Below are 144179 nucleotides of genomic sequence, written 5' to 3'. Positions count from 1 at the left end.
CTTGACCCACTAACATTAACAACTAAATAATATCCATCCCTACTCTACCCGGAATCCAGAAATCCAATACCTTGTCTGACTCGCAAACAGGAAAAACCATCTCAAAACACAGACAAAATGACTTCACTTCACAAACTGAACCATAAGGAACCGTGACCCCGAATTATCTCGTTGATACCACCAGAAAAACACAACCTCTGACTACTCACTATTGTTGAACCCTCCACTTGAAACAAAGGCAACTCCCAACATGAGTCTCAGCTAAATAACCGTTGCAGTGGAACACGAGCAACGTCACCATATTCCACAGTCTCTCTTTAACACTTCGAAATCAATTCATCTTTAAAAGAAAACGCAAAAGAGTACTAGGAAACCCACAACTGCTAGAAACAACCCAATAACTTGAGAATACTCAATCAAAACGACTATATTTCTCTCCTTAACTGTAAGACCCAACTTCCAATGAGAACCACACAGCCGGGGACTCTCAAAACTACAACCACAAACCAACCCCATCAATATACTTCCCGGAACCGGGAACCCATCAGCTCTAAACTTCAGAAACCATACTCTAAAACTGATGATCATCCAATTGTCGAACCTACCCCTAGTCACAAACTAGGAACACCACCAAAACATGCAGAAAGAATACTCAAAATATACCGATCGTGAATTCTGCCTAATCCCAAATCTGAAAATTGTGCCCAAACACTTTACACACTTGACTTCTTAACAAGGCATCACCAACCAACTGCTCCCACGAGCATATTGATGGTCCATCCAAGAACTTCATGCTGCATCTAATTCCCTTATCAACTCAGGTGTACTTCCACCTGAAAATCACTCAAGACATTCACAATGAACTTCATGACTCGAGATTCCATAACTGATACCCAACATGATGGGTTTTATGTACTCTAACATTCCTATGGTGCACATACAACCCTAATGCTTTGGATCTAAGTTTTCTCTAATTATACATGCAACATTGTTTTTCCAAAGCATAAAGCCTAAACTAGCATGCAAGGCAACATTTGAATCATAAAAACAGTTAGAAGATTACCTTGTGTAGTAGCTTGCTTGTCATTGACCTTTAGGAGCCTAGCACCTCAAGTGTGATGCCTAAATGTCTTATAACAAACCAAGAACAAGAGAATGGATTTGAGAGAGAGTTTTGGGAGATCAAAATCGGTTAGGTACAACTCTAGTGTGCATGAGTGCCGATTTTAGGTGTTAGGGACTTCTTTTATAGCTTAGGATTACAACCATGCAAACCCTAATGACTCTTCATATTTCTTAATCTTTTGGGCTAAACCTTTTTGGACTTTCACATAGGTTTAGTCCAACTCTAATCAACATGAGTCATGAGTCCAACTAGAAGTATTACTAATTTACTTTATCAGTCCCTGTATCTTTAATTAGTTTCTTTTGATCACTAAATTAATAAAAAAATTAATTATTGATCAATACTAATTAAATAATGTGATTTCTCAATTAATATATTATACTTATAATATATTAATAAACCACAATAACCTCTTCCTCAAGTATCCATCCTATCAAATTGTTCGAGAGTGTTACAACCCAAATGGACCATGCTATTATCGAGTCAAGTACATACCAATTATAGTTATGGGCTTAAACACCTAATCCAACAGTCTCCCACTTAGATATTAACTATAATTGCTAATGTAGCTTCAAAACCCGAGTAGCTATCGTAGTTCTCTAAAAGCCAATGTCGAATCCTGACGCGCCATTTAGATAAGGGATCATATAATCCTCTGTTCTTCAAGATATCATGCGGACAAATACATGGAACTTAGTCATACTTCTTGTCCAACAATTTGTTTCCCGATTTCTGATTTGTTTGAAATAGAACTTAATTGACCACATCAATTTAGCTCTAACCGGGCCCGACACATAAGTCAAAACAAAATCATCGAGGGGCCCAAGATATCGCTTTTAATCCTATTAGGATAAAAGGAACAGATAAACTTCGACTTTTATGCTTGTACTAACTATTAGTTAAATCATACACAACAGCAGGTTTTATAACATCGAGTTATTGATGTGTTTTCGCACTGTCAATGTACAACCAACTAATAATTGCCAACTCATATTCCTTGGTTTGAAGATTATACGATATAATCATCTCACAATCACTCGTGATAAATTCCATGAGGTGATTCATGTGAGTGTGGGTTGATCCAATACTCAAATATTAATTCAAGAGTACTCATGAATGTTGTAGCAAACTTTTTCAATGTCTAACTCCTTAGACAATCTTACAAAACCCATTCATGACAGTCTACTTACATAACCTACTCCCAAAGTATGATCAACTATGGATAGTTTGAATAATCTTATTATTCTGGAAGTCAAAACATGCAAAATGAAACAATAGTAAATAATTGACACAAGATAGTAACTTTACTTATAAATAAAACCCCTTTTATTCAATCATCAAATGTCAATTACATTTTAGCTATTACAAGTTTCTAAATATCTATCTAATCATTAAAACTAATATCGTCCTTCAGCCCAATACTCCTTGCATGCAGCAAGTGCTTATCCCTGTTGAGTCCCTTTGTAAGGGGATCTGTCGGGTTCATCTCTGACAATATCCTCTTCACTACGAGTAGTCCTTCTTCTACTTGATGTCTTATAAAGTGATATTTTTTGTCGATATGCCTGGATCTGCCATAATCCCTTAGTTCCTTGGCTAAGGCAACTGCACTTTCATTGTCACAAAAAATATCCATAGGCTCCTTTACAGCTGGTACAACTCCAAGGTCTCCAATGAAGTTCTTCAGCCATATTGCCTCCTTTGCTACTTCGCTTGCTGCTATGTACTCTGATTCACATGTTGAGTCAACCACAGTTTCCTGTTTGAACTTTTCCATGTTATTGCATGCTCCTCTATTAAGGGTGAATATCCAGCCTGACTGAGAGCGGAAATTATCTTTGTCGGTCTGAAAGCTGGCGTCACTGTACCCTGTCACTTTCAAGTCATCACTCCCACCGAGGGTAAGTACCCAGTCCTTAGTCCTCCACCGGTACTTAAGAATGTTCTTTACCACAGTCCAGTGATCTTTACCTAGTTTCCCTTGATATCTGCTCACCATGCTCAAAACAAAGGCCACATCAGGGCGAGTACATGTCATAGCATACATGATCGAGCCAACTGCGGAAGCCTATGGTACTCGACTCATCTCTGCTATCTCAGCCTCTGTACTCAGACTCTGAGTCTTACTCAGTTTGGTATTGCTCTGGATTGGTAAGTCTACTCTCTTGGAATTCTCCATGCTGAAATGTTTCAAGACCTTGTCCAAATACGTGCTTTGACTAAGTCCTATTAGTCTTTTACTCCTGTTTCTTAATATCCTTATCCCTAGAATTTAAGCATCTTCTCCGAGGTCCTTCATAGAGAAACACTTCCCAAGCAAGGAATTAACCTCCTGTATGGTTTGAATGTCATTTCCTATAAGCAGTATGTCATCCACATACAACACGAGAAAGCTAACTATACTCCCACTAGCTTTGACATATACACAAGACTCATCCTCACTTCTCGAAAATCTAAACTCTTTGACTTTCTCATTGAAACAAAGATGTCGTCTGCGAGATGCTCTTTTCAATACATAAATAGATTTCTCAAGCTTACACACACTATTAGGGTACTTTGCATTGACAAAACCATCTGGTTGATTCATGTAAACATCTTCAGCCAACTTCCCATTAAGGAATGCGGTTTTGACATCCATTTGCCATATTTTATAATCATGAAATGCAACTATGGCTAGCAGAACCCTTATAGATTTAATCTTAGCCACTGGTGAGAAGGTCTCATCATAGTCAACTCCCGGAGTTTGAGTAAAGCCCTTCGCAACCAATCGTGCCTTATATGTGTGTACTTTCCCATCCATGTCGTTCTTCTTCTTGAAGATCCATTTGCACCGGACGGTCTTACGGCCTGGTACATTGTCAACCAAGTTCCAAACTTGATTGTCATACATGGATTGTATCTCGCCTTCCATAGCCTCGTTCCATTTTACAGACTCGGGGCCTGCCATGGCTTCCTTGTAGTTCTTAGGCTCATCCAAGTTTACCAGTGTACTATCACTGATAAATGTGTCACCTTGAGTAGTAATATGGAAACCATAAAACTCAGGTGCCTGTCTAACTCTACTGGAACGCCTCAGAGGTAAGGACTCATCAATCGGTTCAATAGGAGTTTCCTCCTCGGGTTGAGCGCTAGTGTTTGAGGTTCCTTCATCGTTTAACTCTTGAAGCTCTTCAAGGTCAATTTGCCTCCCACTGTCCTCTTGGCATATGAGTTCTCTCTCGCGAAAGACTCCTCTCCTCACAATGAAGACAACATTGTCACTCGGTCTATAGAAGAGATATCCAAAGGATTTCTGTGGATAGCCGATGAAAATACATCGCTCACTACGAGGTTCGAGCTTTCGTGAGTTTCTTTTCTCACAAAAGCCTTGCAACCCCAAACCTTGATGTGTGCTAATGAGGCAACCTTCCATGTCCACATCTCGTGAGGTGTTTTGGAAATCTTTTTAGTTGGGACTAGATTAAGGATATGGGTGGCAGTCTCTAAGGCATACCCCCAGAATGAGATAGTTAACGAAGCTCGACTCATCACAGAATGAACCATGTCCAGCAAGGTTCGATTGCGCCTCTCAGCCACACCATTAAGCTGTGGTGTCCTAGGTGCCTTCAATTGTGAAACAATTCCACATTCCTTAAGATAGTCTTGGAACTCGATACTAAGATACTCTCCTCCTCGATCGGATCGGAGCATCTTTATCTTCCTGCCCAGCTGATTCTCCACTTCTTGTTTAAACTCTTTGAACTTTTCAAAAGTTTCTAACTTATGCTTGATTAAGTAAATATACCCATATCTACTATAATCATCAGTAAAACTCACATAGAAGCGGTTAGCATCCCTTGTGGCGGTTCTGAAGGGTCTACACACATCGGTGTGTATGAGATCCAACAAACCTTCACCCCTTTCCCAAATACCAATGAATGGTGACTTGGTCATCTTTCCAAGCAAACAAGATTCACAAGTGTCATCCAACTTTAAGTTAAATGACTCCAACACTCCATCGTTTTGGAGTTGGTCTATGCGCTTCTTGTTAACATGTCCAAGACGACAATGCCATAAGCATGCTTCATACAAACCATTGGACGAATCGATGTGCAACACATTATTTCCTAAGTTATCTACAACCATCACAGTTTCATATATACCATTACAAGGTAATGCTTCAAAATAAAATACACCATTATAATAAGCATTAATACTAACAATTTCATTATTAAAAGAAAAGGTAAAATCTTGTTTATACAAACTATGAAAGGAAATAATATTTCTCGCCATATCATACGAGTAGCAACAATTATTCAGTTCTAAATTTAACCCACTACTAAGCAATAAAGTATGAACTCCAATCTTGGTGACAAGCGACTTTTTCATATTCTCCATGATCAAGTTCATCTTCCTGTGCTCCACATCCCTACTTCTTTTTAGTCCCTGCAAATCAGAACAAATGTGAAAACCATATCCTGTATCCAGGACCCAAGAATTAGCATGTGATGAGTTATTAGACAGAATAGTATAAATACCTGTAAATGATGGTTTGATCTTCCCATCCTTTATGTCCTGCAAGTATTTGGGGTAGCTTCGTCTCTAGTGCCCTTTTTCATGACAATGGAAGCACTCGGCTTCCTTTGGATTGGAAGACGGTTTAGTAGAACCAACTTTGGTCCCACTAGAAGATGATCCATCATGGGAATTTACCTTGTGGCTCATGGAAGGAGTCTTCCTCTTCTTTCCCTTCCCATGTTCAATTGCCAGGACAGGGGCAACAACAGTAGGAGTAGAAACAACAAATTTTCCTTTAAGACTACTTTCAACAGTCCTTAAAAGGCCTTGAAGCTTGCTTAGAGTGACCTCCTCCTTGTTCATATGATAGGTCATACGAAACTGATCATAACATGGAGGCAAAGAGTGTAGAATAATATCTATGGCCAACTATTCATCGAAGTTGATATTTAAGTTCAGCAAACGGTCCACAAATCTTTTCATCTTCTGCAAGTGGGCCATGATGGACTCTACGTCCTTCATTTTGGTTGTAATCATGGAGGTTATGATTTCATACCTTTCCTGCCTTGCACTTTGATGGTACCTTTCCATCAAGTCTTGGTGCATTTTATAAGGTCAAAAGTCCTCATAGGACTTCTGAAGCTTAGCAGTCATGGTAGTAATCATAATACACGACACTTTGGTTGCGTCCCTCTCATGGGCCTTGTATTCAGCAATCTGTTCGGGAGTAGCGGTAGATTCATCAATCTCCTTAAGCTCTTTAGCTAGGACATATTCTTTTTCCTCATAGCGAATGGCCATTTGGATGTTTCGAATCCAATCATTGAAGTTCGATCCATCAAATATGACCCTCCCACATAGGTTCATGAGGGAGAAAGAGCCTGAAGGGTTTGGGTTTGAAGCAGTGTTGGAAGACATCTGAAAAGAAAGACAAAGTTTAGATTATATAATGATCCTTAATATAGCACCCAAATGAAATATTAAGGCTAGGACCCAACACAATATTTTACAATTCGGAAGAGGGATGTCGTAATCCAATTGCAAAATATCTGAAGGTAGTTAAATGACGATTTACCAATTTCCACCATGAAAAACGAAATTGATTATTAAGTTTTAAATGAATTGAAAATCCTAGATTCCTTTGAGATTCATTGAAATTTTCAATGGCATGTTTAAATCTCGATTATGCCTTTCAAGTTTGTGACTGGGATGCCGAGGATCACAAATAAGGTGTGAATAACCCATGCAAATTAGCTTGGTACACTTAATCTTACAAATCATCCAATCAATGTTTGGGTTAACCACACACGCTCCATTGATCCATGATTAACATCAAGCTACCCTTTGCCACACACTGTCAGTCCCAAATTAGTGTGTTGGTTAACCACACATGCTCCACTAACAGCTTAACAAGGTGCAAAGTGTAATTTCATGGAATAGCACCATTTTCACATTTTTCCTAAGGTAAATAAGATTGGAAATTTATAAAAGTTTAGTTACATTAATAATTATCATTATACTTATTAATGAAGATTAATGTCCTATCCTACCCGTTCGGAAAACGACCCTCCACCAGTCAAGGAAGTCGTGGGTGAGAGTGGACACCCATTAAACCACCATTTTATAGGCAGTAACCTTATACCCCTTTATAGACCGGTTTCGTGAATGAGGCCTACTAACGGTAAGACTGACTTGTCTTATACATATATATAAGTATTAAACTTTAATATTATAATAGTATAAGGGTTGAATTTTAAACTTTTAAAATTCTAAGGTTTGGAATTAAAGTTTCATAAATGTGACTCTTCAAGTTCCAAAACTTGAGGGCAAGTTTTGTAACTTGACAAAACTTTTGATTTCCATAACTTATGGATTTTAAAGTTCCATAAATGAGACCTTTGAAATTCCAAACTTGAGGACAAGTTATGAAATCTTTCAAGACCTCTTGAATTCTATAACTTACAAGAGTTAATAGTTTCATAAATAAAGACTTTTCATATTCCATAACTTGAGGACAAGTTATGGAACTTTTGAAGAAACACATAGATCAAATTAAACTAATCCAGTTATCATATAATTCATCATTTACTAATTTGACCTAGTTCATATTCAAGATAGTTTCAAATTTTACAAATAATTAGTTTTTCACAAAATCATGTAATTATCTTAATATTAGACAAACTTCATGGTTTTGGATGGGGATAAACATTACCATATTAGTACAATCAAATTTTATGAACCAAAACAGTTTGTGGTAATGATCCTAATCCAAAACAGGCCAAAAACTCAAAAATTCTGCCATCTGATGAACTAACTCGTCGAGCCAGGCTTTGGACTCGTCGAGTTCATGGAAACGCTCATCCAACCCGTCGAGTCCATATATGGACTCGTCGAGTTCATCAGACAGTGGCCAGAAAAGTCATTTTTCCGTCTTTGAAAATCACACATTTTCATCAATATAATAGAAAACACCCTAAGCTCTGATACCACTGATGGGTTTTATGTACTCTAACATTCATATGGTGCACATACAACCCTAATGCTTTGGATCTAAGTTTTCTCTATTTATACATGCAACATTATTTTTCCAAAGCATAAAGCCTAAACTAGCATGCAAGGCAATATTTGAATCATAAAAACAGTTAGAAGATTACCTTGTGTAGTAGCTTGCTTGTCTTTAACCTTTTGGAGCCTAGCACCTCAAGTGTGATGCCTCAAATGTCTTATAAAAAACCAACAACAAGATAATGGACTTGAGAGAGAGGTTTGGGAGACCAAAATCGGCTAGCTACAACACTAATGTGCATGAGTGCCGATTTTAGGTGTTAGGGACTTCTTTTATAACTTAGGATTACAACCATGCAAACCCTAATAACTCTTCATATTTCTCAGCCTTTTGGGCTAAACCTTTTTGGACTTTCACATAGGTTTAGTCCAACTCTAATCAACATGAGTCATGATTCCAACTAGAAGTATTACTGATTTACTTAATTAGTCCATGTATCTTTAATTAGTTTCTTTTGATCACTAAATTAATACCAAATTAATTCTTGATCGATACAAATTAAATAATGTGATTTCTCAATTAATATATTATACTTATAATATATTAATAAACCACAATAACCTCTTCCTCAAGTATCCATCTTATCAAATTGTTCCAGAGTGTTATAACCCAAATGTACCATGCTATTATCGTGTCAAGTAGATACCAAATATAGTTATGGGCTTACACACCTAATCCAGCACAACATTGGTAACCAAACTCCTGATAAACAGCCTGCAAGCAAACGAGGTTCAAATGCAAGCACTCCGCAGGAGACTTCTAATGCACAACTATTACTCCCAACAAGCTTTAACTGCCCAGATGATACAGACCAGCTGGTCACTAAGCCTCCCGACTCCCAAAAATGCACTAACACCAAAACATGCCAACAAGACTAATGATCTGAGGCCAAAGAGTCTCAATCAAATGATTACTAGGCCCCACCCATATAAATCATACAACCACTGCTTCACGATACATCGTTACACCTTCTAACCGCTAAATGATAATCTCATGGTACTATTCCAATCTTGTCGTCATCCCATCATTGGCCTAAAGACTAACGACCAGCACCACAGGGTCGTAAAGATACTCAACCATCAATCCACCGATTTGTAGGAACCCAATCAACATCCCTCTCAGCGCTAACCAAACACAACACGGGCCATACCCTTCAATCACACACAATTCCTTTCACGGTACATGCAACTACCAATGTAAAATCGGCCGAAAACATGGTCGTATACAACCAGAGAATGAGATAGACGGTCACACTCTTGTTCCAATGTAAGGGTTACAAACCAATTAAGAACGATGTCAATAATTCGAGCCAAGTGTTCTCATCCTATCTGATTTAACCTGCATATATCCCTAAGGGAAGACACATAACCGACCCTAAATCTACTGCACTCCTTCTGAATGGTTGAAGACTAAGTTCCCGCCCATTGAGTGAAACAGAACAGCTCCCACCAATATACAAATAACTCGATGAAACTTCCAAAGCCACACCTAAAAAACTAAAAAACACTGTCCCAACATCTAAACTTCTAGTAACCAAGCACATCTTCCAAAATCGAGCCTGCTATGAACAATAATTCCACAACCAACCATTGAAGGTACCTATACCCATAAACCAAAATGTAAAATGTATAGATTTGACAATAGGTTGACGCACCCATTGAACTCTAACTGATACATCTCTAAACTTCCATAGAAACTATGTTGTTAACGATGAACAAAGAGACCAATGATCGAGAGTGCATAGACAACTAATCTATTGGTCCAATACGATACATGACAAAACCCATCAGGGAGTAAACATAACAAAACTATGAAACTGATTAACCGATCAGCAACTGCCCAACCTAGACTATAGATATCAATCTATACAACATGCTGACAAATCCATCAACAAACGGTACTCAATCTGAGAGAACCAAACACCTCATGACCTATTCCTTGACGTTTCTGAAAGGAACTACTGGCTACAGTGAGCTCTTTGTCCAAATGGCTCTTGCCACGAAGACAAATGTTGCATTCCTCAACACATACATTTGATGGCAACTTGTTATGCACCCCCTCCTTGAACAAATCTAGCTCCACATACCTGAACCGCAAATCCCTATGATCCATTCTTTTGAAACCATAACTTGAACAAATCACTGATGCTTTAAGCAAATATCCAGCTCTCCCCCACTTGGGGTTCGAACTACCACCAACTGACATTGCAAACATACCAAAAGCTCAAATAGGCTCACCCAAATGCATAGCATTCCTGACCCTTGGGATATCTCACACAATGCAAGATGATCTTCCAGATAAATACCCAGCAAACACAAAGAGATTATGAATCTCATATGGAGACCTACGGAACTCCCTAACCATGGCTTCCTCTAACATCAATAATTCCATGCATATGCACAAGAAAAAAAATCCAACTTCCTATCTACAAACAAATGAACTACTACACTCCTCTACTGCAAATCCCAACTATCAATTCATCGCAAGAATCATTCATAAATACAAAAGGAATCATTTTCATAGTTGGGATACATCAGAGCCAACAAAAGTTGCCGCTCCTGATTCACTTCTCTGATCACCTAAAACCATCAGCTAGCACCTTACCAACCTACATCCTAAGAAATCAGACCCTTGATCTCATCTTAAGGAAACCATACCACTAAGATCCTATTGTGCATTCCCACACCGCCATATTGCCATTAAAAGTCGTAGCTATTTAGCCTCATACTGGGTCTACATCCCAAATCTGCAAATCACATGTATGCTCTCTCTATCTTCTGTATGCGGAAAGCTGGAAGAACATAAAATGTGTTGAAGATAGGACATTCCAATCCATCTGCCAATTACTCAGCCTCTGGCTGCAACCCTGCCATCTACCTTCCACCAGCTCCATAGAATCCTCGTGACTTCCCTCGATACGAGTATGGATCATGTGCTTCCAATAGTATGGGCCCAATACTACCTTCCACACCTATCCATACTTTCCTCAAGAGTCATCCCGAATCTTCTAAGTTACCTCTTCATAATAATACTACCAAAATCCTATAAACAACGTACCACACACACTACAACACTTCCTAGGCTATCCTAGGATCCTCACCTCACCTTCCCATCAGCTGCCGAAAGACCCCCATTAGTGCCAGTTAACAGATTCATGAAAGCAATCACATACAACATAACTCAAATAATCTTAGATTAAAAGACTCAACCCTACAACGGTTGGACTCAAACAAGAGTTGTGTAATAGGGCAAAATCCTTCACTCTAAGATTATTTAACCTTTGTAGCATGTGAATTAACATATTCATTTAGTAGTTAGTTCACACCCCAAAAGCTCCTACTAAACATCAAGCAAGCAACATCTGAGCAGAAAATCTCTATAGGAAATAAGGCATCCTAATTCAGGAAATTCTATCATGCAATTCCTGAAGATCCTTATCCTATAACTAGCATGGAGTTCTATCATCATCATCATCATAAGCAAATAACAACATGGGTACCTTGGGGTACACTTTCCTGCTCCGGCTGATCGTATCAAATGCTGCGCCATGCAGCACACGCGCATAGGTTTTGCAGTCTGAAGTCTTCCAAAAAACAAACTGCTGCGAGAGGTAAAATGTTGCGCGTGTGCTGCGCCGCGCAGCAGAAAGTGGTTTGAAGAGGTTTTTCTAAAAAAACAAACAACACCTAAGTTTCTACAAGTTTTTAGGAACTTGTTAAATTTTTATTTGGTGTTGGGATATGGCAAGATGAAAGGAGCGGAGGTTAAAGACGAAAGCTAGAATTAGTCCGCTAATTAACCAGGTGAGTAATTCTACTCTAACATTTATTATTGATGATGTCTGTTGTTGTATATGTTATGGAGTAGGTGTATTGTAATATATATATATATATATATATATATATATATATATATATATATATATATATAATATTGTGGACGATATAACGATGTTGACTAGGATATCAGTATACTTATATGAGTCTATCATGGTAGTGGTGATTCTTGGTTAACCTTAACAATATTTTCAAGTATGTGAAATAATACTTGTAGGTCTTCTAAGTAGTCATGAGACGATAACCGGTGATATGGTTTAAATTAATATAATTGATGTGACGTTTATTTGTTGATGATAATTTATTTTAGTATTTGATGATGTGTTGTTATGCTATGTAATTGTAGTGTTTATTCATTAAGTTTTATAGTTAACGGTGTTTTGTTGATGTTGTATTACAGGTTATATTGATTGTAGCTCCCGATTCGGATCATATACTTGATGTATTCTAGTGTGCTAGTGTATACCAAAACATTTTATAAGGTTTTAATTAAATAAATTTTTAATGGTGTACCTAGTTCAAAAATCTAGGGGTTACAGTATATGTACAAACTTCATATTAAATGGGGTATCGATATGAAATGGATTTAAATGAAAAATGTTATAAAATGGCAACCAATAACACTTTATTTGTCATTTAAGTCACTAAACTTCAAATGGTATATCAATTTTTTTTCCGTTCTATTATATCATTGACTATGTGGACATAACTGGTGACGTGGAGTCCACATACACAGGGAGCATGCTATCCCCAATAAGAAAAAACAAAGACGATTGATAAACAATAAAAAAATTGTTGCTCAATATTAGATACACTTAAAAGATTAATGAGGAAATTAAGTGTCGTTGGTGGCGATTTTACGACAGTTTCCCACATAAAAACCAGCAAAATCATTTCACATGTTTGCTTGTTCGTGGATTTGTCTTCGTATATACTAGGTGTAACACCCGTGTATTATACGGGTTTATTAAAAATAAAAATTTAATATGAATATATAAACATTAAATATTTTATAAAATAATGTTTTTCCATAACAAAATGTAATCTTTTGGAGCATTTATGAGAATTTATTATCAAATTAATAAAATGATAACATTATATATATATATATATATATATATATATATATATATATATATATATATATATATATATATATATATATATATATATATATATATATATATATATATATATATATATAACCCATTAGAATTTTTTGGAAATTTATTTTAAGAAAAATTGAAATCCCCAAAAAATGACAAGTGGAAAATAACAATTTTAAAAATCCTACAAAATGACATTTGTCAAAATGAAGGAGAAGATGACAAATGACAAAATTATTTTGATTTATTAGGTAGGATTTATTTATATGATTTATCAACGATTATATAAGAAATGGTGGGTTTCAAAAGATGACTTGTTATCGAACTTGTCCTACTTGCTTGTTAGATCTCGTGGCCATTATTTTCTCAACTTTGAATACTTCTAATTATTGTATAAATATAAAGTTGTCTTTTATTTATGGCGCATTTGATATATTTGCCAACATGCACATTATATCCTAACTTATGCAAAAATACATGTGCCCATATTTACTCTTGGATGAGCAGTACTTGGAATTTATTTTGTCAACAAATTTCTGAGCAAGTTTATTATTTGAAAATTTTATTAGATATTTTTGTAAAAAAATTATTCTCAAAGTAAATGGTAGAAATCTATATGCTAACTGAAATTAAAACATGATATATTTCTTGATTTGTTGGAAAAAGTTGTAACATCTTAAAATTTAAAGATTTATTCTTTTAGAATAATTAAATAAAATAAAATTGAACTTGGGACAAATTGATCAAAAAATGTAACAAATGATTTCTATTGGTTATCTAAATAAATTTATGTTTTACTATATTATTTATGTAGTTATTGATGTAAGTAAATAAATTTAGAATGTATATGCAAGAAAATAAATGAAAAATAAAAGTTTCATTAAATAATAAGTGTTGACTTTGGGACATGAAAATTTCATTTAAATGCATAATAAAAATGGTCTAATAATAAAAATGTCTAGTTGAGACAATCGAGAAAATAATACAAAAGAATCAAGTTATTTGGAATTAGAATAAAGTTGTTATGCTTTTTAAAAATGTATATTGCTAGTTTTTAGTGATTATAGTGTGCAACAATCTATCTTTGGGGTAATAGAACTCCTATTTAACTGCCGCAAAATAATAATTTTTGGTTGTAAAAAAAAAAAAAAAAAAAAAAACCACACCCACACAAGCCACACATTGATCACATTATATGTGTTTTAAACAAAATCCCAAACAACACGTTTTATTTTCAATCCCACATTAGTACCCCTTCTCCAACCACCGCACCTACAATCTTTTTCCATTGCCATCGTTCACAACAACTTTATAAGTTCTTTAACAAAAGCTACAAAGGGTATGTTTTAGAAAAGATAAAGCAAAAAAGAAAAGCTTTGATCACAGTAGATTTCCAAATATGTTTTAAGATAAGGAGGTCCACTATGAGGTAAGTAGAGGGAAGAACACAATATATCATTACTGTTGGTTAGTTTTTAGGAATTTAAGCAAAGAGGAACATCATGACATATCAAGGCATGTTTGCAGGATAAAACATGTTGGGTTAAGTGATTTAAGCAAAGAGGAACATCATGACATATCTTTGAAGGATAAAACATGTTGGGTTAAGTGATAAAGTAAGAGTTTAATAAACGGCTTCCATGTATTGTCCTCTCTATTTGAGGTTGAGAGTTTAAGTTCCATAGTAGAAATATGTGAAATTAATAAGTAATTTAAGAATAAAATGAATATGCCGTTTTAAAAAAAATAATAATAAATAAATAAATAAATAAATAAAATTAATGAACGGGATCAGCCGACAATACAACTACAAGAAACGAGAATTAATGGAAAATCAAAGCCCTATTGTCATACTTTGTGCCCCTCCTCAATAGTCCCATCTTCCAACACAATATCATGACTTGAAACCTTCTTTACACTAGTAAAGCCTTTCTCCGTATTTATTTAACTTTATATATTGTTATAATATAATTAACATATGAATGGCGTTAAATATACGTATAGTAATTATTAGACATTTTTAGTGTGATCTAATGGCTACATAAAATTCATTAGTACAAAACTGATTTATGACGTCGGTTTATGAAAACTGTATAGTATTGGTTTTTCATGTCTATTTATTAAAAGTTATCAAATAATTCACATGATTGTTTTCATGACATTTTAATGAAAAAGAGTCACCATTGCAAATCAGACTCCACACATTAACATCCATTTTATATAAAAAATAAGTGACAAGTCGTGTGACGACCGAAAACGATGTCCAAATATTCTCTTTACTAACGGGTTTTGTTATTTTATATGTACATTTACCTTGTATTACTTATTAAGCGAGACATAAGTTGTTAAAGTTTCATTTCAAGTGATTAAATATTATATTGGAATTTGTAACATGGAAAAACTTGTCACATGTCATCTTTTATAACGGGTTTTTTATGTTATATATAAATTTAACTCGTGTCGGGTATTAAATGAGACGTAAAAACATAAGCTGATGAAATTTAATTTTAAGTGATTAAATCTTATATTTAAATTTGTTACATAAAAAAAACTCGGGACAAGTAGTGCATCGGTCGACAACGGTGGTCAAATGTCATCTTTTATATCGTGTTTCTTATTTGATATGTACCTTAATGAGCTAAGTGAAATTCAATTATCCGAGTCCAATAATCTGGTTCAAAGAATTTAAGTCCAATAAACTGTTTCAAACATTTTTTTAATGTATCTATCACACCGGCTCAACTCGATTTTTTAAGAAACCATTCATTTTGATCCAGTCTAAAAATTAGCATAAAATCGGTTGTTGTTGAACCGCTCTCGTCCCCGGTTCCCGGATCAAACCGGTTTTAAGAACATCGGACGTAGTAATATTATTTGTCACTATAATTTGTAAAATATCAGATTGCACCTCATGCTATTCATAAATATGATCAACTCCACAGACATAGAAAGGAAAAGAAAAGATCGTACCAGCTAGGAAAAATTTGTCAAGCTAATATTTTAACACTGGTAGATCTTAACAAACACAAAAAAATTTCAAACAAATTATTAATAAAAAATATTGGGTATACAACAACAGACCCCCGATATACTGGGTATATATTGAAAATTAACAAACAAAAATAACCAAAAAGTTTACAATACTTATAAAAGATAAAAGAATAGTATGAGGTTTTGTCAGGTACTGTATTTTTGTACCCTTACAGTCCGACCGAAAGTAATCATTGCGGGATTCAGCAGTCATATCAAGTTTAGCTACAGTTGGCATTAGACATTTATTTTTGTATGGTAAAACTATTGTATTGTATTCATTATCATCGCTTTCATATGCATCTTTATAACTTTTTGGAGGTGTCATGATCACAATGGACTTTTTATTATCCTTCGGGTCTCTCACACATAATACATGTCGTGCTTGTGAGGACAGTATGAACGGATCGTCCTTATGCCCTAATGTACCTAGTTCTACCAAGGTGTATCTAAGAGGATATTTTCTAACCCCTTTTGTTATTATGAACCCAGTTACACTTGAACATTTGATTTTTTCTTATATGATAATCTATAACCCATATATTTTGTAGAACACCATAATAAAAAGTGTTGTCATAGGATACTTCTTTTTTTCTGGACATGTACATGTCGGTCGACTCTAAACAAACCCCACTATTTTAGTTACGTATACCTTCATGTGATTGCTTACGAAATAGGTAGCCATTGATGTGATATACAACATATTTTGTTACGACGTGTTGTGGGCCATGCGAAACCCACCTTAAGTCCTTTGAAATTCGATGTACGTCGATCGCCATCTCTTATGCTACCTAAATATCATTAAAAGGATAAGCATCAGGGGGCAAACTAATCAATCGTTATTTTGTTCAAGAAATTGATGAATGATAGGGAAAGATGTGCAAATTTCTCAAAACAAAAATTAACATAGATCATTATTTTACTTCTTATTTTAACCAATGACCAAAAGCTTCACTGTGCACTTTCTCCAACAATGCTTGTCTTTTCAAGGGATGTTTATTTTGCAGATGTATTGTTTTGATATGTTCTTCGAGGTTAACCCTGTTTGTGGTGGTTTTCATTTGAGTTAAGCCTGAGAATCACAACAAAGAAAGAGCCGACATTAATCGTCGTCCGGGAGGGGGTCACGGAACTAGACTCCGACGATCTAGTCAGTAACTAGATGAGAGAAATAGGGTTTTGCTTGGGATAGAGAAAGAGGTGATCCCTCCTTCTAGAGAAGACATATCACTTTTATACCTATCGTCATGGTAGCATGTCCCCGACAGTACCTTTTGTCTTGTCAGGACTGTCAGGACGTGGAGGCGTCTTATTGGCGGATCGTGCTCTGAGCGCTACACTTGTCGCTGTGGGGAGTAGGAATGGCAACGGGGCGGGGCATGGTTTCCCAAACCCGAACCCGATTTCCAGATATGTGCCCGAACCCGACCCGAAACCCGACGGGTTTCTTATTGGGGCGCCCCGTCGGGGCTGAAACTTTCCCCGAACCCGACCCTAAACCCGAAACCCGATAATTACCCGAAAACCCGACCTTATAACCCGAAATATGGCAGAAAATAAAGAAGGAAAAAACTATAAATACAGAATGATAAATTAAGACGTTGCATAGGCTTAAAATACCAAATAAGTTCTTAAATTATTTAACCAAATAGAAATTACTAATAGTCTAATATTGTAACATCAACCAACCAACCAAAACACGCAAGTACACAACATGAAAAACTAAGTCATCACAATAATACATTACTACTTAACATTAAAACAAAGTTACAAACTCAAAATCAAACAAAATCATCCAAACTTGTTGTCTCGCTTTCTTTAGTGTTTTCCTACAAAATATTAAACAAATTCAAAATCAAACCAAATCATGGAAACTATATAAAATTAATATTTTTAGAAGTGTCGTTTTACCTCTTCCACATCATAATCAAATTCAACAGAATGACAATATGCCTCGGTCTCTTCAGAACAAGTTGTTGTATAAAATTAATATTAATATTATTAATATGCAAAAAAGATTCACAATTTCATATAATTAATATAAAATAGTATACTACCTCGAATTTCATTCAACAACCAACTTTGAGCACACATTAAAGCCTCCAATGTGCAAGTAAATGTTTTGTGCCATTCTTGCTATCTGCACCCAACACTTTAGAGCAATATTTACATCTTGCTTTTACTTCACCATTCAATTTAAATTTTATAAAATGTTGCCATGCCGGTGAACTTGTTGCCCTTTTCGAACCAACAACTTCATCTCCATCTTCATCAAAAACTGTATCATTAATATTTGTCCCATCTTGTTGATCCACAGAATCAGTATTTTGTTGATTAGAACCCGAACCTCCCACATCTTGACTACTTGCAGTTGGAGCATGATTTTGACTGGTTGAATTCATATTTCCTGAAAAATAACAACCAATGTAATATCATATTCAACAATTGTAAACAGATTCTAAACATGATAAAGAATGGGTCCTATATAAAAACATGGGGAAAAGTGGAGAGACCAAATTATAATATTTATTATTTTCTTTTAATTTGTTGGTTATTGTTTCTATCATTAGTGATTTAGGTAACTATTATTTATTGTAGAAATATGCATACTAAGTACTAAAGTCTATTTAGTATCAACTTTAAATTTCTAAAGGTTTAAATAGTCGAGTTTGGTACCCCAAGGCATATACAATCAGAAAAAGATCTGTTATCACTTATCAGACAATTCTTTTAGCAAGTATCAGCATCTAAAGAACCATCTTTTCTATATTTCACAAGCTGCTATATAACTAAATTTTTCGTTCTAGCCTCTCAAAAAATCTCATTTCCACTATCCTTATATGAGACAGATATTATCATTCAAGATTAGGAATGGCAACAACACAGGCTGTGATCGATTTACTATACATGGAAAGAAAGATGAAGAGAAAGAAAGATTACGATTTCAAGAATCCAAATTACCACAAAGAAGCTGTGATCGATTGATTATGATAAATTTCAAGAAAAAGGGAAGAGAAAGAAAGATGCGATCGATTACCTGTGATTGTTTCAATTGCTTGGCGTCGATCGAAGAGAAACTGAGAAAGAATGGAAATATCGCAGGCGTGGCGTCGATCGATTGATTAAAGGGTTGCTCCGTCCGTCCGTCGCCTCGTCCGTCCGTCGCTGCTTGCTGGTCGATGGTCGTCGCACGCGCACCATCGAAGGCGGCATGCTCGTAGTCGTAGCTTGCGATTTGATTTCATTGAATTTGAAAAATCGAAATATTAGATATGTCGGCTGTAACCTAGAAGGCATGAACGAGTTTTGTTAGGGTTATTTTTCCAGGGGGCTGAAGTGTATATATATATATATATATATATATATATATATATATATATATATATATATATATATATATATATATATATATATATATATTCGGGGCGGGTCGGGTCGGGGCAGACACAACCCATTCCCTGACCCGAACCCGAAAAAAATACCCAATAAGAACCCGATACCCGGTCCGATACCCGATCATAGTGACCCGACCCGACCCGAAAACTTCGGGAATCGGGTTTCCCCGTCGGGTTCGGGTTTTTTTGCCATCCCTAGTGGGGAGTGGTTGGTACTGTTTTAGCTCGTTATAGACATGATCCTCTTATTCTGAGTTGGACCTTGGCTTTAGAACATCGGGGCCTAACTACGACACTGGAAGGGCGAGGGCCTGAGCCTATCACTTACGTTGGGTAGTGACCGTTAGCTAGGTCGTCCTTTAGATAATCGTCTCGTTATCTTTGACGTATTCCTATAGGTATATGTTAACAAGTCCCCTAGGCTAGAAAATGTCAACGTCGGCCTTAGGTATCTACGTTGTTCTAGCTTAGATGAAGGAACGTGTTCGGCAGAGATGGTTTTGACGTCCATTGATGTGACGGTGTCGGCTGCACAAAGGGTTTTATGATTGCGACCGTTCTAATTTCCCGCCTCTCATTTAAAGCTTCCCTTATCGGGGAAAGTTTCCTTTTCTTCACTTTTATGCCATTCAACTGCCTCTTGTTTCTCTTTGTTTCTTTTCTCTTTCGTCTTGTGTTTGTTATCGGTGAACAATGGCAACATCAAAAACCGAAATCGAGCCAACATCAGAGGATTTTGAGTCCCTATAGGCCCGATTTGGCTTTCTTCCTGAGCATTAAGTACAATATCCCCAAAGGGCGGTACATATTTCTTGCCCGCCGGAAGGGAAGGTCGGAGTCCCACCCTAATCTTCGAAGCGGGTCTCCGACTGCCAAAAACCGATTTTTCGATGAGATCATGTGCCAGTATGGCTTCTCTATTGACGATCTAACTCCTAATGTTGTCAACAAAATAGTTGGTTTCAACATGGCCTGTCAAGCTTTGGGTGTGCTCCCTCAATTTTGGGATTTAAAGTACTTCTTCAACTCCTCTACTCAGTTCGGCGTACACACATTCTCTCAGCGGCAGGGCGTCCATGCGTTCATCATAAACCAAAAGGCCCCCAAGAAGAGCTGGCAGGAAAAATGGTTATGGTGTGAACAACAACTTGGTCGGTTTTGGCTACCCTCGCAGAACCACTTTTACCAACGGGATGCCTCAACTCTAGGGTCCAGCGAGACTGTGGTGCAAGCGCTGAAGACCATTTCATTCAATGGAGAGGATTGGGAGGACTATATGTTGGCCGTTGTTGGTATGAGTGCCGCTTGGAGGGCATGTGAGATGATGCCCCGGTTCTTCGTGGAAAAAGACGGTGAGTGTACATCTCCTCCCCCTATATATATATATATATATATATATATATATATATATATATATATATATATATATAAATCTCGACGAGGTGAAGTCAAGGATTTGCCGATCCTTATGTATGTGATTCGTTTTTTTGTTGCAGGTCATGAGAGGATCATTCTTTTCAAAATGGTCCTACGGGGCAGGTTTTAGGGTAGTTGCTAGCATAGGGAAGTGCCCCTAGTGGAGATACATCCTCCACTGGTCAGCACTGATCATGCTCTGATGCTTTCTAGTTCTGCCGGTGTTGTGGCACAAGGATCCAATTCACAGGCTGACGTGGATTTAGTTGACGCTCCTGTTGAGGGGGTTTCTTGCGATTATCCTCCACCTCCTGATTTGTAGGACAAGGCGTTGAAGGAGGTGGCAATTGGAGGGAGCCGCTCGACTATTAAGCGATGGCTGGCTTGGTTAAACTCCCCACTTAATAAGGGTGCCCGTCCCAACACTGTTGGTAGGCGTATTCGTCAGATGCAAAATGTGGAAATCCTTTTGGGGGAGTCAGACGTGGTGGTGGACATTCTCGGTGATGACACTTCGAAATAGTCAGAGGATGCTGCTAATCCCATGGGAGGTGTCTCTAGGCAGGAGCCAAAGGGTGGGTTTTAAATTGCTCTTATTTCTGCTTCACCTTCATCGAAGGATGACACTGTTGTAGGTTCCTCTTCTATTCCTGTGACGGGCCCTGGCATCTAAGTCCCTCAGTGGGGGCTCACTCGTGAGTATGTACTAACGCAACATCCTGTTGCGTATAAATGGGGACGTCACACATTTCTTCCTGCTACTATTGAAGCACTGGAGCTCTTCTGTAGCTCTCATATGTCCAACAGTCTCTACTATGTAGCAGCTCAGGTTGCTCCTTACTTAGTGGTTGCCGCTCGGCGCCTTCGTTAAGTTAATTCAGATTCAGTAGAGCTTGCCTCTATTAGGGTCGAGAAGGATGAGCTAAGGACGAGAGTGTTGGGGGTGGAGGAGGAGAAGCGTAAATTTGAAGAGCATTATAACCTTTTGGCTGGTGAGAAGGCATCTGTGTAGGAGCAGGTTGCAAGTTTGGATGGGTCAGTGGAGCATTTGGCAAAGATAGTGGAGACACTGGTGGAGGAGAATGGATTATTGGAAGAGCAGGTGAAGGAGCAGGCTGGACAGTTGGCTGCTGGGGAATCCAGTAGGCGGACTGTGGAGGGGATATGGTATGGTTGCTCCGGGTGGGTATTGTTCGGGTGGTTGATCGGGTCATTCAGAGTCCAGAGTTCTCAATTGGGGTATGGCGTATGAAGGAAACGAGTGTCGCAGCTGGTGTGGAGGGAGGCAGGCTGGCAGTGAAGGAACAGGTGGCCTCCGAGAAATTCGATTCGCAGTAGCCAAGTGTTGTGGTGGAATTGAGTCAGGCCATGCATGCTTCTGTGAAGTCATTCATGGAAACAAAATTTTCCTCCCTCCTTTATTTGGGTGAGCTTGACTTGGAGAGTATTCGCTAGCTGTGGCGTGACCCTGATGTCGAGGAGAACCCGCTTTAAGGTGACCCTCTCAAATTTGGATCATCCTCCACTCCTCTCGGTAAGTGATCCTCCCTTGTTCCTTGCTTGTTAACGTGAAACAATGTTTGAAATTGTGATGTTCCTGAGACGATGTCTCCAAGACAATATGTTTAATAGCTGTTTGGCCCTACACAACCCTTTCAAGTCCGGAGGTTATCCGACAGAACAAGATTTTTTTGTCTTTTGATAACATGGTCATTTTTGTTTGTGTAATGCTTTTGTTTCTCTCCCTAGGTGGTTTATGTTGCACACTGGTGGATGCATGCCCTTACTTTTCCTTGCTGTGGCAATTCTCCCCCAGGTTTATGTTGGCCTTGTGGGGTCAACTCGAGACAATTAGCTCTTTCTACTCGGTGGGCGGTTGTGTTGTTCGGCGATCTATCCATGTGACTGGATTTGCCCAACTTATGACTCTAGGAGTCATATTTGCTTAGGGTCCTTTGGATTTATCCCGGGAGCTCGCGCTAGGAGCTTGGAATTTGTCCTTCCTTTTGGTCATAGACCATCATTTCTGGACTGGGTTTTTTTGTTCAGTTTGCTTTGTTAGGGTGTCCTTTTTGGCTAAGGTTTACTGATTATCTCTTTTGGGACATTGTTCTAAGTCCTTGGCCTTGGGAAGTTGCACTCCAGGTCTAATCATCTAAGTCAGACCGAGATCGTCACCTCAAGGCATTTGGGACTCAGGTATTATTTGTTTCAATGGAAAGGTTATAAGCCTTTGAAGCCTTTATTCATGTCAAGTTTAGGATTTGTGGCCTATTGGATTGAATTGACATGTTTAGGGAAAGGTTATGAACCTTTCATGCCTATGGTTGCATTCTCACAACACTTTCATTCAAATGATGTGGATGATCAGTCCTTGTTACCATTTGGTAAATGTGCACAACCTCTTATGTAAATTTTATCAACCTTTAATAGTAAAAAAAGTTATAATAGTTTTTTTTATAGTAAACTTCATTCACTTCATTGATAGTGTTTTGGAAACAACTACATTGTTTGGCGAGTAAAGAAAGAGAGATGACTACATCGTGACATAACCCAAGGCATAGCCCCTGAGTTGACTTGTTGGGGTATGATTATCCATCCGGAGTTTGATCACATTACCCTTGCCCCGGGTGTGCCTTATCTGGACCTTTTCCCTTGCTCTACGGGTGTTGGTGCGAACTGCCCACACTCCAGCTCCAGGGGATGACTCCCCCGTTCTAACCTTTTGGGATGCCAACTCCATCTTGGTGTGCTTTGGTGGTCCTGCTTTCATGTTCCTTGGCGACCCTTAGCTGGCTCTATGGGTGTGCATGGCTGGACCCATTATTTTCCAGCGCCCAGTCTTCTGCTTTGGAGCTTTCCACTTGCATACACCAAGTGTGGTGATTTTTGGTGTTTCCCCTATGGGTGGCCTGACTATGTCAAACTGTATCGTGTTTTCTGTTGAACATATTCATGTTTGGACGTTGTTTCGATTTGTTTATGGTTACACCAAAGTTTGGAACTCGCAACGGCCTATTCGCAACCCCAAGTGGTGATATTGCTTTTTCTCCTTGTATCGGATTGAAGGGTATTCCTTCGACGTCTGGCCTTCGGCCTGGCGATGGAACTGAGACATTGCTGGTGATTCTCCGGCCAAAGATTTTTTCAATCCTGATGGATGCCTACCTTTCGCCCGCCTAATGAAATGGTCAGGGGTGAACAGAGAGAAATTGGCTCCTCCTGAGGTGATGGACTATGGCCTCATGGTTTTGATACCCTGTTAAATGAGTGACCGATGGTTGCTGATCAAATTCATGGCGTATTGGTTTTGAAGAGGAATGTGCACCTGGTATTATGGACATTCCTCAACAGAGATTCCCAGGGGTTCAATCCTGGCTTTGCGTGTGATGGGCCTATGTGTTCCCGGTCAAGACATCCTTCTAGTAATGACTCTTAGGCCTCCTTGTTGCGAGTTGCTTGCTTGGTTCTTTTCTAGAGGCAGGTACCTTTCTTTTCCTGGCTGCACCTTCTCTATCGCAATTCACACAATTTTAGCGTTACCTCTCTTGTCGCTTGGTGGGTCGCTTGGAAAGAGCCCGCATGAGAAGTAATTTGGTGAATGTTTGATTTGATTGGGGATTTTCATGGTATTGGTGATTTGTTCTGCATTGACGTCTCTTCCCCAGAGAGCTCCATTCAGTACCTTCTTGATTTCATGGTTGAAAGGTGCTAAGGGCAGCTTCTTCGGGGTGTCAGTATTTGCGACTTTTTTTCAGGGAGCCTGCTCCACCTTGGAGTCCCCGCTGGATCATGTCAATTCTTGCTCTGCATTTTGGTATCTTTGTCCCTTCTGATATCTAGCATGTGGGTGTTATATGGAGACTCACTGGGGGTTGGAGAGAGTTCTACTCCATTTTCTCGTGCCTAGCAGAGGCATGTTCCAAGTCCTTCCTTCCTTCTTCTTCACAAACAAGATCGGCGCTCCCCAACACCAGAACTGCCAACCAATGAATCCCTAGTCTAACAGCTCCTGCGGCCATGTAGACAACTCATGCATCTCGGGAGGAGCCAACTGATACGGTGCTTTGGCTATCGGAGCCACACCTGGAACCATATCAATCCTGAACTCAACCTGCCTCTCTGGAGGCACCCCAAGCAAATCCTCTGGAAACATACCGGGATAATCCTACACAATCGACACATCCTCTACAGTCGCCTTACCCTTATCACGGGTTTCCATAACATAGGCAAGAAACGCGAAACAACCCTGCTGAATATAATGTATGGCCCTCGCTGCTGAACACAAATGCGGCCCACTCTGAGCTCTCTCTGCCTGAACCAATAACTCTCCCCCACTTGGGGTTCGAATCTGAACTAACTGCTACTCACAATCGATCACCACCCCATTGGGGATCAGCCAATCCATACCGACAATAACCTTGCTCGCTGAACATATGAAGAATACAACCCCGATGAACCCTCGCTACCCGGACAGATCGATCATCTGCAATATCTACATCTAAAGGACAATCCAGCTCAACCAGAGCTCCAGCAAAGCTCTTTCTAAGAGCAAGCAATACAAAGGATCGGATAGCCCCAAAAACAAACAAAACCAAAGCAGAAATACCATTCACGAGGAACGATCCTAAAATAAAACACATAAATATAAGCAAGAAATTCAATATAAATAAAGATATAAGGAGAAGATATATACTCGTCACCACAGCAGGTGCTGCACGAGCCTCCTCAGCCGTCAACTGGAAAGCCCTGCCCTTAACCACAGGTGCATTCGCCTTGCCCTGGCTAGCGTCAGTGATTCGAAGAGTGGCAGGAGCAGGTGCTGACACTGGCCCTGCAGCAGCCAAACTCAGAAATTGGGCCTTCTTGTGGCCCATCTAATTGCAATGAAAGCAAATCAGATCAGATCCTGGGGCTGTGGTGGTAGCAGTACAATCCGTACTTTTATAACCCATCCGGCCGCACTTGAAGCAGCCCGAACCACCCACCCTACAGGGTCCTTCGTGTGCCCTGCCACACGTCCCACAACGGCTCCGGCCCTGCTGGCGTCTCGATCTTAAATCCTGAACCTTGGGCCTTTTTCCCGAACCCCCCTGAAACCTGAGCCTTATCCGGTTTCCTCTTCCTTTCCATCTAAATATCAATCTCCCTCTCTCAGGCTCTCGCTATCATATCCCTAGTGTCTTGCAATTGGACTGACTCACAAACTGTCGAATATTACTCCTCAACATCTCGTGATACCTCGTGTTCTTCATCTCCTCGTCCACCACATACTGTGGAACCAAAATTGCCCTCTCTCGACACAACACAGTGATCTCAGACACCGTCTCCGTAGTCTGGCGGAGATCATGAAACTCTTGCACCAACTGTTGCACCTCAATCACTGGTGCAAAATCAGCCCTGAACTTGGTCGCAAAATCATCCCATGTCATGGAATCAATAGCATTACCATCAACGGAGCGCCCAACCTCCTCCCACCAATCGCGTGCCCTATCCTTCAGAAGACAGGATGCAAGACTGACCTTTGCCCCCTCGGGGCAACTGCTGGTGCGGAAAGCGTTAGCAACATCTACTAACTATCGCCTACTCGCTATCGGGTCCTTCTCCCCATAGTAGTCCGGAGCCCCACACGCCCAAAACTCCATGAAAGTCAAAGAACGTGCTCCTACCAAGGCCACCATATAAGAACGAAAGGAGCTCAAACGGTCATCCAAAATCTCCAGAATGCCCTCCTTGAACGTACCAAAGATCACATGAGTCTGCTCAAGATTGCAACGTGTAATCTCAAACGAAATGAACTCCCTCGTATGGTCGTCCAACAGCCCGACTACAAAGCCTGAGCCCAAGCCCTCCCCAACACCAGAACTGCCAACCAACCTGCCTCGCAGAGTCACCATACTGAAAATAGACCATATAAACCATCAGAATATGTATCAAAATATATCAAGGGATTACAAACTCTACAAGCTCCTTGATTTCATCCCATCTATCCTTGACTCGGGTACGGATCCTCTGCTTCCAATAGTACGGGCCCATACTACCTTCCACATCTACCCGTAATTTCCTCAAGGATTGCCTTGAATCCGCCAATTCACTTTATATCCATACGATTAACCCTCATCAGGATAAGGCTCCCATCAAAAAATCTATTCCTAGGTTTTCCTAGCGCAAACTCCACTCCACTCTCCTCCATCAGCTTCAAAAGGAACTCCCACTAACTTCCTCTAACTAGCTCACGAATACAATTACATATCACTAAAACTAGATAATTCTTCGAATGAGAGGTCTCACACTACAACGGTTGAACTCAAACAAGAGCTACGCAATAGAGTTAAAATCTAACCTTCTAAAGTTATCTAGTCTCAGTAATATGAACACGATGTAGAACTCGATTTATGACATCATGTGATAACACAAAAAGAAATGATGAAAACGATGTAGAACTCGATGTCATAAATCGAGTTCTACATCGTGTTCTGATGTCATAAATCGAGTTCTACATCGTGTTCTGATGTTATAAATCGAGTTCTGATGAACATGATGTCATAAATCGAGTTCTACATCGTGTTCATATTACTGAGACTAGATAACTTTAGAAGGTTAGATTTTAACTCTATTACGTAGCTCTTGTTTGAGTTCAACCGTTGTAGTGTGAGACCTCTCATTCGAAGAATTATCTGGTTTTAGTGATATGTAATTGTATTCGTGAGCTAGTTAGAGGAAGTTAGTGGGAGTTCCTTTTGAAGCTGATGGAGGAGAGTGGAGTGGAGTTTGCGCTAGGAAAACCTAGGAATAGATTTTTTGATGGGAGCCTTATCCTGATGAGGGTTAATCGTATGGATATAAAGTGAATTGGCGGATTCAAGGCAATCCTTGAGGAAATTACGGGTAGATGTGGAAGGTAGTATGGGCCCGTACTATTGGAAGCAGAGGATCCGTACCCGAGTCAAGGATAGATGCGATGAAATCAAGGAGCTTGTAGAGTTTGTAATCCCTTGATATATTTTGATACATATTCTGATGGTTTATATGGTCTATTTTCAGTATGGTGACTCTGCGAGGCAGGTTGGTTGGCAGTTCTGGTGTTAGGGAGGGCTTGGGCTCAGGCTTTGTAGTCGGGCTGTTGGACGACCATACGAGGGAGTTCATTTCGTTTGAGATTACACGTTGCAATCTTGAGCAGACTCATGTGATCTTTGGTACGTTCAAGGAGGGCATTCTGGAGATTTTGGATGACCGTTTGAGCTCCTTTCGTTCTTATATGGTGGCCTTGGTAGGAGCACGTTCTTTGACTTTCATGGAGTTTTGGGCGTGTGGGGCTCCGGACTACTATGGGGAGAAGGACCCGATAGCGAGTAGGCGATAGTTAGTAGATGTTGCTAACGCTTTCCGCACCAGCAGTTGCCCCGAGGGGGCAAAGGTCAGTCTTGCATCCTGTCTTCTGAAGGATAGGGCACGCGATTGGTGGGAGGAGGTTGGGCGCTCCGTTGATGGTAATGCTATTGATTCCATGACATGGGATGATTTTGCGACCAAGTTCAGGGCTGATTTTGCACCAGTGATTGAGGTGCAACAGTTGGTGCAAGAGTTTCATGATCTCCGCCAGACTACGGAGACGGTGTCTGAGATCACTGTGTTGTGTCGAGAGAGGGCAATTTTGGTTCCACAGTATGTGGTGGACGAGGAGATGAAGAACACGAGGTATCACGAGATGTTGAGGAGTAATATTCGACAGTTTGTGAGTCAGTCCAATTGCAAGACACTAGGGATATGATAGCGAGAGCCTGAGAGAGGGAGATTGATATTTAGATGGAAAGGAAGAGGAAACCGGATAAGGCTCAGGTTTCAGGGGGGTTCGGGCAAAAGGCCCAAGGTTCAGGATTTAAGATCGAGACGCCAGCAGGGCCGGAGCCGTTGTGGGACGTGTGGCAGGGCACACGAAGGACCCTGTAGGGTGGGTGGTTCGGGCTGCTTCAAGTGCGGCCGGATGGGTTATAAAAGTACGGATTGTACTGCTACCACCACAGCCCCAGGATCTGATCTGATTTGCTTTCATTGCAATTAGATGGGCCACAAGAAGGCCCAATTTCTGAGTTTGGCTGCTGCAGGGCCAGTGTCAGCACCTGCTCCTGCCACTCTTCGAATCACTAACGCTAGCCAGGGCAAGGCGAATGCACCTGTGGTTAAGGGCAGGGCTTTCCAGTTGACGGCTGAGGAGGCTCGCGCAGCACCTGCTGTGGTGACGAGTATATATCTTCTCCTTATATCTTTATTTATATTGAATTTCTTGCTTATATTTATGTGTTTTATTTTAGGATCGTTCCTCGTGAATGGTATTTCTGCTTTGGTTTTGTTTGTTTTTGGGGCTATCCGATCCTTTGTATTGCTTGCTCTTAGAAAGAGCTTTGCTGGAGCTCTGGTTGAGCTGGATTGTCCTTTAGATGTAGATATTGCAGATGATCGATCTGTCCGGGTAGCGAGGGTTCATCGGGGTTGTATTCTTCATATGTTCAGCGAGCAAGGTTATTGTCGGTATGGATTGGCTGATCCCCAATGGGGTGGTGATCGATTGTGAGTAGCAGTTAGTTCAGATTCGAACCCCAAGTGGGGGAGAGTTATTGGTTCAGGCAGAGAGAGCTCAGAGTGGGCCGCATTTGTGTTCAGCAGCGAGGGCCATACATTATATTCAGCAGGGTTGTTTCGCGTTTCTTGCCTATGTTATGGAAACCCGTGATAAGGGTAAGGCGACTGTAGAGGATGTGTCGATTGTGTAGGATTATCCCGGTATGTTTCCAGAGGATTTGCTTGGGGTGCCTCCAGAGAGGCAGGTTGAGTTCAGGATTGATATGGTTCCAGGTGTGGCTCCGATAGCCAAAGCACCGTATCAGTTGGCTCCTCCCGAGATGCATGAGTTGTCTACATGGCCGCAGGAGCTATTTGGGGTCGACAGCCCCCACTCGCCCCGAACTGCGAGTACATACTTGCATGAATTGACATCATGGGAACAATGGACATGATGGAATGGGGCAAGAACGGTCTTAGGCTTGGTTGTGAACGGAATGCAATGGCATTCATCATTTTCTGAACTAGAACTTTTATTTACCAAACTATATTTTCTAGTTGAGATAATGTACTATTATAAACCTGTGAACTAACCAACTATTTTATGTTGACCTTTGTTTTTGCATGATTTTCAGGGAAAAGTCAGTGAATCAATAAGATACCAACATAATTTAAGTTGTTAATTTTGTTATGTATTAAAATATGTATTGTGAAAACTGAATGTATTTGTTTTGTACGCGATGTAAACTTAAAATGCTTAATGTTGATGGTTGGTACTCCTATTTACCTTTTTTGATGAGACCTTATCATGTCACTCTTCGTGTTTCCGCTTTAAGGGGGTGTGATAGATTTGGTATCAAAGCCTAAGGTTATAGAGAATATTGGTCTTCCCTTTTCCTTGGGAAGGCCTAAACTATAACCGTTGAGTTATTAAAACATACCATTTAGTATAACAAATTCCGATAATGCAGTACTGGACCTTAATAATACATAGCCTGATCACCTATGTATAATTAGAGAATAGATAGTGCAAGACCGTAATTGGTTATAGTGAGTGCTTTATAGAACCAGGGCCCAAAGAAGAAATACCCGCTCACGCCCAACACAGCCTGAGAATGCCACTCCCAACATTGATTAACTGGTCTTGCAACGACTAATGGCTGACATCCCTAACATTGTGGTTCAAGTCACTGCGGGAGTCAACGCAAGTCAGACAAACCGCGGAGGCCCTACACCTACTGAGAACACCGGTGGAAGCAGAGTTCAGAATGAGGAAACAAGTGGATGCACCTATAAGTACTTCATGTCTAGGAAACCCAATGAGTTTCATGGAACAGATGGTGCGGTGGGATTGCTGAAATAGATAGAAGGAATAGAGGTCGTACTCCACATCAGCAAATGCTCAAATGACTGCAAGGTTCCTTATGTCGCTTGCCTTCTCCAAGATAGAGTCTTAACATGGTGGAATGTACAAGTCCGAAACCGTGGAAGTGAGGCAGCGAACCAATTAACTTGGGAGGAATTCAAAGAGTTACTCAAGAAGGAATATTGTTGTAAGGATGAGATCCAGAAAATGGAATCTGACTTCTGGAACCATGCCATGGTAGGAGCGGATGTGGAAAGCTACACTATACGTTTCCACGAACTGGCTGAACTAGTGCCGCACATGGTCACCCCTGAGAGCAAGAGGATTGACTGATATATACGGGGTTTAGCACCAGAAATCTAAGGCATGGTTACTTCGGCAAATCCTACCACAATCCATAGCATTATAGACCTGGCGCACAACCTTACGAGTGATAAAGTGAGGGTCGGGATATTGACCATGAGCAACACAAGTAACAAAAGAAAATCAGAGAACTAGTCGGGAAGGAAGAAGAATGAAAACTTAGATAAGAACAAGAAAAGGGAAAGGAACTTTGGCATTAAAACAGAGGAACCTGTGCAATACCGAGGGTGTAAATCTAAGTGTGAGAGATGCAACTATCATCATGAGAGTGCGTACCCCATCTTCCACAAGTGCAATCGAGCAGGACATTTTGCAAAATATTGCAGGATAGAAAAAGATCACAAGGATGGTAAAATGGCATGCTATGAGTGTGGGAGTGTGGACCACTTTAGGAATTCCTGCCCGAATCTGATTAAGGGCCCCAACAACAACAACAACAATACCAGGAACCAGGCGGGACACACAAACCATGGAAATCCAGGAGACCAGGCTCATGGGCGATTTGTGATTAAGGAGGAAGAGGCTCGCCAGGACCCAAAGGTGTTGACAGGTACATTCCTCCTAAACAACCACTATGCATCATTATTATTTGATTCTGGAGCATATAGAAGTCTTGTGTCACATGAATTTAGACCCCTAATCGACTTGAAATCATAAATATTGGAACATGCCTATGTTTTCGAAGTTGCTAACTGTAAGTCCCCAAAATGCTTGTGTATCAATCAGATCCGTTTGATGGTGCGGAATCCCAATCAAACGGATGGTGTCAGATCAAATAGAAGAGAAGGAGAAGAAGAAGATGATGAATCTTGTATGTATTGATATGAATGAAGATCCGGATACAAGATTCACACACACTAACACACACTATCTTTTCTCTCTCTCTAGAACACCTTCAAATACACATACATAAGCTCCTCTTGGCCGTACACTCTCTTCTGTTCATCAATCCCTCGTCAACCACCTAACACCTATATATATACTTGGGGAATATGGTCCATAAATGGGTTTACGGCCGTAAATGGGTTTACGACCGCAAACACCCATTGGGCCGTAAATACAACTACAAAAATATATTACACGACCAAAAACTATTAATGCCTAGAAAAGTAAAGTATAAACCATATTTTTGACCCAACAATCTCCCCCTTGGTTTATGACTTTATTTTCTTAATTGACCCAACAAGCTCCCCCTAAAAAGGTAGCTGGCTTTTCTTGATAATCTTCATTGGGAGCTTGGCTTCAGCATTTATCTTCAATTTCTTCACAGCTTCAAGATGAACATGATGAATCTTCAATAATTGACTTCATCTTGAGCTGTTGGGCATTTCTTCAAGATATGACTCTGAACGCACATTGGGTGAGGAGGCTTGATGTACTGATTCTTGAGAGATAGCACTTTCAGCTTGAGAATCTTCAGAGAGAACTAAACTTCTGGATCACTTCAGCAGGTACAAAGATAGCAGCAGACTGATTGAGGACGCTTCAATGCAATCCGTCACCTAATCTTCAAGTGCAACTTCACCTTGCTTCTGGGGTTGAAAGATTGAATGTCGAAAGAATAATCTTCATTTCTTGCTCCTTCGAATGAGAATTCTTCGATGATCACGGATGAAGCCTTGGCTCAGAAATCTTCGACACAAACTCCATGAGTTTCATCTTCACCTGAATTCACTTTTCAAGACAAAACAAAACTAAAAGAAAACTTAGCACACAATATTTTTGGATTTTTCATATTTTCTGAAAAAGAAATAAAACAGAAATAACACTATTTTTGGATTTTTAATTAATTGTTTTGATTTTTGTTTGGTTTTCAAATTTTTTAATTCTCCCCTAATATTTAAATTAGAAGAAAACTATGAACAAATTTAACAAAAATAAAAATGATATCTAACTTTAAGAGTGATTTGGGATCAAAGTTTTTAAACAGCCTTTATCCGTTTATCAGTACCTCTCCCTTCATGAATAGATCTGGTCAATCGCCGGTATTGTGGTCCACTTAAACACGAGAGATTGTGACAAAATTAGGACATACTATAAGTGACAAGACAATGTGATCCTAAGTTCCTAGATAATATTCCTTAAGGACCATTCAGCTGACGACGACCAAAGATATTGTTGTCCACCTAAATTGAGCAGCGAGATCTACAGACAACCTAGTGATTGTTCAATTTTAAATGTACTAGAACATGTTTCCCGCTTCCTTACATACCCCAATAATCATGAACTTCCAAAGTACTCCTTACTTTAGGTGAGCAGACAATTATTATGAGAGAAATCAGATTTAGAATGCATATGCTATACACCCAGGTCGGATCTCTTCCAATCTCGCAGAGGGTGAAACATATGACTAACCAGATTTAGAGGGATTGAGAAGTAGAATGGTGCATATGTTGTGTACCAGGTCGGATGTATTTCAATCACGCAAAGGAGACATCATATGACTAACAGACAGGAAGAATTGCATAGATAGAAGATGCAAAGAAATAGAATTGCATATGTTACAGTCCAGGTCGGATGTATTTCAATCACGCAGAGGAGGCAACATATGACTAACAGAAAGAAAGCAAGAAAATAATTTCCTACATACCTACTTTATCGGAATTCCCCAGTCGCCCCATCAATACCGGAATTAAGGACAAAGTCCGTACATCGAGGAAGAGTTAAACCACAGTTCTAGATACAGATTATTTTAGTGTGACCGGTGGATTATCTTGTATATCTCCCTGCTCAATCTATCTGAGCGTCGTATTGTCAGGCTAAATGGATCTATCTAGGTCAAGATTTTTCAAGTCTCTAGATTCCTTAAGTTCATTAATGCCTAGTCAAGCCCATTTTAATCTTTCGTGCCTACCAGCGCATCGAACACAGAGCCTAGACAATTCAGATTCAGTCCCTTACACAGATTCAGATTGCCTGTTATCACATGACTATATCACTTCCCAAAACATCTCCCTCAAGCACATTTCATTAACACCATATTTTTGGATTTTCTGATTTTCTAATTTTTTGGATTTTTGAAAAATTTTCTAATTTTTGTTTTGTTTTTATTTCTCCCCCTAAATTTGTGCATAGGAGAGAAACGAAAGTAAATGCGCAAATTTAAACTATCCTAAAACAAAAATTAGTCTTTAAAGCGAATCAGCTTAAGAAAAACTCAGGAGTATAAAGAAGAAAACTCAAACCGTAAGTCACCGATTGAATTTGCATCCAGAAGGTCTGAGAACAGCACGTGTAATCTCAGAACAGATCCGAAAATTCTTCATGTCATTAAGCACTAACCCCATGTGATCCCTTCCTTTCTTCCCTTCCCGCAAAGGACACATACTCTCAAACAAAATTCTAAATGTTGTACAGTTGAGAGATGTCCCCTATCATGTGCCTGGAATAGCCACTACCAACAAACCGAAGTCTGATGATATGCCTCCATAGCTGCTCCGACACAGAGCGGGATCAGTTGGTCTTTGGAACCCAGTCCATTTTGAAACTGGATCGACCTTTGTCATCTTTGCAAGGAACACTTTCCCATGACATATCCTGCTTATCACAAACAGAAGATGTAGAAATATTAGAAGCATTAGATGATTTGGGAGATTGAGCCTTCAGAACCCATTTGTAGTTGGGTTTAACCCATTTCTTTTTCGAGCGGATGGGTGCCTCGGCACTTGCTTTTGAACTTGATGTTGTCCGTTGAGATGACTTTGATTTTGGCTTCGCGGGAGCATCTCTTGGATTTTGCTTCTTGGCCGGCATACCCTTCTTGACTTTGGGATTTTGATTCTTGTCCTTTGGAGTTTGATTCTTGCCCTTCTGCACATTCCATTCATCATTGTCTGAACGTGACCTTGAGGGGTTTCTTTTGGAGAATCTCCCTCTTGGCGCGTTCTGCCACCCTTGTGCATAGTAGGGAACGTATACGCGATTTGGACAATGTCTGGCAATGTGTCCAGGTGTTCCACAGTGAAAGGAAGTTTGCTTCTTCATGTAGGAGTTGTTTATTCCTGTCCCTGGTGGCGTATCTTTGCCTTGTCTCTTATTGTTCCCACAAGCACAATTACAACAGGCACTCTGTTTCACTTGAATTGGTGGCATGTATTTCTCAACAGCAGGTTGATCAGAAGCAGCTGAGTTCGAAGCAACAGATTCAGAGTTCAAGGAGATGTTGGTTTGTTCAATGGTGTTCTCCTTGTTATCATCCTCAAATACTTTACCTGCACATGAAGTAGATGTGCTAGAAACAGGAACATCAGTATTTTCAAACAAATCATCAAATATGTCAAAAAAATTTAACTCAACATGATCCGGAGCAGAAGCATCACAAGATGTATCATTGATTTTAACATCAGAAACAATAGAGTTTTCATTGGAAACAAAAACATTAGGTTCAAACTCATTTTTGTTATCAGAAACAGATCCTTCAACTTCGTGCTTTGACTAATCTAAGGATTGATCTGCAGGGGAAGTAGAAAGGTTAGTACTTTCAACATTTATAAATCCTCCTGAAACAAAACCAGATGGCTTGGCATACACCATGAATGGTTCGTTGGCAATCTCCTCTTTAGACAAAGGGTGATACTGATATGTATGATTAAAAGGAGGAGGTACATTATCGTATCCTAAACCCTTTTGCTGGTTTCGTTTGAACTGCAGGGAATGGTCAATCTTCTTGGCAACGACCTCGCTTGATACATTAAACCTTTTAAAATCAAAATTTGCAGTTTCAAATTGCCCTTTTAATGTATCAAGCTCAGTAATTAACTCAACATTCTGTCTCTTAATATAATCATAGTTTTCACATTTGTAACTATAGTCTTCCTAAAGTCTCCTAAAGTCCTTTATTTTTGTTTCTAACTGGGCCTTTAGGGGTTTTTGTCCTTTTCTAAGTTGATATCCTTCATATCTCAGGTCCTCAACTTCTCTTTTTAATAAATCAATTTGTTCCCGAAGAAATTTAATTGTAGCTTCACATGATTGAGAACATGAAACTTCATTGACCGGAAGGTTTGCAGAACTCATTGTTTTTCCACACTTCAAAGCGTCAAGTTCTTCAATTACAGCAGCAAGACTAAGACGATTGAGATCTTTTGTCTTCTTGATGACATCCACGTTCATATCCCACGATTTTGGAAGTGCATTCAACAGCTTTTTATTTATCTCAGATTTAGTCAAGAAAATCCCAGCTATACTCATCTCAGTAGTAAGTGTAGTAAATCGCTCCAACTGAGCTTCCAGGGTTTCTCCAGGGATATAGTTGAACATGTTGAATTCTTGTCTTAACATATCCTGACTCTCTTTCATGTCTTCATTTCCCTTGTTGACCTCAAAAGCCATTAAAAACACAACTAGAAGCCAAAATCAAACTTAAAAGTCAAACTTAAATTTAAAAATGTCCTTTGACTATAAACCTCAAAAGTCAACCTTAAAAGTCAAATTTAAAAAGTCAAACTCAAAAGTCAAACTTGAAAAGTCAAACCGAAAAACTAAATTTCAAAATTTAAAAGATAAACGAGAAAGTCAAAGGTCAAACTTTAAAAGTCAAAGTCAAAATTTTAAGTAAAAAATCAAAAATAAAAGTCAAAATTTAAAAACTAAAATTTTTGGTAGAAAATGTAATTTAAAAATGAAAGAAATTGATTTTTGGGGTTAAAAGAGTCAAATTTCGAAAGTTGGAACCGAGAATGACTTGTGTTGAATTAAATTTCGAAGGAGTGAAACAAAGTGTCCGCTAGTCGAGTTGGTAAAGCGCTGTGTTGATCAACCAGAGGTCCTGGCTTCGATCCCCGGCACCCTCAATTTCACTTCACTTTTTTAAATAAGATGCTGTGCGAACTTCGGATCCTATGCGAGGCTGAGAAGCGATGCAAGGCCGGAAACCGAGGCGTACACGTGCGAGCCGCAAACTCCGAGGGCCGTAATCTCGGACCGCAAACTCCGGGGCCATAAACTTCGGCCGCAAACTCCGAGGCCGTAAACTCCGGGCCGTAAACTTCGGAAACCTTAGCTGCTGGCCGTTCACGCCGCCACTCCCTCGCTGGTTACGACCAAAAACAGCATTTTTTCCCCATTTTGCTCCAAAACTCGATCAAAAACCCATTTTTATGAAAAACGCGAAGAACAAACCCCCCTAATTTTCAGAGATCTATCCAAAAACGCAAGAATCTTTCAAAAATAAGAACAAATATGCTCCAGATCTGGCCAAAATGATTGATACAATCCAAGCTCTGATACCAATTGTAAGTCCCCAAAATGCTTGTGTATCAATCAGATCCGTTTGATGGTGCGGAACCCCAATCAAACGGATGATGTCAGATCAAATAGAAGAGAAGGAGAAGAAGAAGATGATGAATCTTGTATGTATTGATATGAATGAAGATCCGGATACAAGATTCACACACACTCTCTTTTCTCTCTCTCTAGAACACCTTCAAATACACACGCATAAGCTCCTCTTGGCCGTACACTCTCTTATGTTCATCAATCCCTCCTCAACCACCTAACACCTATATATATATATATATATATATATATATATATATATATATATATATATATATATATATATATACTTGGGGAATATGGGCCATAAATGGGTTTACGGCCGTAAACACCCATTGGGCCGTAAATACAACTGCAAAAATATATTACACGACCAAAAACTATTAATGCCTAGAAAAGTAAAGTATAAACCATATTTTTGACCCAACACTAACGGTCATGAAATTAAGGCTAGGGAGATAATTCCTAATTGAACCTTGAACCTAGATGATAAACGGTTTAGTATTGATCTTATCCTAATTGAACTAGGAAGATTTAACATAGTGGTTGGAATGGACTGGCTGTCCAAGAATCGAGCAGTCATAGGATGCTTCGAGAAGGTTGTCAAAATACCCCTCCAAAACAACGAAACCCTTGTAGTGTACGGAGAGAAACCAAGCAAGAACTTGAAGATAGTCTCGTGCATGAAGATTCGTAAATATATGAGGAATAAGTACCTTCCATTCTTGGCTCATGTAGTGGAGAAGAATCCAGAAGAAAAACATATTCAGGAAGTTCTGATAGTGCAGGATTACCCCGAAGTATTCCCAGAAGAATTACTTGGACTTCCCCCAGCAAGAGAAGTCGAATTTAGAATTCACCTAATTCCTGGAGCGAAACCTGTAGCTAAAGCACCTTACTGCTTGGTACCCTCTGAATTGAAATAACTTTCGGGCCAACTTCATGAACTTTTAGAAAAAGGATTCATTCATCCAAGTTCCTCGCCGTGGGGCACACCGGTCTTATTTTTGAAAAAGAAGGATCGATCGATGTGAATGTGCATTGATTATAGAGAACTAAACAAACTGACTATCAAAAACAGATACCTCCCTCCACGAATAGACGATTTATTTGATCAACTCCAAGGTCCCTCTTACTTTTCAAACGTTGATCTACGATCATGATACCACCAATTAATAGTACACCATGAAGACGTTCCTAAAACCGCCTTTAGGACTCGTTACGGACACTACGAATTCTTAGTTATGCCCTTTGGGCTAACTAACGCACAACTGCCTTCATGGATCTTATGAAAAGTATTTGTAGGCCATACCTTGACAAATTTTTGATCGTGTTCATTGAAGACATACTAGTCTATTCCCTAAACAAAGAAGAGCATGAAAGATACCTTAGAATAGTGTTAGAACTGTTGAAAGATCAGAAATTATTTGCCAAGTTCTCTAAGTGCGAATTTTGGATCAGGGAGGTATGATTCCTTGGTCATGTAGGTGGAGAAAAAGGAATACATGTGGCTCCCACCAAAGTTGAAGCTATTAATAAATGGGAAGCCCCAAGATCCCCAATAGAAATTTGACAATTTCAAGGATTGGCAGGTTATTATAGACGTTTTATTGAGAACTTCTCCAAAAATGCCTAACCGTTGACTATTCTGACCCAAAAGGATAGGGAATTCATATGGGGATAACCTCAGGAAGATGCATTTCAATTGTTGAAACATAAGTTGTGTAATGCGCTAGTTTTGATGTTGCCAGATGGTGTGGAGAACTTCACAGTGTGTTATGATGTGTCACACCAAGGTCTAGGTTGTGTACTGATGCAGAAAGACAACATTATTGGATATGCATCAAGGCAATTGAAAGTTCATGAGAAAAACTACACAACACATGACCTGGAGTTAGGAGCAATGGTATTCACTCTTAAGATCTAGACACATTACTTGTATGGGACTAAGTGAACTATTTATACCGATCACAAAAGCCTACAACACATTTTGGACCAGAAGATGGTGAACATGAGACAGAAGTGGTAGGTGGAATTACTCAACGACTACGATTGTGATATTAAGTACCATCCAGGAAAGCCCAATGTTGTAGCTGATGCGCTGAGTAGGAAGGAAAGGGTGAAACCCTCATGAGCACATGTCTTCTGAGCCCTTATTCAGACCAATTTGAAGACCAAGATCCTTGCTGCTCAAGGCGAAGCATTACAAACAGAGAACTTGAAACGTGAAACCTTGCATGGCCCAGAACAACCATTTGAAACACGGTTAGATGGAGTGAAGTACTTCAAAAATAGAGTATGGATACCAAAGATCGACGAATTACGAGAAGTAATTTTAAAGGAAGCCCATAATTCTCGATACTCGATCCACCCTCGAGCCGAGAAAATGTACTTGGATCTAAAGGAATACTACTGGTGGCATGGAATAAAGAAATATATTGCCTTGTACATTGGGAAATGTTTAACTTGTTCCAAACTCAAGAACGAATATCGAAAGTCCTCTGGTTTTCTTCAAAAACCAGAAAACCTCAATGGAAATAGGAGCAAATATCCATGGACTTTGTTACCAAGTTGCCAAGGACCGCGAAGGGACACGATTCTATTTGGGTAGTGGTGGACAAACTAACGAAATCTGCACACTTTCTGCCCACTTGAAAAGATTACTGAATGGAAACATTTGCTCGAATTTACATAGACAAGATCATAGTACGCCATGGAGTACCTATTTCCATCATCCCAGATAGAGATAGCCATTTTACGTCTTGATTTTGGCAGTTACTTCAAAAATCCTTGGGGACACTTTTAGACTTAAGTACCGCCTATCATCCCCAGACAGACGGTCAGAGCGAACGAACCATTCAGACTTTAGAAGATATGCTTAGGGCTTGCGTGATTGACTTTGGAGGAAGTTAGGATAACCATTTTTCATTAGCCGGGTTCTCCTATAATAATAGCTACCATACCAGCATTCAATGTGCCCCTACGAAGCCTTGTACGGGCGAAAATGCCGCTCCGCACTATGTTGGCTGGAAATTGACGATAGGTAGTTAACGAGACTGGATTTAATTCTACAGACCACTAAAAAATCTCGATAATATGCAATAGACTAAAAGTTGCTCGCTATCGCCAGAAGAGCTATGCTGACAAGCGTAGGAAACCCTTGGAATTTCAAAAGGGAGACATGGTACTCATAAAAGTATCCCCATGGAAGGGAGCCGTGCGCTTTAGTAAACGAGGAAAATTTAGTCCCCGTTATGTAGGACCCTTCGAGATTATTGAAAGGGTCGGTCCAGTGGCATATAAGCTCTAGCTACCAGATGAACTGAGTACGATACACGACACATTCCATGTGTCGAACCTCAAAAGTGATTGGCAGAGGAATCTAAGCATGTGTCCGAGTTTACATGCGAACGAGAGGATTTCGTGAAGAACAAACATCCGAAACTATTCACTATCTCTGAACCAGTGTTACCACCAGTTGACTTTCGGGACGAAATTCCCACAATTGGGAGAGACCATGGTATCTACCAAAACTCAGGTCAGTACTCATCTAGAACCTCGTCATTTTCTTGTGTGCAATTAACTTGGCTCTAGAGTTACAAGTTGAACTAGGTTCGCGACTTAATAGATCCCTCAGAACAATTAGTGTACCTTAGCTTGTATTGAACGATCACATTGATATGTGAATTAACCAACTGTGTCGTAAAGTGCCAAAGTTGAACCTTAAATCTAAAAACTAAACTATGTTCGGTAGATCACAACTTAAGGGTAGGTTATCAACCCTAAAATTTCCATATTGGAATAATCTAATGCTTAACAAGGTTAAGTATTCTAAGCTAATATGAACATAATTAAATTCTAATATGAACCAACTACAAATTTGATGACAAATTCATAGAATTCATATTTCGAAATGTGAACTAAAGTAAAATCCAAGGATTTCAAAATCCTACAATCACATATTATGAACCCTTGTTGCAATTGTTTGAGTTATGAGAAATTGATTTTATAAAAATTAAATCATAGGTTATCATTTTTCTAAATTAATTCAAGAAAATAGAAATTTAAAACTTATTTCCAAAAGCAAATAATTCAATAAAACCCAATAAATAAAACCCTAGGAAATTATGATAATACTTGAGATTTTTATAAAATTTAAAGCCTAGTTTTATAAAAATTCAAAGGAGGCTTTTATTATTTTATCAAATATCAAGAAAACTCTCCTCTCTCACTTCCTTCCATCAAATTTTCGGCCACTAGTCCTTTCCCTCTCCCCCATGCCTTAAACCTTATCATTACAACCCATTTAAACCATTTACACAATCTAACTCTCTCTCATTCTCCTAGAAAACTCTTCCACTCCTAAAATCACTCAAACATATCCAAAAATCCTCCGTATTCTGCCATAATTTTGAAATCTTGAAGACTTAGAAGTATTCTTGCTTCATCCCAAAATCGAAGTCAAGGTAAGAAGCACAACCGCTTCTTAGTATTTGTAGATTCTCACCATAACAAATTACATGTGTTAGAAATGGTGAAAATCCAGGATCTAACCTATGCTAAGAGTGAAAATAAGCATGCTTGTTCACATGATGTAAAAAATCGAGTTCTACATCTTCTTCTTCATGTCTTTTTGTGTTATCACATGACAAAAACCATTTCGAGTACATCTTGGATACTTACCCACTCCATGCATGTGATTGAAATCAAACTGTGGTGCAAATCCTAGTGTAAGACTTGGTTCCAAGGAGTTCTCTATTACAAGAACGAAACACCCACTTTGGGGCCTTGGATAACCCTAAATCTATGGCTTGGATGCATGCACCTAAAAGTTTCTTGTTATTCTATGATCTCTAGTTTATTTTTATTTATTTTCGACCAGAAAAGAAGTATGCATGTTGTCTTCGTGAAAAGTGACCCTAAGGGGCACTCAAATCAAACCAAGAATGACATGCATTCTGTCAGAATAATTTGTTCGGATTTGAACAACCACAAATCACTCATTACTCAACCAAATCATGATATTCTTTTTCTGAGGACTAGTTCCTTGAGTTAAATTTCGAACCCAATTGGCCTTACTGTAAAACATTTCAAATCGGATTTTTGACGATTTTTAAATACAGTTGCGCAAACAACACGTTTTCTGTGATCACTAGTTTTGCATTACATGATCAAGGGTCTTAAACCCCACCCTAAATCTGGAGAAAAATATTTTAGAAACTTAACATATCCATCAAAGAATTCCTAAAATTTCATGGATTATAACCCCATATAATTATCTTCACAAATTCGTGAACTTTCAGCTACATTTAGAACTCATGCACTATATATTGCTACATAACCTAACTTGTTGAGGTTGAATACCCCATTAATATTTGAAATAATTCTGATGAAAATTGTTTTTTGAAAGGACATGTTTTTAAGAGGTATTCTGTGAAATCCCAAGTTCTTAAACAAAATCCTTATTTTTCTATAAAAATAATGATTTAATGGCCATAGATTCAAATTAATCATTTTCATAAGAGATAAAAATTAAAAAAATTGAAGTATTAATGGATTCACAAAATAGAACTCCATGTTAATGTTCTGACGATTTGGACACTTTTGGTATTTTATCCGTATTTTTCATTAAATTGGAGCATGAATTTACAAATTTGGGTCATTGGACTCAAACACCCTAACCAATATTTTTCTCAACCTTGGGACCATTACGAGAACCTGTAAAAATTAAATTGGGAATTTTAGAAATAGTTTACTATTTATTTTGAATTTTCCATATTATTTGAGTTTAATTTACAAATAAATATCAAATGACCTTCAAAAATGTTGGGTCAAAATTATGGTTTATACTTTACTTTTCTAGGCATTAATAGTTTTTGGTCGTGTAATATATTTTTGCAGTTGTATTTACGGCCCAATGGGTGTTTACGGCCGTAAACCCATTTACGGCCGTAAACCCATTTATGGACCATATTCCCCAAGTATATATATATATATATATATATAGGTGTTAGGTGGTTGAGGAGGGATAAATGAACAGAAAGGATTGGGCTTCTTGGCCGACATTCCCTTCTTGCCCTTGGGATTCAGATTCTTGGCCTTGTGGGTTTGATTCTTGGCCTTCTGCGCGTTCCAGTCACCATGGTCTGAACGTGACCTTGAGGGGTTTCTTTTGAAGTATCTCCCTCTTGGCGCGTTCTGCCATCCTTGTGAATAGTAGGGAACGTACGCGCGATTTGGACAATTTATGGCAATGTGTCCAGGCGTTCCACGGTGAAAACAAGTCTGCTTCTTCACGTAGGAGTTGTTTCTTCCTGCCCCTGGTGGCGTATCCTTGCCTTGTCTCTTATTGTTCTCGCAAGCACAGTTACAACAGGCACTCTGTTTCATTGGAATTGGTGGCCTGTATTTCTCAACAGCAGGTTGATCAGAAGCAGCTGAGTTTGAAGCAACAGATTTAGAGTTCAAGGAGATATTGGTTTGTTCAATGGTTTTCTCCTTGTTCTCATCCTCTGCTACTTTACCTGCATATGAAGTAGATGTGCTAGAAACAGGAACATCAGTATTTTCAAACAAATCATCAAATATGTCAAAAAAATTTAACTCAACATGATCCGGAGCAGAAGCATCACAAGATGTATCATTGATTTTAACATCGGAAACAATAGAGTTTTCATTGGAAACAAAAACATTAGGTTCAGACTCAGTTTTGTTATCAGAAACAGATCCTTCAACTTCGTGCTTTGACTGATCTAAGGATTGCTCTGCAGGGCAAGTAGAGAGGTTAGTACTTTTAACATTTATAAATCCTCCTGAAACAAAACCAGATGGCTTGCCATACACCATGAATGGTTCGTTGGCAATCTCCTCTTTAGACAAAGGTTGATACTGATATGTACGATTAAAAGGAGGAGGTACATTATCGTATCCTAAACCCTTTTGCTGGTTTCGTTTGAACTGCAGACAATGGTCAATCATGTTGACAACTACCTCACTTGATACATCAAACCTTTTAAAATCAAAATTTGCAGTTTCAAATTGTCTTTTTAATGTATCAAGCTCAGCAATTAACTCATCATTCTGTCTCTTGATATAATCATAATGTTCACATTTGTTACTGTAGTCTTCCTGAATTCTCCTAAAGTCCTTTATTTTTGTTTCTAACTAGGCCTTTAGGGGTTTTTGTCCTTTTCTAAGTTGAAAGCCCTCATATCTCAGGTCCTCAACTTCTCTTTTTAATAAATCAATTTGTTCACGAAGAAGTTTAATCGTAGCTTCACATGATTGAGAGCATGAAACTTCATTGACCGAGATGTTTGCGGAACTCATTGTTTTTCCACACTTCAAAGCATCAAGTTCTTCAATTACAGCAGCAAGACTAAGATGATTGAGATCTTTTGTCTTCTTGATGACAGCCACATTCATATCCCACGATTTCGGAAGTGAATTCAGTAGCTTTTTGTTTATCTCCGACTTGGTCAAGAAGCCCCAGATATATTCATCTCAGTAGTGAGAGTGGTGAATCGCTGCAGCTGAGCCTCCAGGGTTTCTCCGGGAATGTAGTTGAACATGTTGAAATTTTGTCCTAACATATCCTGACGATTCTCTTTCATGTCTTCAATTCCCTTGTTAACCTCAAAAGCCATTAAAAACACAACTAGAAGCCAAAATCAAACTTATAAGTCAAACTTAAATAAAAAATTGCCCTTTGACTATAAACCTCAAAATTCAACCTTAAAAGTCAAATTTAAAAAGTCAAACTCAAAAGTCAAACTTGAAAACTCAAACCGAAAAGCTAAATTTGAAAATTTAAAAGTTAAACGAGAAAGTCAAAGTTTAAAGTCAAAGGTCAAGTTTTAAAAGTCAAAGTCAAAATTTTAAATAAAAAGTCAAAAATAAAAGTCAAAATTTAAAAACTAAAATTTTTGGAAGAAAATGGAAATTAAAAATAAAAGGAATTGATTTTGGGGTTAAAAGTGTAAAAATGCGAAATAAGGAACTGAAGAGAACAACTTTTGAATTAAATTTCGAAGCAATGTACCAAGAGACTTCCTAGACCAATTGGTATGGCGCGATGGAGGGAAGAATGGGAGACCCGGTTTCAAAATGGACTGGGTTCCAAAGACCAACTGATCCCACTCTGTGTCGGAGCAGCTATGGAGGCATATCATCATACTTCGGTTTGTTGGTAGTGGCTGTTCCAGACACATGATAGGGGACATCTCTCAACTGTACAACACTCAGAACATTATTTGAGAGTATGTGTCCTTTGCGGGAAGGGAAGAAAGGAAGGGATCACTCATGGGGTTAGTGCTTAATGATGTGAAGAATTTTTGGATCTGTTCTGAGACTACGCATGCTGTTCTCAGACCTTCTGGATGCAAATTCAATCGGTGACTTACGGTTTGAGTTTTCTTCTCTATACTCCTGAGTTTTTTTTTCTTAAGCTGATTCGCTTTAAAGACTAATTTTTGTTTTAGGATAGTTTAAATTTGCGCATTTACTTTCGTTTCTCTCCTATGCACAAATTTAGCGGGAGAAATAAAAACAAAAAAAAATTAAAAAATTAAAAAAAAAAATCCAAAAACATTAGAAAATCAGAAAATCCAAAAATATGGTGTTAATGAAATGTGCTTGAGGGTGATGTTTTGGGAAGTGATATAATCATGTGATAACAAGCAATCTGAATCTGTGTAAGGGACTGAATCTAAATTGTCTAGGCTCTGTGCTCGATGAGCTGGTAGGCACGAAAGATTAAAATGGACCTAACTAGGCATTAATGAACTTAAGGAATCTAGAGACTTGAAAAATCTTGATCTAGATAGATCCATTTAGCCTGACAATACGACGCTCAGATAGGTTGAGCAGGGAGATATACATGATAATCCACCGGTCACACTAAAATAATCTATATCTAAAACTGTGGTTTAACTCTTCCTCGATGTACGGAATTTGTCCTTAATTCTGGTATTGATGGGGCGACTGGGGAATTTCGATAAAGTAGGTCTGTAGGAAATTATTTTCTTGCTTTCGTTCTGTTAGTCATATATTGCCTCCTCAGCGTGATTGAAATACATCCGACCTGGACTGCAACATATGCAATTCTATTTCTCTGCATCTTCTATCTATGCAATTCTTCCTGTCTGTTAGTCATATGCTGTCTCCTTTGCGTGATTGAAATACATCCGACCTGGTACACAACATATGCACCATTCTACTTCTCAATCCCTCTAAATCTGGTTAGTCATATGTTTCACCCTCTGCGAGATTGGAAGAGATCCGACCTGGGTGTATAGCATATGCATTCTAAATCTGACTTCTCTCATAATAATTGTCTGCTCACCTAAAGTAAGGAGTACTTTGGAAGTTCCTGATTATTGGGGTATGTCAGGAACCGGGAAACATGTTCTAGTACATTTAAAATTGAACAATCACTAGGTTGTCTGTAGATCTCGCTTCTCAATTTAGGTGGACAACAATATCTTTGGTCGTCGTCAGCTGAATGGTCCTTAAGGAATATTATCTAGGAACTTAGGATCACATTGTCTTGTCACTTGTAGTATGTCCTAATTTTGTCACAATCTCTCGTGTTTTAGTGGACCACAATACCGACGATTGACCAGATCTATTCATGAAGAGAGAGGTACTGATAAACGGATAAAGGCTGTCTAAAAACTTTGATCCCAAATCACTCTTAAAGTTAGATATCATTTTATTTTTGTTAAATTTGTTCATAGTTTTCTTCTAATTTAAATATTAGGGGAGAATTAAAAATTTTGAAAACCAAACAAAAATCAAAAAAATTAAAAATCCAAAAATAGTGTTATTTCTGTTTTATTTCTTTTTCAGAAAATATGAAAAATCCAAAAATATTGTGTGCTAAGTTTTCTTTTAGTTTTGTTTTGTCTTGAAAGGTGAATTCAGGTGTAGATGAGACTCATGGAGACTGTATCGAGATTTCTGAGCCAAGGCTTCATCCGTGAGCATCGAAGAATTCTCATTCGAAGGAGCAAGAAATGAAGATTATTCTTTCAACATTCAATCCTTCAACCCCAGTAGCAAGGTGAAGCTATACTTGAAGATTATGTGACAGATTGCATTGAAGCCTCCTCAATCAGTCTGCTGCTAACTTGAACCTGCTGAAGTGATCCAGAAGATTTGTTCTCTCTGTTGTTCTCTCTGAAGATTCTCATGCTGAAAGCGCTATCTTTCAAGAATCTGTACAAGACGCCTCCTCACCCAATGTGCGTTCAATGTCAAATCTTGAAGAAATGCCCAACTGCTCAAGATGAAGTCATTCATTGATTCATCAAGTTCATCTTGAAGTTGTGAAGAATTTGAAGATTAATGCTGAAGCCAAGCTCCCAATGAAGATTAACAAGAAAAGCCAGCTACTTTTTAGGGGAAGCTTGTTGGGTCAATTAAGAAAAGAAAGCTATAAACCAAGGGGGAGATTGTTGGGTCAAAATTATGGTTTATACTTTACTTTTCTAGGCATTAATAGTTTTTGGTCGTGTAATATGTTTTTGCAGTTGTATTTACGGCCCAATGGGTGTTTACGGCCGTAAACCCATTTACGGCCGTAAACTCATTTATGGCCCATATTCCCCAAGTATGTATATAGGTGTTAGGTGGTTGAGGAGGGATAGATGAACAGAAAAGGAGTGTACGGCCAAGAGAGAGAGTAAGGAGCATATGTGTGTAAGTGTGTGAATCTTGTGTAAGGGAACTTCATTCTAATCAATACATTCAAGATTCATCATCTTCTTCTTCTCCTTCTCTTCTATTTTGATCTGGCATCATCCGTTTGATTGGGATTCCGCACCATCAAACGGATCTGATCGATACACAAGCATTTTGGGGACTTACAAAAAATGTATATAAAACTTTTGGAAACCAATGCCCTCTATTAGAACCAAAAAGTAATTTTTATAATTTTTGGAATTTATTTTCATACCTTCAAGCAATTTTGAACACAATGCATTATGAAATTCAATATTATCGATAATGAATTGTTCACACTTTGGGCACTTTTACGACACCACTAGTTGAATAGGTAGTTCCTAGAAAATAGCTTAGTGAATTATATCTCTAGAAACTATTTGTTATGTAGGACTCTAATAGGAAGCACATTCGTCAACATCAAATCGTGAAGCCCGAGCCACAAACTTTCCCTTGTAAATACTCACAACCCCTAATCTACGTTTTTAATGTTTCAGGGTGGAAATCATGTTACAATTTTTATAAACAGTATTTTATGAACTTGTGTTATGAAATTTATGATATGAAATTTGATGTATGAACCTTGTAATATGAACTTGTGCTATCAATTTGGTGTTACGTCCCAGGAGAACCGATACAACCTATTAACTCGTATTCGAGTCGATGGTCTTATGGATATCGCTATTTGGGGTTGACAGGCCCCAGTCGCCTGGAACCGTGAGTGCATAATTCCATGAACTGACATCATGGGAACCATGGACATGATCAAAATGAGGCAAGAACGGTCGTTAGGCTTTGTTGTGAACAGAAAGCAATGGCATTCATCATTTTCTGAACTAGAACTTTTATTGAACAAACTATATTTTCTTGTTGAAATAATGTACTATTATAAACCTGTGAACTCACCAACTATTTTATATTTGACCCTCGTTTTTGCATGATTTTCATGGAATCAATAAGACACCTGCATGATTTAAATTGTTACTTTTGTTATGTATTAAACTATGTATTGTGAAAACTGAATGGATTTTTTTTGTACGCGATGTAATCTTAAAACACTTAATGTTTATGGTTGGTACTCATATTTACCTTTTGTGATGAGACCTTAGCGTGTCACTCTTTGTGTTTCCACTTTGACGAGGTGTGACACCATACATAATAAACACATAATGGGCCCCCACCCCACATCGGGCCTCGCCCGACATCGAGTCTCACTCGGCCTCGGGCCCTCCCAACATCGATCCCCGCTCGGGTTACAGATCTGTCATTCACTAGGCCTCTCCTGAAAACATGCCCCGCCAGGTAAACATATAAACATATAAACATATAATCATGTCAACACATACAATAATCACAAAGCCAATGACATACAATACAGTCAGCAGGCCTCGCCCAGCATCGAGCCCCGCTCGGTATACATACCAGCACATAACATATGAAAGAGTCATGCAGACATCTAGCATCCTAATATAATAATAATGGGTAGGTATTGGTGCCTTCGACCCGCTAACCCAGTGAGGAAACTCACATCAGACTGCTGAATCTCATAGATAAATCTCCGGCTGCTGGCCCGCTAAAATCCTCGCGCTATCAATCACAAAATAACATCTAATTAATAATTGGATCCCGAATCACACTAAGAGTCCACACTAGGGTAAAAGACCTTTTTACCCTTTACCCAACTTGGCCCAAGGCCAAGGCCCAATCCAAAATAATCACCCAAAGCCCAAATATGGCCCAATTTTCCAAATGTGGCCCAAGTCCATTCGTGGGCCTTTAACCAAGTGAACCCAAAATAAATGCATCAGCCCAAAAAAACCTAATGGCCCAATGAGTCCCTAATCACCTAGATTCCAAACATGGCCTAAAGCCGAGAAGCCCAAACTTCTGAAGCCCATATGCTGAGTATGTTGGGAATACTTAGCTCGTACGCTTAGCGTACATGCTCTGGGGCTAGTACGTGCATCGAACCAGCTTGTACGTCCAGAGTACTCCCTAGTTGGCCTACCCTCATCAAGAGTGCTTAATCCATTTAACCCTTACCCCCATACTCTTAGATCTTGACGCAAAAGATGACTTGTCACGTAAAGTTGGCAACTTATGTGGATGCATGGCTTAGTGGGGCTCTAGAGCTCAAAAGAGCTTAACAAATGACTTAACACATACATGAGTCCACAAACACCATAAAGTTTTCATCTCTATGCTTAAGGAACCCTTAATATGTCTAGATCTACAAGGCTAAACTCCATAAACGACCTTAGCTCACAAGAACCAACCAAAAGGGACCAAAATTGCCAAAAACAAGCCAAGAAATAGATCTATGAAATGAGTTGACAAGCTATGGACTTTATACCTCAAAGGCCATGAAATGGAGATGCTAAAGATGGATCTCTAAGCTCCTCTCCAAAGAACGAGTCTTTAATCTTCTGCTTCCTCTTCAAGAAACACAAAACACACTCAAAAAGGCTTCACAAGAGCTCAAAAGCACCACACAAAGGCTAAGGGAAGAAATTATGGTTTGAGGATGTGGAGGTTGGTCTAAAATGTCCAAGAGGTGGGTTAATGTTGCTTAAATAGGGCATAAACCCTAAATATTAGGGTTTTCCATTGGCAAGTGTAACCCACATATGCCCAATATACGTGGTCGATGCCCGCGATCAGACTTCAGCAAGTTCGCCAAGCGTACTCTATAGTACGCCCCGCGCACTAGCCAAAAGGACCAAAATTGCAATTCTTTTAAATAAGAAGGGTTAAATATGAACATACCAAATTCAAGTGTTACAAGTTGACACAGCTTGAATCCTTCGAATAACCTCATCTGCTACTGATAAACGAACAAACAACGATAGAAAATGGATCGGGAACTAAACCCGGTGACCCCTTACAAACATAAAAAAATCCTAGTGAAAATACTCTTATTGAACTCTGAAGTTGCCAAACACCCCAATGACTGCCCATTCTCGGCCATAAATAACTAACCCATACTGCGAGTAAACCATGTTTACTATAATCTATGCATAAAAGATCGGTTCAACGCCCCTCCATCAGATCCGTGGAGCTACCCACAAAGGAACTACTGGCCACCACAAGTTCCTTACCCACCACCTTTCTACTGTGAGAACACACATGTGTTCTCAAAGACGTGCACCTAACGACAACTTTCTCTATACCCATGATCTATCCAAACCTTAAATTATCTGCATAGATCCTTGAGAACATAATAAGAAACTTCCTAACCACGAGCACTTCAATGGTAACCTACTTTCTTTTCCCCCATGTAGCCATGAACCCTGAACAAAATTCTAACTTTATTGAACTGCAAGCTCCTCTGACCCATCGCGACGAAACAATAAAAAAAATCGAACCGATCAATGATTCTACAATCAGAATACCTAGTTCTCCCCCACTTAGGGTTCAAACCACCATCGACAGACGTCTGCAACACCAAAGCCTCAGACCAGATAAACCATGAACATACTCGAATTGATTCTTAGAATGCATGAAACAACACATGATGATTCTTCAAACAAAAAAACTCTCAATCTCAGATGGAGTCTTCGAAGACCATTCTCCCAACATTGCTAACTAAACTTGGCGAAATCGATCAAAACACCATTGGATAGACGAAGTACCTTCCGAACTGAACTTATACACAAAAAAAAATTAAACTTAGAGAGTTGATCCACAACCTCATCCTCCTTTTGGAACTTTCAGAATCCCTTACAGATGCTCATAACATAGTTCTGCAAAAACCCAACATAGATATAGAACTCTCTTACCCAAAATAGGAACAACTCGATGTATCTTCGGTTAAAACCAATCTTCTCACATCTGCGATGAATATTCCACTTGTGAAATGGCTATTACCTTGGCCATCGAACCACAAGAATGATAGAGTCACAAAAGTCCCTTCGCTACGACAAAGAGACAATTTACTGCGAACCAAACTTCAATTTCTTACAGTAGAACAAATGAGGAGATCACTATCTCCTATCTTAACCATCGACTAACTCACATCCAAGCGCTCCTCCTTTGAGCATAAGAGGCAGAAAAACACAACGTTGATGCAGAAAGTAACATCCATTTCCATCGGCTGACCACTCAGCCTCAGCCTACAATCTTTGAGTCGATTATTATAACGGCTTTCTGCTTGAGTCCCATGACTTAAACTGTCACTACTTGGAGCAAGGTCTTCGAGACCTCTAAAAGAACTAACTCACGCAGGTTTGCATCATTCAGACCCAAACTGCCACGACCACTGGAGCCCGAATGATTCCCAGTCTCTTTCTGAACAAACATAGTCAATAGGTCGACGGCGAAAGAGCCGATAGCAACTAACGATAGTGCTATACCACATTGTCCACCCTCCACCAGCTCCTTAGAAACTTTTTCGGCCCTTCCTGATCCCCATACGGATCCAATGTTTTGGTAGTGCACACTCATACTACCTTCCACACCTATCCATACGTGTCCCAAGAACTGCCTCAAAGTTCCTAAATCACTAGACTCACTACACACGACCACTATCAACCTCAGATACCCATGCCACCACAGGCATACACTATCGCTCTTCCTAGGCTCTCCCTCTAGGGTTCTTCTCACACATGAGCATGCACTAGAACACTGTTAAAATGGTGTCGCCCATGATTTAAGACAAAAAATTTATCATTGCAGTCGCACTATTAGGTAGCACAGGGAAGCAGGGTCGAATCCTTAGGGACACAGCTTAATGGTCAATGCCTCTTTGCGTAAGGCACATACTAGTCATCAAACAGAAAAATATAAAAAGGGGTTTTTTTATTATTAATTAAACTAAGAATAACATTGAAATAAACTAAAGCAAAATCAATAATAAAAACGAATTTAGTTCTGCTGCGAATTTCCTAATCAAGTAATCAACAATGACCAGATTATTTGAGAAATTCAAATACTGTATGGCATGAAATTGATAAATTCTAATGTCCTAGTTTTATTGTTGAGCTAAAGGAAATGATTTGGGTCCTACATGCTTCTACTATATGATCGGTCTTTTATGCCATGACATATACCAATTTCATGGAAATTATGTGGTAAGCCTAGCGGGTCTGATAAGATAAATTTGTCAATAATCAACAAATCAAAATCAAGAATATTCGTAAATGTCCTAGGAGGAAAAAGGAGATGATCTTGTTAGTATGAACGAGATCAATATAAATGTTACATTGATGCTAAGTTCCACGCTAATAAAGAAGATTATGTTCATAATCACATTTTGTGCTTTTCTAGAATGGTGAAGTGTTAGCTTAGAAGAGTACCAAGTAATAAATCATAGTGCATTTAGCAATAAACTTCAAGTATATTCCAACTACTTATACTCAAAGGGAAACTATATGAGTAAAAGAGATTCATCAGCGACATTAGTGTTGAAATTTAATCATTGATGGTCCTTTTCAAGGTTCTTATGACTATAAGGGTGAATTTATCTTGAGTAGCGATCCCAAGTCACCCGAGCTCACATGACACATACTCAACAAGCACCATCACATTTGATATTTTTTCGAATGTGCAGACCTCATAGTCAACAGGTTCATATCAGAACCGAATCTTGCGAATATATTCCCTAAGCCAATATCAATGACCAAGTTGGATAGTCAGACAAATTCAAGAGGCTTTAGATTTGTAGTTGATTTGGCTTGAGCACCCTTAGTTTAGTTTGTTTTAGTTTAGAGAAGTTAAGCAATATAAATCTTTATCTGATTTGGGGATTATTAAGTGTTGATTTTAATAGATGATGGATATCTATCATTTTAATAGTTTATCACTATGTTATCCTTTTGCATGTTCCGAACCCACATCTTGAGTATTAATTTACTCAAACATCCATAATTGGTCATACTCTTGAAAGTAAGTACGTGATTTAAGAATGTCATGGAGTGTTAGTAGTTTTTCATCGTGATTGGGCCTCGCATAGAGATTACACTAATACTCAAGAGTACTTAATAGAGATTTAAGTATTGGAACAACCCACACTTATATCTTACTTTATGGATCAAGTCACGATTAAATATAAGATGACAATATCTCATATTCTTCAAACTGGGATACATATGGGGGTTTGCTTTACAAGTCAGTTGTGTAGTGGTCTGCTCCAACACTATCTATAATTGGTAGTAGTAAAGGGTATGTCCATGTATGAAGTGGTGAGTATACAAAAACTATGTAGTCAAAGTTTATTTTTTCCATCTGCCTTAGCATGAGAAGCGATATCTATGGGTCCCTCGATGATTTGGTGCTGACATCAAAAGGCTTAGCCAAAATCTAGATAAAATAGATGTGGTCAATTTAGTAGTCTGGTGTGGTCATCACAAATCTTTATCAAGAAACTTAATCTTGAACATTGATATTGAATCATGTGTATGTCTGAGGTTCATCCAAATATCCGGAACAAAGGAAAAAATGATCACTTTTCTAAGGGTTAAATCCTGATTTGATCAGAGTTCAACAATTACATTGGATGGCTAACTCTCTATGTATTATTGTAAAAGTATTAGACCTCATATATTTAATGACTTGTCCAAGTGGAAGACTGTTGGAAAGAGTGTCCGAGGTCATTAACTATTGGTAATATTTCTAAAAAATAACAGGGCCCTTTTGGGTTACCCTCATGACCCATTTAAGGGATTAAAAATGAAAATGAATTAAGTAGAAAACTTAGTTTATTAATTTATTATATTTTATAACTTAATCAAAAACTATTTTTGAGTTAATCGGGAATTAATTAATTCAATGGGTTGAATATTAATTATTTAAAATTTACTTAATTAGATTCTAGAAACCTTCATAGATAGGGAATTGGACAAATTTTGGGCATATCACACATGGGACTGGAGTTGCTTTGGGCTAAGAAATTGTAGCCTATAAATAGGATGCCAGGGTTCAAACCCATTTGATCATTCATTGGCTTTAAATTTCACCTCTATCATCTCACTCTCCTTAAGGACCAAATTCATAACCCTCATTAGATTTTGTAGAATTCGATCCTCTCTCTTAGTTTTCTTTTAATTTTCTCTTTGGTGTCTTAGTTTTGGCACCATTAGATGGATTCTACTTTGGATCCTCACTGTCCAAGCAAGGTGGCAAAGACAATATCACAAGCAAGAAAGTATTTAGCCGGAAAAGATATAGGAATTTTGATTAAGTCTTGCGCAACTATATTCTTGTGTATAGAATGCCCTCTAACCCAATAGTTATCAGATCAAGGAACATGCAGTCCTTCATCACTATGTAGTTCATTGAGTGTTAGTGGACATGATAATGTTTGAAATGAATTGAATAGTCCATTTCCTTACTTCTTTTCCCAAACAATGACATGTGAAGGGTTCTATGCACACTATGCATTTGTTTTTATGTCTCATTTTAATATGTTCCCTTTTATTTCATTATTTGTTTTATTTCTACTTTAATTGTATAAAGTTTTATCCTATGTTATCATTGTGGATTACCAATTACGCTTCTAAAGTAGTTTGTTTTTCTGATTGTCAACTTTTATCCCAATCAAGAGATAAAATAGTGTTCAATTAGATGGAAAGCATATGACAATTTATTAAGTGGTGGTGTGGGAATGTGATTTACATTTCTTCGTTGAACATCCGGTGGCAAAGAAGTAATTAGTACCTAAATTCTAATTATTTAGGGATAAAAATGTGGGATGCAATTACCCAAATCGACATTTCAATGGGACATTTCCAGATTCTAGTATGTTCAATAAAGAATTAAAATGAAAAAAAATTAGTTTGATTCTTTCATGTTTAGGTACCGTAGTTGATTATAGAAATTTCCACAACACCATGGAAGCATTTGAATCTAACATCGTGATTTTTACTCAATTTTACATGTTAGTTAAAAAAAGTATTAACATAATACTTTATCTTTATATAATATTTTATTTCAAAACAAACCTTCATTTAACCACAACGTCACCTTCAGAAAATAAATTCGAAAAACATGTTATTTAAACATTCAATGAAAGATTTTATAAGTTCAATAACAAGTAAACACCATACATTCCAAAAAGGTATCAGCTACTAAATGAACATTAAAAGTAAAATTACCCAAAAATATCCCATACTCACAAGCAATCTCCTATGGCACCTAAACCATCGCAATTCAAATATAACAAGAAACAAGTGTAAGCAACTACTTCATGAGCTAATTGTTTGTACAATGTCAAAGTAAAAACATACAAATCCCCTAATGTGTCAATCATTCGAATTATCATCACATTATATATTTTCACTTTCGCACATTACATTTCATCGCATACAACTTTTATTCAACTCTAAGAATATACTAAGTATTGATCTTCGTTTTATTCATCGTTGTAATTACCAATCATTATTCTTAAATATAGTTACTATTTAAGTATTGTTCACCGATTTGTTCATCAATTTATTTACTTATTAGGTATTATTCACCACTTCATTCATAATTACCATTCATTATTCTTCGTTGTAATTACTTATTATTAGTTTTTCTTCGCTACATCACTTACCATCGTAATTATAGTTCTTTTCTCACCACTAGCCCAAAGAAGAATAGCCCCATTCTCTATTGACGTGATCAGATCAACCCAATGAACCAATTTGGTTGAGATTAGGTGTGAATCTCACACGTAACATTATCTCCGATTCGTTGGCTTCACTACTCTGATGATGCAAGTATAAGTACTATGTGTTGTCTTTCGAGAATAGTACTTTTGGTATCATTGATCCGCTAGATACTTCCCACTTAAATATGACACTTGTACTGGCATGACCACATAGGCAAGATCACTCCAGTCCACGCGCTTGTTGACCATTTATCGCTATGGTCCTCTAGAAAACCATGTGATATTGCTTATGACATAAGCTCTTATACCTAAGGTATTTTTCAATCCATAGGACACCTCACAATCTATATAGGGTACACACCTAATTCACGTTACTATCCTTTCCCCTCTAAGTATATACCTACGTCTTATTTATTTGTTCATCACTAATTTCATAAAAGGTTCATTCCTTTTCTCAACTATTATTTAATAAATATGCACAATATATCGTCAGCATTGTTAAGTCATATTTCATTTCTAGCACGTAATTTTCCTTACATCATAGGTAATTTAATATTATGGAAAATAGCATGCAATTAGCTTCACATAACTCTATCAATCCAAAGTCTATAAACTAGCATCAAAACATCATCACAATTGATACCAAATCATCATACTTATATCTAGCATGTAATATATACAAATAACGTATACCACAACAAGATATAAACATTCCCAACACAAATAATCCTATGTACAAGTTTTTAAAATGAAAAATAGACTAATTAGGATCAATCGATTCATTGTCAAGAATTATAGTTCCTAATTATATACAATATTTGGAAAAGGATTGACTCACCTAAAATCTCGCTATGAGTGAAATAAGCAGCTAAACAATCTCCAAACACTAATAAAATACACCCTAAACAAATGCATGAAATCCCTATCAGAAAAATGCACCAAAACAGACAAAACAATATTTGAATGCATTTTATGTGTCATGTGCCATGGATGGACGTGCGAAGTTTGGTCAACAATACTCAAAACTGGTCAACTCAAAATCTCGTCGACGCCCCACATTCTAGGGTACGACACGACTCGTTTGATTTTTACATTTCCACCTCCTGGGTTATGTACCCTGGTTGTTGCATACCATAAATAAACCCAGATTGGGGTATTTTTAATCAGTAGGAACAATCTCAAATAGTCAGAATTGATTAATAACAAGGTGGTAACAAAATAACACCAAAGCAGCTTAATAACAATGACCAAGTTTGACAGTCAAACAAAGTCAAGATGCATTAGATTTGTAAATGAACTGGATTGAGCACCCTTATTTTAGTTTGTTTTAGATTTGGGAACTTAAGCAGTTTAAATCTTTTTCTGATTTGGCGATTATGAAGTGGAGATTTTAATAGATGATGGATATCTGTCATTTTAATAGTGTATCCCTATTTTCTCCTTTTGCATGTTTGGAACCCACTTCTTGAGTATTAATTTACTCAAAAATCCACAATCGGTCACACTCTTGGAAGTAAGTAAGTGATTTAAGACTGTCATGGAGTGTTAGTAGTTTGTCCATCATGATTGGGCATAGCATATAAATTGCACTAATACTTATGAGTACTAAATAGAGATTTAAGTATTGAAACATCACACACTTAGATCTTAGTTTGTAGATCAAATCACGAGTAATTACAAGATGATAATATCTCATATTCTTTAAACCGAGATACATATGGGGTTTTGCTTTACAAGTCTGTTACGAAGTAGTCTGCTCCAACACAATCTATAATTTGTAGTAGTAAAGGGTATGTCCATGTATGAAATGGTGAGCAGAAAAAAACTATGTAGTCAAAGTTTATTTTTTCTTTTTTCCTTAACATGAGAAGCAATATATATGGTTCCCTTAATGATTTGGTGCTGATATCAAAAGGCTTAGGTGAGCTCTAGCTAAACTTTTTGTGTTCAATTTATTGTTTTGATGTGGTTATCCTAAGTATTTATCAAGAAACATAATGTTGAACATTGATATTGAACCATGTTTATGTCTCATGTTCATATAGATATCCATAACAAAGGAATAGCTGCTCACTTATCTGAGGGTTTAATCCTGATTTGAGCATAGTTCAGCAGTTGTAGTGGATGGCTAAATCTTTGTGGATTATTTGAGAAGCATTAGACACCATATATTTGATTGTTTGGTAAAGACAAGAAAGCAAGCCAGAAAGTCTCTAGTTGACCATGGGGAATGGAACTTCCTCTTCTTCATCTGTATCCTCGATGATTATCCATTCTCGTGAATGTGCCATGTCGAATTTTGGATCACCAAGAGTTTAGTCTATCAAATATTACTCCCAAATTAAATACTTCATATGATCTGATCATAATAACATGTAGTTGCGCACCTACACCTAGTTGTGATAGGATATATGCACATATAAACTTTAGTTGGAATATTTGATCTAAATCCTTGAGATAAAAAATATTCCAGGTATTAAAGTGTATTCTCATCACGGGTCTGACTCTTTATATATGACTCTATATTCTTATTTATTGTATTCACGCTTTAACTATTGTTTGTTACTTCAGGTCTATCTGATAAGGCTCCGGCCAGTCAGGACAGTCGAAAGGGCAGGATGATTTTAGCATATAGCCGTTCTGAAATCCAGCAACCCAAATCGACATGTCTATCCTTGTCACCACTCCCGTATGTAGTCCTTTAGTAGAATAATTAATAATACTTTTTATTGTACGCTAAGGGATATACCTAAACCTAATAGAGTAAGCCCTAAACTATAGACGTGCTTTCCTAAGACAGTACTAGTTCACTATAGTTAATAGCTCTGATACCAATTCTGTCACACCCCCAGCCATCGGCAGAAACACTAGGTGGTGTAACGTCATTCTTCGTATCACAGTTATATATAACATACACTGAACAGTACTAAAGAAAATACATACATTTATTGATAATTGAAAGTTACATAACTGTTTTTCTAGAACCTATTACATAATTTCCGACTATGGCATACTTCTTAATGAACAGAAAGGTAATAGTAAAACTTCTCCTGTTCGAATACATACCAGCTTTTCAAGTTCCTGAAAACACATGCATTTTAAAATACGTCAACATAAAGTTGGTGAGTCCACAGGTTTTGACTCCGTATAAAAATAATACCTTTTCTAAATTCAAAAGTATAGTTTTGAAAGTATCCTTTTGACTCTCCAACATTTAGTATGTATATTAGGTATAATAGATTACTTATCAATTAAGTATTATACATAATCATTCCTTGAACCTAAGGTATAAGTAGGGGGAAACTTATACTTAACATTAATACTTGTATACGACAAAGTATAACGTTTCTAACAATTTGCTACCATGACCCTGTAACCGCTGCTATGACATAATACCTCTGTAACATCCCAAAATTCAAGGCAAAAAATTTCATTTTTAAATAAGTTATTACATAAAACCATCAGTATAAAAATATTCATAATAATATATCGTGTCAAACCAAAGTGTCAGTAATCAAAACATATTATCATAAAACCATATCAGAGTGTAATCCCAAAGATCTCATGTGCGGAAAACATAGTGTGATGCGCTGCGATCAAGCCGGATCCTTTCCTTTGAAAACGAGTACCTGAAACCAAAACTGTAAACCCTAAGCACGAAGCTTAGTGAGTTCCCCCATTGTACCACATACCATACAATCACATAACTGTTGGAACCTGAAAGTGAACCTCTAGCAATCCTAAGTACATAATCCGAAGGTTGTTGGTTCCGAAGGAAGATGTGATCCGGAACCTGTCCGGAGCTGGAGAAAAGGAGTGAAGTATTTTGAAGAGGAACACATTCCGGAGCTGATCCTGGATTCCGGAATGCATGCTGATCCGGACCAAACTTTCATCTCCTGAACATTTACTTGTGCGGAATGAAATTGTTTTGTCTCTTGTGCATTTATTACTTTTGTCTTGTATTTTGATGTAACGTTTCATAGGACTTAGTCTAAAGTTGATTTAGGACAATCAGAATGTCAGACTTGTATCTTTTGTCCGGTCCTATGTAAACACTTGGGTTAATTCACTGTAACATTCTCTCCTATATATATGAGCATTCAATACAAGTCAACAACAGATCTTTCACTCACTTTTGGCATTTACTCTTATTACATTTAAAACATTCTTCTTGTTCCTCATTTATTAACTTTACCTTGATCACTATTCACTTGTTCTCAATTAATGTCTTGATCATTTGTTGAATTGATTATCTAAGACTTGACTGGTCTTTCCAGTCTCGACTTGAACATCCATTATTAAGCAGACATTGATCTCAAGCATTCACTCAAGGTTTGAGTTCTCAAACCTTGTCCCTGCGCAAAGATCTTGTTCTCACAATTGGTATTAGAGCTCGAGTGGTTGTCCTTTAAATCCATAACATCAGATTATAGTTGGTTTGAATTTACCTTGGTATTTCAACCATTTCTGTGTTAAGGATAAAAGTTCTTCTATATACCACTTAAGCTTGAAGATATCTTGACTTCAATGGCTGCTTCAAATCCTCAACAAATCATTTCAATGCAAATCGCAAATAGCGTGGGTGGCCCTACACGTGCCTCATTGCTAGTTGTGGAAGAATATGATCATTGGAAAGTTAGAATGGAAAGGGTTTTACTAGCCAAAGAGAAATGTGAACTGCTCAGCTCAGCACATGCGAGAGGATGAATATGATCAAAGAAGGCTCTCATGTTCCTGTAAGAATAGTTGTAAGAGATGCAACTGCTCAGCTCATGCGAGAGGATGAAGTTCGTCCAGCCCCTCTAACTGCTGATGATATTGAGAAGCTGCATGCTGATCAAGTTGCCTTTTCGGAAATGGTGTTTGGTGTTCCTCCATCACTCTTTGAGCACATCAAGCTATGCAAATCAGCCAAAAAAATTTGGGACACTATTCAGGATTTGATTGAAGGTTCTGAAAATATGAAGGACAAACGCCTCACCTCGGTTGTCAATGACTTTGACACCTTCACCACTACTCCAGGTGAATCCGTAGCCTCAACCTCCAACCGATATCGAATCGTTGTCAACAAAATGACTGCTCATGGGATTGTTCGAACTCCTCTCGAGTACAATCTCAAGTTCATTAACAGTCTTCGTAAGGGATGGGGAAATGTAAAGTCCTGTCTTCAAAGCAATGGTTCCTTAAAAAAATTGAAACTCTATCAACTTTTTGATGAGCTTCAAGGACATGAATCAAACGTTGCTCAAACCATAATAGAACTTTCCGGAGGACCACTTGCCCTAGTCAGTTCTTTTGAATCAACCATTCCGAACCCACCTGCTCCGGAACCTTACAAACCCACTGTTCCATTAAGTCAGTCATCCTTAACTTCTTTACCCACACACATCTATCCTGATGATGATTCCGAAACCTTAGATTCTGAACTCCGTTTCCAACAAGAATTTGCCTTACTCTCAATGAAATACAAACGACCTTTCAATCCCTCTTACAAACCATATCAAAACAGATTCAACGCTCCTCATCAAAACCATCCTCAACCATATTCTGCTCCGGAACCAAAACAGACCTCTGAAAATCCTCCTGCATACAAGCCAAATCTCACTAAACCAAACTCTGCTCTGGAATCTTCTAAAAACTCCAACTCAGAAAAACCAAAGATCTTGTGTCATAAATGTGGTCATGCAAACCACTTTGCCAAAGATTGTCTAGCTGATGCTCCAAAAAAACCAAAAGTCAAAGACTCAGCTTATTATGTCCGAAGAGCACAAGAAATGGCTGAAAGTGAGAAGGCATTTGTTACTACCGTTTCAAGAGATGTCGAAGGATATTGGTCATCCGGAGATGATGATGATTTAGTGACTGGAAGAAACATGTGTTTGATGGCAAGAAAAACGGTTGAATGTGATGAAGGTTATTGGTCTTCTGGATCCGAAGATGAAGATGATGTTGCTGAACCTCACTACTGCTACATGGCCACTAACGATCCACCAGGTCGAAGCATTGTTCAGAAAAACCAAAGATCTTGTGTCATAAATGTGGTCATGCAAACCACTTTGCCAAAGATTGTCTAGCTGATGCTCCAAAAAAACCAAAAGTCAAAGACTCAGCTTATTATGTCCGAAGAGCACAAGAAATGGCTGAAAGTGAGAAGGCATTTGTTACTACCGTTTCAAGAGATGTCGAAGGATATTGGTCATCCGGAGATGATGATGATTTAGTGACTGGAAGAAACATGTGTTTGATGGCAAGAAAAACGGTTGAATGTGATGAAGGTTATTGGTCTTCTGGATCCGAAGATGAAGATGATGTTGCTGAACCTCACTACTGCTACATGGCCACTAACGATCCACCAGGTCGAAGCATTGTTCAGCAGGTAAAGTCCATGATCTCTGATAATAATTTTGATTTGACTTTATGTGAACCTTATCTGACCCAGATCCAAACAGACATGAACACCATCTATAAAGCCTATGAGTCTGCCATAGAAGCCAGTGAGAAGAAAGACTGTGAACTAAGTCGTCTTAGATTACGTTTTGAGGATAAGAAATTGAAAATCGAGTCTCTAGAGCATGAAATTGTAATGTCAAAAGATGAATGTATCATTTTGAAAGATAAATGTGAAATCACTTATTCTGAACAAAATATTTTGATTTGTGATAACAAACGTCTCAATGCCAAAATAGATGATTTGCATAACTCTGTTGACATGCTTGAAGCTGACATTCGGATGACTCATAATTTTTTTCATCCATGGTCCAAAGCTCCTGGTCTCGGAAGCGAGTTTCCGAAACCAATTGTTAGTCCCCTGAAGGAATTGCAAAATCTGACATTCATGGGAGAGGTTCCGAACATTAAACATTCAGACACTCCTGTTTCTCCATTGTCACCCCTTTCGGAGGCTAAAAGATCTTTTGAGTCCCTAATTCCTGAGTTCCAACCAATAGTTGTCAAATGTCCTGATTCCACGCCTCTTCCGCCTCTGATAAACCTGGACCTGAATCGGACCACGAAATATCATTATAGTCTTCCAAATTATGTAGACCATGTTCCTATAAGCAATCACGTCAACAACTGTGTGATTGAGGAAATTATTCCGGAAACAACTGAGGTCAATGCCTCGGAATTTGTATGGGCATCTTTAGATGATAAAGTTGAAGTCTCAAGCAATGTGTCCTCTGATTCATGCGAATCGGACTCCGTAGTCTTTTCAAAAACCAAATTGGTTCCCATTACTCCTAAGTTTACAAATCCATCCAAAGGACAAACTTTTGGATCCTCTCCTCATTCTAAGAGAAGTCCAATGTTGAATAGAAAAGATGTTGTAGATCCCAAGGTAGAAGCTAGAAATGCTTACAAAAAGGAAGTTAAGACTAGACAAAATTCCAGGTTCCTTACTAACTCTAAACCAAACTCATCTCGGAACAACACAAGTAAATCCTTATGTCAAAACCATAGTCAAAATTCATTTGTTCCCACAAGGATCCTTAAAACACCTTCCGAACCTCCTGTTCGTTCGGAACCAAAGGAAGTCCTTTACTCCAAATCACCTTAAGCTCATGTTAATGTCAATGTCAAAACCATCCGAAACACTTCGCCGACACCTCGAAATGTTTCATCTGTCTTTATTGCAAAATCTGATGGCACAATTTTTAAACCAAAAATTTCAAAGAACAATGTGTCATCAAACAAATCCACAAGTTCAAAAACCTCTGTTTCAAAATCTTCAAACAAAAATCTTGTGTGGAAAATCAAAACATCTGTTAACAAAACAACTCTCTCGGAAATAACAAAAAATGTCAATCCTTCGGATACCAATGTTCCAAAGAAGCCAACTCCGCACCCACAAGTAGTTGAATTTGACTACTGAATAGATGAAAAGACTTTAGCATTCTGTCCGTTTCTAAAGAGCTCAAGTAATATTACCAAGAAACACGTAGTTGTTCCTAAGTCACAATCAAAGCCCAAAGTCCATGCCTACGTCCCAAAGTCGAACTCGGAGCCTAAAAGCTCCATTGCTCACTAATTTTGCAGGCACTTTGTGCTTCAGATCAAGAAACAATATGGTATATTGATAGTGCTTGCTCCATGCACATGACGGGGCAGAAGGATTTTCTGCGAGATTTAAAGCTTTCTCCAAATGCTGGTTACGTGACATATGACAACAACTCCAATTCTCAAATTTGTGGTTATGGAACTCTCACCAATGGAAACTTCTCTATTTCACAAGTTGCTTATGTAGCTTACTTGAAACATAATTTGATAAGTGTTGCTCAGCTCACTGACTCAAGCCGACGTGTGGAATTTTGCAAAAAATATAGCTATGTGATGACTGAAGACCAAAAAGAATGTTTGATAAAGTCTCTTTGCAACAAAAACATGTACCCACTTGACATCAATATGATCATTGGAAAACCGCAACTCTTCCTTCTCTCCAAAGCTGTTCCTGACGTCAGTTGGTTATGGCACCGAAGGCTCACACATCTGAACTTCCGGTACATGAATGATCTTGTATCAGGTGAAATGGTAAGAGGTTTACCTCTTCTCAAGTTCGAAAATGATCATTTATGTGCTGCATGTGAGTGTGGTAAGCAATCAAAGAAGGGTCATCCTGTTATCATCGAAAAATCCATTTCGGATCCATTGGAACTTCTACACATTGATCTTTGTGGACCATCCACTGTAGAAAGTCTTCATCATAAGAAATACATTCTTGTGATTGTTGATGACTTTACAAGGTTCACCTGGGTCGTCTTCCTAAGGCTGAAATCCGAAACAGCCTCTGAGCTCATCAATTTTATCAAAGGAATAGAAGTTCTTATCAAACTCCCGGTCAGAAGAATCCGAAGTGATAATGGGTCGGAATTTGTTAATTCCACCATTGAGAAGTTCCTCACAGAAAAAGGAATCGATCACAACTTCTCAGCTCCCTACACTCCACAACAAAATGGTGTAGTTGAAACACGCAATAGAACACTCGTTGAAGCTGCTCGATCCATGTTGAACTATGCAAACCTTCCACTCTATCTTTGGGCTGAAGTTGTATCCACTGCTTGCTTCACTCAAAATAGAAGTATTATCAATCGACGGCTCAACATGACACCATACGAAGCAATGAATGGTCGAAAGCGAACGATCTCGTTCCTACATGTCTTCGGATGCAGATGCTTCATCAAAAACAACCGTGATCAGCTTACAAAGTTCCAACCAAAAGCTGATGAAGCTATATTTCTAGGGTACTCTTCCAAATCCAAGGCTTACAGAGTTCTCAACTGAAGAACTCGTGTTCTGGAAGAAAGCTTTGATATTACCTTTGATTACAACTTTGTTCGGAATTCTGGCCTCACTCATGTCACAACTCACATCATGGAGTCTGATGCTCCTCAGCCAGGATGTCCGAACCCTCAAACCATTCTCGAGGTTGACTTTGAAACCCTCTTTGGTCCTTCCGAAACAGCTCTTGATTCCGAATCTCGAGCACGACCATCTCTGATTCCAATTCCTCCTTCAGAAGCCCCAATTTCTCACAACCTCTCCGATTCACTTCCGAGCCTACCTCCATTTGATTCCGAACCGTTTCAACCTTCTCAGGTTGAGGGGGAGAATAATGCAAATCCTTCTCTTGAATCAAATGTGGATGGCTTCCAAGATGCAGCTGCCGATTTCGATGACTCAAATCCTCTCAACATTGATGAAAACGAAAATTTCTTTGAGTTTCCTTCTGATGATGATGTCAACCTATCCGGTTCAGAAGTTCAGGGGGAGCATCATCCCAATATTCAAATCATTCAGGGGGAGCAAATCAATTCTACTATTGATGTAGGATCTTTGGCTGCGCAAGAACTCCCTCGATTGCATGTTTGGACGAAGGATCATCCTCCAAACCAAGTGATAGGCAATCCGAATGTTGGTGTACAAACTCGCTCAGCTACCAACATCCAAAATGAATGCCATTTTTCAGCATTCATATCCATGGTTGAACCCAAATCCATCAAGGAAGCTTTAGAGCATGCTAATTGGATTATAGCCATGCAAGATGAACTGGCAGAATTTGACCGAAATGAAGTCTGGACTCTCGTACCTCCTCCTCAACATCACCCTATTGTTGGTACAAGATGGGTATTTCGCAACAAGCTAGACGATGCAGGAGTTATCATCTAAAATAAGGCAAGATTGGTAGCTAAAGGTTTCACTCAAATTGAAGGTCTTGACTACGACGAGACTTTTGCTCCTGTTGCACGACTTGAAGCTATCATAATCTTTCTTGCTTATGCTGCCCATAAAGGCTTCAAAGTTTATCAAATGGATGTTAAGAGTGCTTTTCTTAATGGTGAACTTGACACTGAAGTATACCTTCAACATCCCTCCATATTTATTAATCTTTCCTTTCCGAACTACTGTTATAAACTTCGAAAGGCTGTCTACGGACTCAAGCAAGCTCCTCGGGCTTGGTACGAGACACTCACCGATTTTCTCAAGCGCTCAGGTTTTCAAAGAGGTATACTTGATCCCAATCAATTTTGAAGATCAAATGGAAAGCATCTCATGCTGGTATAAATTTATGTGGACGACATCATTTTTGGATCTACAGATTCATCTATGGTTGCTGATTTTGCCAAACTTATGGTCAATCGTTTCCAAATGAGCATGAATCGAGAATTAAGCTTCTTTCCTGGCCTTCAAGTCAAACAGACTAACAAAGGTATTTTCATTCACCAAGAGAAGTACATTTCTGAGCTTCTAAACAAATACTCTATGGACACCTGGGCCTCAGCCAAGGTACCTATGGGCTTCGGTCACGAAATCTTTGCCGACCCTTCGGGTGTTTCAGTAGATGAAAATAAGTATCGTGGAATGATTGGATCCTTACTCTATCTCACTGCAAGTCGTCCGGAAATCATGTTCTCAACATGGTTATGTGCCAGATTTCAAGTCAATCCCAAGATGTCTTATCTTTTGGCTGTGAAACAAATATTCTGGTACCTCAAAGGTACAAAGAACCTCGGAATATGGTATCCAGCAAATGAAAGTTTCCTTCTGCAAGCTTACTCTGATTTGAACTATGGTGGTCTTCAACTCGATAGGAAAAGTACATCAGGAGGATGTCAATTCCTAGGTGGTCGTTTAGTCAGCTGGTCATCGAAGAAACAAAACTGCATTGCTCTCTCTGCAGCTAAAGATGAATACATTGCTGCTGCCAGCTATACCTCTCAAGTTCTCTGGATGAAATCTCAACTCTTGGATTATGGTTACCGATTTCAACGCATTCCTATCTACTGTGATTCTCAAAGTGCCATTGCAATCTCACACAATCCAATTCAGCACTCCATGACGAAGCACATTGACATTCGGTACCACTTTATTAAAGATCATGTTCTAAATGCTAACATCGAACTTATTTTTGTTCCATCTGACGATGAAATTGATGATGTCTTTACTAAGGCATTAGACAAAACCAAATTTAATGGTTTTCTGAACAAAATTGGTATGATGATGCCTGATCCTCAATTCTTTCAGGAGACATGTTCTCTTTGATAGAAGTATTCAGAAGAAAAATATGCTCCGAACTCAATTATTTTTGCTTCAGAACTATTTTCCCTCTAAATCCATATGATCCTTTTACCTGTCTTTTTTACTAATTATCCCTTGAGTTTTTTAAGCTGTACAGTTCATTCTCTTCATCACGACTATCAAGTTCAACCATCATCCGGATCACCATTTCGGAACTCACTCAATAAAGGAATTCCGGAAATCCACTCCGGAAAAGAAAATCTGCTCCGGAATTTCAATCTGCTCCGGAATTTTAAAATCTGCTCCGGAATTTTCAATCTGCTCTGGAATTTTAAAATCTGCTCCAGAATTTCAATCTGCTCCGGAATTTTAAAATCTGCTCCAGAATTTTTAAACTTGCTCCGGAATTTTCAAAATTTGCTCCGGAATTTCAATATGCTCCGGAATTTTCAAAATTGCTCCGGAAACCCTTTATATCATATATATTCCGGAATATCTCGTTTATCCTCCGGATCATGCTCTGTCCGGAACAATTCATCCGGAATACCAAGAGGTAATAAGGTGAAACGATTTTTGTCAACGATTACTTTTTAGGAAGATCCTTATCCAATCTTCCTCGATTTGCGTGACACGATTGCATGCCCTCTAAAATGGAACACGAATTGACGATTACATTCTCCTTTTTTAGACCAATTGCCTTGCCCTTTCACCTCACCTGTCTATTCTCTATTTCCCAACATTAAATGTGACCCGATGGAACTCGGATCCTCATCATTACCTTTTTTCGACCTGACCTATCTCTCCCTACCTATAAATACTTTTCCACATTTACCTTTACCTCTTTACGATCTCTCAACTCTGAAACCTCCCAAAAACCCTCACAGTTCTTCGTGTTCTTCAAGCTTTCTTCATCTTCTTTAATGGAGTCCTCCAAGAATGAAGCTTCAACTGCTCCAACTCCCAAGAAATCCATAGCCAGGAAGAAATCATCCAAAGGATCGAAGGGATCATCATCATCTGCAGATCAAGAACCCTTTCTTAGGGACACTACCCAGCTGTTCTCTTTTAACCCCCTTGACTACGACGAATCAATCAGGATAATGATTGAGTTCCTTGCTCATCATCCTCTCTCCATTCCACTTACCAAAATCCCTGATCCTCCACTCCCTCTTTCTCATCTTCATCGTGCATTCACTAGCATCGAACTTGAAGATGATGTTCTGTTAACCTCCATTATCGATGATCGCACCATTCCCGTCTAAAAAGCAACCTTTCTCAAGGCCATTGGAATTTCTCCAAACCCTGCTGGTTTTAAAGTGTTGGAACCAACTGCTGAAGAGTTTCAGATGTTTCTCAACTTCATCGGGTACAATCAAGACTATAGGGCAAAGGATTTTAAGAAAACTGCAGTTTCAGTGCTCTGGACCGTCCTTATGCACTTTATCATCCATGGACTATCGGGCAAGCACGGCGGTACTGATACCCTAAGCAAAGAGTGGCTGAATGTGGTATTCAGCATCTATTCCGGACGCAACAATGCTGTCGACCTTCCGGAAGTATTATGGCAAGACTTTTGCAAATTTGCCATCAAGAGGAAACCGAACGAGATTTCGAGCCCTAGATTTTTGGCCGTGACGATTGAACAGATCTTCAAGTAACTTAACATCCCCATTCCGGTGAGCACCATTCCTCCGGAGGTATGTATATCTTTCAAACTTGTTAAGACTTAAAGAATTCCGGACCAATCATCTTTTGGTCCGGTCAGACGACTTCCGGACAATATGTTGGCCCTCATTCCTTCCGGATCTCCCTTTCTGAAACACCATCTTGAGACCTCGGTTGTGTTTGACCCAACACAGCCTGCCCCGGTCTCAGTTGAGCCTACTCCGGAAGAGCCCACTCACACTAAGTCCGGACCCAAAGTGAAGTAACCAGCCAAACGAAAGGCCTCACCCACCAAAACTAAGGCCAAAAAGAAATCCAAAGTTAGTGCCCCCTCTCAACAGGAGGGTACCCATGACATTCCCGCTGATTCTGGCCATCCGCACACCCCTCCTGCCCACTCATCTGAGGTACCCCTCAATGTTTCATCATCACAAACACACACTCATGGGGAGTCCACACATATTCCACCCTCACCCTCCCAAAAGGGTGATGTCGGTGTTGAACAAAGTTCCTTGCAGCCCCCTGGAACACACCCACGTGTCACATTTAATAATCCCATTATCTATTCCACACGCACACACTCCGGAACCGTTGTTCCGGAACCCAAGCATCTGGAAGGAGGAGCAGTATCTCCAACTTCCGATGCCACAACTGGTCTGATACTCGGAAGGCGTACAGGACGACCAGGTTCTAATGATCCTTTGTGGGAAGATTATGTGAACAGGGCTGCATCAAGGCGTCCGGACCTGACTTGTGCTCAAGTTGAATCCACTCTCCTCTCCATGAGGAACCGGGCTATTGAAAGCAATATGCCCTATGTCCATCCCTCTGACGATGACGCCATCAAAGAACTCACTTCGGAACTACCCCCAATCATCATTCATCAAAGCATCTTCCATACTGATCCGAAAGAGGAGATCTCAGAAGAAGTTATGTTGGAGGAAGAAGCAACAACAGTTCCGGATGCTCATCTCATGACCTCCATTCACTATCAATCCAAAGCATCCGTATCCAAGTCTACCTTTGACTTCGGATCCTCCTCCACTTCTACTCCGGACGACGGCTCCAATTCAAATCTTCAAGAAGACGATGATGCTGCCAAACCGGGTCCCTCCTCCAATCCGGATGCTCACCAACCTCCTCCGCATCACTTGGATTCTGATTCCGAATCCTCTGCTGGTGAACATGTTGACCCATTTGCCTTACTGGAGATCCGCAACAATGTCTCAGACACTCTGGCTAAAGTGTCATCTGTAGAGACTTCCGTAACAGAGCTGAATTCAAAACTGGATCAAAAAGTCTCCGGACTTGATTCAAAACTTGATGCCATCCTTCAGTCTCTCTCCCAACAGTCCGGACAATCCGTAGTAGAGAGAGAAGGCCAACTTGACCAGCTGATTTCCATCCGGCTGAAACATACTGTTGAGCAACTTGATTCCAAGTATGATGCTCTTGTCGACAATTATCTCAACACCATCTCTTCCAGGCTCAAGGTTCATGATGATCTTGTGTCTGCTACGAACGAGCTAATCAAGCAGACTAATGTTCGTCATGAGAAACAAATTCAACGATTGGAGAAGGAGATCCGGAAGAAGGATAAGATGAATCTGATCATTCAACAAGTCATCATCAAACTCCTGTGCTCAACTTGGAACATTGTGGACGTTCCGAACAGGAAATTTGATGAGATGATTGAAATCCTTAGCAGCACATTCAAGCATCTATCCGAACAAGCTCCCACTTCTGAAGCCTATGACACTCTTACTCTTCAACTCTCCACCGGTCTTCAGAAGGTGTTCACCAAACTTGATGATATCAAGGAGGACTTATTGCTTGCACCGATTTCAAGGGTCACCGATGCAAGAGGGGGAGAAGGCCCAAGCAGGAGATGGAAGCCAGGCTCTGAATTCACTCTCAGGGATGAGGATCTCGATTCCGAAGAAGAAGATGTTCCATTTGTCTCAGGAATCCTGGGAATTACTGAAGGAAACGAAGGAGAAGAAGATTATGAAATTTACATCCCGGATGAAGCTCCCAAAGGGATTCTTGGTCTTCAAGCTCCAAAGCTGACTGCTCCGAAGGTTCTATGAGAAGAACAGAAGAGAATCTGGTCCGCTGTCTCCTGGCCATCCTCTCTTCCGGACGTTTTTGAAATGGCCGTTAAAATGGCTAAGGCAAAATCTTTCCTTACCGCTCAATCCTTCCGAGCCACTCCCTACATGTTGTCTCCCTCTCCCATTCCGGAACCAAAAATAGCCCCAATTGATCAAGGTTCTCCTCTCCGTACTCCAGATGAAATTCTGGAAGAACCGCTTCCAACTCCTTCTCCGGAATTCGTCATTGACGAGAACATGAAAATGGTTATTGATGCTCTTTAGAGAGACAAAGGGAAGAAACCGATGACTTCCGAACAACAAGTCTTTCACTCCGAGGAAGAAATTCACAAGGCACTGGAGGACAGCATCCTGATTCAAGCGTTAAAAGATCATCCAGATCCAATGCGTGACATCTCTCCTCTATGTCAAGAAGGCATCCTTCAAGCCAAGGATATCATCCCAACTCTCTACTATGACCTTCCCTCAAATGACATAGATCAACTGGATCTTCCTCTCTCTCCCTTCAGCAAGTTCTACACAAAGTTTTCTCCGCTCCATCCAACCAATAATCCGGAAGTGATCATCCGGACAGAACGTGAAAGGCTCAAAACCTTTTACGCCAAAAATGCTCAACCCTTCAAGGAGATATGGACAAGAAATAGGATCACCAAAGTTCATGGCTTTGGAAGAAAAATTTTGGTAAAATTTGAGCTGAACTGTCCTCTGTTTCATTTCCATCTCCTCCGGAACAAACCAACTGCAAAGACTGTTACTGATGCGGATTTTCCTTCAATGAATCCGAACGACATCCTTACTCTTGCTGCTTACTTCAGAGAAAATCAAAAGGATGACATCAGTATGGGTGCCTATCACGCAACTCTCATCTTTCTCAAAGACTATGTTGCCGAGTTTTGCCGATGTGATTACGAACTTGCTCACCTCTACGGAACAGAACAATTTATTGCAAAGATCTACTTTGTTCTTTTGGAAGCTGAAATTCTTGCAGATGGTCCGATCGAAGAACCGGTTCTAGGGTTTGTCTACACCACCAGAAGAACAAACAAGAAGGACTTCTTCCGAGTCCTTGACAAACACCTGGTTCCTACCAAAGCTCTGCAGAAGTTCATATCGCGGGCGTCCAAGTCTGATGCTCCGGAACAGGTTAAGGCAAAGTTTGTAAGTCAACTGACTTGGTACATTGCAATGCGAGAATGGTTGTTCCGAGCATACACCTTTATCAAGGAAGAAATGAACTAAGCTCGATGGATTGCTAAGTTCACTTAGGGGGAGATTGTTGGAACCTGAAAGTGAACCTCTAGCAATCCTAAGTACATATTCCGAAGGCTGTTGGTTCCGAAGGAAGATGTGATCCGGAACCTGTCCGGAGCTGGAGAAAAGGAGTGAATTATTTTGAAGAGGAACACATTCCGGAGCTGATCCTGGATTCCGGAATGCATGCTGATTCGGACCAAACTTTCATCTTCGGAACATGACTTGTCCGGAATGAAATTGTTTTGTCTCTTGTTCATTTATTACTTTTGTCTTGTATTTTGATGTAACGTTTCATAGGACTTAGTCTAAAGTTGATTTAGGACAATCAGAATGTCAGACTTGTATCTTTTGTCCGGTCCTATGTAAACACTTGGGTCCTATGTAAACACTTGGCATTTACTCTTATTACATTTAAAACATTCTTCTTGTTCCTCATTTATTAACTTTACCTTGATCACTATTCACTTGTTCTCAATTAATGTCTTGATCATTTGTTGAATTGATTATCTAAGACTTGACTGGTCTTTCCAGTCTCGACTTGAACGTCCATTATTAAGCAGACATTGATCTCAAACATTCACTCAAGGTTTGAGTTCTCAAACCTTGTTCCTGCGCAAAGATCTTGTTCTCACAATAACATACATTTACTGTCAGGCATATCTGGGTGCCCGACCTACCCCTTCGGTCCTCTCGACCGGATACTGCCTAGCACATCTGGGTGCTAGCCTCCCCTTCGGTCCTCTTGACCGGATACTGCCTAGCATATCTGGGTGTTGGCCTCCCCTTCGGTCCTCTCGACCGGATACTGCCTAGCGTATCTGGGTGCTGGCCTCCCCTTCGGTCCTCTCGACCGGATACTGGGGACTATTTCACCCCACTACTACTACCACATAACATGTAACACATAATCATATTCTATCTAGCATGACTAGGTATGACTACCCCCTTCAGCCCTATTGACCGGAAATCTTGGGGACTATCTCCCCTACTGCTAACATCATATCATACTAGCACATAACATATCAGGTAGTAACAAACCTAGATGAATATCACAAAGACAGTCATCTAAGATACAACTCCTACTAGTGGGCCGGCATTGTGTCTGTAGACCAACCGCTACTAGAAGGTAACTCACCTCACACTGCTGAAGTCCCGTAGTCATGCTAGATAGAATATGATTATGTCCCCTACTGCTAACATCATATCATACTAGCACATAACATATCAGGTAGTAACAAACCTAGATGAATATCACAAAGACAATCATCTAAGATACAACTCCTACTAGTGGGCCGACATTGTGTCCGTAGACCAACCGCTACTAGAAGGTAACTCACCTCACACTGCTGAAGTCCCGTAGACACAATCCAACGCTGCTGAAGTCCCGCAGACTCAACCCCAACTGCTGGATGACAGATTCCCAAACTGTCAACACCAAAATAACACCCAATTAATAATTGGGTTCCACTACATAACCATAAGTACGTACTTGGGGTCATTACTACATTACCCCATCCTTGGCTTTATTCAAGCCCAAGGCCCAATCCATAGGCCCAAAAGTCAACTATGAGTCAAAGCCTATCATATGGCCCAATTTTCCAAATTGGGCCCAGACCCTTACAAGGTATTACCATAAGGCCCAACCATTTAGTCCAGTCCAACATTCAACATTCTAATGGCCCAATATCACATAATCATAAAGGCCCAAACTATGGCCCATCTATGGCCCAATTTTCCAAATTGGGCCCAAACCCCTTACATGCGCCTTACCCTAGGCCCATTAAGTTATTCTAGTTCAATTGCTTGTTCTTGGATGGCCCAATAGTAAACCCAAGTTAAATTAGGGTTTCACATCAAATGACGATTAGGGTTAAGTTTTCCTACTTAACCCATTAGGGACTTAATCCACTAAGGACTTAACCCATTAAGTCGAATATTGCTTAGATTAATTTTTGCCAATGATTATTATTTAATATCTCCAGTTATTAAATAATTCCCGTGTGTCCCGATTAATTCCCCAAATTAGGGTTTTATTGGCATAATGGTTTTCCAAACCCTACTTAGGGTTTCCAACACAAATACTAGCCCATTTATCAATTCGTTGGGCTTTTAGGTCAATTAGGGCTTTATTGGGCCCATTAGGCCCATAAGAATATCATTAAGCCCATTAGGGGTTTATTTGGTCAATTAGAGTCCATTAGACCCATTAGGGTTTTCACTAAGCCCATTATGCTTCATTGGGCCCATTAGAGTTTCAAGCACCCTAAACGAATCAATCTCACAAGGCAAGCACACTGCCACCCGACACGGCGGCCGGTGGCGGCAGCCACCACCCTACGGTGGTGGTTTGGGTTTCTTTTCATTATACTTTAGCTAATTACAGTTTACAATGCCTTAACCAAGAATAAACACACACACTAACTACATCAAAACACACACATGGTGGCTTATGGTGGCAGCCACCACCTCACGGTGGTGGCAGTGGCTTTTCCGGCCAACAAGCTACACACAACACATGCTATAGAAAGAACGAACACCCATACTATTTTCTTGCTTGCAAACGGGTCCAGCCACCCTCCTGGTGGCGGTTGACGACGGTAGAAGTACAAAACAACGGCAGCAGCGGCGGCTAATCGGAAAGAAGAGGAAAAAGGATGGTGGCTTAGTAGCAATGAACTAGGAAGGGAAAGGCTTTGCGACGACAGCAGCCACGCTCCGACTCCACCGACTTCTCCCCACGACCACGACAATCCCTTCCCGACAACCTTGTTCTTCGCCGGCAACGGATGAAACAGTGGCAACTAGGGTTTGGCAGCACCCTCCGAAATCTCCACGGTTCCTCCTGACACCCTCGCTCAACACGTTGTCGGGTATAATGCACTTCATTTCCGGTAGCAGCGGAGGCGGCATGGTAATGTCCGGTGACTCAAGGCGGCGATGCAACAACGAGACCCAAGAGCACCACCTTCCAGCGGTCTACCCATAATCACGTCATCGGTCTCGGTGGATTTTTCCCGGCTTCACGCAACCTCCAACGATAGGATGATGGTGGCGCTTCGATGGCGATACCACCGGTGGCATGGTGGCGACGGTTGAAGGTTGAGGGAAAAAGAGGGTGGCGGCTGAATAGTTATGACTAGGGTTAGGGTTGGAGAGAGGGTAATGAGTTTATGTACTCTGATCTCGTAAGCATATTGCTATATTGACAGTTTCGGCCCCTCCTCCATAAAATTCTTGCATAACAAGTCTATAAAATACCATTTAAACCCTGCCCCTTCAATTCCTTTACAATTTATGTCCAACTTTTACTGAACAACCCCTTTCTCAACAAATCCTTTTCAAAATCAATCCATACTTTATCTTTTTAACCCCCAATTCTCAGTTATGACATTTTCAGCCCTTCCACCTCATTTCCTTTTAAATTAAATCCAAATAATTACCATGGAGTCCCTAACTTCAAAAATTCTTTATAATAAATTCGGAAATCATATTTTTAACCCCCTAAGCTTTCAATTATTTATTTTAGGGATATTATTGACTTATTAATTTATTTATTTATCTAATAAATAAACAGGGTGTTACAACCTCTGATAAAACACACTCATGATTTCCATGAGAAATAACACACTCATGATTTCCATGAGAAACACCACTCATGATTTCCATAAGAACAACATCCTACGCTTCATCGACGCCGGAACAATAACAAGTAAAAGGATAGTTCGCCACTTGCTTATGGTCGCCTGTAGCTAACAATAACAAGTGGGGTGGTCAACCCGTATACTAATTATACATGACTTCCTCGCTCACACGGGATTAACGGTTACAGTTCAGAGCATTTCCGCTAAGATCCCCAATCTTAGTTGATGAATACAATTACTCATGTAGACTTCGACGGCTTCCTATAGCTCTAATAAGAAAAGCATTTTCATGTCTAAAACCCTAAGTTACTAGACTATGCTTTTAAACAGTACTCCTAACTTCATAACATTTAGGCAGTATAACAGCTATAAGTTGAAGTAAAACCATGTTTTATCTTGACATAAAACCAATAACAACAACAACATATAATATACCAAGTTTTATCTTGTCATAAAACTAACAATAACAACATACTTTATAAATTAACATATAGAACTTCCAAATATAACTTCGGAACTATATCGCACACAACATATATATAGAATCCTAAGTATAACTCAAGATCTACATAATAACATGCTAACAAGTTGATAATAGTTGTATATATTCAAATTATTATATTTAGAATAACTATATCCCGGTTATTATAACTATCTACGTTGATACTAATATACTATTATATAGACATAATAATAACGCATATACAACATTTAGCATGCGTTTTCGCCCAAAATATTAGAAAGTGGGTTAGTGAAACTCACCCTAGTAGCGTGATTTTATGTAATCTAAGCTGAAACGATCAGCGTACGAGGTCGTCGGGGCTCGGGATGCAAGAGCGCTTCAGCAAATGAGAGAAAGGGAAGAAGTTCAGGTGTAAGAATAGTTGAAGTCGGACCTGCTATTTATAGTAAGGATTTTGGACTCTCACGTCGTGAGTTTTATAAGACTCACGTTGTGAGTTATGCATGATCATCCCGTAGACTTTCCATTTGCGTCCCTAGCTTCAGAAGGTGTCCCTTTGACTCCTCACGACGTGAATCAATCCTTGCTCACGTCGTGAGTTTGGATCTTATCCCCTCGTAGCCTCGTCATACCTTCTAGATTTCGAGATATGGAAAAATGACTCCTCACCTCGTGAAAATCTATGCTCACCTCGTGAGTTCAGTCAGATTAGGGTTTCTGACAGCTGTATCTTGGGAAGGTCGTAACTTTTGCATACGAACTCCGTTTTTGAAGTTCTTTATATGCGCGCGTAGGTATTTACGAGTACTACAACTCTCTTTTAGACTCCAATAGCTAATTCTAAGTCTATTTTAAATTTCTCTTATTATAGAGATTTATAGTGTTCGGTTTATCATAACTTCTTCATGCGAAGTCAGATTCAGACATTCTCTATGTTTTTGGAATCGTATGGATGTATACTTTGAGTTGTATCATAAAGAAAGTTCATATTTGTATTAGAATTTATCATGAACTACATAGAACTCTTATCACATTACTAGTTTAACAAAATCACATTACATGATTGGCATAATCACATGTGATTGTCTATTGACCTATTTTGACTGGTGTTACACCGCCCAAGGCCACCGACGGACATTGCTGTCGGAAGACGTAATCGGCCGAGAGAGAGACCGTCGGAGATTGTTTTTTTGGAGCTGTGAACACCGACGTGTGTGTACTAGCGACTGAAGTCGTATACTAACAAGTAAAAGGATAGTTCGCCACTTGCTTATGGTCGCCTGTAGCTAACAATAACAAGTGGGGTGGTCAACCCGTATACTAATTATACATGACTTCCTCGCTCACACAGGATTAACGGTTACAGTTCAGAGCATTTCCGCTAAGATCCCCAATCTTAGTTGATGAATACAATTACTCATGTAGACTTCGACGGCTTCCTATAGCTCTAATAAGAAAAGCATTTTCATGTCTAAAACCCTAAGTTACTAGACTATGCTTTTAAACAGTACTCCTAACTTCATAACATTTAGGCAGTATAACAGCTATAAGTTGAAGTAAAACCATGTTTTATCTTGACATAAAACCAATAACAACAACAACATATAATATACCAAGTTTTATCTTGTCATAAAACTAACAATAACAACATACTTTATAAATTAACATATAGAACTTCCAAATATAACTTCGGAACTATATCGCACACAACATATATATAGAATCCTAAGTATAACTCAAGATCTACATAATAACATGCTAACAAGTTGATAATAGTTGTATATATTCAAATTATTATATTTAGAATAACTATATCCCGGTTATTATAACTATCTACGTTGATACTAATATACTATTATATAGACATACTAATAACGCATATACAACATTTAGCATGCGTTTTCGCCCAAAATATTAGAAAGTGGGTTAGTGAAACTCACCCTAGTAGCGTGATTTTATGTAATCTAAGCTGAAACGATCAGCGTACGAGGTCGTCGGGGCTCGGGATGCAAGAGCGCTTCAGCAAATGAGAGAAAGGGAAGAAGTTCAGGTGTAAGAATAGTTGAAGTCGGACCTGCTATTTATAGTAAGGATTTTGGACTCTCACGTCGTGAGTTTTATAAGACTCACGTTGTGAGTTATGCATGATCATCCCGTAGACTTTCCATTTGCGTCCCTAGCTTCAGAAGGTGTCCCTTTGACTCCTCACGACGTGAATCAATCCTTGCTCACGTCGTGAGTTTGGATCTTATCCCCTCGTAGCCTCGTCATACCTTCTAGATTTCGAGATATGGAAAAATGACTCCTCACCTCGTGAAAATCTATGCTCACCTCGTGAGTTCAGTCAGATTAGGGTTTCTGACAGCTGTATCTTGGGAAGGTCGTAACTTTTGCATACGAACTCCGTTTTTGAAGTTCTTTATATGCGCGCGTAGGTATTTACGAGTACTACAACTCTCTTTTAGACTCCAATAGCTAATTCTAAGTCTATTTTAAATTTCTCTTATTATAGAGATTTATAGTGTTCGGTTTATCATAACTTCTTCATGCGAAGTCAGATTCAGACATTCTCTATGTTTTTGGAATCGTATGGATGTATACTTTGAGTTGTATCATAAAGAAAGTTCATATTTGTATTAGAATTTATCATGAACTACATAGCACTCTTATCACATTACTAGTTTAACAAAATCACATTACATGATTGGCATAATCACATGTGATTGTCTATTGACCTATTTTGACTGGTGTTACACCGCCCAAGGCCACCGACGGACATTGCTGTCGGAAGACGTAATCGGCCGAGAGAGAGACCGTCGGAGATTGTTTTTTTGGAGCTGTGAACACCGACGTGTGTGTACTAGCGACTGAAGTCGCCGTCGCCACTGCTACGCTACCTTGTGGCCGTCGACGAAGCCGGATAACACCGAAGAGCACTGGTTCACTCCGTCAAGCACACCTGCGTGTGGCAACCTCGGGTTGGCTGTAGTTTTCACGCACGAATATGGGCGTTGGGTTCATTTTTCCGAGCAAAGACTCACCGGCGTGCGCGTTTTTGGGAGAGGAGTCGCAAACCGTCATGGGCGGCTGCCAAACGCCATGACCGCCGTCGTGTTGCTGTTGTTCGCAATGTTGCTGTTGCTGCCGGACCTCCGTGCGCCACCGTAAGGTGGGTGGTCGTGTGCATTCTCGAGCAAGAGTGTCTTGTGTGTGTTTTGATGGCCGGAAAATGGAAAACAAAACCACCATGGCCGCCAGCCATGGTGGCTGCCACCACGTGCCACCGCCGGCCACCACAAGGTGGCTGTGTGTTTATGTTTTGCAATGGATTTAGGTTTGTTAGTGTGTGTGGGTTATTTGTTTTTTTAGCATTGTAATTGTAACAAAGAGTGAAATAATGAAGAGAAAAACCCAAACCACCACCGTAGAGTGGTGGTTGCCGCCTCCTGCCGCCACCGGTCGCCGTGTCGGGTGGCGATATGCTTTGATTGCGTTTGGACTTCGTTTGGGGGATTTTTGGACGATGTGGGACCAATGAAACCCTAATGGGCCCAAATATTCCCTAGTGGGCCCAATGGAACCCTAATGGGCCAATAAGGCCCAATGCGACCTAAAAGCCCAACCAATTGACTAATGGGCTAATATTGGGTTGGATAACCCTAATTAGGGTTTGGAAAACCCTAAGGGCATAAAACCCTAATTGTGGGAATCGTTTGGGACACACACGAGAATTAATTATTAAACCTAAAATAATAATTAATAATCATTAACAAACTACCTTAAGGCAATAATGGAGTTAATGGATTAAGTCCTTAATGGGTTAAGTAAGAAACACTTAACCCTAATCGTCATTTCATGTGGAAACCCTAATTTCACTTGGGCCTTGAGTTGGGCCTTTCTATTGGGCTTTGGTGATTGAACTATTAATGGGCTTTCCAAGAATAAGTAAATGGAATAAATTATTGTATGTGTTTTAGGATAAGGCCCATGTGAGAGACTTGAGCCCAATTTGGAAAATTGGACCATAGATGGGCCATAATTGGGCCTTTATGATTTCGTGATATTGGGCCATGGGAATACCAAGAGATTGGACTAGAATAATTGAATGGGCCTTAAGGAAAGACCATGTAGAGGTCTGGGCCCAATTTGGAAAATTGCGCCATATATTGGGCTTTGCCCCATTACTTGTCTTTTGGGCCTTTGGAGTGTGAGTTGGACCTTGGGCTTGGAACCCAATTACTAATTGGGTATTGTTTGATGTTGACAGTTCGGGAGGCTGTCAACCAGCAACTGGAGTTTCATCTGCGGGACTTCAGCAGTGCCAGGTGAGTTCTCCTCACTATATCAACAGGGTCTATGGCACCATGGCCAGCCCTTCATGATTTACATCCTGGTTTAGGATCGTTGCTATGTTAGATTACATCCTGGTTTAGGATGATTGCTATGTTAGATTTCATCCGGTTTAGGATGGTTGCTATATTAGATTACATCCTGGTTTAGGATGGTTGCTATGTTATTGATATGCTAGATTTCATCCTGGTTTAGGATGGTTGCTATGTTAGATTTCATCCTGGTTTAGGATGGTTGCTATCCTAGAGATCGGTTAGATGGGTATCCTGGTTATAGGATGGTTGCCATGTTAGTGATCTGTTAGATCTGCATGTTTACTTGTTTATATGTATGTGCACATGTTTGTTGGTTTGGGGAAAGGGTTGAGGCAGGTCCTGCTGTGTGCAGTAGGCCAAGACACCCTGTGCGGACCGGGTAGACTGTAGGCACGGGCCGGGAAAATCTAGTCAGGCCGAAGGCCCAATGAGCGGTCTGGATAGGCTGAAGGCCCCGAGGAGGGCGGTCCAGACGTGCCGAGGGCTCGGAGAGCGGTCCAGATAGACTGAGGACCGAGATTCGGTCCAGTCAGACTGATGGCTCATTACGCATGTTGTATTGTTTGCTTATATGTTTATATGATATGGTTATATCTGTATGGCGTTGGTATTTTGGGAGTAACTCACTAAGCCTTCGAGCTTACATTTATCGATTATTGTTTCAGGTATTCTGATGATCGCGGGAAGGCGAAGGCGTGATCGTGCACCTCCTTACATATTCATGATTGATTTGGGGGATACTCTGATGTTTAAATTATTTTAAAAGTAAACTGTAATAACTTAATGGTTTTAAATGTTTCAAAAAGTTTTAATATGGCTTGAATTTTATGGGTGTTACAAGTTGGTATCAGAGCCTTGGTTTGAGTGAATTGGAGGAAACACTCGTGTGTCTCCAGTGTCAAACTGAGGACAAGATTGTAAAACGATTTTCTGAAAATGTTTTAAAAAAATAATAATAATAAAATAAAGGAGGATGCAAGTGTACGATCAGCCGGAGCTCGCGGATAGACCCCAAAATACCTTACGGATTATTTTATTTATGAGATATGATTAGAACAACATGCTAGTACTAGGCTAGGGATCTTCAGGAATTGCATGATAGAATTGCCTGATTATATGATGTAACGTCATGATTTTTGCTTAATTTTTTTCATTTATTCTAAAATCTTTTAACGGAAAATGCAACGGAAGACTGAAAACATTGTTTACTTCAAAAACATTTCAAACCACAACGTTACGTTCAATTCGAAACCAAAATATCATAAGTATTTAATTGTAGCGGAAGCATAAGTATCAAAAATTAAATAACGTTTCCAAGTGGCATCTTTTATTCTAAGGATAAACTACCCAAAAATGACCCCATCTCACCAAGTCAAGCTCCTAAGCTACTTGTACCAATCATAAAGACACAAAGCAAAGAAACAAGTGTTAGCAAATGCTTCGTGAGCCAATAGGAGTTTGTACACAATCAAAGGGAAAACATACCATCCCCTAACGGGTCAATCATTCAAATCATATAAACGAAATTCCCATATCAATCAATAATCAATCATCTTCACATAAAATTCAATTATTCAAATTTGTATCATCCATTCACATATCATTCATTTGTGTGACATCAATTGTATTTCATGCATAATCATATCGTAATCGTATATCATCATATCAAAGGAATGTATCATAATCTTATAGGCGTAGGTAGTCTCGTAGTAATACCTAACCCCAAAGGAAAAAACTCGTTCGCTACTTGTGTGCTTGGTCAGCAAAATGCTTTAGGTGGTTCGCGACTCCCACCCGTCACACCGACCCCAAGACTCCACTTTCACTACTCCGACTATGCAATGTACAAGTACATCGCGGTGTCGTTCTGCTGTTGGTACAAGCGGTGGCATTCGTCCGCCACCTCCCAACACCTACGTTATGCTTGTACAAGCCTCGTTCGAATGGCCAACATCACTCCAGTCTGCAAACACCGAAGTGTACGCGTACCATGTGTCGCACGGGCATCTAGAAAGACCGAGCAACTCGTAAATGGCTTAAGCTCTTTTCCTAGAAGGTATTTTTCAACCAACCAGGCTCGAATGTATCCGGATAGGGTTTCATGCTAAGTGCCAGGTTATACCCTTGCCCTCTATGCATAACCCCGCATAATCGATCGTAAATCAAGTACAAGCATGCAATATTCGTATTATCATAATCAAGATTGACAAGCATGCAATATTCGTATAATCATAATCAAGATTCATAACATTTATACGCAGAAGATACTCAACAAGATCATAGTCAAATATCAAGCATTTCATATAGCAGATCATAGTTGCAATTAATCATATCAAGTACCAAGATAAGCATATCAACCAAATTTACTAAGCATACAAATGTCACAGAAGGCAAAACAATGACATATCTCATACTGCACATATAGGCATAATCAACAATTAATAATATTCTAATTTGACTAATCGAGCCGTTTCCGGAAAGTAGTTTTCGACCATGTACAAGGTTTATAAAAAAGTCTATCGACTCACCTTATCTTTTTCGATATATATGGTTGTCCTAGGCGTCACCTCGTAATCTTGTTATGTCGTCAAGAACCTAAACATATATAGTATATGTAAATATACTCATATTTCCATTTTATTAATTTACATAACTAATATTAATTAACCAAATACTTATAATAAAAAGCAATAGCAAATTAATAACGTTTACACCTTAATAACCATTTTTTTCATAATTTTACTACATTTATGAGATCATAAAGTAGAATTTCCTAATTGTTAAGCACTTATGATATTTAAATATTTTATGTTCAACACGCTTTTAATAATCTTGTCTTGTTTGGTGTTTTAATCTCTAATGCACGATGGAAACAAGTAAAAGAAATAAGTATAATATCGTCTAAATGGTCTTTAATTGAATGGCTCCAACTCACTTGTTGACTAAGAATCCATGATAACCATGACTTACAGATTCGTTTAGTTCTTATCCATCACAAGTATAAACCATTTCAATTCTTATCATAATTGCATAGCACCACTGCACCAGTAGCCTACATATGTATTATGTCTGGGTACGATTCCTATGAAGCCACAACTCACCTACATTAATTACATATCATTTCCCTGTGACTAGAAAAAGATGGAGTGGGGCATCATAGTAAATCAAGAGAAAGGGATTATTAAAGTTACAAAGTTGCAGGCAACAAAGTAAAGGGAACTTGGTGCACTAAATTTGTAGCCTCAATATTTCGTGATTCCTTAAGGCTAAGGGAAGATAAAACCATGGAAACACTTCGATTATTACATGTAGGTGATCTGTATGCAATTTGGGTTTAGAAATACATTTGATTGGATCAAAAGAAAATCAACAGCAAGGTTTATAAACAGGGAAATAAAGAAAAAGAGGGAAGATCACATGTAGTCGAATTCACAAGGAAAGGCAATAGGATAAAAATTACCAGTTGGCGTTCTCTCAGGTTTTTTGTTACAATCAAAATCCAAGCGACAGTAAACTTTTAAGAATAGTAGCCACAAATAACTCTCTTCTGAACTCTCTCTCTCTCTCTCTCTCTCTCTCTCCTCCTCTTGTCACGTAACTCTATTCTTGCTCTCTCTTGTTTCCTTTTCGTCGGAGATGTAGCAGAACACGAGATGGTGATTGGTTTGCAGGAGTAGGCCGCCGGAAAACGTAACGCTTGCCGGAACACCCCCCGGCCCTTGGTTTCTCTCTCTGATCTCTCTCCTAATTGCCGATGTGATGCAGCAACTCCACAAAGCAATCACATATCCCTTAAGTCTAACCCACGGCAGCCCAAACGACACGAAACAGACAGAAAAGATGGAAACGCACGTCATTTAAGTGTATACGTTCATAGCCTTTTCAATTGCAAAAGTTTCAACTTTAGTCCCTGTTCTTTGATACTTATTTCATTAATAACCCTAATAATATTTAACATGATTTTATTTTATTGTTTTTTTTCTTTATAGTCGTTTAACATTTTCATATAACATAAACACTCTTTTAAAACTTTGAGTATTATTAACTAAATCATGATATCACTTAAAAACATTTTATATATTTTAACTATTAATTAAATGAAAATACTAACTAAATATTTTTTAATCATTTAATTACTATTTAAATTAATCTCCTTGTTCATATTATTATTATTATTATTATTATTATTATTATTATTATTATTATTATTATTATTATTATTATTATTATATATAATCCCATGTGAAAACACACATCCGGCTTAAGCGTTTATAACGGAAGACTAACATCGTTAACAAGGAGTTTTTGGGTCGTTACATATGATGCCTGATAGCCTAGGGTTTTCCTTATATGAAATTGACATCATTACTATAGTTGCTTAGTGTATGCATCACGACTATGCATAATTAAGATCTTATAGCCTGAGAATGTTTGATTTGGCCGTATGTTCAGTTCTTGTTTGATTGGGAGCTTAGGGTAGGATTGGATATTCGAAAGTCTGTAGGGTCCAGCATTATGTATGTCTAGCATACACTAGTGCTACAAGGTTGCTGGAAGTTTCATGGATGGGTGAGTTGTGTGGGACCGGTAGGTCAGTTGTGAGACAGTTAGTTTTTCTCTAGGAGTGAGGATTGAGTGCTCGCTATGTTTATGTATTTTGTTAGGGTGTTGTGGTGATACTTGAGACAAATATGGGTAGGTGTGGAAGGTAGTATGGGCCCGTACTACCGAAAGCACATGACCCATGCGCGTATCAAGGAAGTCACAACCCCTAGGGTTTAGTTGGGAGTTGGTTCCTTGTCTCTATATGGGTTATCAGTGATCCTTCTAGTGTTTTACGAGAATGGTGGTTACGAGACGTCTTGAGATCGGATCCAAGTTAGGATCAGGAGCTGGCAGGCAAGATAGGCCAGCATTGTCAGAGGACCGTGTCAGTGAGATCATCCCGGAGGAGGTGATCGAGTTTGTCTGGGGACAGTTTCCAGGGATGTTTTGGTCTATTAAGACCACCGTGGTTGAGTATTTAGACGAGCGCTATGCAGCTATTGTCGAGACGGTTGCCGCGGCAGCTATATCAGCTGTAACGACGGCAAGGGGAAGAGCTGGTCGAGCTTTTCAATACCGGGACTTGGTACTGGGACATATTCTGACGAGCAGAGGGCTGCAGTTACTTGGGATCAGGGAGATGTTCTGTACTTGTTACATTCTGCGGGTTAAACGGGAGAGTCTAGCACATGTGTTTCTAGATTTGAGGCTTCGGGGGTTTTTCTCGAGGCCGGAATGTGAGTCGCGGGGACTCCGGAAAGGAGTAATGATTATGTTCAGCTGGAGTTATACAGCTGGAATTAGAATGGTTAATTGATAGGATTGGAATGTTGTTTTCTAAGGCAAGGAATGTGCCCTTTCAGTTTACGAGCTCGAAGGATTGAGCAGGCTTGTGACCCCAGGATCAGGTTGTATTCTAGCTCGGGGTTAGTTGGTCGCCGGTATTGGCGACAGTAGTTTAGCATTGGTAAGCGCGGGTGGGTCGATGTGGCGTAAGTATTTTGGAGGTCCATTTCGCCTTGGATCTCTTGTATCGGACGGTAAGGATTAATTGTGAGACCTATTGCACTTTTGGGATTGTAGACTATGTCTTGGGAGTAGTTTGTAGCCCAGTTTAGGGCAGAGGTTACTTCAGCTACTGCAGTTCAGTTGTGGACGTTTGAGCTGGTGAGCGAATCAGGGTGCGAGACCCTGAATGATATAATTTCTAGAGCCCGAGAGCAGGAGACTTGTTTGGAGCATCTTGGGAAGAAGGGTATTATAACGGAGGTCTGCGGGCAGAGAACCACAGTATGGTTATTCAGCGTTGTCAGGATTCAGTGGTTTTAGTAACCGTTATGGATTGGCAGATGAAAGCGCCAAGGGAAGTAGCCGTGGCTGAGGTATTACTTGGAGTATCTATCTTTTGGACTTCAAGAATTGGACGAAGGATCGTTCAAGCATTAGGGATTGTCGGTTTCACTTGGATTAAGGAAGTGTTCATCTTGTTCTTAGAAGTGTGATCATATAGGATTGGCTAGAAATGGAGCACTAGTTGGTAAGAGCTGGTTGTTATCGGATCGATCGTTGGAAAGGGAGAAAGATTCGGAATTCTCCAATATTCATGTATTGTGAAGACTTAGTCGAATGTAATTGGGGGAGAATCGTCCTGGGATTCGGAAGCGTCGTTTCGAAAATGGGATAAGTTTTTGCATCCTTGTTAGTAAGAAAGGCGGCCCAAGTGGCTGTTTGGTTTGAGGGTTTTGTGAATTGGGAGTTCGGTAGAACTCCCCAACATGTGTATCGCGTCTTCTCGTTGCTTGATAGCAGAATTTTGAGAATCAGTTTGGGGTCCTAGTCATGAATTTAGTTCAGTTCCGGGGTTCAGTTGAGTGTGTGCTCGCCTATGAGGGTATTTGGATTGATAGATTGAGGGTTTTGTTAGCTGCCAGGGCTCGACAGTACTTTCAGCACGGGTGTACGGGTTATTTTGTGTAGGTGGTAGATACGCGAATCGGGGATCAAACCACGGTTTCCCGAAAGAGTGGGCGATCAACATGAGGTCTAGAGTTAGGCCGAGATTATAGTCCACGGATTGGATCAGGAGTTCGAAACCCCAAGTTGTGACAACCCGAAATTTTCATTTGTATAAACTCTACAGTCAAGCACTACAAATAATAGTCAAATTCATTTCAGTACATTTTTGGCCGGTTTTAAGTCCGTTTGGGTGTTTTTATTTTTAAATTCGTCAAACGAATAAATGAAAGGAAGTATACTCTAGGACATTGGAGCAACAACAAAACAATTAACACCTTGGTTAGGTGTTCACGGCCAAACAAAAGAGGTTTCGGCCGTGAACTCCCTCATGGCCGCAAACTCATGCTTAAGGCATGAGTTTACTCTTCATTCTTTCATTTTCCAACTCCTAACTCAAGAACTTCCAAGTTTTCTCTCAAGTATCATAATCCATTTCTTCCAAATCTTCCAAAATGTAATTGTTTTCTTTGTTTGATTGGTGTTTATAACCTTTCATCTAGTTGTTATACTCCATTTCATCCATAAATTCTTCATGTTTACTTAGATCTCCAAGTGTTCTTCAAAACACCAAGAACACCAAGAACACACACTAGTGTTTTTGGGTCTTAAACACTCTTGCAAGCTTCCAATAAGTAAGTACACTCTTCCTAACTAGTTACTTACTTAAAATGCATGTTAAACCATTGACAAACATCAAAAACCCCCCAAGAACATATGTGTTTATGGTCAAGGGATCTCCTTGAACCGTAAACACCATCAAGTGGTATATAAGGGCCACAAACACCTTTTAGGACTTGGATATTAGACTAGAACCTTGCATGCATGAGCTAGAAACCCCAAAACGCGAAATGGTAGGAGTGACCATGAGTTCACGGCCGTAAACACATGGGTTTACGACTGTAAATACATGGGTTTATGACCGTAAACTCCAAGGGAGTGGTCCAAGGACCGTAAACTCCAAAGATGAGCCATTTTGAGCCCTAGTCCCTTCCTAAGCCTTGAATACAAACCTAGAACACTTCCTTGAGGGGTATAAGACCTTAAATCAGACAATGGTAAAATTTACCATGAGTTTACGGCCGTAAACTCATGGGGGAAAATGACCAAAAACCGTAAACACATGTAGGGTTACCAAATGAGAAGTAAACTCCAATGTGAGTCCATACACTCCTTAGATGCAACCCTTTAGCACTCCTAACACTTGAAATAAAGTGTTTCCATGTATTAGGATGTCTCTACTTGATTAATTAGTTGTTAAATGACTAATTAGATACATATATGTATCACTACATGTTACATAGGATCCGTGTGTGTGTTCAAGTCTTCACTTGACACTTAGCATCCTCTCCGGCACTTCCATCCAAACCACTCACTGCAGGTGAGTTCATACCCCTTAATTAACCTTTGAAATGATTTTAAATGCTTTTATGGGGGGGAATACAAGTTGAATATTTCTAGTTATTGCTTTAATCACATGTGATTAATAACTAGAACACACAGAAAGGTTTCCTATTTCTTTCAAGTTGCTATCAAATATATGGATTTTTAAGTGTTTCAAAACCCTTTTATTAACTTTTAAAAACTAAAACTATTTCCAAAACTTCTTTTAAACTTTTATATTATCAATTGCATGCCTCTATATGTATAGTTATATAAGTAATGTTTAAAGGACTTAGGACTGCTAACCCGCCCTATTTCCTGTTCCTTGTTTGGTTGTGAACTTAGGGTATCCTGTTAATTGTCCGAAGGTCGTCTAAATATTAGTTATATATTATGTATACATATATAGACATACAAGTTCTACCAGTCAGTTCAGTACCTTTGGGTAGCAAAGGCACACTTCCATTTATTCATATACATATATTACTAGTAACTATAATGGGTATAGTTAGGAGATACTATTTATTATTCCTAATACAAAGAATCACAAAAGAGTCAGTTCATTCATGAGTCACTATATAAGTACTACATCGAGTAATAATATATGTTATACACTATACAAGAGAATATACTATACACTATGCAAACATTAAATACTATAACCGGATGTGACATACTACTTCTCGATACGACACTTCATCGTGGTATCACTTTGTAACCAGAGTCTCCTGGAGCGAGAGCGGGCATTGTGTGTATAGATCTATACGGGACAGACACTCCCACATCCTGACTGCTAGCTACAGTCCCAGCCGAAAGGCCAAGGGGTGACAGAATGCTACCCACTATTTATGACCTGGAGGGTCATCCGTTATTCAGCCGTCGATCCGCATGGTTACATACGAGTTCACATTCAAACCTTAAATTAACTAAATAAGAATTTAAGGCAAAAATAGACTTTTCGAGGCGTATTGTTCATTTGATACCACCTAGAGTCTACACTTCATTCATTTAGACTTTTCGAGGCGTATTGTTCATTCGATACCACATGGAGTCTATGTTTTATTCACTTTATAGCCAGCAGTATCCCTGCTGAGGAAAAATATTAATTTCCCTTATTACACTTCTTTTGAAATCACATTACAAGGGTGAAGTCTAAAACTATATTTTCATGCTAATAGTTTTCACTGGGGAAAAACCATTACATTTACCAAAGAACAAACACACAAACAATCGAGTCTTGGTAGAAGACTACTTTTTCTAGGAAATATAGGGTTTTCTAGGGAGCATACTATTTACAAAAATTTGAAATAAGTTACTATGTTACATTGTTACAAATATTTTTATACAAGCAACGACGCTAAATACTTATGAACTCACCAGCTTTATGCTGATACTCGCTTTCAAAATAACTCGTATTCTCAGGTCATCAGTAGACAGGTACAGATGAAGCTTTTGAGAAGATGGAGCACATGCAAGACTCATCTTTTATTTTGATTATACTTTTGGTGTCTCACAAACCATACAGAACACACTTGTATTATAATTATTATATTAATGCAATGGATGTTGTTGCTTGTCTTTACTATTATGCATTGTTGTGATACTGTACATGACGTCCTCCACCCCAGAACGTTTCCGCCGTTCCGGTTTTGTGATGTGACACAAGTGGGGGAGAACTGGCTATATGGGAAAGGGCACCAGGATGGGTTCGGGTTTATGCTCAACAGACTTAGAGTGGTCCGGATAGACTGAAGGCCAGCGGGGCGTACCAGTAAGTCCGAAGGCTCGGGGAACGGTCCAGACAAGCTGAAGGCCCTTCATGATTAACATCATGGTTTAGTATCGTTGCTATGTTATTGCTATGTTAGATTACATCCTGGTTTTGGATGGTTGCTATGATATATTTCATCCGGTTTAGGATGGTTGCTATATTAGATTACATCCTGGTTTAGGATGGTTGCTATGTTATTGATATGCTAGATTTCACCTTTAGGATGGTTGCTATGTTAGATTTCATCCTGGTTTAGGATGGTTGTTATGCTAGAGATCAGTTAGATTGGTATCCTGGTTATAGGATGGTTGCCATGTTAGTGATATGTTAGATCTGCATGTTTACTTGTTTATATGTATGTGAACATGTTTGTTTGTTTGGGGAAAGGGTTGAGGCAGGTCCTGCTGTGTGCAGTAGGCCAAGACACCGTGGGCGGACCGGGTAGACTGCAGGCCCGGGCCGGGCAAATCTAGTCAGGCCGAAGGCCCAGCAAGCGGTCCGGATAGGCTGAAGGCCCCGAGGAGGGCGGTCCAGACGTGCCGAGGGCTCGGAGAGCGGTCCAGATAGACTAAGGACCGGGATTCGGTCCAGTCAGACTGATGGCTCATTACGCATGCTGTATTGTTTTCTTATATGTTTATATGATATGGTTATATCTGTATGGCATTGGTATTTTGGGGGTAACTCACTAAGCCTTCGAGCTTACATTTATCGATTATTGTTTCATCTATTCTGATGATCGCGGGAAGGCGAAGGCGTGATCGTGCACCTCCTTACATTTTCATGATTGATTTTGGGGATACTCTGATGTTTAAATTATTTTAAAAGTAAACTGTAATAACTTAATGGTTTTAAATGTTTCAAAAAGTTTTAAATTGGCTTGAATTTTATGGGTGTTACAGGCAACATCACTCTGTTGGATCCCATTTCTCGATTGGATTGGTGCGGAATAATAATATCAAGAAGATAATCGTGTATGAACAATGATGAACAAAATATGTGAGTAAACTTTAATGGATAGATATATAGATATCAAATGTTACATGAATAACTCACATGGCGAGGGAGAATCCCCCAGCCAAACACTCTCTCTACTCTATGTCTACATGGTGCACTCATAAAATAAATTACCACTCACCTCCACTTTACATACTAGTGGAGGAAATATACTCTCCATACAAGGGAATATTCTACTAAAACAAATCACTCATCATTGTAGAGCATTTTCATGCTCCAACAATGTTACATCAGGAATTTCAGGTATGATAGTTCGTGTTTCAATTTTGAGGATTTAGGAGGGACTCGACGAGTCGTAGGTCTGACTCGCCGAGTCACGTTGAGTTGCTCACGTGGATTAATGAGCGGACTCGACGAGTCCAAGTATGGACTCGCCGAGTAGGTACTGGGCAGAGAAAACCCTAAGTTCCGGGGTTGGAGCCTATTTAAAGGAACTTATGACCTTGGATACGCCTCATATCCCCTGTGAGAAACCCTAAATCGCCATTGGAGCCATGAGAGAGATCTTGTGATGAAATCAAGTAATTTTGGTGCGATTTTGCAAAGGAAGTGAAGGGATTCAGCTAGAAGGACCAAAGGAGGTTGTTATTCTGAGACATCCAAGCAAGGATCTCCATTCTGAGGTAGTATTTCGTCCCTTCCTTATGTTTTGTGTAGAATCCTTGAATCTAGGGTTTTCTTTACCCTTTCTTGGATAGTATATGATGTATATGAGGTCCCAATGTGGAAAAGTCTTAGATATGGACCTTAAGAGGTGCAGAGAGTCCCAACCATTCTGCTTTATGCTGTTGCTTTAGAGATATGTGCCTAGGTTGCCATTTTAGAGGCTATTTCACCAAAGGAAGCATATTGAGCGCTGCATGAGTGTAAAGGTCGGACCTTTACGTGATTATTGAGTATGGTAAGGTCAAATCTATAGGTTAGAGAAACAGATCTGACCTTAGAAGGTCATATGAATATTGCCATGGAATGAACTCGCCGAGCCCATAAGGGGACTCGACGAGTCGAGCCGGGTTGCCCCCGATTCGTGTCCAGTGGTAACCCGTCGAGTGAAATGTTAACTCGGCGAGTTGAGTAAGGCTTTATGAGGATTCAGAGGACACGCATGGACTCGCCGAGTCTCGCGAGTGCACTTGACGAGTCTGGTCAAAGTTTGACCGTTGACTAGAGTTGACTTCAGTTGATCTTAGGGTTTTGGTCAAGCTGATTCAAGAGAGGTCAGGGAAGGGTAGAATGGTCTTCTACCCATTCTTTAGAAATGAGGACAAGTGAAAGTATTGATTAGAGGTGTTATCATTTTGATAGGAGGAGGCTAGGTCGGGTTATCGAGCACGAGAGGTTATCCGACATCATACGAGGTAAGTCTTCTCACTATACTTTACCTAGAGTGGTAATTATGTGTGACCGGAAGGTCTTATGTGCTATGATGAGTATGTAATGTATGTCGTTATATGATATGTATGTGCTATGTTATGTTATGAGTATTATGATATGGACCGGAAGGTCAACGGTGTATGGACCGGAAGGTCAAGATGATACGGACCGGAAGGTCAGAGAAGTGGGACCGGAAGGTCTATCAGGATTATGGGACGGAAGTCCCCTGAGACACAAGGACCGGAAGGTCTTGTAGAGCTATAGCCTTGAGTGGCGTATGTGCGTATGTGGTATTTTGGGGAACTCACTAAGCATTTATGCTTACCGTTTATGTGATATGTGTTTAAGGTACCAGCGAGGATCGCGTGAAGGCGCCGGCATGATCTGTACACACTTATAGAGATTTATATGTTAGATATTCTGGGACATGTTTTCTGAGATAACATTTGATGCAATGAATTCTGAACTTGTTTTTAAACAATTTATTATGTTTGGAAATGAAAAATTGTTTTGAAAATTTACGTTGTTACAAACAACTTTTTATGTGAAAGAGAATGTTGAATCAGTTGTTTCTAATACAAAGGTTACAATTCCTTAAATAGGCAACGGATGACAAAAAGTCAAATCTGCTAAAAAAGTGAAAGGACTAAAAGACAACTGAAGACCATGTGATAACCCGAACCTTTTTCAGTCAACGAAAGTCAAATCCCGTTGAATAAAAATTTCGAATTTTATTCAATTTGTCAAAACTTGGAAGGGTTGAAAACAACTTAGATCACATAAATTAAATTTATATAAGTGTCGGTCTAAAATCGTGCGAAAAATGAAGTTTTTCTTCGAAAATCAGCCAATTCTCGAAGTAACCCGGTGTTTACGGTCGCAGTCGTGTTCACGGCCGTAAACCCTTCACGGGCGTGAACCATGCACGACTGGGTGGACCCCACCACCGACCATGAACCCAGCCTATATATACGTGTTTCACCCTCATTTTTACTCTTCTGACCGAAATACTACTCTCTCTCTCTCTCTCTACAAACATCAACCGAAAGCTCAAGTTTTCTCTTCATCTATCACTCAATCCTCCCTAGAACTTGTTTTGGAGCATCAAACATTCATCCTTTCATCAGATCAAACAATCCAGATTCTTGAGTTCACGGCCGTAAACCCTTCAAATCTTCATATTTCATCAAGAACAGGTCGTGAACCACTCAAAGACCGTAAACCCTTCAAAGGAAGAGAACCGTTCACGGCCGAGAATAGTTCACGGCCGTAGTGCTTTCACGGCCGTAATCAGGCACATCCGAAATCTTGGCTGCAAACCCACTTTTCTACCTGGATCGAGCCTCGGTAACATTCCTTAACCAAAAAAAGTGTTTTATATCACTTTAACTAATGGCTTTGCTAATATAAACACGAATATGTGTTTAACTATTATTAGGATTCTGTTAACTTCGTGTACAACAACTCGAGGGACCTCATTTCTAGTCTCATTGTCCCACACATACACGCATCCAACTGTTAGTTCATACACCTACATTTTAATACTTTTACTGTTTTTAGGGGGAGATTACAAGTAAATTACTAGAATTTTGTGCTTTTATACAAAATAATTTCAAACAGATTTAAAAACCTTTGCAATCAAAACAAACCGAGAGATCACTACATTTATAAAAATATTTAGATATTTTAATCCCTTATGTAACATGCTGAGCATGAGGGTAGTTTCAATATACAAATTGCAAGGTTTCAGTATCATACATGCTATACATTCAAACTTTGTGGATATACTTTGGAAGAATCACTGAACTTTTACAAACATAATACAAAACTATAATAGGTATAGTTTGGATTTCAATACACCATTTTACAAGATTCAAGAACCGTACATCATAACAACATATAAACTACTATAAAACTAGTTATCGCATAGAATACTGTTTTTCGAACACAAGAGTACTATACTAAATAATTATTTAAGTATAATTATTTTTACTCTACAAGACATGCATACAGATTCTAGTACAAGTGAACATTTCAACACTACATGTAAACTAGTTAATACAGGGTTGTCAGGCAGTACTTCAATATGTACCCTTCGGGGTACAGAACTAAATCCTATCATAGTATAACCAGAGTCTCCTGGAGGGAGAGCGTGAGATTTGTGAATAGATCTATTCGGGACTGACAATCCCACACCTGAACTGCTAGCTACAGTTAGGAAGGCATGCCTGGGGTGACAAATGTCATAACATCCGACACTTGAAGAACGTCGTAGGGGTCACTAGGTCATATCAAGCATGGTTATACCAAACTCACAATAGTATAAACTAACCAATTGTTTTACAGAATTCATTTCTTCAATTAGTTTTATTTTCATTAATAAAACTATCATACATTACAACTGGAGGATTCCATGGAATTCGAATACATGGTTTTACTTTACAAAATACAACTACTATACATACTGGTGGTAGCCAGGGTTTTTCATACAAAACGTTCTACACAAAAATTTTCATACAAAACACACCATACAATACAACTGGTAGTAACCAATCATGCAAACTAACATTTTTCATATACTAAAACAGGATACAATAACAAATATTCATAGTTGATTATATAATTCCTTAGTTTATGCATCTGGGTTATGTATGAAGAATATCTGATAGACTGTGGAATGTGTGGTTTCCGCCTCATTTCCTATTCCTTGTTTGGTTTTGGGCTTAGGGAAGATCCACATAATCAACTATATGTTCGATATTGGTTTATACGTGGCTAGTATAAACTAAGTGGTCATAGAAGGAACTGGTATTATCACGCTTTTACTAAAGAAAATATTGGATTTTCTTGAGAACATGTAAACATTTTATAGATTCAGACAAGATTTCTTTACAAAAATATGCTTATGAACTCACCAGCTTTAATGTTGATACTCTTTCAAAACCGCTTGTAATCTCAGGGAATTAGTAGACAGGTACCCCGTAGGCTTTTGAGAAGACGGAGCTTATAGTGTCTCGTCTTTTATACTTTTGGATATATATATATATATATATATATATATATATATATATATATATATATATATATACTTTTGCTGTATACAAACTATGTATCAAACATATGTAAATATTTTACTTATTCAATGTAATGGCTGTGTTTACTTTGATTACTATGATGCAATTGTTGTGATACTATACATGATGTCCTCCACCCCTGAACGTTTCCGCCGTTTCAGTTTGGGGGTGTGACAGATCAACAGACTGACACAGCCGCATCTGTTGATCTTGTCCCATATATTGTACAATAAAACAATGACTAAAGGATAAAGTAGTACTAGGAACATTTAATGCACATTACACATTAAAATAGCAAGTGGCAAAAGATGCAACTCGGACAGATCTTCAATTTGGAATTGCCTTCATCTCGGAGCACTTCTCACTTTGAAGTTGCCTTCATCTCGGAATACTTCTCACTTCGGAATTGCCTTCACTTCGGATTGTTAAAGGATCACCTTTCATGTATCAACAATATCCCCCTAAGTGACCTTAGCAATCATTTTACTTATCACTTAGCCTCATCCAATACAAATAGATACACACTTTGAAGCCAACTTCAGACTTCAATATACCTTTTAAGATGCTCAATGAATTTCTTTTTCACATGTTAGGGGAATCAATCATGGCCGCATTTGAAATGAATTTTGAAGAATCTTGTTAGGAATGAGATGTTTGTTAAGCACTCTGAAAAATTCATTTCGATTAATCATCTTTTTGAGATATACATAACTAAGTTCTGGTTCTTCAATGGGTCCTTCAGCTAAAATCTGAGCTTCAGGAAGTTCGGTAGTGATTTTGGCTAAGAGGCTTTCCATTCAAAAAAGACGAGCACACTCTACATCTGATCGACAGAATTCAGCAATGTAGTCCTTCAAGAAGCAGATAGCTGAGTTTTAGGCTCCGATGCTTGAATCATTTGATTGACGATCTCGGAGGTGAGCAACAATGACAAGAATGTCATTTGGATTTATCGAAGGAACTTCAACATCCGAGATTGTGATGGTAGACTCTTTGTTCCATAAAATGAAATATTTGTACAGGAGACAGTCGAGATCAAACTTGCTTTGGACTTTCCTACCATGACCAACTATTTGGGTGATTCTTTTTTGAGACCACACTTCCTTTTGGGGTTTTGCATCGGTAGAATAAAAGGTGGTCAATCTTTCATACTCAGTTCAGATGATATTTTGAGGATCATAAGTTGAATACATAGGTGTGAACTTGATATGGTAATGACCGTGAGGAGAGATTGGAAAGTCCAGTTGATCAACATCTTGAGTGGGAAGATCAAAATACATAATGGGAACAAAATGTATATCATGAATGATTCCTTCGCGAAGGGATTAGAAATTCCAAACATCGGATTTGGGTTATCCTGTAATGTCCATAAAAATCAAGCCAACTAAAAGTCTTTTAAAGCATTCAAAAACCAATGGTTATTACATATTGTTTTCAAAATAGTTTCATATCAGAGTATCCCAGAAATCAAAATCATAAAATGTGAGAAGGTGCATGATCAAGCCTTCATCTTCCCGCGATCATTTGAAGTACCTGAAACAAAATCAACAACTATAAGCCCGAAGCTAAGTGGGTTTCCCCCAAAATACCCGCACAACTAATAACACACATACAATAACAGCATACTATGGGCCCAAGCAACCATCGGGTTGGAATGCCCCAGGCCCTCAACCATCGGGTCGGCATGCCAATATACTATGGGTCCAATCATCATCGGGATGGTATACCCTCCACCCACAACCATCGGGTTGGAATGCCCCGGTCTGTTGGCTCATGCACAAAGCAGAAAAGCCTTAACCCCCAATCATGCATGCGTACATATAATATATAATCAAATAACATTCTATAGACAGTCAAACAGATTTACAAATCACTAAGCGTAGCAACATCCTATCTACCAGGATACCGATCTAACAGATGATAACCACATAGAAACATCCTATCTACCAGGATAACGATCTAACCGATTATAACAATAATAATGCAGGATAACAATCCAAAGGGCCGGCCTTGGTGCCTTAGACCCTTGATTATAGTGAGGAAAACTCACCTTATGAATAGCACTGGATGATAATGTCAAACTCCCCAAACACAGCTCCAAACTCAAACACCTACAATTATCATAGGACCAATTCTATCAAGAACCAGATTACCAAAATACCCTTAAGGTCAACTTGGTCAACCTTGATCAAAGTCAAAAGTCACCAGTCAAGGTCAACAATCCTTGTTGACCCAACTCGTCGAGTGCATCTAGCAACTTGTCGAGTTCCTTCAGAACTTGGAGACCAAAAACTCAAGTCAACTCGCTGAGTTTCCAAACAACTCATCGAGTTCATGCAGTGTCCAAAAATATGGGTAAACCCTAATTAACTTGTCGAGTTATCTCACCAAATCGTCAAGTTCATGCAGAATCCAGGAATCAGGAAACCCTCATCCAACTTATCGAGTTGACTATGCAACTCGTCGAGTTCCTTCAGCCTTTTCTCATTCAGACGCTTTTGAGCAAAACCAAGGCTCCAAACTATAGATCTAGCCTCCTAGGGTGTAGTTGCCACGTAAAGTTGCTAGCTTTACGTGCATGCAAGGCTTCAATAAGCTAAAACACTCAAAAATAGCCTTAGGAAGAGGTTTTCGACATGGAGGAGGGCCAAACTTGATAAAGCTTCAGGCTTTATGTCCATAAGGGCAAAGAGGAGTCCAGATCTGAAGTTACAACTTCATATCGTGTTCAAAACCAGAAATACTTCAAGACTAACCTAGAAATGGCCTAAAACACTTGAATGAAGAGATCTATCAATACAATGATCAAGGTAATGACTTTTTACCTTCAAATGGAAGCTAAAACGAAGTAGATGCTGGATCTACAAGCTCCTTCTTATTCCAAGCTTCTCAACCTTCAAGTCTCTTTAACAAATGCACCAAACACACACTTTTAGCCTAACACACACTCAAAATAGGGTTAGCTTTGCTTAGGGCTTGCTTCTGGACGTGACAAGGTGGTAAGGAGGTTGGAGGAAGGACTTAAGGTCCTTTAAATAGGGTGCAAACCCTAAAAATTAGGGTTTCCAAGCACAACCTCTACTCGTCGAGTTGGGTCTTCCAACTCGTCGAGTAGGTTCTAAAATCCACACGGGCTGACCAGGTTCTACACGAAGAGTTGGGGCCTTCAACCCATCGAGTTGGCTTCATAATATGAAAATAAATGCTTTAAATTTATACCTGTGAGTCGGGATGTTACATATCTTTGAGAGCTTGAATCTAAATGCTTTCTTCCAATGCTAGGTCAATTTATTCCTGGGACCAGCCCTCAAACTTTTTCACAGGGTTGTCCGAACTCGTAATAATCCTTTTTCCTTTGTCTTTTAATTTGTCATCTATGTAAGAAATGGAAGAGATTATTTGATGACCATATTATGTGATGAATATCTCAAATGGAGGAGCAATCACAGTTTCTTCGAGGATTTCATCTGGTTTCCAGGTGGGAGAACCTTCTTCTAATTAAGCGACCCTCAGAGCAGGAATTAGAGGAGGTATTGACTGAGTGGCTCGGAAGGCGTCTATCATCAGTTTGGTTTTTATCTTAGCCAAGTATCGGCTCCGTTGAAAGGTTTCGTGTAAAGATGATGGCCAAGAGACTAAAGACAATTTCATCTTTACTTCTTTCCAAAGGAAATTTACAGGAGGTTCTTTATCAATATTTTCAAGATTTTCTTCTATCAGAATCTCTTCATCAGTTGATTCACATCAGAATGTATAGTCCAAGATCAGTTTCCATGGCACTTGCTTTGGTTTACGTTCTCCCCCTCTTGCACGGGAAGGCCCAGCCTCCGATGCAAGCACTTGATCAGACTTAAGCTCATTCAGTCGATCAAAACCTTTTTTGAAAGATTATGTTTATTTTCTTGGAAAGCGAATCATACGCCTTGGAAGTTGGAGCTTGAGCTTTGAGATGATAAAAAGTTCCATCTAGATGCGAAGCATTTCATCTAACTTGTAGTTCGGAATATCGAGTTGGTGTTGAGTAGCATGAACCACCTTGATGAGCACTTCCTTCAGAACCATATTCATCGCGTCCTTCTGAAAAATTTCCTTTTCCATTCTCTGAATTTGTTTTTCATGTCGGACGTGAGTTTGCTTGATCAGAGTGTTGGTGGAAAAAAGCATGTCATCATGAAATTTAAGCATGATGGTGACAATGGAGATGTGATAATCTAAGTTTTCTTTATAGCATGCTTCGACATCTTCAAGTGTACGGCTGGGACGAAGCGAGATAAGTTGATCCAGTTTATTTTCTCTGAGAAGTTCCGAGGGAGCACCAGCTTGGATCTCATAAAGAGACTTGAGGATACGTTCGAGCTTGAAATAAAGGCTGGAAACTGTTTGATCAAGATTCAAATCAAGGCCTTTTACTTTTTGGTCGATTTTATCAACTTTGGAGTTAGCTGAGGCAACGCTGTCTCGTAGTTCCAACAAGGTAAAAGGATCCGAAATATTTTCATCAGAGGATCCTATGTACGAGGTGGAACTTTCGAATTTGTTATCATCTTCATTGTTTTCATCATTTGGCTCAAATGGCTTGGAAACATCAACTGGATCATCTTGAGTTTTGTCACCTTGGTCACCATCCAAGGTAACTTCATGAGGAGGAGAGGAGTGATTGTTTCCTTCAAGATTCCCTTCTTCTTCTTCTGATTCCTCGGAGGACGAGGAAAGTCCGAAATCAAAAAATGTTTTTGATGAAGAAGGTTTCTGCAAAAGATTGATTGTAGAGGGAATAGGAATAACACCAACAGAAGTGTTTTCATCTTCAAACATGATCTCATCGGAAAGATCATCTTCAGGATTAGGCTCAAGAACTTCTACACTTGTAAACGTTGGAGGATCATCCGGAACATTTATCAAATCGGGAACATCTCCAGTTGTAGCAGTTTAATTATGAGAAGGATCGTCTCCAGTGTTGTCACGAGTCGGAACCTCAATACTCGGGGTGTTCTTCAAGGAGTTGATGAATGGTTGAAGCTCTTTATCTGTTTCTTCATTTGATGGAAATGTGATGGAAACACGTATTTGAATGGCTCGTTGACGCATGGAAATGAGCGTGTATTCAACTTGATCTCTGGTGAGCTTCGGATGCATTGTGTGAGCCTTGTCAACAAAATCTGACCAATCCTTGTCAAAAATCCCCGATCGTCCTTTACCTGAACTAGTTATTAGACCGGTTGTGGCTTTAGAAGGAGTATGGACTACTCCAGCTTCGAAAAGCTTGGAATTAGAGGTAGGGACCCCTTATTGTGCATGTGTAGAAACGAGAAGGGTATCTAAGATGACTCGTGAGTGTGTCACAGGGGGCTCTAAGGGACTCCAACTTAGATCTGTCATCTACATCTCTTTTATGCCTCAATGAAGGTATAAAGTCTCTACCTTTATCATTAGTTCTCTATATCTAGTTCTAGGTTAGTTTATGATGTTTTAGACCCAAATCTTCTTGTTCATGGAGTTTGAGTGAACTCCATAACCTTTGAATACATTTGTTAGCTTCTGGACCTTGGGGTTGGTTGGAAAGTTGGCTTGCATGGATTATTTAGTGAACCCATGCCTTAGAGTTGTCATTAAGAAGTTAGAATTTCATATCTTGACTTATTAGCATGCCCTAATGGATAAAGTTGGAAATATTATCCATCAAGACCTTGAGGGGATTCATATCTAAATCTTAGAGTTGTTAGGATTAAGGCATAATGGCTTAATCCATTAAGTTGATGATGCCCAGTGTAACATTCCAAAAATACTAAGTAAATTTTTGTTTTTAAAATCTACCCAACCATCAACCATACATTTCAAAAACCATGATGTATGTCATAGTAGAAAAACAGTTATCATAATATAATCCTAAAATCATAAAATATCAGACATGGGTAGATGTGATGTGATCATGCCGGACCCTTCCCTTTTGAACCGGAAGTACCTGAAAAACATTTAAACATAAACTATAAGCACAAAGCTTAGTGAGTTTCCCCAAAGTACCACATACCATTCATCACACATATATATCATACAAAAAAATGTAACAGGTCTATTTCACCCTTGGGTCCCTTCCGACCCTCTAAGTCCCTTCCGACTCCTTGAGTCCCTTTCGACTCTTTGAGTCCCTTCCGACATCTTCAATATCTTTCACCTGGTATGGGTCTATTTCACCCTTATACTTAAGTATACAATCATACTAGCAAGAGTCACAAAGACAACAAGCACATACATGCATATCAGTAAGTGTCACGAAGACCACTATAATCCTACAACATAATCCAGTGGGTCGACATTGTTGCCTTCGACTTATAAGTATAGTGAGGAGACTCACTTCAACCAAATGATAAACAAATCACACTCTTGGGTTGTTGCTACCATAGATCCTCACTCTAAACATAACCAAAATAAACCCTAAATAATGCCCAGGGTAATAACCCATAACAAAATGGTCCATATTATATTCTATCATGCTAAGGATAAAAGACCGTTTTTACCTTCCCCTACTTGACCCATCTAAACATGGCCCAAAACTAAAATGACCCAAGGCCTAAAAATGGCCCAAATGGCCTTCAGGTGAGTACACCATGCATACCACCCCTTTACACCCAACGTACTGGGCTTCGACAGAAAGGGAACCCAGGCCAAACGCGTTACGCCCTGCGTACCTGGAAGGTACACCTGGCATACTCCACTGCTGCCCAAAACTCAACTTTAAACTCTTAATGCTTTAAGACCAACCATCCAACTCATATATCTTAATCTTGGGAAGGTCTTAAATGATGCATGGAAGAAATATAGCACACAAGATTCAACTTTTATGACTTAATGACTTCAGAAATGACTTGAAATGATGTTGAAAGGTTCTGGAGTAACTTCTATTCACAAGATCCAAGCCATGGGATCAAAAAATGCACAAAACATAACCCAAAACTAGATCTACACTATAGATCCATAAAGTTTGAAGCTTTATACCTCCAGCAGATGCAAGATGGAGAAACCAAGTATGGATCTACAAGCTTCAAGTTTCCCGACACTTCTCCAATGAACTCCTTCTTCTTTAAAATGAACCAAAACACACAAGAATCATTGTCAGAGCTCAAGGACCTCTCATGGTGTCTAGGGTTTCGAAATGATGCTTTGGGACAATGGAGGTTGGTGATGAGAGAGGCCTTGAGGGTCTTATGGTGTTTCAATAGGGTCCAAACCCTAAAAATTAGGTTTTGGCGCCTGCATGAGTACGTCCAGCATACCAAACACGTACGCCCAGCGTACTGAAGAAAACCCGCGATCACCTTAATGACCTAAGCCCGATGTACCTATCACGTACGCCCAACATAGGACCGATTTTGGAAACTTTTTATTAAATTAAGTTAAATATAAAAATACATAAAACGCGGGCGTTACAATTCTCCCCCATTTCAATCAGACTTTGTCCTTGAAGTCTTCCTCTGCATACAACTCTGGATAGTGCTCTCTCATCTCTTCCTCAGGCTCTTATGTCCTTGTTTCTCAGAGTCTTTGTCTTCTTATCGAGGATCGCAATCGGTCGCTCTATGTAGTTCTGGCGCTCCTCCGCCTAAATGTCCTCTAATAGTACCATTGCGGAATCATCGACCAAGCATTTCCATGGATTAGAGACAAGATAAGTGTTGTGAATCTGACTGAGCTCCTCAGGCAACACCAAACGATAAGCAAACCTGCCCAATCAAGAAATAACCCTAAAAGGATCTATATATCTAGGGCCCACCTTGCCCTGCTTCGTGAACCGGATGACATCTTTCCAAGGCGATAGCTTCAGGAGTACCATGTCCCCGACCCGAAACTCCAAATCCAATCAGCATCTATCAACATAACTCTTATGCCAGCTATGTGCAGTTTGCAACCTACCGTGTACCTGTTGTATAACTCAGTAATCTAGAGTACCACATCCGTGCTACCCATGACTCACTGACTGACCTCGCTCCAGCAAATTGGGGTTCGACACATCCTCCCATAGAGCATCTCGAAAGGTGGTTGATCAATGTTCACATGATATTTGTTGTTGTAAGAAAAGTAAGCCAATGGGAGATACGTATCCCAACTACTGCTAAAATCCAGTACACATGCCCTTAGCATATCCTCCAAAGTCTAAATAGTCCACTCACTCTGCCCATCAGTCTGCAGATGGAAAGTCGTGCTAAAATTCATATGATTACCCAACTCCTCATGGAATCTCTTCCAAAACCTGGAAGTGAACTAAACATCCAGATCCAAAACCATCAAGGCTGGAACCCCATATCTTGCCACAACCTATCGGATATAGATATCTGCCAACTTCTCCGTATAAATGCTCTCCTGAATAAGAATGAATTGTGTACTCTTTGTCAATCGATCCGCGATGACACAGATCAAATTTACTCCTCGCATGGTCCATGGTAGGTTTGTGACAAAATCCATCAGAATCTCTTCCCATTTCCAAACGGGAACACCCGATTACTCTATCTTGTCTTGAGGTCTCTGATCTTGGCCTAAACTTTCCTGCAAGTTAATCACAACTTCACATACCATGCCACATCCATCTTCATGCATGGCCACCAATAATAAAGCTGAAGGTCTCTATACATCTTTGTCGCTCCCAGATAAATAAAAAACCTCGACTTATGTGCCACTTCCATCAAAACCTATAGCGTACCCCCAAAATATGGAACCTAAACCCTCAGATGAAGGGTCAATAATCCCTGGCTATTATAATCAAAAGAGGACACATGTCCCACTATACGCTCACACTTCCGGTGATTCTCTTTCATAGCCTCCACCTGAGCCTCTCGATCTTCTCCAAGAGTGGGGTAATCACTATCATCCCCGAACATATGCGGCTAAGAGCAGCGACCACCACATTGGCCTTCCTTGAGTGATAAAGGATATCACGATCATAATCATTCACCACATCAAGCCACATATGCTGCCTCGTGTTTAGATTTGGCCGATCCATCAAATACCTCAAACTTTTGTGGTCCGTATAGATGATACAACGGACCCCATATAAGTAATGACTCCAAATCTTGAGGGCGAAAACCACCACCTCTAGCTCCAAGTCATGAGTGGGATAGTTCGACTCATGAGGCTTCAGCTGCCTCAAAGCATAAGCAGTCAGATAACCCTATACATCAGTACCACACCTAATCCCGTAACTGTCGCATCGAGTACACCACAAAATCATCCACACCCTCTGGCAGGGTCAAGGTCAGACCCTCACATAACTTTTGTCTCAAAGTCTCAAATGTCTCATGCTGCTCAGGCCCCCAACGAAAAGTAGCAGACTTCTTTGTCAACCTGGTCAACGGAACTGCAATTCTGGATAAATTATCAATAAACCTCCGATAATACCCAACTAAACCAAGGAAACTCCAAATATCGGATGGAGACCTCGGAACCTCGCACTACATCAAGGCCTCGATATTGGCCGGATCAACCAATATACCCTTTTGATTGACAAGATTCCCTAGAAACTGCACCTCATGCAACCAGAACTCATACTTGGAGAATTTAGCATATACCCTGTCCCTCATCAGCGTCTCTAGAACCTCCCGTCGGTGTCACACCCTCCCCGGCTGAGGCAGAAAATGTTGAATGGTAACGGCATAAAGATTTCCCAAATCACAGAGTGCCAATCATAATTACCTATCTAAACGAAAAACTACAAGTCTTCATACTTATCATCTTTCCTTGACATGATCTCTACTCCATCCTAGGAACACATGCGATTTTTAAAAACTTCAACTTGATGTTGGTGAGTGCACAGGTTTTTATAGTTTTCGGCTTTCATTTGGTTGTATTAATTAAAGAATCATTTTTCTTTTAGAGAAACCTTTCCTAATGTATTTTATCAACCCTAGCTTACTATCTGTTAGGATATCTAACGATCCTATCTTATTTTCTTTTTAGGATATATTTATTAATCTTAATTTACCATCTTTACAGGATATCTAATGATCCTTTCTTACTATCTCTTAGGATATCTATCGATCCTATCTTATTATCTCTAGGATATCTTCCAATCTTACCTTATTATCTCTATGATATCTACCGCTATGTTATTATCTCTACGATATATATCGATCCTATCTTATTATCTTTTAGGATATTTATCTATTCTTAACGTATCTTATCTACCATTCTAAGGCATCCCTAATGGTAGTGTGATCTCTAAGGTGTTCGAATGTATTACCATGATACCCCATAATCGACGATGTTTGACTAATTATTTGACGTGCCACGACGCTTCATCGGATGTCGAATACTGAATAATAAGAAAGTTATACAATCAGGATTGTAGCTAGCAATCGCACGTGGGGTTGTCTGAGCCTGTATAGATCTATACATATCTTCCTAAATCTCGCAAGATTAACAATTATAGGTATCAGCAATTCGGATTTTAATCAAGGCCTTTGGATGAATATTATCTTTATAGGTATCAGCAATTCGGATTTTAATCGGGATTGTCACACCCCAAAACCGGAACGGCGGAAACGTTCTGGGGTGGAAGACGTCATGTACAGTATCATAACAATGCATAATAGTAAAGACAAGCAACAACATCCATTGCATTAATATAATAATTGTAATAGAAGCGTGTTCTGTATATTTTGTAAGACACTCAAAAGTATAATCAAAATAAAAGGTGAGTATTGTATGTGCTCCATCTTCTCAAAAGCTTCATCAGTACCTGTTTACTGATGACCTGAGAATACAAGTTATTTTGAAAGAGTTTATCAGCATAAAGCTGGTGAGTTCATAAGTATTTAGTGTCATTGCTTGTATGAAAATGTTTGTAACAACTTAATATAGTAACTGATTTCAAATGTTTGTAAATAGTATACTCCCCAGAAAATCCTATATTTTCCAGTAAAATGTAGTCTTCTACCAAGACCCGATTGTTTGTATGTTTGTTCTTTTGTAAATCTAAGAGTTTTCCCCAGTGAAACTATCAGTATGAAAATATAGTTTTACACTTCACTCATGTAAGGTGATTACAAAATAAATGTAATAGGGGAAATTAATGCTTTACCCCAGCAGTATTACTGCTGACCAATAGTGATGAAAATGCAGACTCCAAGTAGTATTAAATGTACAATACACCACGGGGAGTCCGTTTTACCTTTAATTCTCAATTGGTTAATTAAAGGTTTGAATGTGAACTCGTATGTAACCATCCTGATCGACGGCTGAATAACTAATGACCCTCCAGGTCATATGTAGTGAGGTAACATTCTGTCACCCCTTGGCCTTTCGGCTGGGACTGTAGCTAGCAGTCGGGATGTGGGAGTGTCTATCCCGTATAGATCTATACACACAATGCCCGCTCTCCCTCCAGGAGACTCTGGTTACAAAGTGATACCACGATAAAGTGTCATATCGAGAAGTAGTATGTCACATTCTGTTATAGTATTCAAATGTTTGTGTAGTAATTCATAGTGTAGTGATGTTTTCTCCTTACTAGTATATAGTATGTTCCTTTGTATAGTGTATATCATGTTCTCTTGTATAGTGTACAGTGTGTTCTGTTGTATAGTGTATAGTATCTATTGCTTCTCAATGTAGTACTTATGTAGTAACTCGTAAATGTATTGACTCTTGTATGTATCTTTGTAATAGTAGTAGTGAGTAGTAATCCCTTAACTATACCTATTATAGTTAAATAGTAATATTGTTTGTATGCCTTCGTTACACAAAGGCATTGAACTGAAGTGAAAGCTTTTATATCTAACGCATATATATGATATATAACTAAGAGTTCAACGACATTCAGACAAATAACAGGATACCCTAAGTCCACAACCAAACAAGGAACAGGAAATAAGGCGAGCTATCAGTCCTAAGTCCTTCAAGTCTTACTTATATAAATATATTAGTGTAGATATGAGTTTGAAAACAATGTAAGTTTAAAAGAGTTTGGAAAATTGTTTTAGTAACTACAAGTTTAATAAAAGGTTTTGAAATGCTTGAAACCATATATTTGATAGTAACTTGAAAGTAGTTGTAAATCTTTCCGTTTGTTGTAGTCATTAATCACTTATGATTAAAGCAATAACTAGAATATTTCAACTTGTATTCCCCCCCCCCATAAAAGCATTTAAAATCATTTCAAAGGTTGATTAAGGGGTATGAACTCACCTGCAGTGAATGGTTTGGATGGAAGTGCCGGATAGGATGCTAAGTGTCAAGTGAAGACTTGAACACACACACGGATCCTATTTAACATCTAATGACAAATATATGCATCTAATTAGTCATTTAATAACTAATTAATCAAGTAAAGACACCCTAAAACATGGATAACATTTTGATTCAAGTGCTAGGAGTATCATGGGGTTGCATCTAAAGAGAGTATGGCCTCACATTGGAGTTTACTGCCCGTATGGTAACACCACATGTGTTTACGGTTTATGGTCATTTCCCCCATGAGTTTACAGCCATAAACTCGTGCTAATTAGTACCATTGTGTGTCTTAGGGTCTTACAAGTCAAGGTTAAGCATCCTATGATCAAGTCCAAGCCTTAGGAAGTAGTAGTGGCACAATTTGCACCAACTTTTAGAGTTTACGGCGAATGGTCATAACCCCATGAGTTTACGGCCGTAAACTCATGTGTGCTTGCTTCTTTTGCTTGTTTAAGGTGCTATACTCCTCAAAGAAGTGATCTAGACTTGGTTCCAAGGCTTTAGAAGGGACTAGGGCTCATAATGGCCCCCTTATTAGGGTTTACGGTTCATGGACCAACTCCCATGGAGTTTACGGTTTAGGGTTTACGGTCCTAGTCGGTTTACGGCCGTAAACCCATGGTAACTCCTACCTTTTCGTGGTTTAAGGTCTTTAGCTCATGCATGCAAGGTTCTAGTCCAATACTCAAGCCCTAGAAGGTAATGGTGGCACATATGCACCACCTTATGGTGTTTACGGTTCAAGGAGATTGCCTTGGCCGTAAACCCATGTGTTCCTGGCTATTCTTGATGTTTTTCAATGGTTTAACAAGTATTCTAAGTAAATAACTAGTTAGGAGGAGTGTACTTACTTATAGGAATCTTGTAAGAGTGTTTAAGGTCCAAGAACACTAGTGTGTGTTCTTAGTGTTCTTGGTGTTTTGAAGAACACTTGAAGATCTATGAAAAAGACAAGATTTCATGGATGAAATCATGTATAACTACTAGATGAAGTGTTATAACAACAAATCAAGAGAAGAAACACTTACATTTTTGGAAGATTGGAAGAAATATGTTATAATACTTGAGAGAGAAATGGAGGTGTTCTTGAGCTTGGAAGTGAGAAGTGAGGAAATGAGGAGTAAACTCATGCCTTAAGCATGAGTTCACGGCCAAGAGGAGTTTACGGACCAAACTCCCAAAGTTTGGCCGCAAACACCTTGTTATGGTGTTAAATGTTTATTTGTTACACATCACTCCTAGAAGGTACTTCCTTTTATTTGTTCGTTTGACGAATTTATATTAAAAACACCCAAACGGACTTAAAACAGGCTAAAAATTAATAGATATGGATTTGACTATTATTTGTAGTGCTTGACTACAGGGTTTGTACAAATAAAAATTTCGGGTTCTCACAATAGAACCTAATTATCTTTATTTGAAAACGGGATATTTGGGCAGAGTAACAACTAGGCATGGTGCATATCCCTATATTTGACCAACATGACTTCTAGGTACTACTTTATCCTAGGGATTTGACCATTAAACCATCTTGATATTATCTCTTACTAGACTATCGGGTATCATAACTCTTAGGAATAACATCATAGCTTACAATTAGGCATAGTATATATAGCTACATTATCCTAAGGCTTTAAGCTTTATAAAATGATCTTATATTTATAGATATAAATATATTTTGATAAATCCATATGATAAGCATGTATTCCCCGCATAAAGCATTTAAAATAGTAAAATAGGGGTCGTGTACTCACTCTAGTAGCGTATTATGAAGCGTCTTAGCAACTGCATCCGAAGCTTCACGCCATCAAGAGGGTCTCCGAAACAGTTTGAGAGTTATAGAGAGAGAGTTTGGAAGAGTGTTTGGGATGAGAAAATCATAAAGTGGGCACCTCTATTTATAGTGGTTGTGCGTGCGGTGCACTTCATGCGTGGTGTGCACTCGCTTCGCTGCTACACCTAGAGCTTGTCACGTGTCACACTTTTTCATGGTCTACATGTCCCTAATCTTCGACAAATTTGGGTGTCAGGTGTGTGCGACGGGCATGACATGCACTTGGTGTACACCCTTAAATCTTTTATAATAATTCATATCTTCCTTATATGAATCTTGTATCTTATCCTCTTTATATATTTATGTAGATCTCTACTAGTACTACAACTTTCCTTAAAGTCGCGTTGTCAAGTTTTGACTTTTGTTTTGAACCTGTATTTTGTAATTTTCTAAAAATCGTATCTCCTTCATACGAATTCCATTTTTGACCTTTTTCCTTTCAAATTCCTTATCTTACGGGTTACTACGATTTTCCTTTTAGTGACATTAGCCGAAACTCAACCGATCTCTATATGTTATTTTGACATTAATAGTGTTATTAACGCGATTGGTTTTTATCTTTTATAAACTAATAACTCCTCCAATCGGAGTCAGATTTTTGCAACGCTTATATCCTTGGGATCACTTTGTTGTGTACTTTCCAAATATACTAATCATCATAAAAAGTGATATAACTTTTTGGTCACTCATTTTGACCCTATTATTATCACTTAACTAATCATATTTTCCTTCAATATGAAAAGTTTTATAATTATCATCGGTTGATGCTGGTCTTTAGTGACAATTGGTGATAGGAAATTCCCAATTGTTACATTCTCGCCCTGTTTTAGGAATTTCTTCCTCGAAATTCAGACCTTATGGCACTCTTATTAGGGGAGACCGGTTTCTTAATCAGGAAGTCGATTCCTTTTTCCTACTTATTGGGATAACTAAATTTCCTTTTTTAGTTTACTATTTCAAATTCTTTAACTTTATCATTAACATCTAATATTTGTCTTTTGAAATCCTATTTGATCTTATCCTTATTTTACAGCAATAGGAAACCTACATCTCTTATCTTAGTATTGGTGTGGATTTCTGTAAGGATTTCTATTTTATTTGTTTATCACTGTATGTACTCAAAGTAGACCTTTATATATATATAATAATAATGTTGAGTACAATGTCAAGGGTTTCCAATTCCCTTGCTCAAACCTTACATAATCATTCCTATGAGTCAATTTCCTAAACCTTTTTATTCTAATATCCATTATTTCCTTCTACTGGCATATTTGACTCTTGCAGATGTTGGCGATATTCCCTGGCCTTCCATACTTGTTACACCTAAACTTCCCACATTTGCCCAGATAATGAAGTCCATCGTTGTTGCACAATGGGAGTCTTCCTAAGTATCCCGTTGGTGAAGTCGGTGATCTCTCATGAGGCTTCCTTTCCTTTTTTGCCTTCCACAAGGGTCGACTAAATTTTCCCTTGACGATTCCTCCCTACTTGTTCTTAAGCTCTTTGGACTTCTTTTTACTCCTTTTTGGGTTCTGGGGCATAGGATCCTTGAGACTCAATGTCACACCCCAAAACCTGAACGGCGGAAACGTTCAGGGGCGGAGGACGTCATGTACAGTATCACAACAATACATAATAGTAAACAAGAAACAACGTCATCCATTGCATTAATAGTATAATTTTAATACAAGTGTGTTCTGAAGTTTATAAGACACCAAAAATGAATAATCAAAATAAGAGATGAGTCTTGAATGTGCTCCATCTTCTCAAAACCTGGTTATCGGTACCTGTCTAGTGGCGACCTGAGAATACAAGTTATTTTGAAAGAGTAGATCAGCATTAAAGGTGGTGAGTTCATAAGTATTTTAGTGTTATTCTTTGTATAAGTTTGAATAATGTGCTTCTAAATGTTTGATGTAAAAGTTTGTAAGTGTTTGATGTAAATGTTTGTAAACTTCCTAGAAAATCCTATATTTTCTACTAATGTATTCTTCTACCAAGACTCAACTGTTCTCTATGTTTGTTCTTTGTCAAAGTGTGTGTGTTTTTCCAAAGTATGACTATCATTAACAAAATATTTTTTCATTACCGTTCATGTGAGAAGATCACAATGTGAATGAAATGGAAAAATAAACATGTACTGTAGTTTTATCTAGGTAACTACTAATCTACTAACTACCTTTAAACTTGTTAGTTAATTAAGGTAAAATGTGATATGATTGTCACCATACTCGATTGACCAGTATAACACGACGTTCTAGACGTCGAAATGATATAACATTCGTTACCCGTAGACCTGCAGGTCCCACTGTAGCTAGCAGCAAGGTGTAGGAGGGTCAGTCTCGTATAGATCTATACACAAATTCACGCTCTCCCTCCAGGAGACTCTGGGTACAAAACGTGACGCAACAGTATCTTGCCGATCCATGAAGTAGTATCTCACATTAATGTTATAGTATTCTTGTATTTGTATGGTATGTACTAGTGTAGTGTATGTTCTCTCTGTCTAGTATGTAGTATGTTCTCTAGTGTATAGTGTAGAGTATGTATTGTTTCTAGTTATAGTATGCTCTATCTGTTTCTCTTTATAGTGAGTATTGTTTCTCGTTATAGTATGTAATGAATCATGTATGAACTTACTCTTTGTATGTTTCGTTGTTCTAGTAATAGTATTAGTGACTTCCTAAACTATACCTATTATAGTTTACTAGTAGTGTTGTTTGTATGGATGAACATGTTTGTACACCTTTTCTACCCAAAGGTATTGAATTGAATGATGAACTTTTATATCTATATACATACACATAATATATAATTAAGATTCAAACGACCTTCGGACAAACAACCGATGCCTAAGTCCACAACCAAACAAGGAACAGGAAGTAAGGCGAGCTATCAGTCCTAAGTCCTTTCATTCCTACTTATATAACTATATCTATATAGATATTCTTTTGACAAAATATAAGTTTGTAAGAGTTTTACATATATAAAAGAGTTTGTAAAACTATTTGAAGCAATTTGTTGAAAACACAGTTTGAAGTATAAGGATTATATATGTTTGATAGTTATTAATCACATGTGATTGATATAATAACTATTATGTTTGTACTTGTATCCCCCCCATAAAAGCATTTAAAATCATTTAAAAGGTAAGTTAAAGGGGTATGAACTCACCTGCAGTGAGTGATACAAATGTAAGATCGATTGTAGGATGCTAAGTGTCAAGCGAAGGCTTGAGCACAACGGATCCTAATAAGCATATAATGACACATATATGTATATAATTAGTGTTTAAGCAACTAATCATGTAAGGAAAACACCTTAAGAACTAGGAAACACTTAGATTGAAGTGTTAGAATCTCAGAGGATTGCATTAAAGGGGTGAATGGCCACACAATGGTGTTTACGGCCAAGTGTTCACGGCCCTTTGTGTTTACGGCCATAGGGTTTGCGACCCTATGAGTTTGCGACCATAGGGTTTGCGGCCGTACGAGTTTTTGGTCGTAAACTCAAGAAGTTTTGTGCCAAAAAGTGTTTTAAAGTCCTTACAAGCATCAAGGAAGTGTTCTAGGTTCAATGCTTAGCTTTAGGGAGTTTATGGTCAACAAAAGCACCCTTAACAAGGGTTTACGGCCAAGGGAGATGCTCTTGACCGTAAACTCCTATTGTTCATGGGATTTGGATGTTTTCAAGGTGCAAATCAAGGGTTCCTACTAGATAACAACAATAGGAAGAGGATACTTACAATATGGAAGCAAAATGAGTTGATTTCGGCCCAAAACACTAGTGTGTGTTCTTGGTGTTCTTGGTGATCTTGAAGATCAAACCCAAAAGATGAAGTTAATGGATGAAATCAAAGGATGATACTAGATAATGAGATGTATCATCAAAACAAAGGATGAAACACTTACATTTTTGAAGAATAAAATGAAGATCCTTATGATACTTGAGAGAGAAATCAAGTTCTTGAGGTTGAAATGGTGAATAATGAGGAAGAAATGAAAGAACATCATGTTTAAGGCATGAGTTTAGGGCCACCTTGAGTTTACGGCCGTAAACTCATGGGATGTGGCCGTAAACTCCACATGATGAAGTTTATGGCTTGCTTTTTGCACAATGGACTCAAGGAGATATTTCCTAACACTCATTTCTAGGATGTACTAGGCTTAAAATGCTCTAATTTACTCTAAACAATGCTAGAAGATAGGAAAATGAGTCCAACCTTGATTGATTTGTATAACTATTCAAGATAGAAATTTCGGGTTGTCACATCATCCCCCCGTTAGAGAGAATTTCGTCCTGAAATTAGAGTTCAACTAATAAGCTATTACAAATAACTAAATGAAAAGATGAGGATATTTAAGTTTCATTTGATCCTCGTGCTCCCAAGTGAATTCAGGTCCTCACTTGGCATTCCAGCGAACCTTTACTATCGGGATACGGCTTTGCTTCGTTTGCTTGACCTCTCGGTCCATGATCTTTACAGGTTCTTCCACGAAGTTGAGGCTATCGTTGATCTCGATCTCGTTGTGTGGGATTACAAGAGTCTCGTCGGCCAGACACTTTTTCAAGTTCGAGACGTGGAAAGTAGAATGTACGTTACTGAGTTCGCGAGGTAGTTTGAGTTTGTAAGCTACATGGCCGATTCTAGCGAGAATCTCGAAAGGCCCTACGTATGTTGGATTTAGCTTTCCACGCTTTCCGAAGCGTATCAAGCCCTTCCAGGGTGAGAGCTTCAATAGAACACGGTCGCCCACGTAGAATTCCAACGGTTTCCTTCTCTTGTCTGTGTATCTTTTATGTCGGTCTCTAGAGGCTTTCAATCGTTCTCGAATTTGAACGATATTCTCTATCGTTTCCCGAATGATTTCCGGACCTGTGAGAGTGTTGTCAGGAATTCGTCCTTTAGCTAACTGAGTGTCGCCCACCTCAGCCCAGCACAGAGGGGATCTGTACTTACGGCCATAGAGGGTTTCAAATGGAGCATCCTTTTATACTCGTGTGATAACTATTGTTGTAGGAAAACTCGACAAGGGGTAAATGAGTATCCCATGCCTTCCCAAAGTCTATCATGCAGGCTCGCAACATATCTTCCAAAGTTTGAATTGTCCTCTCACTTTGTCCGTCGGTTTGTAGATGGTAGGTTGTACTCATGTCCAGCCTAGTCCCGAGGGAACTTTGTAGCGACTGCCAGAACCTCGAAGTAAATCTACTATCTCTATCAGAGATAATGGATATGGGAACACCGTGCAGTCGTATTATCTCCCTAATGTATGTTCTTGTTAGTTTCTCCATCTTGTCAGTTTCTTTGATCGGCAGGAAGTGTGCGGACTTTGTTAACCTGTCTACGATCACCCATATGGTATCGAGACCACCCGCCACATTTTCAGGTTTCAAAGCTTCAAGCTGAGCCTCCTTAATTTGTGTGGAGAAGTGTGAATGGATAGTCATAGTCAATGATTTGACTCTACGACAAGAGTATTCTTTCCGACTTAGGGCGTCAGCTACTACATTGGCCTTGCCTGGATGATAACGAATTTCACATTCGTAATCACTGAGTAGCTCGACCCACCGTCGTTGTCTCATGTTGAGCTCCTTCTGGTCGAATATATGTTGTAGGCTTTTGTGGTCTACAAAGATAGTGCTTTTTGTACCATACAGGTAGTATCTCCGGATCTTCAGAGCAAACACTACTGCTCCTAACTCAAGATCATGTGTGGTGTAGTTGACCTCGTGTGTCTTCAGTTGTCTTGAGGCATAGGCGATGACCTTAGCTCGTTGCATCATGACACAGTCGAGCCCTTGATTGGATGCATCGCAATAAACCACAAAGTCTTCTATCCCTTCGGGAAGGGACAGTATCGGTGCGGTGCATAAGGCTCGCTTTAGCATTTGGAACGCTTTCACTTGCTTCTCTTCCCAGTCAAAGGCCACGCCCTTCTGGGTCAATGTCGTAAGCGGTTTTGCAATCCTTGAGAAGTTCTGAATAAACCTGCGATAGTAGCTAGCGAGGCCTAGAAATTGACGAATTTCTGTAGGCGTCTTCGGCGCTGACCAGTTCTCAATGGCTTTGATTTTGGATGCGTCCACATGTATTCCCTCTTCGCTAACCACGTGTCCTAAGAATTCGAATCTTCGGATCCAAAATTCGCATTTCGAGAACTTCGCATAAAGCTTATCTGATCGCAGCGTTTCCAAAATTCGCAGATGTTAACTATGCTCTTCCTTACTACGAGAGTAGATAAGTATGTCATCGATGAAGACAATGACGAACTGATCCAAGTAAGGACGGCACACCCTATTCATTAAATCCATGAATACTGCGGGCGCATTGGTCAATCCGAACGGAATCACTACAAACTTGTAGTGTCCATAACGAGTTCGGAAGGCTGTCTTCGGAACATCCTCCCCTAGCACTCGTAATTGGTGATACCCGGATCTCAGGTCAATCTTTGAAAAGAAGTTCGCCCCTTGAAGTTGGTCAAACAAATCGTCAATGCGAGGCAGAGGATAACGATTTTTGACGGTTAGTTTGTTAAGTTCTCTGTAGTCGATGCACATACGGAACGATCCGTCTTTCTTCTTGACAAACAAGACCGGTGCTCCCCAGGGTGAGAAGCTTGGCCTAATGAAGCCCTTGCTGAGCAGTTCATTAAGTTGACTGGATAGCTCTTGCATCTTAACTGGTGCTAGACGATAGGGCGATTTGGCTATTGGGGTAGCCCCTGGAACTAAGTCGATTCTGAACTCGACTTGACGTTGCAGAGGTAATCCTGGGAGTTCTTCTGGAAAGATGTCGGGAAAATCGTGTACCACATGGAATTTCTTTAGGTCTTTCGTCTCTTGGCTCACATCGACAACATGAGCAAGGAATGCGCGACATTCCTTTCGCAAGAATTTCTAGGCTTGTATGCTCGAGATGAGATGAAGGTTCGTGCCGGGTTTTGTCATCGTAGATTACTAGAGTTTTGCTACACGGAAGATTAAGGTGAACGGCCTTTTCGTTAGACATAATGTCGGCACGATTAGAACTCAACCAATCCATGCCGATTATGACGTCGAAACTTTTAATTGAGACCGGCATGACGTCGATTGGAAATGAATGTCTATCTAGTGTTAGTGTACAACCTATGTATATGCAGCTAGTACTCTCTGTCTTCCCATTAGCTATTTCTACAGTGAACGGTTCTATAAGTGCTCGTGATTTTTGCTTAAGTAATTGAGCAATTTCTGATTCACGAAACTTCTCTCCGCTCCACTATCAAACTGTATGCATGCATAAGAGTTATCGAGGAGAAACGTATCGCTGACCACTGTAGGGTTGGCAACCGCTTCCTCGTGGCCTATAGCCAAAACTCTTCCCACTCCGCCGACATTCCCTACCTTCGGGCAGTTCCTCTTGTAGTAGCCCACCTCGTCGCATCCGTAGCAAGTCTTGCCCACACCAGCGCCGGGGACTTGGTTGATTGGCTTTACCGGAGCTTTGCAGAAACGGGCAGTGTGCCCCTTCCTGTTGTAGTTAGAGCACTGCATTTCCCGGCAGGGTCCATTGTGGTGGAAGTTGCATTTGTTGTATTTCGGCATGTTTCCCGTTTACTGCTTTACCGGTGCAGCAGCGGCAGGTGCTATCGCAGCATGAACCGCTACGACCTACTGCTTTTTGGCAGCTTTTTGCTTTTTCTTTTCATCCTAGAACTTCTGCTTGTTGTCGGCGGCTTTGGAGGGTTCTGAGATGGCTAGGGTTGTTGTTGTTGACGGGGTTCGGACCCCATGGGCAATGACCCTTTGCGCCAATCAATTGGCACTATCGAAGGTAGTGGGGTGAGAAGCTAGTACGTTCCCTTGAAATGGAGGCACCAGCCCCCATATATACCTCTCGATCTTCTTCCCCTCAGTAGGGAACATGGATGGACATAGTGCCACCAGATCGTTGAATCTTGCAGTGTAGGAAACTATGTCGGAGCCCTTCATGGTTAGGCTCCAGAGCTCTTGCTCCAACTTCTGGACTTCGCCCCTCGGGCAGTATTCCTCGATCATAAGCTCTTTCAGAGCTTCCCATCCCATAGCATTTGCCACTATAAGAGATAGTGACTTGACATGGCTATTCCACCACGTCAGGGCTCGGTCCGCGAAGGTGCAAGCAACAAATTTAACCTTGCTTCCTTCCGGATAGGAACAGATCTCGAAGATCGATTCCGTCCTCTCGAACCATTGCGAGAGGGAAATGATTCTGCCAGTCCCATTGAAGGACCTGGGCTTGCAGTTGGTGAAGTCCTTATACGAGCACTCCCTAGAGCGCACTGGAGCTTCAACTGGGGTGGGAGGCACATTAGTCCCACTCACACTATTACCGGTCGAGGTGAATTGCGCTAGAGCTGTCGTAACAGCCGCATTCACAACAGCTTGATTAGTTGTTGGGTTGTATTGAGGAGGAGGAGGTGGAGCTTGATTCGGAGGGTTGCGTCTCGTTATTCGGCGTGGAGGCATCTTGTAGCTATAAGTTTAAAAGATGAAGATATTTATAAGAATTCAAAGAGAGAAAATGATGAGAGTGAAACACGGACTAACTCTCCCTAGCCCAACTAAACAAATGAGAGTATGATTGAATAGAAACCTAGTACTAGAAAAATGAAAGCATTTGGATATTAATTTCCTCATGATTAGATATCTGCCAATAATACTGGTATAACAGATGCAACAACTTTGGGAAAAATGACCTAGGAGTAGGTTTTACATCAAACCAAGATGAGAAAATTTTGACAGAATAAAGACCTATCGACCGAAAGTTCAAGGTCTTAAAATAAACGGAAAATTACAGGAAAAGTGCTACTTAGAGCATAGATAAGAAGGCTAATCCTTAATCCAAAAGAAAAGGGATGAGCAGAGCATCCCCTACTGACGACGGGAACCCCTTGGGAGAACCCTTAGGTCATCCATCTGACGCTCCAATTCAAGAAGGCGTCGCTCGTACACTCGCTGGCGCACGCGATGCTCTATGACTTCAGCCCTAGTCTCAGCTAGCGCTTGCGGCAGAGACTCATTGTCTCTTTCAGTCCTCTCACGAGCATCTTCCAGCCGACGAATGCGGACAGTGTTGATCCCGGTATTGGAATCAAGTTCCGCAATTCGGTGGAGGGCTGTCCTACCCTGAATTTCGTTACGAGCAACCCTGTGGACGAGAATAGGAAGGACTCTGTTCGCTGAGCCTCCTTCGCTCACATTGTAGAAACTTCGGTCTCCATTATATGGGATGGGTTGGCCCTGTTCCTGACTCCAGGTCTCCAGACTTTCCACCCACAGAGGCGTCGGGCCTTGAAAAGCCGGACGTGGGTTTGGATTTGGGTTTGGAGCTACCAGGGGTTGATCGTTGACTTCTGGCTTGGAGTCAGAATCCTTCGGGAAGTTCTCAACAAAGTCATCATCCAATGGAATTGCAGGTTCCTCTTCGGGCTCAACATCGAGCGATCCTCGGTCGCCTTGGTTGGGAAAGTACGGGTCTCCGGGGATATGGAATCCAACTATGTTATCTAAGCGAGAAAAGGGGTAAAAGAAATAATTAATAGACGAACTAATTAAGATAATTATAAGATGATCCTTACCAGTTACTCCAACATTTGCGTAGTGCATACAAGTCATATGTAACCAAAACAGGATAGACCTTCGAATAAGTGACCCTAACTCTAAGTCCACAACCAAACAAGGAACAAGAAGTAAAGCAAAGATCACAAATTCAAAGTCTATAACACCCTAGTCACATATAACCTTAGCGTATCCACTCCGCAACTATTGACATACTAATAAAGACCTTTTTAGTTTGCACATAAGTAATTATAGTAACACAAAATACTCCCATAGTATTTTAAGTTTATGTTCTGTTCTAATGTTTTCATTGTAGTAGTGTTGGTAAGTTTTTAGACTTGCTGCGACATCACAACCATTCCTAGGCACATGCTAATCACTTCTCGGAAAGATATAGTTGATCAGGCTATATCACTCCCAGATCTGATTATATGTCCCCAAGCCTACCTGTGCTGTCCAATAATCGTAATACTTTTTTCCTGTCCTAGTGACACGGATTTTAGTATGAATGCAGGTATGTATACTTTGGTTAAATATTTTATTATTTAAAGTATAAACCCTTGGTCAGAGTATTTTAATCCCGTTGTGTTTATAGTTGTATATATTTTATGGGTTGATATACTTAATTCACTATAAACAACGCTCTGATACCAATCTGTCACACCCCAAAACCTGAACGGCGGAAACGTTCGGGGGCGGAGGACGTCATGTATAGTATCACAACAATGCATAATAGTAAACAAGCAACAACATCATCCATTGCATATATAGTATAATTTTAATACAAGTGTGTTCTGAAGTTTATAAGACACCAAAAATGAATAATCAAAATAAGAGATGAGTCTTGAATGTGCTCCATATTCTCAAAACCTGGTCATCGGTACCTGTCTACTGGCGACCTGAGAATACAAGTTATTTTAAAAGAATAGATCGGCATTAAAGCTGGTGAGTTCATAAGTATTTTAGTGTCATTGTTTGTATAAGTTTGAATAATGTGCTTGTAAATGTTTGATGTAAAAGTTTGTAAGTGTTTGATGTAAATGTTTGTAAACTTCCTAGAAAATCCTATATTTTCTACTAAAGTAGTCTTCTACCAAGACTCAACTGTTCTCTATGTTTGTTCTTTGTAAAAGTGTGTGTGTTTTTCCAAAGTATGACTATCATTACCAAAATATAGTTTTTCATTACCGTTCATGTGAGAAGATCACAATGTGAATGAAATGGAAAAATAAACATGTACTGTAGTATTATCTAGGTAACTACTAATGTACTAACTACCTTTAAACTTGTTAGTTAATTAAGGTAAAATGTGATATGATTGTAACCATACTCGATTGACCAGTATAACACGACGTTCTAGACGTCTAAATGATATGACATTCGTCACCCGTAGACATGCAGGTCCCACTGTAGCTACCAGCAAGGTGTAGGAGGGTCAGTCCCGTATAGATCTATACACAAATTCACGCTCTCCCTCCAGGAGACTCTGGGTACAAAACGTGACGCAGTAGTATCTTGCTGAGCCATGAAGTAGTATCTCACATTAATGTTATAGTATTCTTGTATTTGTCTAGTATGTACTAGTGTAGTGTATGTTCTCTCTGTCTAGTATGTAGTATGTTCTCTAGTGTATACTGTATAGTATGTATTGTTTCTCGTTATAGTATGCTCTATCTGTTTCTCTTTATAGTGAGTATTGTTTCTCGTTATAGTATGTAATGAATCATGTATGAACTTACTCTTTGTATGTTTCGTTGTTCTAGTAATAGTATTAGTGACTTCCTAAACTATACCTATTATAGTTTACTAGTAGTGTTGTTTGTATGGATGAACATGTTTGTACACCTTTTCTACCCAAAGGTATTGAATTGAATGATGAACTTTTATATCTATATACATACACATAATATATAATTAAGATTCAAACGACCTTCGGACAAACAACCGATGCCTAAGTCCACAACAAAACAAGGAACAGGAAGTAAGGCGAGCTATCAGTCCTAAGTCCTTTCATTCCTACTTATATAACTATATCTATATAGATATGCTTTTGACAAAATATAAGTTTGAAAGAGTTTGATATAGAGTTTTACATATATAAAAGAATTTGTAAAACTATTTGAAGCAATTTGTTGAAAACACAGTTTGAAGTATAAGAATTCTATATGTTTGATAGTTATTAATCACATGTGATTCATATAATAACTATTATGTTTGTACTTTTATTCCCCCCCCCCTCATAAAAGCATTTAAAATCATTTAAAAGGTAAGTTAAAGGGGTATGAACTTACCTGCAGTGAGTGATACGAATGTAAGATCGATTGTAGGATGCTAAGTGTCAAGTGAAGGCTTGAGCACAACAGATCCTAATAAGCATATAATGACACATATATGTATATAATTAGTGTTTAAACAACTAATCATGTAAGGAAAACACCTTAAGAACTAGGAAACACTTAGATTGAAGTGTTAGAATCTCAAAGGATTGCATCTAAGGGGTGAATGGCCACACAATGGTGTTTACGGCCAAGTGTTCACGGCCCTTTGTGTTTACGGCCATAGGGTTTGCGGCCCTATGATTTTGCGGTCGTAAACTTAAGAAGTTTTGTGCCAAAAAGTGTTTTAAAGTCCTTACAAGCATCAAGGAAGTGTTCTAGGTTCAATGATTAGCTTTAGGGAGTTTATGATCAACAAAAGCACCCTTATCAAGGGTTTACGGCCAAGGGAGATGCTCTTGGCCGTAAACTCCTATTGTTCATGGGATTTGGATTTTTTCAAGGTGCAAATCAAGGGTTCCTACTAGATAACAAGTATAGGAAGAGGATACTTACAATTTGGAAGCAAAATGAGTTGATTTCGGCCCAAAACACTAGTGTGTGTTCTTGGTGTTCTTGGTGATCTTGAAGATCAAACCCAAAAGATGAAGTTAATGGATGAAATCAAAGGATGATACTAGATAATGAGATGTATCATCAAAACAAAGGATGAAACACTTACATTTTTGAAGAATAAAATGAAGATCCTTATGATACTTGAGAGAGAAATCAAGTTCTTGAGGTTGAAATGGTAAATAACGAGGAAGAAATGAAAGAACATCATGTTTAAGGCATGAGTTTATGGCCACCTTGAGTTTACGGCCGTAAACTCATGGGATGTGGCCGTAAACTCCACATGATGAAGATTATGGCTTGCTTGGTGCACAATGGACTCAAGAAGATATTTCCTAACACTCATTTCTAGGATGTACTAGGCTTAAAACGCTCTAATTGGCTCTAAACAATGCTAGAAGATAGCAAAACGAGTCCAACCTTGATTGATTTGTATAACTATTCAAGATAGAAATTTTGGGTTGTCACACTAAATGTAAATGTTTATCTTCATCATAGGTATTTGGTTGGTGTGATTGCACTTCGACTCTGATATGGGGAGATAACCCTTGGAGATATGCATTGATCATATGGATATCTGAGTTAACCAATTAAGGGCATATGGTGACTAGGTGCTCAAAGTGTACCACATAGAAAGACAATCCTTACTCTTTGGTGCTCAGATGATTGAATTCCTGTTCGGCTCGTGTCATGCCTCTGCTAGAACGAAATTCCTTTATCATCTACTTCTTTAACTCTTCCCAGGGGGTTTCATAGTCTTCGTCTACTCCCAAATCATTGAGTTGGATACTCCACCAGATGAGAGCTCTTCCCATGAACATGTAAGTTGCAAACTTGAGTCTATGTTCACTAGCACACTTGCTCTCTATTTCTTATGCTCAATAGATCACACTATCTACTCTGCTATCTCCATGGAATGATATCTGCTTATTGTTGATAAAATCCTTATACTTTCTTGTCAATTAACTACCTTCCTTATTACTTCCCTCATCCTTGCTACCTTACTGAATGCATTAGAGACTTGACGTTGAATCATGGTCTGAATGGTGGTCGGGTCAATCAAGGTTAACATAGCAGGGTTGTTGTCTTGAAATAACGACAAGAAGGTTATTTTTTGTTCCTTAAGGGGTTAACACTACTCTTTCCATTTGTAGTGTACTACAGTTTCTTTCTTATCAACCCGTATCTTTATCGGTTGATAGAGACTTTACTGGTATCATTTATTGTTGTTTTCTCTCTTATCACGACATGTTATTTTTGCTTTTCTGTCACTCTTATTATGAAACTTCATATTATTGTTGCTTTCCTAGAAAATTTTATTACGAATTAAATTTCCCACTACATTTGCTTTCCTAGAAACAAATGAACTTTCTTATTACTACTTCAAGGAAATCTCTATTCCTTGCTCTTAATCTCCTATTTACATTAAGCTCTTAAGGGCTTTTAGTATCTTCGGTATCTAATGGTTTTTGGGGATGAAATTTGCTACTTTTAAAGATATCGAACATGCACACCAGGAATACGATACGTGCATCACACACTTGGAGCAGATCAGCATTAAAGTCGAATTTTGGATTCATTAGAACTTTTCCCAAACATTCCTTCTATCCCCATCAGTTTTGTCTCATTTGGGCGCCACATGCACGACGCACACTTCACGTGCCTGCCTCCATTCTTCAATTTCGTCATCTCATTCGATCACTCTACTCCCAGGTAATCGCTATGCCTAATCCTAACTTAGATTTCAGGCTAAATTTCATGTTTTTAGGGTTTTTGGAGGTTTTTATAAAGCGATGAATTTGTGTTAGTTTTCGTGAAATAGATGATAACCTAAGCATCTTATACTACCGATTTTACTTCCTATATACTCAATTTTGGGTTTAATTCATCTATTGATTTTCATTTTGAGTTTTTGGATTTTCGAAAAGTGTTAACTGAATCCATAAATTTGTGATTTGTTAGACGAAACGGGATACCTATTCATGTTCTAGAGGACTAGTCGAACACCCCTATATGGTTTTTATTTTGAAATTTGGACAAAACAGCAGGTTGCCATGCATGTTCTTGGAGCACGGCGCACAGATGCATGTGTGTCGCGTGCACTCGCACGCAACCACATCTGGAGTGTCTGATCCATTTCAACACTTATTCCAACTTTTAACTAATCTAGCTTATTCTTATTTGTCTTCTAGCTTATTTTCTACATATATAGCGAGATGAGGTTGAGAAGTTGCGGGTCAGTTACCTCCAAACTGGCCTTCTCATTCATTTCTAGAGTTCCCTGATGATCTTCCTGATCAAAGCTCTTTTGTTTGTCGTTTTACTGCTCTTCTGTCCAAGAAGATCAGTATTCCCCAGGTCTTTCGTTGAGAGTGGTGGACGATTTTGGGCTGACGGCTCGACTAGCTTCGTTCCTTACACATGTATTGCACGATGATAGCGGTCTTTAGCTTTTTGTCTGTCACGGATGCCAGCGGGTTCTCGTGGTTCAGGAGGTAGTCTAACAGAATCTTTGTTGGGAGTTCTTTTTGAAGGTCCGCTTCGATAAGGAGTCAAAGGGATGGGTAGATCAATCAACTTTTACTTTTCGCATAGGAGGTGTATCCGGCTCCTGCAGCCTGATCGAGCTGGGGAGACGTCTATAGATTTACACTAATGAAGAGAGTCTCAGTCCTCATTTTTATGCTTATCTTGACAGTTTTGTTACTGCTCCACCATAGGACTACATCTACATACAGGTCTAGGCCCGCGCTCGGGGAACTTATGTTTCTAGGACGACCAAGGAGAGAGTGCCTTCTATTCTCCTATTTGTCAGATCATCCACCTATTGGTCGCTTCTACCATTTGCCACTGACAGAAGTGTGACATGGTTCCTTCTGCCGACCTCTTTTATATTTGGTTCCTCACTCAGACGGAGGTTTGCCTTCATCTTCCTTTTTCTCTTACTCTTTACTTGTTTAGCATGGTGCTACGTTCTACACCCTCGAGCAGGATATCTGGTGGTCACTGGGTTACTAGGTTGGCCTTATCTTATGAGGTTGACACTAGTGGGCTAGTTCATATGTGTAGGGTTTCAAAGCACTCCATGGATGATGGCAATGGGCCCCTTTGATGAAGTGTAGGTTAAAAGCCCAAGAGTTGTCGTTACCCTATAAATAGTCATGTATTATTCATTATTAGGGTTAAGAGTGAGGCAAAATGTAGCCGCCACGTTGTGAGGTTTCTGTAGAGTTAGATTCATATTTCTTAAGTGTAATTTGTTCCTCACAATTCAATAAATCGAGTGATCATTCGACATAATCTTTATATTTGTGTTTGTTCTTATTTTCCGCATGTTGTTCATCAAATCTCAATTAGGTTTTAATCCCAACAAGTGGTATCAGAGCAGGTCTTTGAAGATCTATTGATTTTTGAAGTATCGGTTTTTGATTTGATGATTTCTACACAAGTTTTTGAAGATTTTTGGTGTATTGGCGGTTTGGAATCTAAAGTTTTGTTCGATCTACTGTTCATGGAAATTTATGCTGTTCATCTACTGTTCATCTGGGTAATTTGTTCCAATTCATGTTATGTTTGTATTTTATGATCGGATCTGGTCAGTTGTTCAATTCATAAACAATATATTACATTGACAGATCTAGTTCCATTTATTTTTCCCAATTGTATTTTATATATATTCATTCAGCCGATGAACTGTTCTTGAGCCAATTCTTTTTTATCACTGTTCATTCGTTCCGTTCATTGGGATCATTGTGTTCGTTTACTATTCATTGTTTAGCCCACATAGTTGTTTAAATCATAAGTTCTGAATCCGTAAGTCAAAGTCTTTTATTCAAACAAAGCGTTCAATCTCATGCCGATGACGAATTCTCATTGCATTTCATCATTCTCGATTTTTGTCGCTAGTCGCATTGTTCTTGTTCGTGTGTTTTGCTCTTAACATCGATTTTGTTTAACGATTGATAATGTTTTTTTTTTCTGAAAGTGAACCATCCCTGTTATCATCGACTGATAATTTGAATATAATATCGTTCTTTGATATTCTTATTGATAAATTGATATTCTTTTGGGAACTGGTGATGAACAAACGAAGAATAGAGGAAGTTTGTATTGTTTTTCGATTAATTGGGATGTTTGATATGGAAATCGATCTATTTTGACCGGAAATTGTGTTGAGAAAATCCAACCTTGTTGATTGGCGTTACCTGGTGTCGACAGTCAAGGTGAAAAGTCAAATTTGGATTTAACAATCAAAGGCTGTTGATGAAGATGTATTGGCGATTTTGTTTGAACAAGCCTTCACAGTGGTGCGATATTTGGTGCTTCACGTTCTTCAGGTTCGCTGTGTACTGGGTTTTAGAATCAGGGCTTATGTCAAAATTGGAAGAATGATGCAAATGTATGAAATCATGTTTGGAATTGAACTGAATTGATTTAAGGTTGCTCTTGGTGGTCAATGCAAAAGTCAAAATTAGGATTGAATCTTGATTGAATGAGTTAAGGACGAACTGTTGGTCAAAATTGAAAAGTCAAAATTGCTGTGAACCTCTCTTACCAGGAATGTTCGGCTCGCACTCGTTATTGCTCATCAACGAATCTGGAACGAACTTGGGTTCGTTTGTTAGCACTTGGAACGAAAGAATGGATATTCGCCTTGGGGTAATGCTGATGAATTAGGACCGAACCTGGAACAACGAACTTGGGTTCGCTTGTTAACGGTTGGAGCGAATGAAGGGAGGACCGAAAGCGAAAGGGTGTTTCGGCTGATGAAGCTTGAAACGAAAATGGAAGCGAAAGGAACCGAACCTTCGGATGGGTTCGCTTCAGGTGAATAATTGGCGGTCTTGAAACGAACTTAGGTTCGGTCACTTGAGCTCAGATTGCACGTTCGCTTTGTTAACGATGATCGCTGTGATTATTTCTCCACTCCAGTCATGTTCGTTTATGCAGTCAAAGATTTGGGGAAGAAGATAAACATGTTACATTTATGGTCCCTGAAACTTTGGCGAATTGACTCCTTTGGTCCCTATGCGTTTCATGCCTTGGCAGTTTCGGACCAATTCCAGATTTTGTTACAAATAAAGGGGCTTATTGGTGTATGATTACAATTTCAGCCCCTGAGTTTCTGGAAGGTGACAATTTCAGCCCATTTTTAAAAAAAGTTTACAATTTTAAGGGCTGGTGAACAGTTTTGGATTTTTTTTAACGCACATATTTTTTCGTGAACAGAAAAATAAAGATTCCATCAAGTCTTGGCGGTTCGGAAAGTCGTTTTTTGTGATAACGACAAATTTTCACGACTTTTTCGGATTTTATACTTCATTGTGTATATCATTTTGTCACGGGGGAGCATGATAATTTTTTTCCATTCAAGATCATTCTCATGACCATTAGAAGGCTTTATAATCACGTTTTCGATTATAAATCGGGGGAGAATTTGGTATGGCCATTCGAAATTGGATTTGTGACTTTTCAAAGTTGAAGATTTTTGATAAAGCTTGTGGTAGAATTATGAAGGTAGCTTTTACAGTAGAACTTCTTCATCGAGCTCTGCTAAAGCTTTTACAGAGAAGTATCCTTTACAGCGGAAGTTCTTTATCGAGCTCTGCTAAGGACTTGTTATATCTCCGACTTCTAGTATTTTCTCGATCAGTGGCATTACGAATCTTAAAGTTTGGGTTATTACATGATATTTTTTGATGGCTTATATTATTAGCTTATTTGAAGATCTGTGTGACTTGGAGGGAGAGCTCTTCAAAGACAAGAAGTGATTCAGTTTCTTTTTTCTGAAATGGGTTTTTATGGCGGGTTTGGTTTTGATGAAGTTTTTTTTTGGGATTACATTCGAAAATGAAGTTTAAAGACATTACTTCAGTGCTTGGTTTATATATCCTAGAGCCCGTGTTTGAAGACTATTGAAGAATCAAGATTTGTGGATTGCTTCATATATTCCTCATTGCAGATCTTTTTATTTGCTAGATGCATGTTTTGGAAATTAAAGCATTGTCATCCATTCCATACTTTGAGGGGGAGATTGTAGGGTTTCAAAGCACTCTATGGATGATGGCAATGGGCCCCTTTGATGAAGTGTAGGTTAAACGCCCAAGACTTGTCATTACCCTATAAATAGTCATGTATTATTCATTATTAGGGTTAAGAGTGAGGCAAAATGTAGCCGCCACGTTGTGAGGTTTCTGTAGAGTTAGATTCTTATTTCGTAAGTGTAATTTGTTCCTCACAATTCAATAAATCGATTGATCATTCGACATAATCTTTATATTTGTGTTTGTTCTTATTTTCCGCATCTTGTTCATCAAATCTCAATTAGGGTTTCATCCCAACAATATGCCTATGCGAGAGCTGGGTACTACCGCTCTCGGGAATATGCGGGTGTTGTTTTGGGGAGTGGGGTAACATTGGAGGATTTTGGAGGACGTTATTGCTGCATAGGAGGAGCATCACTGGATTATGGCTTCGGTTACTGTGGTGATGCAACATCTGGGGATGGTGTTGGATATAGTGTCTAAGTCCATAACTTTATTTGGTATGTACTTGACCCGACCCGGCATGGTCCATTTGGGTTGCATGGCATTGCAATACTTGGATAGACTAGATGAGAGAATAAGGCACTTATGATTGTTAATATATTATAAATTCTAATATATTAATAATAGTATTATTTAATAAGTATTGATCAAGTATTAATCTAGTATTAATTTGGTGATCAAAGTGAGACTAATTAAATATATAGGGTTGATTATGACAATCATCAATTCTTTTATGGTGGATTAATGATCCATGGTTTATGGGTTTGGTTATAACCATATGGAGCTCCATGGATAGTCCATGGGAGTTACAAACCCATGGGTCATGAGAAATCAAGAGTCATGACAATTAAGGGCATTCATGTGTAAACCCTAATTGTGACAACACTATAAAAGGAACCCTATGGCTAGCAAAATCAGGACCTAGTGTTACTAGAGAGGGCATAACCGATTTTGAGTCTAAGTGACATTCTCTCAAGTTATTCCAAGTCTTGTGGTGTTGTGTGAAGCATTTGAGGCACAACATTTGGGGTGCTAGGCTCACAAAGTCTCAAAGGAATCCAAGCAACAACAAGGTATGTATTTCTACTAGTTTTATGTTCTATGTAATCCCCATGCCATGCTAGTTACGAAATAACCTTGAAAAGAAATTTGCATGTATATAGAGAAAACATAGATTCAAGGTTATTAGGGTTGCATGTACACTTAGGAAGTGTTAGAATGCTCAAAAACCCATCAGTGGTATCAGAGCCTAGGATTGTTTTCTGTATACTTGATGCAAAACTGCTTAAAAATCGAAAATTCTGCACTCTGACGACTGGACTCGCCGAGTCCATGGGGAGGACTCGCCGAGTCCATGAACAAATTCATCCTACTCGACGAGTAGAATAATGCACTCGGCGAGTAGGAGCGTGCTGGGCAGTTTTTTCGAGTTTTGTTGCTAGAAATGGATTAAGATCATTATCCCAATCTGTTTTGGACTTGTAAAATCTGTTTTTCAAAATGATAATGATTATGTTAACCCATTTCACATGACTTTTATCAATTTTCAAGTATTGTATATGTTTATATGATTTTCTTGAAATTGCTTGGCATGAATTTGTGTTCATATGAGTTTAGAAGATCATAGGAATTATGTGTAACCTCCATGTGTGTTTAATTCATGATCTTAATGGCTATGATGGTGTCCATAACTTGTCCTCAAGTTATGGATAACCAAAAGTCAATTCTTTTAATTATGATTAAAGAACAAAAGAGGTTTCATAAAATGAAGAGTCTTCTTTTTATGAACCATTAAAACTCATAAGTTACAAATTGAAGAGATTGAAGAGACTTGGAATAGTTTCAAATCTTGCCCTCAAGTTTTGGAATTTGAAAAGTCTTACACTTTAATACTTTAATTCCAAATTAAACCTTAGATTTTTAAAAAGTTTAAAAATCAACACTTATACTATTATTATAATTTTATTATATAGATATGTATAAGAATATGTCATTCTTACCGTTAGTAGGCCTCATTCACGAAGCCGATCTATAAGGGGAGTATAAGGTTTTTGCCTATAAAATGGTGACTTAATGGGTGTCCACTCTCACCCACCGCTTCCTTGATCGGTGGAGGGTCGTTAGCCAAACGGGTAGGATACGACTTTAAATACTCGTTAAAAGTATAATGAATTATAAAGTAACTATACATTATAAATTCCCAATCTTAGTTACTTTAGGAAAATGTGAAATTGGTGCTAGCCCATAAAATTACACTTTGTACCTTACCAAGTCGTTAGTGGAGCGTGTGTGGTTAACCGGCACACTAACATGGACTAGTAAGAGTGGCAAAGGGTAACATGACCTTATTATAGATCGGTGGAGCGTGTGTGGTTAACCGACACATCGATTAGGTAATATTGTTGAGGGTACCAAGTCAATTTGTATGGTTATTCACACCTTGTTTGTGATCCTCGGCATCCCAGTCACAAACTTGAGAGGGCACAATCGAGATTCAAACATGCCATTGAAAAGTTCAATGTATCTCAAAAGATCTAGGAGTTTCAAAACCAATAAAACCTAATAATAAAATATTTCGTTCTTATGGTGGAAATTGGTAAATCGTCATTTACCTACCTTCAAATATTTTATAGTATGGATTACAGCATCCCTCTTCCAACTATAAATAGTTTGTTGGATCCTAGCCTTAATATTTCATTTGGGTGAATTATTAAGGATTCCTAATCTAATGAAACTTGTCTTTCTTTCCTTTCAGATGTCTTCCAACAATGTTTATGGCTCAAACCCAACAGCCTCCTTTTCCCTTATGAACTTGTGTGGTAAGGTCATCTTTGATGGATCCAATTTCAATGAGTGGATCAGAAACATCAGAATGATTACCCGCTATGAGGACAAAGAATATGTCCTCGATAGGGAGCTTAAGGTTGTGAGTGAAGCCACTGCTACTCCTGAAGAGTTTGCGGAGTTTTTTGCACATGAAAAGGATGCTACTAAAGTCGCATGCATCATGATGGCCACCATGACTCCTGAATTTCAAAAATCCTATGAAGATTTCTACCCCTATGAGATGCACCTGGATCTGATGGAAAGGTACCATCAGAGTGCGCGTCTGGAGAGGTATTAAATCATCTCCTCCATGATAACCGCAAGGATGAAGGATGGTGAACCCATCACCGGTCACTTGCAGAAGATGCAAAGGTTCGTTGACTGGTTGCTGAAGCTAAATGTTGACTTTCCTGAGGAAATGGCGATTGACATCATTCTCCATTCCTTACCTCCAAATTATGATCAGTTTCGTATGACTTATCATATGAACAAGGAGGAAGTCACACTTAGCAAACTTCAAGGACTCTTAAGGACAGCTGAAAATGGCCTTAAGGGTAAAGCGGTTGCTACTTCTACTCCTTCAACAGCCCCTGTTCTGGCTATTGGGCAGGGAAAGGGTAAGAAGAGGAAAAGCCCTTCGAAGGGTACCAAGGGTAAGACTCTTGATGGTTCCTCTTCAAGTGGGACAAAGAAAGGTCCCATTACTCCTTCTTCAAAACCAAAGGAAGCACAATGCTTCTATTGCCAGGATAAGGGACACTTCAAGCGAAGCTGCCCTAAATATCTGCAAGATGTAAAGGATGGGAAGGTTAAACCCACCCATGCAGGTATTTACACAATATTGTCTAATAACTCATCTAATGCTAATTCTTAGGTGCTTGATACAGGTTGTGGTATTCACATTTGTACTGATTTGCAGGCACTAAGAAGAAGTGAGCAAGTGGAGCACGGGAAGATAAACTTAGTCATGGGCAACAGGAAAGCATCACCTGTTACCAAGATAGGAGTTTATTCTTTATTGCTTAATAATGGGTTAATGTTAGATTTGAATAAGTGTTGTTACTCGCCCGAAATGGCGAGAAATATTATTTCTTTTCATGGCTTGTACAAACAAGGTTTTTCATTTTCATTTGATAATAAAAATGGTGCTGTTAATGTTTATTACAATGATGTATTTTACTTTAAAGCATTACCTTGTGATGGTGTATATGAAGCCGTGAATGTTGTAGACAATCTAGGAAATAATGTGTTGTATATTGATTCTTCAGATAGCTTGGATAAAGCATCCTTGTGGCATTGTCGTCTTGGACATGTTAACAAGAAGCGCATAGGCCAACTCCAAAAGGCTGGAGTCTTGGAATCATTTGACCTCAAGTCAGATGATAGTTGCGAGTCTTGTTTACTTGGAAAAATGACAAAGTCACCCTTCACAGGTACTTGTGATAGGGGTGAAGGTTTGTTGGACCTTGTACACACGGATGTGTGTGGGCCCTTCAGAGTTGCTACAAGGGATGCTAATCGCTATTATGTGACTTTTACTGATGATTACAGTAGATATGGATATATTTACTTAATCAAGCATAAGTCAGAAACCTTTGAAAAATTCAAAGAGTTTAAGCAGGAAGTCGAGAATCAATTGGGCAGGAACATCAAGATGCTCCGATCCGATCGGGGAGGAGAGTATCTTAGCATTGAGTTCCTTGACTATCTTAAGGAATGTGAGATTGTCTCACAATTGACACCTCCCAGAACACCACAGTTGAATGGTGTAGCTGAGCGGCGCAATCGAACCTTGTTGGATATGGTTCGTTCCATGATGAGTCGAGCTTCGTTACCAATCTCTTTCTGGGGGTATGCCTTAGAGACTGCCGCCCATATCCCTAATCTAGTCCCTACTAAAAAGGTTGCCAAAACACCTCACGAGATGTGGACTGGGAAAGTTCCCAATTTGGACCACATCAAGATTTGGGGTTGTGAAGCTTTCGTGAGGCGTGAGACTCATGATAAGCTTGAACCTCGAAGTGAGAGGTGTATTTTCATCGGCTACCCACATAGATCCTTTGGTTACCTCTTCTACAGACCCAGTGATAATGTGGTCTTTGTAGCAAGAAGAGGAGTCTTTCGTGAGAGAGAATTCATAAGCCAAGGGGACAGTGGGAGGCAAATTGACCTTGAAGAGCTTCAAGAGTCAAGTGGTGCAGGAACCTCAAATGCTATCGACCAACCTGAGGAGGAAACTCCTGTTGATCCGATAGATGAGTCTGTACCTCCAAGACGTTCCACTAGGGTGAGGAACACACCTGATTTTTATTATGGTTATCACATCACCACTGAAGGTGATACATTTATTAGTGATAGTACACTAATAGATTTGGATGAACCTAATAATTACAGGGAAGCCATGGCAGGCCCTGAGTCTCCTAAATGGAAGGAGGCTATGGACAGCGAGATTCAGTCCATGTATGACAATCAAGTTTGGAACTTGGTTGACAATGTACCAGGTCGAAAGACAGTTGGGTGCAAATGAATCTTCAAGAAGAAGACCGACATGGATGGGAAGGTACATACTTACAAAGCGCGACTGGTTGCGAAGGGCTTTACTCAAACTCCGGGAGTTGACTATGATGAGACCTTCTCACCAGTAGCTAAGATTAAGTCTATTAGAGTATTGTTAGCCATAGCTACATTTCATGATTATGAAATATGGCAAATGGATGTCAAAACCGCTTTCCTTAATGGAAAGTTGGCTGAGGATGTTTACATGGCTCAACCAGAGGCTTTTGTCGATACAAGATACCCTAATAGAGTGTGTAAGCTTGATAAATCCATTTATGGATTGAAACAAGCATCTCGCATATGGAATCTTTGCTTTGATGAGAAAGTTAAAGAGTTTGGCTTTTCTAGGAGTGAGGATGAGTCTTGTGTGTATGTCAGGGCTAGTGGGAGCATAGTTAGCTTCTTGGTGTTGTATGTGGATGACATACTTCTCATAGGAAACGACGTCCCAACCTTGCAGGAGGTTAAGTCCTGGTTTGGGAAGTATTTCGCTATGAAGGACCTTGGGGAAGCTGCCTATATCCTAGGGATAAGGATATTGAGAGATAGGAGTAAGAGACTAATTGGACTTAGTCAAAGTACTTACTTGGATAAGGTGCTGAAGAGGTTCAGCATGCAAGAATCCAAGAAAGGAGAATTACCAATACAGAGTAATGCCAAGCTGAGTAAAACTCAGAGTCCGAGTACAGAGGCTGAGATAGCTTAAATGAGTCATATACCATATGCTTCCACTGTGGGCTCGATCATGTATGCTATGACTTGTACTCGCCCTGATGTGGCCTTTGCTTTGAGCATGGTCAGTAGATATCAAGGGAACCCTGGCAAGGCACATTGGACAGCGGTAAAGAACATTCTCAAGTATCTGCGGAGGACTAAGGATTGGGTCCTTACCCTCGGAGGCAGTGATGACTTGAGAGTGGAAGGATATAGCGATGCTAGCTTCCAGACTGATAGCGATAATTTCCGCTCTCAGTCAGGCTGGGTCTTTATCCTAAATGGAGGGGCAATTACTTGGAAAAGTTCCAAGCAGGAGACAGTAGCTGATTCTACTTGTGAATCAGAGTACATAGCAGCAAGTGAAGCAGCTAAGGAGGCGATATGGCTAAAGAACTTCATCAGAGACCTTGGAGTTGTACCAGCTATAAAGGAGCCAATGGAAATTTTCTGTGACAGCGAAAGTGCGGTTGCTTTGGCTAAGGAACCAAGAGATCACGGGAGATCTAGGCACATTGACAGAAAATACCATTTCATCAGACATCGAATAGAAGAAGGACTCCTCGTGGCTAAGAGGGTATCATCAGATGAGAACCCGGCAGATCCCCTCACGAAGGGACTGAGCAGGGTTAAGCATTTACAGCATGCGAGGCGCATTGGGCTGAAGGATGATATTAGTTTCAATAATTAGATTCCTGAAACTTGTAAAATGTAATTGACATTTGATGATAAATAAAAGTTGTTTTTTATTTATGAGTAAGGTGTTACTATCTTGTGTTGATTGTTTACTATGTTTCAATTTTGCATGTTTTTACTTCCAGAATAATTATGTTATTATTCAAACCATCCACAGTCAGTCAAACTTTGGAAGTAAGTATTGATTTAAGACTGTCATGAATTTGGCTTGTATGATTTGTCTAAAAGTGCTTTGGACAATGCAATGGTTGCTACAACATTCATGAGTACTCATAAGGGCTGAGTATTGGATCCAACCCACGCTCACTTGCATCACTTCATGGAATTTATCTCGAGTGATCGTGAGACGGTAATATCATATAAATCTTCAAACCTAGAGATATGAGTTGTTGACTATGAGTTGGTTATTCATTGATTGCACGAAAACGCATTGGTAACTCGATGTCATAAAACGTGCCTTTGTGAATAATTCAACAAGTAGTTAGTACAAGCATATCAGTCGAAGTTTATCTGTTCCTTCTAGAAATAGGAGCGATATTTGGTCCCCTCGATGATTTGGTTTTGACCTATGTACCGGGCCCGGTCAGAACCTAATTGATGTGTTCAATTTAGTTCTATGTCGAAACAAATCAGAGATCGAGAAACAAATGCTGGACAATAAGTAAGACCATGTTCCATGTGTTTGTCCGGCTGATATCATGAGAACAGAGGATTATATGATCACTTATCTTAAATGGCGTATCATCATCATCTCAGTTCCGAGAGACTTTGAAAGAGCTACGATTGCTAGTCGGATTTGGAAGTCATATTTGCAAATATAGTTATTAGACTTATCCAAGTGGGAGACTGTTAGATATAGTGTCTAAGTCCATAACTTTATTTGGTATGTACTTGACCCGACCCGGCATGGTCCATTTGGGTTGCATGGCATTGCAATACTTGGATAGACTAGATGAGAGAATAAGGCACTTATGATTGTTAATATATTATAAATTCTAATATATTAATAATAGTATTATTTAATTAGTATTGATCAAGTATTAATCTAGTATTAATTTGGTGATCAAAGTGAGCCTAATTAAATATATAGGGTTGATTATGACAATCATCAATTCTTTTATGGTGGATTAATGATCCATGGTTTATGGGTTTGGTTATAACCATATGGAGCTCCATGGATAGTCCATGGGAGTTACAAACCCATGGGTCATGAGAAATCAAGAGTCATGACAATTAAGGGCATTCATGTGTAAACCCTAATTGTGACAACACTATAAAAGGAACCCTATGGCTAGCAAAATTAGGACCTAGTGTTACTAGAGAGGGCATAACCGATTTTGAGGCTAAGTGACATTCTCTCAAGTTATTCCAAGTCTTGTGGTGTTGTGTGAAGCATTTGAGGCACAACATTTGGGGTGCTAGGCTCACAAAGTCTCAAAGGAATCCAAGCAACAACAAGGTATGTATTTCTACTAGTTTTATGTTCTATGTAATCCCCATGCCATGCTAGTTAGGAAATAACCTTGAAAAGAAATTTGCATGTATATAGAGAAAACATAGATTCAAGGTTATTAGGGTTGCATGTACACTTAGGAAGTGTTAGAATGCTCAAAAACCCATCAGATGGACCATCCACCTTTTCCTAGGGCGGGTCCTGTTGTTCCACTCTCTTCGCATCCATAGGGTGCCAGTCATGATGGTGCGGGCACTTCAGGGACTCATCCCCGGAGATACTTATCATGCTGACGACGAGGGTACGGAGGATGAGTATGTGTATGAGAGCAACGATGAGTAGGTTGAGGTTTTTGGGTTTGATACTTCTATTTTTTATACTTACGGTGTATTTTAATACGCTTTATGTATGATTTTTGTAATTATATATAATTTCTGTTTTATCGTTTGTCTATCCCCAATTCATTTGATGTATTGGTTCAGTCAAGACTAAGCATAGTTGATCAGGCTACGTTTAGGAGTGACTCAACCTTTACATATTGAATCATCCTGGATATTTGTATTATATATTTCATTTTAGATTTGTATAGATTATTAGAGATTGGAAGTTTATTATTGTTTTGTACTTCTAAACTATGTATGGATCGTCCAGGTAGGAAAAGTCGGTGGGCATGACCATTTTGGCGTATAGCTGTTCTGAAATCCAACAACCCAAGACGATAGTTCCAGCCTGGGCACCTTTTTAGTACGTAGTCTATTAGCAGGGTAATTAACAGTAATACATTTTATTTATATGTTTGAGTACAAACCTAATCGGAGTATATATCGTAGGCTATAGTCGTAATTCCTAAAGAAATGCTAATTTACTATAGCAACTAACTCTGATACTAATCTGTCACACCCTCCCCGGCCGATGGCGGAAAATGACGACTAGTGACGGTATAAAGATTTCCCAAATCATAGAGCACCAACCATAATTACCTATATAAATGAAAATCTACAAGTCTTCATACTGATAATCCTTCCTAGACTTCAGCTCTACTCCATCCTAGGAGCACATGCGATTTTTGAAAACGTCAACTTGATTTTGGTGAGTGCGCATGTTTTTATAGTTTTCGGATTTTATTTGGTTGTATTAATTTAAGAATCCTTTTTGTTTTAGATAAACCTTTCCTAGTGTATTTTATGAACCCTGGCTTACTATATCTAACGATCCTATCTTATTATCTTTTTAGGATATATTTATTGATCCTAATTTACTATCTTTACAAGATATCTAACGATACATTATTATTATCTGTTGGGATATCTATCGATCCTATCTTATTATCTCTTGGATAACAATCGATCCTACATTATTATCTCTAGGATATCTACCGATCCTATCTTATTATATCTAGGATATCTATCGATCCTATCTTATTACCTTTTAGGGTATTTATCAATTCCTAACGTATTTTACCTACCATTCTAAGGTGTCCCTAATGGTAGTTTGATCTCTAAGGTGTTCTAATGTATTACCATGAGCCCTCATAATTGACACTGTTTTACTAATAATTTTCCCCACCACGACGCTTCATCGGACGTCGAATAGTGAATAATAAGAAAGTTATCATGTCGGGATTGTAGCTAACAATCGCAGGTAGGGTTGTCAGACCCTGTATAGATCTATACATATCTTCCTAACTCTCGCAAGATTAAGGATTATAGGTATCGTGGAATGCCGAAATTAATCAAGGCCTTTGGATGAATATTAACAGCTTACCAACGCATTGACCTTAGGTATTTATCTTTTATCTTTTATCTTTTATCTTTTATCTTTATCCTTAATAGGGATTTCCAATAACTATCACAATATAAATATTTTATCTTATATTTGATAATTATAAATTTTGATCTCATAATTATTTTGTATATATAAGTATTCATATATATACCCTACTTATGGTTATTTGAAAACATATGATTTGGGCAGAGTAACAACTAGGTATGGTACATATCCCTATATTTGACCAGCATAACTCCTAGGTACTACATTATCCTACGGAATTGGCCATCATAACATCTAGGTATAATCTCTTACTAGACTATCATTCCTCATAACTCTTAGGCATAATATCATATCTTACAACTAGGCATGGTATCTATAGCTACATTATCATAAGGCTTTAAGCTTTATAAAATGATCTGATATTTGTAGACATAAATATATTTTGATAAAACCATTTGATAATCATTTATCCCCCCCTCATAAAACATTAAAATAGTAAAATAGGGTTCATGTACTCACTCTAGTAGTGTATTCTGAAGCATCTGAGTCATTGCATCCGAAGCTTCCCGCCATCAAGAGGGTGTCTAAAACAACTTGAGAGGTATAGAGAGAGTGTTTGGGATGAAAAAAATCAGAAAGTGAGCACCTCTATTTATAGTGGTTGTGCGTAGGACGCACTTCATATGCGGCGTGCACTCACTTCGTGGCTCCATCCAGAGCTTGCGATGTCTCGCACTTCTGATGCTCCACGTCTCCCTAATTTTCGACGAATTTGGGTGTCAGGCGTACGCGATGGGCATGACGCGCACTTCCCTTTCACCCCTAAATGTTTTATAAAAATTCATATCTTCCTTATATGAATATTATTCCTTACTCTCTTTATATATATATATATATATATATATATATATATATATATATATATATATATATATATATATATATATATATATATATATATATATATATATATATGTAGCTCTCTACTAGTACTACAACTTTCCTTAAGGTCCCGTTATCAAATTTTGATTTTCGTTTTTAACCCGTATTTTATACTTTTCTGAAAATTGTATCTCCTTCATACGAAGTCCGTTTTTGACATTTTTTTTCCTTTCAAAGTCCTTATCTTAAGGGTTACTACAATTTTCCTTTTAGTCACGTTAGCCAAAACTCAACTGATCTGTATATGTTATTTTGACACTAATAGTGTTATTAACACGGTTGGTTTTTATCTTTTATAAACTCATAACTACTCCAATCAGAGTCGGATTTTCGCAACGCTTATATCCTTGGGATCACTTTGTTGTGTATTTTCCAAATACACTAACCATCATAACAAGTGGTATAACTTGTTGGTCACTCATTTTTGACCCTATTATTATCATTTAACTGATCATATTTTCCTTCAATTTGAAAAGTTTTATCATTATCATAAGTTGATGTTAGTATTTAGTGACAATTGTTGACGGGAAATTCACAGTTGTTATAATAGGTGATCCTCATGTTGCTCTTAGGTCTTAGAATTGACCAAGATATCATTAATAAATGCAAGGATTGACCGATCCAACAACGGTATACAAACTCTGTTCATGAGATCCATGAACGTTGCGGATGTATTGGTGAGCCCAAAATACATCACCACAAAATCGTAATGAAAATAACGAGTCCTGAAAGTCTTCTTCTGGATATCCTCATCCCTAATGCTCAGCTGATGATATAGCCTGAACGCATATCAATCTTGAAGAACCAAGATGCACCCTGTAACTGGTCGAACAAATCATCAAACCTCGGAAGTGGATAAGGGTTCTTTGCTAACTTGTTTAGTTCCTGATAATCTATGCACATCCTGTGGGAGTCATATTTCTTCTTCAAGAACAGAATCGGCGCTCCTCATGGTGAACAACTTGATTTGTTAAACCCGTTGTCTAACAGTTTGTAACAACCCGTTGTTTCGAGTCAATAAAAGTCTAGACTACAACCATGTACAAGTAAAATTCACCCCATAACACTTTTACAAGAAGAATTTGAATGCCAATAATACTTGTATATATAAGTTCATATGATAACACAAGGGTTAAATTTAAACCCATGTTGATTTAAGTTGTTATAAGTCAACAAAACTTACACTACTTCAAAACAAAGATTTAATTCTTAACTTAAAATCATAATCTACTATAAGTATATATAGATTTCGGTCTAGAATTAGGCATGGCCAAAAACAGTTGCATTTGGGAAAGCCTAGACCGAAAACACTTTGCTATTGGAATCCATGGCCGAAAACCCTTTACCATTTGACTCTTTGGCCGATAACCCTTTACTATTTGACTTTAGGACCGAAAGCACTTCCTTTATGGAAGTCTATGACCAAAAACATAAAGTTTAAGGCCCATTAAGGCCGAAAACCCCTTCTACATATAAGTGTTTAGCCGTAAACTCAATTCATTTCTCAATTTCCCAACCGTAAACACCCTCATTTTGCTCTCAAAAGTCATACATAATCTTCATTCCTTCAAGAGTCTTCAAGTTTTCCTCAAGAACACCAAGAACATCATCAAATATTCATATCCCCCACCGAAAACACCCAAACACACCGAAAACGCCTAGAACACTTCCAAATATTTCCTATGGCTTTTTGTAAGTATTTCTTACATAATTAAGTGTTGTCTAACACTTAATTTATTATTTAATTTATTTAAATTAATATCTTATTATTTTAAATATCATATCGTGTATAATTATTATTAGGATACGACTACGCACGCAGGTTCTAACCCGAGGATTATCGCTACCACTTCGTATCCAAACGAGAACGCACATTCGAGGTGAGTTCATACCCCGACGTTTTAACTATTTTTCCATGGTTTTAGGGGAGGGGAGGAATACAAGTACAACACAAGGAATTTTTGGGTTAACATCCAAATGATTTCAAATAATTTCCAACGTTTCCAACCATTTCAAACTGTATCAAGCTTTTCTAAATTATTTTATCTGTTTCAACTATTGTTTTTACCAAAAAATATTTATATAGTTATATATATATATATATATATATATATATATATATATATATATATATATATATATATATATATATATATATATATATATATGAGATTCAACAGGCTTAGGACTAGTGTTTTCACCTTAACTCCTGTTCCTTGTTTGGTTGTGGGCTTAGGGTAATTCACGTGTCCGACTATCTTTTTAGTTTCAATTATATATGCCCTATTGATATATGAGTATAAAACTTTAAACCTTTGTAACATGTTGCGCAAAGGAGAATTTTCAGAAATACTTTCATTGCAAATGGGACACACTTACAAACTATAATAGGTAATGTTTATGGAATATTCTTACTATTCTACTAATTCAAGAAAAGATACAAAAACATACTTATAAACTATAATAGGTATAGTTTATGGAACACCTATATCATTCTTACTAAATACAAAGATACAATACAAACGAACATATAAACTATAATTGGTATAGTTTATGGAACATACTATTATTACTAAATTCAGACTTTACTACAGTAACAAACATATAAACTATATTAGGTATAGTTTATGGATCATATATAAAGTTATTCATTTCAAAGTGATTTTCAGTTATTCTACACGTAACCTTCTGTATAGCTTTGTGAGACACACTTCAAGTACTTACCTAAGTACCAACCAAGCCCTGAAATTATAACCAGAGTCTCCTGGAGGGAGCGCGTGAATTTGTGTATAGATCTGTATGGGACTGACAATCCCGCACCTTAACTGTTAGCTACAGTTAGGCCGGCAGGCCTGGGGTGACAAATGTCATAACTATTCCGACGCCTGAAGAACGTCGTTTCAGGCCATCTTAGGTCATGAAGTATGGTTATAATAACTTACAATTTGGTATTGAACAATACAATTAATGTATGAATAAGTAAACAACTTCATATAGTTTTTTTAATAATGAAACTACAATACAGTATTTTCTAAAACAGCTAGTAAATCCAGGTACTTACAATTACAAAGGTTTTATACAAGTACGAATACAGAATACAATTCTGGTACAGAGAAAACATACTTTTCATGGTTTTATGTGAATTAAAACTATATTATACTACCTCAGGGTACAATAACTTTTACACGTTTTGGTCTTAGGGTATTAAGACTACAACACATTACAATAGAAAATATAGGATTTTCTGGGAAACCTACTTACATTTTCAAGGAACGAATGATAGTTTTCAATTACAAACATGCTTATGAACTCGCCAACTTAAATGTTGATACACTTTCAAAATCACTTGTATTCTCAGGCAACTAGTAGACAGGTACACACACAGGTTTTGAGAAGACAGAGCTTTGTAGAGTCGCGTCTTTTATACTTTTTTTATAAACTTTTGATGTCATACAAACTAGGTATTGAACATATGTAAAAACTATAATATATCAATGTAATGGTTGTGTTTACTTTGATTACTATTATACAATTGTTGTGATACTGTACATGAAGTCTTCCGCCCCCGAACGTTTCCGCCGTTCCGGTTTGGGG

Source organism: Lactuca virosa, chromosome 8, assembly GCF_052849685.1.
Source record: "Lactuca virosa cultivar CGN04683 chromosome 8, Lactuca_virosa_CGN04683_v6, whole genome shotgun sequence".
In the NCBI taxonomy this organism is placed as follows: Eukaryota; Viridiplantae; Streptophyta; class Magnoliopsida; order Asterales; family Asteraceae; genus Lactuca; species Lactuca virosa.
The sequence above is the reverse complement of the archived record's forward strand: the minus strand, read 5'-3'. Positions refer to the sequence as shown.